The 121,896-nt window shown below is 42.4% G+C and overlaps 2 protein-coding genes and 1 non-coding gene across 3 annotated transcripts; 1 reads left to right on the top strand and 2 right to left on the bottom strand.

Moving 5' to 3' along the window:
* Nucleotides 1–4,639: 4,639 nt before the first annotated feature.
* Nucleotides 4,640–38,702, bottom strand: LOC138825224 (small ribosomal subunit protein mS39-like). Its single transcript, XM_070019623.1, has 24 exons — nucleotides 38,587–38,702; nucleotides 34,747–34,799; nucleotides 34,590–34,626; nucleotides 29,959–30,004; nucleotides 27,729–27,797; nucleotides 27,085–27,189; nucleotides 25,331–25,454; nucleotides 22,244–22,359; nucleotides 19,682–19,752; nucleotides 18,729–18,816; nucleotides 18,182–18,242; nucleotides 17,564–17,649; nucleotides 16,925–17,069; nucleotides 15,974–16,024; nucleotides 13,616–13,705; nucleotides 12,646–12,674; nucleotides 11,705–11,811; nucleotides 9,990–10,068; nucleotides 9,801–9,891; nucleotides 8,816–8,901; nucleotides 8,246–8,394; nucleotides 6,618–6,659; nucleotides 5,679–5,837; nucleotides 4,640–5,181 (listed from the first exon to the last, which is right to left on the bottom strand). The coding sequence occupies exons 1-24, from the start codon at nucleotides 38,691–38,693 to the stop codon at nucleotides 5,085–5,087; spliced, it is 2,088 nt and encodes a 695-aa protein (XP_069875724.1). The 5' UTR covers nucleotides 38,694–38,702; the 3' UTR covers nucleotides 4,640–5,084.
* LOC138825247 (small nucleolar RNA SNORD94) lies at nucleotides 7,030–7,166 on the bottom strand. The gene has a single exon (XR_011371377.1). It is a non-coding gene; the product is annotated as a small nucleolar RNA SNORD94 (small nucleolar RNA).
* A 317-nt stretch (nucleotides 38,703–39,019) lies between the features above and the next one.
* On the top strand, nucleotides 39,020–112,946 carry LOC138825222 (DNA-directed RNA polymerase I subunit RPA1). The gene is made up of 34 exons (XM_070019614.1): nucleotides 39,020–39,196; nucleotides 41,987–42,191; nucleotides 42,624–42,773; nucleotides 46,265–46,372; nucleotides 47,737–47,822; nucleotides 47,946–48,049; nucleotides 49,716–49,808; nucleotides 50,411–50,513; nucleotides 50,746–50,908; nucleotides 53,315–53,485; nucleotides 53,620–53,742; nucleotides 56,067–56,297; nucleotides 64,455–64,709; nucleotides 69,965–70,156; nucleotides 76,573–76,722; nucleotides 78,472–78,655; nucleotides 81,170–81,252; nucleotides 81,372–81,530; nucleotides 83,479–83,577; nucleotides 84,917–85,069; nucleotides 86,743–86,825; nucleotides 89,218–89,383; nucleotides 90,247–90,468; nucleotides 91,235–91,449; nucleotides 93,205–93,372; nucleotides 94,175–94,310; nucleotides 94,764–94,921; nucleotides 99,530–99,656; nucleotides 101,771–101,881; nucleotides 102,414–102,698; nucleotides 103,904–104,104; nucleotides 105,407–105,524; nucleotides 106,244–106,408; nucleotides 106,727–112,946. The coding sequence occupies exons 1-34, from the start codon at nucleotides 39,120–39,122 to the stop codon at nucleotides 106,825–106,827; spliced, it is 5,145 nt and encodes a 1,714-aa protein (XP_069875715.1). The 5' UTR covers nucleotides 39,020–39,119; the 3' UTR covers nucleotides 106,828–112,946.
* Nucleotides 112,947–121,896: the final 8,950 nt, after the last annotated feature.

Below are 121,896 nucleotides of genomic sequence, written 5' to 3'. Positions count from 1 at the left end.
CTGGCTTTGAACTGCAATCGTCAGATCTCAGCCTCCTGAGTAGCTAGGATTATAGGTGTGAGCCACTGGCACCTGGCATCTCTCCAGTTCCAGCCAGTTTTAAAGAAACTTGCCTGAACTAAGTGTAGAACAGATTAACACTAAAAGGGCTTAAGACTATGTCTGTCTTTATGGAGTCTAGTAGTTACCAGAACCATGAACTCTATGGGTCTAGGTTTCATTCAGTTTGATTCATCTAGGTACAAGGAAAAGGCCAATCTATGGCCATTACAGCTTACTCATATGAAGTAAATGTAGTTTCTCTAGCTTGCTAGTTTTGTTAGCTAGGTTCTGGAAGGGCTAAGTGGCTAGAATCAGTAAAGTGGCAATTGTAGGAAGAACTGCATTGGGGAAAATTTTTAGTTTTCAAAATCTTGAGTCTTAAATCTTACTGAGCTCTGAAAAATGTTTAGACATGACCCTCTGCAGTACTAAACCCTCAGTAAAGTTACCGTGGGCAGGTTCTGCTGGGCAGCTCTTAACTGCCGTTTCCCCCCCCCCCCAAGTCTTGGGGCTTAAACTCAAGGTATGAGCTGTTTTGTACATTGCTGGTTTTTATTTTGGGTAGTGAATTGGAGATAATTGAGCTGACTTTGAACTCAAATCCTCAGATCTCAGCCTCCAGAGTAGCTAGGATTACAGGTATGAACCACTACTGGCGTTGGGCGGACTAGTTGTTCATTGCCCAGAACTGTGTACCTTTCTGATTATCCTGTGTCCTACCTCATGGATTTACATCAACCAAATCAAAAACATTTCCTTTCTCTGGAAATGTTCCATTTTACCTTTAAATCTTAAGTGACTCTATAAAATTATCCTGCCTATTTATAGGCCTAGAGACTGTCATATCTGTCAGATTTCAGTCTTTTTCAAACTTTGTTGACCGTGTGACCATCAATGAAAAGTTTGCTATGATCTGCTATGCTCAGGCGTGCATGTCCATATGCACACCTTTGCGTTTTAAGTAAAAAAAAAAAAAAAGATATCACAGAATTACGTGTGTTTGGACTTTTGTCCACATCATTAGAAAGTTCTAGCCATTACAAAAACTGATGTCATTTCCTGCAGTTTGAAGCACACATTGTCCTGAAGTTTAGCATACTGGCACATAACCAGTTAACAGTCCAACATTTCTCCTCTGGACTTAGTTCTTGGTGTGATGTTTATATACCAACTAATGGTATTCAGTAATTGTTTAAAATCCATGGAGTCTTGACAAATCTGATTATCATTAATACCATCTATACTATCTAATATCAAGAAACCATTCAATGGTCTTAAGCCTTTTTGCTTGACTTTAATATTTATTGTTAAAAGTCCCCAATCAGATGTTCTAGTGAACTAGCAATCTGCTACTTCTAATTCTGACACACCATTGAACAAGACTCCTTCCTCTCTCCCTTCTTGGGGAGTTCTGCCTTTTTTTTTTCTGGTACCAGGGCCTCGGTAGGGCCTGAGCTTCTTTAGATAAAGATTAGTGCTCTTCCACTTGAGCAACAGCTCCACTTCCAGCTTTTTGGGTGGTTGATTAGAGATGAATCTCAGACTTTTCTTTCCCATGCTGGTTTTGAATTGTGATCCTCAGATCTCAGCCTGAATAGCGAGAATTACAGGCATGAGTCACTGGCATACAGCTGGCCATTGCTTCTTAGGCATTTATCTTACTTATTTACTTATTTTTACAAGTTACTCAGATAGCTTCAATAGCCTCAGATCTCATTGGCTACTTTGTGATTTTTATCATGGGGTTGCTTATATGCTATAAATGCTGGTACCTATGGCATAGTTATAAAACAATGCAATTAGAGCTGGGAAGGTGGGTCAGTGGTAGAGTACTTGCCTCACATACATGAGGCCCTGGGTTTGATTCCTCAGCACCACATAAGCAGAAAAAGCCAGAGTGGTGCTGTGACTAAAGTGGTAGCCTGAGGTGAAGAGCTGAGGGGCAGAGCCCAGGCCCAGAGTTCAGGCAGGCCCCATAACCGACAAAAAAAAAACCCCAAAACCAACCAAAAAACAAAAAAAAAATGCAACCTCTTTTAATCATCTATGCTTTTCTGATTAGAGTTTGCCTCCCCATATTATCTATTTAATACACATGAATTTGCTGGGCACCGGTAGCTCACCGCCTGTAATCAATCCTAGTTACTCAGGAGGCTGCGATCTGAGGATCACGGTTCAAAGCCAGCCCGGGAAGGAAAGTCCGTGAGACTTATCTCCAATAAACAACCGGAAAACTGGAAGTAGCGCTGTGGCTCAAGTAGTGGAGGGCTTGCCTTGAGCACCCAAGCCCACAGTTCAAGCCCCATGACCGACAAAAAAAATAAATGCGTGAATTTAGTTGCAGGTCATGTTTTTCCTGTACCAACAGCTAAAACTGTTGTACTGCATGGGACTTAAAAAATGATGACTCCTGTAGTATCAAGGACCCATTGAACTCAGGACCTGATTCTTTTTATTCTTTCATTTTTTTTTGTTGCCAGTCCTAAGGCTTGAACTCAGGGCCTGGGCACTGTCCCTGAGCTTCTTTTGCTCAAGCTCCACTCTACCACTTTGAGCCATAGCACTTCTGGCTTTTTCTGTGTATGTGGTACTGAGAAATCAAACCTAGGGCTTCATGTGTGCTAGGCAAGCACTCTACCACTAAGCCACATTCCAAGCCCAGAGCCACTTATTTTAATAAGATCATTCAGAAATGTAGTGCTGGAGCTGTGTCAAGATGTCTAATATTAAGGCAGTATAGGAGACAGCAAAAAGGCTGCTCCAAACTGAACAAACAATGTGGATCAACTTTAGAATCTAATAAGAAAAACCTTTCTGGGGTTGGGAAGTTGGCTCAGTGGTAGAGTGCTTGCCTTGCTTGCATGAGGCCCTGGGTTCGATTCCTCAGCACCACATAAGCAGAAAAAAGCTGAAAGTAGCACTGTGGCTTAAAGTGGTAGAGCACCAGTCTTGAGCTGAGGGACAGCACCCAGGCCCAGAGTTCAGCCCCCACAACCGACCAAAAAGAAAAAGGAAAAAAAAAAAAACCTTTCAGTACATGTTTATGAACAGAGAGGTGAGAGCAAGTGGAGGTAAAGAAGATGGGGTAGGATTGGAATAAGAATATTGAAGACATAGCTGACAAAAGCAAAAACAGGAGATTCCGTTTACTTTGGTATAGAGAAACATCTTTTACTGATAGAGGCCAAAGACTGGCGAGGTAAACATTTATGAACAGAAGATAATGGACACATCCTATAGGCCTTAATTTTTCTCACAAAAACTTAACGAACATTCTTTGCCTGGAAGAGATCTGGATTATGTGTATCCCTGAATCAAAACTACTGAGCTGCACATAATCACCACTGTGAGAATTAGCTACAAATCCACATAGTGATATGACAGGTTAGTCCAGGCAGGTTAGTCTTGGTCACTAGCTACACAGTAACATGATTCAGTTAAGGCATGGGTGGGAAGAGGGTTGCAACCCAATTAAGGACTATTGAATATGTACTTCATGGCGTTTTGAATACACACTTAAGGGACTTGTGACCTGAGGGTGCTGACATGCTAGAGACATAAGGGGAAGAGTGCCTTGCAGTTAGCTAGCTACTTCTTAGAAGTTGATTATTAATTAGCTCATCAGTATACTGCCACCTTCCTCCATTCCTCAAATCAGACTTTACATTTTAGGTGAAAACAAACCAAATGCCTAGGTTTCCAAGGATGTATCATGGGTTTGGCCTAGGGAGACTAGTAAATATAACTAAGAATGCAGTTAACAAGTACCTTCTAAGTATAAAACCCTGGCAGGGTTGATGAGTACAGAATCATAGAGTGCCTTAGTAAATCTGGGAACGACATGTGCAAAAGCAGGATGTGGTAGAAGTCTGCGAATGGAAGAATGCTCCTCTAATTGAGTTTCACACCTTTAAACCTAGCTACTCAAGAGGCTGAAGTCGGAGGATCACGGTTCAAAGACTCATCCATTTAACCACCGGAAAACTGGAAGTGGTACTGTGGCTCCAAGTGGTAGAAGGGTAGCCTTGAGCCAAAGAGTTCAGGAACAGTGCCCAAGCCAAGTTCAAGCTTTTGACAAAAAGCAAAAAACAAAAGCTAGACAGAGGCCCTTTAGCAATACAGGATCATGTCAATAAGACATTCCACACCCTTGTCCCCAGTCCTCATTTATCCCATAAAGAATAGCAGAAAAAGCCAGGTGCCACTGGCTCAGGCCTGTAATCCTAGCTACTCAGGAGACAGATCTGATGATCACGGTTCAAAGCCATTCCAGGCAGGAAAGTCTGTGAGACTCTTACCTCCAATAAACCACTAGAAAAAAAGGAAGTGCTGTGGCTCAAGTGGTAGAGCGCTCACCTTGAGCTGAAGAGCTGAGGGATAGCGCCCAAGCCCAGAATTCAAGCAGAAAAAAAAAAAAAGCAGAAAAATGATGCCAACAATGAGATAAATTTTCATTGAATATTGTTGGTACTAAACTTCAAACAAGGACCAATGTAAGCTAAAGCAAGACCTCTATCACTGAGCCATACTTCTGTCCCTAAATCACACTTAGGCATTCTAGTGGGAAGATTAAGACAAATAATGGAAAACACAAATGTACATTATTACCGTATTTACTCAGTCTTCATTCTGCTGCTTTGGAGCCTAAATTACTATAATCTGGTTTAATCAATTATGAAGTAAGTATCTAAATGCAATCAAAACTGGGTTATTATTGATCCAGCAGCAATTATGATATAACTTCACGAAAACCTGTCTCATAGTCATGAAGGACCAGCACATAAGCTAAGAAAAGCTATAGAACACCAGCACGCTGATGATGGCAATGTTGCAGGGTGTGATGACCAAGAGCCATGGTCCCTCAAGGGTGTGCTATATATGTGTAAGATAGCAGCGTTGCTGCTTAAATGATAAACTTTGAGCACTGTAGATTTTCAGTAAATTTTATGACCTTAATCTACAGTCAGAATTTTATCTACTGCACAGTAATAAACGGGCCAAATCTACATGTTATTTCCAGTCACAGCAAGGCCACCTCATTTTTATTTGCTTTCACTGATGTCGCTGTCACTGTCGCTGTCACTGCTGCTGTCCCCATCACTGTCACTGTTCAATGCAGTTAGGTTGGACAGGGCTTTCCTGTAAGGAAAAGACATTGCAGGTTACACTGCAGCTATCAGAGCTGGGGAGCTTAGTGCCTGACATTCACCCAAATCAGAAAAACAGATCTTGTAGAAGCATTCATTTGTAAGAACAAAGAAAAAGGTTCTAACAGCCCCAATCTACAAGGAAGGCTTCCCTGACCTGTATAACAAACGATAGTCATTTCTACATCTTGGAAGAACAAAATACTGGAGAAAGCGATAAACATCTAAACAGGTGAAACATGGTTTGTTCCTTGTCAGTGAAGATGTTCCACTTACTTTTTTTTTTTGCTGGTCATGGGGCCTGAACCTCTGGGCTTGGGCATTGACCCTCAGCTCTTCAGCTCAAGGCTAGCACTCTACCACTTGAGCCACAGCCCCACTAACAGCTTTTTCTGTTATATGGTGCTGAGGACTCAAACCCAGGGCCTCATGCATGCAAGGCAAGCATTCTACCACTGAGCCACCTTCCCAGCCCCGAGTTCCACTTACTTTTGTTCTGGGTTGATTGCAAAGTCCATCATTACGCTCTGGGTGAGGGCCTTACTAACAGGCAAGCTGAAGGCACTTGCCAGCTTCACCACTTCAATGGCCTGATCAGGACTATCAGATACTTTTGCAGTGTCCATAAACTCATTCAGCAACTCATTTCTGTAAACAAGGCAAAATGTGTAAAGGACTAAACAGAATGTCCTACCCTTTAATCAAAGACTCAGATAAACCAGTCATTGTGGTACACGCTAGCAATTTTAGCTACTCAGGAGGTGGAGAAGGATCAAAGAAGATCAAGGTTCAATGCTAGCCTGGGCAAAATTACAGAAGAGGACCTGCACTTGCCTAGCAAGTGCAAAGCCTTGAGTTTGATCCCATGTACCTCATTATAGATTTATAGGCAAAAGCCAATGTAAGTTCATTTAATAAAATCCTGGCAGCTTCCAAAGTTAAGTTACATAAAGTCTAAATTTAAAGTTCCAATAGAGCATTTAATATAGTTTCTTTCCTTCCTCCCTCCCTCCCTTTCTTTGTTGGTTGTGGGGCCTGAACTCTGGGCCTGGGCGCTGTCCCTCAGCTCTTCAGTTAAAGGCTAGTGCTGTACCACCTGAGGCACAGCACCACTTCTGGCTTTTTCTGCTTATGTGGTGCTGAGGAATTGAACCCAAAGCCTTATGCATGCTAGGCAAGCACTCTACACCTGAGCCCCTTTCCAACTCTCAATATAGTTTCATTGAGGACTACCTAACTCAATATAACCCCAATCACTGAGCACAAAAAAGCTGTTTGCCTCAGAATGCCTTGGATGGTGGGACATTGCTAACTAAAGGGTGGCTAGATGTTGTGGCTGAGGTAAATGAGCAAATCCAATCCACAGTAAGTCAAAGACCTTATGGCTAATTCCAGCCTAAACCAAGCAAAACATGTTACTCATCTTACCTAGGGATTTTATTATGCTTTCTGAAAAGTCCCAACATTTTCCTGTGCAAGAGGAGATAGGAAAAGGTGATTACTAATAGAAAAATAGAAGGCAATTAAATGAAGCTATTCTCCCCAAGATTTTCAAACAGTCCTTTTCTTCCTAACTATATGCTTAAGTTCCTGAAGACACACAACAGTTGGCTCCTCTCATCCCCAGCCCTCCCTATCTGCACATCAGTTTTAGCTCAGGTGCTTAAACACACTGTCCTCACTCACCACTTCCACACATATCCACACATTACAAGCTAACAGTAAACCTGAGAAGTGGCTGGTGTTATGATCTATTCACTCCAGAGAGGTCACACAGCCTACATTCTAGCTTAGCCTGCCTCTTCTAACATCCTAGGCCAGTCAACTCGGTTGTGAAGAACAGGCTCAGACTAAGGCAACGTTCTCATGTAAGTGCACACCACCAACCTGCCACATGCAGGACAATGGTGAAACACATACACTCAGCTCCCATGACTCAGCTGAGGTCCGTACCCCTGCGCCAATCATCATAGCCTGGTTCACAGCAAGTAACTGCTAACTCGCCCGACCTAACCAGCCTAGTGCTGGCAACACAGGTGCTAGCAGGTAATATGCAAGAGTTAGGCATCTTTTCCTGGAGACAGTGAAAAGCCACATGAAACTGGTAGGCACAGATCCTCAAACTTACCCTTCAAATACACATTTACGTTTAACACAAATTATAGCAGAGAACTAAGTGTGGCTTTCCTATAACTATCAATTTGTTGTCATTTTTGCTTATTCATTTTTCCGAATGAATATGCACAAGCTTCCAAATCAGGGATACTGACAATCTGAATGATATGCTGATAAAGGCACAGCCAAAATATGGCAACACAAACCAAGAATGGATTCTTACCAGAGCCATGTTTCATAAATGTTTCCAGAAGTCTAAGTTCAGGGCTCATATTTTACGCTAGGTAGGTGTAGGTCAAACACTTGAAAACGTTATTTCGATAACATAAATGACCAAAGTCTTTTTCAGAGTTTCTTTGATCACTTTGTTCATTTGTGGAAGCAGACAAGTGAGGTTACATGTGGCAGCAGAACACTACACAATGACATGTGAAACCAACACAATTATCCTTAAATTGGTCTTGGATCCCAAGTGTACTAACACTAACACTGGTTAGTACACATCTAATAATGATTACCAAGTGACTTATTTGCCCAGAGACACTGAAAACAAAAGTCAGAAATTGAGGGCTTTGGAGGTATGGCTCAAGGAGTAGATAGTAAATATGCCTTCCCAGGATATTTAAGGCACTGAGTTCAAACCCCAGTATCACTTAAAAAAAAAAAAAAAAAGCAAACGGAAAGTCACAAATTCAGAGAGAATTCTCAGCTTTCAGCTCATCTGAACTGTACCCCCTGCTTAAATGTATTATACATATAAATTTGCTTTTTAGCTGTTTTTTTCCAAGTTCCCATGAAACCTTAGTATACATTCTAGGTTGGCTCATGATAAACTATGTCATCATCCAGCTAAACTAGAGGACCTCTACTCAGGGACTGGGGTAAATGTTTTAGAACCAAACACAAATGTTTCTGGTTTACACTTGCCATTTTGTACTCACCAGGCTTCCTGGGCTCGCCCAGCTCTTAAGAAGAGGATAGCTATACAGTTGAGAGAGTTGGCTGGCCAAGTGAGAGCACTCTGTCTGGCTGCTTGGCTTTCATACGTAGATTTGATATCAGCAGCACAGTCAGCAAATACCACCTGAAGCTGAGAGGACCTAAGAGTCAGAACTGCCCAGTGGTCTCACCAGAATTGAAGCTCAGGAAACTACCAAAAGACCATTAAAATTCCTGAGCAATATATTTTACCATCTCAACATATTACATGGATTTACAAGTAATTCAATAAAAAGAAGCTTGGCTTGAAATAAATAATTATATTACTTATATCTTTCAACTACAAGTTTTCTTTTAGCTGGAATTTTTAAAACTAGGTTGCTCTTATTGTCAGGATTGGCAACTATTTTCCTATGTGTTTTGGACGACAGGAATGAAAAAGCTGTTTTCTAAGAACAACATATGCTTCCATGTATCATAAAGAGAACAATCCTTAAATAGGCGTAATACCAAATGATACATTGGTTAATACATATCTAATAATGGTAATATAACTTGAAGACAGCTCCTACCTGTGGTGGATGCTTATCCCTTGCCATCAGCATCAGGATTTCCTCTCTTAGTTCATTGCGAAAAGTGTGTCCATATTCTTTACTATCTTAAGGACAAAGAGAAGCAACACTGATCACCAAAATGTAAAATGGGAAAAATAAAAACAAGTAAGAGGAAGCACAGAAATGGAGGGATAAAGGGTGAACAAATGCAGCAGTGGTACTCACTGGACACTAGGTTGAAAATGAACTGTACAACTTGTGAGTGGGATGGGAGGGAAAAACTGGGAGAGCACAAGGAAAGGGGTGACACTGTCCAAAAAGAAATGTACTCTTGCTGAGTATGCTGATGAATCATACTTGTAATCCTAGCTGCTCAGAAGGCTGAGAAATGAGGATCTCGGTTTAAAGCCATCTTCAAGAAAGTCAATGAGACTTTTATCTCCTATTAATCACAGAAAAAGCCAGAAGTAGTGCTGTGGCTCAAGTGGTAGAGTGCTAGCCTTGACTGAAAGCTCAGGGATGGTGCCCAAGCCCAGAGTTCAAGCCCCAGGACCAGCAAAAACGAAAAAAGCAAGAAAAAAAACTGTACTCCTTACCTGACTTATACAACTATAACCTCACTGTACACCTTTTTTTTTTTTTTTTGGCCACTCCTGGGGCTTGAACTCAGGACCTGGGCAGTGCCCTTGAGCTTATTTTGCTCAAGACCAGCACTCTACCACTTGAGTCACAGTGCCACTTCCAGATTTTTCTGTGCATGTGGTTCTGAGGAATTGAATCCATGGCTTTATGTATGCAAGGTAAGCATTCTACCACTAAGACACATTCCCAGCTCCCAGAGCTCATTTTCAACAACTGTTTACTCATCTAAAGTGCAATTTGAGTAATGGCTTTGAAGTACACCTCAACTAATGGGTTCCTTTCAGTTAAAAATGGAAATTTAGGCCTTTACCAATGTTATTAATCACAATGGAAATTTACTAAACATAAAACTGATACTGACCTCTCCAAATCTGAGGGATCATTTCTAACTGATTGGCCACATCCAATGCTTGAAGAAGATCTATCATTGTATGAGAGTGTGGAAAGAACACCTGATGAATGAAATTCAAGTATTAATCCAAATATTCACCAGGAGCAATAATTACAAATTTAGTTATCAAGATAAATGACAAATAATGAATCAGCTTACTGAAGGTACCAGGTTCTTATACCACTTCAAAGTGACATCAATTTGTTCCATGAGACAAATCAAACTGAGAAACTTGGAACTGTGATGGAGAGAAAAAGTATATTTAGTTTACTATCTCCGTATCTAACAAGAATATTGGTATGAAATTTATCACATGGTTATAGAATGATGTCTACAAATTATTGAAATATTGGCCAATGACTTAATATGCACTATCTTTGATGCTCAATTTATGACAGCCTTCTCAGAATACCTATAGAATTCTGGCAACCAGATACTGAAAATTACAGATTTTATCCACATTAAAAGAATGCAGTGCATCCAGTTGCCAGAAGCTCATTCACTTCTGTAATTCCAGTTACTTGGGAAGCTGGGAATAGGAGGTTCACAGTTCAAGGTCAGTTGGGCAGCAAAGTTTGAGAGACTCCCCCCCTTCTTTTTGGTTGGTCATGGGGCCGAACTCTGGGCCTGGGTGCTGTCCCTGAGCTCTTAGCTCAAGACTAGCTCTCTACCACGTGAGTCACAGCACCACTTCCGGCTTTTTCTGCTTATGTGGTGCTGAGGAATCAAACCCAGGGCCTCATGTATGCCAGGGAAGCACTCTACCATTGAGCCACCTTTCTAGCCCCGAGTGACACCTTCTTAACCCATACCTGGGAGCAGTAGCAAATACATGTTATCCTAATCTATTTAGATTAGGTTCCAGACCAGCTCTCGCAGGTGAATGCCTGGGATTCTACCTTGACAGAAGGAAGTTGGAACTTGTCATATAAAGCTAAAATAGGTGGGTCATGGTCCAGCTGAATACCTGGACAAAAGAAAGATCCTATCTTAAAAGTAACCAGCAAAAAAAAAAAAGCTTAAAGGCATGGCTCAGCTGGAGTGTCAATCTACTAAGCATGAGGGCTTGACTTCAAACCTCAGTGCTGCCTTCCCTCAAAACAAACATGTAAAGCAAAGAGTTGGACACATGGAAAACCATTCTCACAATTAACAGGTGGCTCTTTCATGTTTTTTTTTGTTTTGTTTTGTTTTGGTGCTAGTCCTGGGGCTTGAACTCGGCCTAGGCAAGGTCCCTGAGCTTCTTTTGCTCAAAGCTAGCACTCTATCACTTGAGCCACAGCACTACTTTCAGCTTTTTTTTGTGTATGTGGTAGTGAAGAATCAAACCCAGGGTTTCATGCATGTTAGGCAAGCACTCTACCACTAAGCCACATTCCCTCATTTTATGTTCCAGCAAACCCATTGACAGAGCCTCTACAGACTCCAGAATCTTGATCTTTAAAACCAAAACCAAGAGATTGAGGAAAAAAGCCATTTTTTTTGCCAGTCTTGGGCTTTTTTGTGTATATGGTGCTGAGGAGTCGAACCCAGCGCCTCATGCATGCAAGGCAAGCACTCTACCACTGAGCCACCTTCCCAGCCTGAGAAAAAAGTCTTAATGGACCAACACATCCTGTTACAATTTAAAAATAAGTCTGAAGAATTTAAAATGTTGCAAAGGAAAATCTCAAAGTACTAGTTGTACAACTAGACTCCCAAATCTGGCAATTTTACCACTGCTTTGTTTTCTAAGTGTTCATTTAGTATGTACTATTAAGTACAACTATGGTACATAACACCAGAAGTGAGCTATGAAGAGTCACTAAAATCCTCCCATCTGTGGAATCTACTAACTGAAACAAGAAATAAGGACACATTTCCAATATACTTACTAATAGAAATTACGACGAAAATCAATTCCAATGAATTTCTGGTTATCTCCCGTATTTAAAAGATCATGTACCTGGTAAGCAAGTTCTAGATCTCGGAGAGAAGAGCACTGAAAATTTGCAAGTAGAATTACACTGACATTCTTACAAGCAAAGTAGTAACTTGCTAATAAAGAAAAATGTTAGTTTCCTGTGTAAATACTTATACTTATTCAATTTAATGGTTGATAGCAAATAAAAGGAATTCAAGAGAGGAGTTGAAGACTCAACTTTTATAAATTTACAAAGCTATTTTGACTTAGCAATTAAATCTTTAGAAACAAATACTAGAGAAGACATGGAATGCTCAGACCAGCATCACTGTATTAGCAGAAACCACCCACAATATAGTTATGGCTCTTCCTTCTTATGAGATGCTGACTGCTGTCAACAAATACACCACTGCTGAGGTGTGTCTGAGCACGTTAGTGAAGAAACTACACAAAATTGTGAGTTCTCCTTAGGAACCAGGATGTACTGTACTCATGCAGAGATCCTGTGAAATTTTTCTAATGATCAGCATGATAGAAAAGTTTATCAATTTGAAAAGTTAATGGGATAAATACAAAATATTCGGAAAGCTTATCTGTCTAGAGGCATGAAAAAGGCAACATAGGAGTCTAACTCCCATTTCCTGTGTGTGAAGCCGATGTTTCTCTTTCTATTCTTCCCTACTAAATCCTAGCTAAAACTTGCAAGAAGAAAAAAGGCAAAAAGGTAATGTATAGCATAAGCAAAGGGTAGAGTTATGTGATCTAAAACTATATATTATCAACAAATATAGAAACAAAAGCATGAACAGCAGAGGAAATGAAAGAATCACAGCCCCCAATTACAGATAAAATGAAGGAAAGTAAACATTAAAGTACAGAAAATGAAGTTAAACAACAAAAATTAGTACTTACAACATTCATGGCAGACTGAAAAAACTTATCTGAAAATCAAAGTTCATAAGAGCTTTAGTTGGTATGGATGAAATATATTTTCACATCAGAAATATAAATAAAAATTCTGCCAACAAATAGGTGGCACAGGAGCTCAAGCTACTGTACAGGATCTCAAATAGGGTATTATTTGGCGATTCGAGGCCATTCCAGGAATAAACTTCATGATTCCTTGACAACTGCTAGGCACTGTGGCGTATACACATCATTCTGGTGACACAAGTTAGAACAAACAGGATTGCAGTCCAAGACTAACTAGACGAGCCCCTACCTCAAAAAATAACCAGCACATAAAAGGCCTATAAGTGTTAGTGGTAGAGTGGCTGCCTAGCAAGCACAAGGCATGAATTCAAACACTAGTATCACTAAAAGCAAAACAAAATGGAGACAGTTCATATGCAAGACAAAGCTAAAGAAATAAAAAGAAATATCAATAAGGGGGGAGGGAAACTGGGAGAAAGATGAGGGAGGGGGTAACAATGTTCGACAAGAAATGTCCTCAAGGGCTGAGAAGGTAGCTCAGTGGTAGAGTTCTTGCCCCTCATGCATGAGGACCTGGGTTCGATTCCTCAGCACCACATAAACAGAAAAAGGCAGAAGTGGTGCTGTGGCTCAAGTGGTAGAGCACTAGCCTTGAGCAGAAGAGCTGAGGACAGCACCTAGGCCCAGAGTTCAAGCCTCACAACTGACAAAAAAAAAGAAGAAAAAGAAATGTACTCATTATTTCTTAGGTAACTATAACCCCTCTGTATATCATATTATAACAAAATAAAATAAAATTAAGCATATAGTATACGGTTTTTACCATTCTCATAATAATCACCCCAAATATTACTAAGCTAAAAATCTTGCCCTCTACACAGGCTAGACTGGTGCTTGGGTAAATAATAAATGCCTATAAGGGGAAAATATAAGCAGTTTCTGTACATACCATCATCTAGATCCTTTGGATAAAATTTCTTCCCTGTTAGTTCTTTCATTATACTGTAAATAATGAGGGATGGTTCTCTGGAAGAGTTTCCTGCCAAGCAAAACAAATGGGTTTAAGTCCACATTCTTCTATATTAAAACAAAACTCACAGTACCTAGGACAGTGGCACTCCCATCTTCTTGCTCCATATTGAACTTAATTCCTGGCATAGAGCTGAGAAGGGGAAAACACGAAACTTTTTACCTCTCAGCTTCCAAGTGTATAAAATCTGGAAGAATCAGAAGTCTCTATGTGTTCTAGTTACTTTTCTCTTTTTTTCTTGAATCTTTTCAGAAAAGTGGCATGAAAATAAGCAGTACCTACATTATGTTTGTTGTGTGTGTAGTTTGGTAGAGATTGGGTTCCTTCTTATTTTTACTAAGTCTATCATTGGAAGAAATACCTAGAACCATCACTGCTAAACTCAATGGTCATTTCTTTAGGGGACAATTGGGTAAAAACCCAAGGATTCTTTAGTGCCTTCCAAGCATGGTTACAAGACACTATATGAAGTTACATCATCATATCCTGGTGGTGTTATGTAGCAGGTAAAGTATCCAGTCCTTCTTGACAGAACTGGTAAATAAATGCTAGAGCTGGAATTTCAACTCTGGGGAGCCTGGCTCTAAAATCCATTACAAAGAGAACACAGCATCCATAGAGACTAACTCCTAGGAGCATATGACAAAGGAGGCCTCAAAACCCTCCCAGAAGGTTTCAGAATAGGGCATACATTCCTCTATACTAATACTGTCCAATAAGTTATAGGATAGTTCCATCCAAAAAAGATTTCTATCTATGTATCTACAATCACTGCAAGTAGTAAGCATTTTTTTTTTTTTTGGTCAGTCATGGGGCTTAGACTCTGGGCCTAGGTGCTGGCCCTAAGACTTTACCTCAAGGTGAGCGCTCAAAATTTTGGCCTTTAAATAGATTAGGATAACATGTACTTGCCACTGCTCTCAGGTATGGGTTAAGAAGGGGGTCTCTCAAACTTTGCTGCAACTGACCTTGAACTGTGAACCTCCTATTCCCAATTTCCCAAGTAACTAGAATTACAGAAGTGAATGAGCTTCTGGCAACTGGTTGTACTGCATTCTTTTAATGTGGATAAAATCTGTAATTTTCAGTATCTGGTTGCCAGAATTCTATAGGTATTCTGAGAAGGCTATCATAAATTGGGCGTCAAAGATAGTCATTGGCCAATATTTCAATAATTTGTAGACATCATTCTATAACCATGTGATAAATTTCACTAATCATACCAATATTCTTGTTAGATACTGAGATAGTAAACTAAATATACTTTTTCTCTCCATCACAGTTCCAAGTTTCTCAGTTTGATTTGTCTCATGTTCTACCACTTAAGCTATAGTGCCACTTCCGGTTTTCTGGTGGTTAATTGAAGATAAGAGTCTCATGGACTTTCCTGCCTAGGCTGGCTTTGAAATATGATCCTTAGATCTCAGCCTCCTGAGTAGCTAGGATTACAGGCATGAGCCACCAGTGCCCGGCTGTGGTAGGCATTTGCTACACGTGTCCTCTGAACTCTAATGCCACTTTTTTTTTTTTTGGTCAGCTGTGTGGCTTCAACTCTGGGCCTGGGCATTACCCCTCAGCTCTTTGGTTCAAGGCAAGTGCTGTACTTCTTGAGCCATAGTGCTACTTCCAGTTTTCTGGTGGTTAACTGGAGATAAGAGTCTCAGGGACTTTTCTGCCTGGGCTGGCTCTTAACTACAATCCTCAAATCTCAGCTTCCTGAGTAGCTAGGATTACGGGCATGAGCCACTGGTGCTCAGCTTAATGCCACATTTTTTAAACTTAATTTTCACTAACCACACAAGGCTATTGTACAGAACAGCTCATTTCTAGAGAACAAAAGGAACCCCAGAGTAAAATATCATTTGTTTATTCTTTATATGCCAAGAATGCTGGTACACTCTATAAGCCTCTTCCCCACCAGCTCCAGTTTTATATCACAGTTACTACCTTCAAGAATAATGTTTTACTCAGGCTGAAGATGTTAACTTAAAAATTGTTTGATTATTGATGTATATAAGAATGTTCTTTCCCTCCCTCCATTTCTACCTTCTCACCTACCTACCTACCTATAGGATCTTGCTATGTAGCCCAGACTAACCTGTAACTTTCTGATTCTCCTGCTCTGGCCTTCTGAATGCTGGGATTACAGGTCTGTGTCATTATACTCAGTTTAATTTTCTATTAATTTGTATGTGGAGAAGGCAAATTTCAATAATTATTTGCATAAACCCAAAGGAGACTATTTTCTACATAAATTTAATGAAATATTATACGTACCATGTTGATAAAACACCTGAATAATATAGTGGTATGTTGCAAGCGAAGGTTCTCAAATTACCAGGTGAAAGGAAAAAATAAAGAATATAGTAAAACACAGCTGTGCAAACAAAATACATTTTACCAAAGCACTAGTATTAAAGCAAATACTAGAATTAAGCAAACCCTGGTATTTAAGGAAATGCTATTATTGATATTCCACTGAGAATAGTAATGCATAATGAAAAGAATCCATTACCAAGCAACCGGTCATAAAGTAAATACTAAAATATACACAATATACTACAACATATTTGGGCTGGGAAGGTGGCTCAGTGGTAGAGTGCTTGCCTTGCATGCATGAAGCCCTGGGTTCGATTCCTAGCACCACATAAGCAAAAAGAAAAAAGCCGGAAGTGGCGCTGTGGCTCAAGTGGTAGAGCGCTAGCCTTGAGCTGAAGAGCTGAGGGACAGTGCCCAGGCCCAGAGTTCAGGCCCCACGACTGGACCCCCTCCCCAAAAAAAGGGGGGCTGGGAAGGTGGCTCAGTGGTAGAGCGCTTGCCTTGCATGCATGAGGCCCTGGGTTCAATTCCTTAGCACCACATAAGCAAAAAGAAAAAAGCCGGAAGTGGCGCTATGCCCCAAGTGGTAGAGTGCTAGCCTTGAGCTGAAGAGCTGAGGGACAACGCCCAGGCCCAGAGTTCAAGCCCCACAACCGCATCCTCCCCTCCCCCCCAAAAAAATCATTCAACTTAAGATCTATTAAAGTAAAAACTAAAATACTAAAACAACACTAAATTGTTATAAAGAACATGAAGATGATACAGGCATCCCCACAATAGTTTTCCTTCGGTATCCATGGGGAATTGATTCCAGAACCCCCATAAGTCCCCAAATCTTTATAGACCATACTATGTCCATGGCCATGAAACCTGCTGCCCAGCAGCAGGTTGGTCAGCATGTATACTTACCTATTCCGATAGCTTTCATTTCACGTAAGGTTTGTAAAGCTAGAAATTTTCCATGTACATGAAATCTCTGAAGACATTTCAGAATGGTATTAAAAGTCTGAAGATTTGGTTTTACCTTCTGTGCAATCATATGTTTCAGCAGTTCCTAGTTGAATCCAAAGCAAGACATTTTTTATTCTTAGATGATTTGCTAATTATATAAAAGTTGAAAATTGACTTTTTGGCAATATCTGAAGCAGGTTAAGAATTATATCCCCAATTTAAGAATTTGTTGCTAATTAGGAAGAAGATCAACAATCTTATCTTTTACACTTTTCTATTTAGGAGGGAGTATATAAGGGACTGAACTTAAGAACTTGAGCTTCCTACTATAGTCACTCTACTGCTTTAACCATCCTCATTTCCAAAGACTGAGATCCTACCTCTTAGATATAAGACCCACCTGTCTGATCCTTTCTGGTTCTTGTGTGTCAGAGAGCAACCTAACTTACAGGATTGTTGTAAAGGCAGTAAACAGGTAACTGATTAGAGTACTGACTGCCAAATATGCTCAAATGAATGCTGTATTCATCCTAAATCTTTTTAGTAGAATTAATGCCTTAACTCTAGTGAAGAAGACAAATTGAGGATTATACTTACCAATGTGTTATTCCATCTTTCCTCAAACTTCTCATTACTCATCAATACTTTTGCTTCAATCAATGCATTGAAGGTATATACATCAGCTGTAAAGGAAAGCTGCTTTAACAATAGGGTAGAAGATTGTGCCTTTAAACAGCCAAGGAGAAGACAAAATGGTCAAACCTATGTATTCCTTGGCTAATCACCACATGTTCATAAAACTGGCTCTCTACCAATGTTATAGAAGTCAAAATTTGGGCTAAAGACAAAAGCCAAGATCCAATAACTTTGCACAAGTTCTTGGGAGGAAAAAAAAAAGAGGGTCTGAGTACCAATGGCTCATGCCTATTATCCTGGATACTCAGAAGCTGAATTCTGAGGATCTAAGTTTGAAGCCACCACAGGAAGGAATCTTTCAGACTTTTATCTTCAATAAACTCCTCAGGAAAAGCCGGAAGTAGTGCTGCGGTTCAAGTAGTAGAACACTAGCCTTGAACACAAAGAGGGTCAGGGGCAGCACCCAGGCCCTGAGTTCAAACCCCAGGACTAGCAAAAAAAAACAAAAACAAAAAACAAAAATAAAACCATTAAAATAAATAAATATAAAGAAGGGTATAGGGGAGTTCCCAAACTCACCATGAAGTCTGTTGTTCAATAACTCAGTGTACAAGTTTAATGCCTGTGCATAAGCTCGGTGCTACAGGGAAAAGGGACAACATCACCAAATTTATTCATCACAGAAGTACCTGTATATCTACTGTTCCAGGGTTGGGAATATGGTAGTGAATAACACAGACTAGGCTCCCATTCTCATGAAGCTTATCTTTTATTCCAGTGGTTTTCTACCCAGGGGCCACGGGGCAATGCCTGGAGGCATTTTCAGTTGTGACAAGTAGAGGTGGTGGAAGAGTGTACAAGACCAAGACAGAAGGGTCAAATTTGAGTCCAGCCTGGATTACTTGACAGAGGCTTCAAAAAGTTCTCTTGTTACAGCTATTGGAAGAAATTGTTTTTGTAGACTTAATTCCATAGCCCAATTATCTCATAATACTGTACACAGAATTCAAATCCTAAAAATTCCAAGTTTAAAACACCATTTCTAGGCCTAAGCATTTCAGTAAGGGAAACTTAAGATGAGGTTAAGAAATCAAGTTAGCGGACTTAAAAATGAAGATAAATTTACCTTAACCATTCCTCGGATCATTGTACAGTAAGAATGTGCATTCTTCTCTGGCATTAGATCAAAGATTCTTTCAGCATTGTTTTTTGGTCTAGACAAAAGAGATTACATGAAAACCAGGAAAACTGGTAGTAACTTCGATTATTTACTTACAGCTTAATACATTCCAGGCAATGTGATAAGCAGTTGATGGGTTTTACCTTTCGTTATTATCATCTTGAAAGTGGGGATAAAATGAAGCTCAAAACTTTAAGTTGCCCAGAACTTTACAGTTAGTGAGTGTAAGCAGAATCAAAATGGAAACATTGCCAGGCAATGATGGCTCACCCCTATGATCCTAGCTACTCAGGAGGCTGAGATCTGAGGATCAAGATGCAAAGCCAGAGTGGGAAGAAAAGAAGTCTCTGAGATTTTTATCTCCTATTAACTAACAAAAAGGAGGAAAAAGGCAGGAGGTGAAGCTGTGGAGTACTAGCAAAAGGCTAAGTCCTGAGTTCAAGCCCCAGGAATGGCACTAAACTACCAAACAAACAAAAGAATTGTTGCGAGCAAAGTAAAAGATGCCCAGATTAAAAGAAAAAAAAACTATATCTAATTTAGGCTTTTTTCTTTAAGCTTTTGACCTCCAGCCAGTAGGTTAAGAATCTGTTCAAGGGTTGGGCTTTGTTTTGTTTATTTTAGTTTTATTTTCTTCCATTTAACTTGATGTACACTTGATGTGGTATGGTTCCTTTGGTATTTTCATCAGTAGTGTTAATATTTACCTAATTCTGAATTTTACAAGGGAAAAAAAGACACCAAAGAAGAAAGATCTCAATTACATGAGTAAAAATTGCATAATAAAAATAATTTGTATTTCAGAATATCATAGGACTACATCTTTTCCTGAGGGAAATGGAACAACAACTTCTTCATATATCATAAAAGAATTATATAAGTTGTTAACTGTAACATACTTCCACATAACTCCAATGGGATGACCAGCCTTTGTCTTAGCTTTTTCATTATTTTCCTCGGTGGCCTCTTCCTGGAATGTATCATACCAAGACAAATTAAAAGCAAGACAATTCAATGCCCATTATACTACTAATATTCTGAAAGGAAATGGGAATTCAGAAAAATATAAACATAGCAGAAAGCAAAAAGAAACACAGTAAAATGTTTACACCCACAGTTTCTTGAATTCAACTCAGCCAATTCAGAGGAAAATCAGACATGTCTGGTCTGCCACAAGAATGTAACAGTCAAAAAAAAAGTACACCTATTTCTCCACAGGCTACAGGTAGCTTCATTCATATTTAGTAGTATTCATTTCATGTCAAAATTATTTTAAGAGTGAATGAGATAAAATAATAGAGGGGTAAGAATGATGAGAATACACCTTGCACACATAATAAGTGTTAATTTTAAAAAATAGCATCCAGCTGGGCACCAGTGGCTCATGCCTGTAATCCTAGCTACTTAGGACGCTGAGATCTGAGGATTGGCTGTTCAAAGCCAGCCCGGGCAGGAAAGTCCATGAGACTCTTTTTTTTGGGGGGGTCTGGTCGTGGGACCTGAACTCTGGGCCTGGGCACTGTCCCTCAGCTCTTCAGCTCAAGGCTAGCACTCTACCACTTGAGCCACAGGGCCACTTCCGGCTTTTTTCTTTCTGCTTATGTGGTGCTAAGGAATCGAACCCACCACTGAGTTTGGAGTCTTAATAAAATACAAATGTATATTGAGATATCATGGAAATACAACGCAAGTCTAAATATGAAATTCAACTATGGTCATATACATTTTAGATACGTAATAATACTATGGTAATTTTATAAGTAGCTGTATTTAACATGCCTGAATTTTGACTATAAGCAAAGATAACAAGCAAGTAAAGAATTTTCAATTTAATAGTGATCAAAAAGTTTCAATCCCAAAGGATATGGCTATAAATATTTGGATCAGTGGTTTCAGGTCAGGATTGTCAACCTTTATGTTGATGTACTTTCATGATACTTATAAGCATTTACTTTCCATACTCATAAGCATTTACACTATTGCTCTCAATAGCCATTCAACATTCTTACCAAATTTGATAATCCACTATTAGATATCTAGATTGTTTTACTTGCAATTACAGGTAAAAGCAAATACTTATGAAAAATGGCACACACATATTTGTGTTCAGCTGATCCAAAGGATTCCTTGTAATTTATTTTACTATTTAAAAAAAATTTTTTTTTGTCCAGAGCTGGGGCTTGAACTGAGGGTCTGGGCACTGTCCATGGGCTTTTTTTTGCTCAAGGCTAACACTCTACCACAAGACACAGTGCCACTACTGGCTTTTTCTATTTATGTGGCACTGAGGAATCAAACCCAGGACTTCATGCATGCTAAGCAAGCACTCTTCCACTGAGTCACATTCCCAACCCCTTGTAATTTACTTTAAAAGTGAAACTATTGGGTTTGAGAGAAGCTATGACTCCACCTGCAGGCAGCCTATGGCACAATAATGTTTGTAGTATCTCTGGCCTTGCTCCTCTCTGCCCTTATAAGCATGCACTTCTGAGGGTCATGGCATTGGAGATTTTTCTGGACCATTTTACATCACATTGTCACCTGAATGATAGAAAGGCTGACTCAAACATATCTTCTCAAAGCTTAGTCTGCATATGGGACAGGTGTGGACAAAATAGGAGCTGAGAGTTGGTGGCTTACATCTATAATCCTAGCTACTCAGAGGCTAAGATCTGAGGACCAAGGTTCAAAGCCAGAAAAATCTATGACTCATCTCCAATAACCACCAAAAAGTCAGAAGTGGAGCTGTGGCTCAAGAGCAGTAGTCTTGAGCAAAAAAGCTCAAGGACAGCACCCAGACCATGAGTTCAAGCCCCATGACTGGCACCAATAACAACCAACTAATTAATCAATAAAATAAAACAAAAACAAAATTTCTAAGGGAGCTAAGGTTAAAACAATTCTTGAAGTCTCTTCCAAGTCAGGTCTTAGTGACTCACACCTGTAACCCCAGCTACTCAGGAGGCTGAGATTTGGAGGATCAAGCCAGCATGAGCAGAAAAGTCCATCTCCAACATAACTGGCAAAATACTAAAATGGATATGTGGTTCAAGTGGTAAAGTGCCAACCAAGTAATGAAGCAAGAATGAGGTCCTGGTCTGGGAATGTGGCTTAGTGGTAGAGTGCTTGCCTAGCATGCATGAAGCCCTGGGTTTGAGTCCTCAGTACCACATACACAGAAAAAAGCTGGAAGTGATGCTGTGGCTCAAGTGGTAGAGTGGAGCCTTGAGCAAAAGAAGCCCAGGGACAGTGCCCAGGCCCTGAGTTCCAGCCCCAGGACTGGCAACAAAAAAAAATGAAAGAAAAAAAAAAGAAACAGGTCCTGAGTTCAAATCCTAGGACCAGAAAGAAAAAGCTAAAAGAGAAGTCTCTCTGACACATGGCACAAGCATCTGTCCTATTTGGAGAAGACATTACATTTTAAACAAAACAACAAAGAAATTAATGCCAAAAGTTATTACCAAGTCTTCTGACTGCTGAGGTTGTTGAAAATGAAAATCAGATGGGGGTTCCTGGTCACCATAGTAACACAATAAATCCAAGAGACTATTAGTTGTTTCAAGGGAGACAGTGGTTCCTATGGATAGAAGAGAAAAAGAGAAAGAAACCTTCAAATACCTAAAAACAAAAACTTGTTAGGTCAAGCACTGGTGGGTTACACCTGTAATCCTAGCTACTCAGGAGGGTGAGATCTGAGGGTGATGGTTCAAAGCCAGCCTGGGCAGAAAGTTTTCAAGACACTAATCTCTGCCCCAGCCCCCTCCAAAAAGAAAAAAGCCAGAAGTGGAGGTGTGGCTCAAATAGTAAAGTGCTAGCCTTGAGCCAAAAAAGCTTTGTGACAGTGACCAGGTCCTCAGTTCAAGCCCCAGGATAGGCACCAAAAAACAGAAAAGAAACAAAAACTTATTAGATTAAAATTACTCACTTTTTCCACTAGAGGTTATTTTCTTGGCTATATACTATCACCTACCACTTTATTAAGGAATGAATAGTTTAGTAGGAACTCTACTCACTTTTCCACTAGCAGTGTTTTTTTCTTGTCTACATAGTTAGTCCCACCTACAACTCTATCAATTAATTCTAATTGGAGGGTGGGGAGAAACAGAACAGTAAGCTTCTCTAGTCTGAAACAAGGTAGTCTGGCCATCATTCACTCAACAACTTAAATACTTTGACTGAAAAGTCTCACCTGTATAATTTGACAAAGATGAAACTTGAGTATATGCCCATTAAATTTATGCAGTTTATTTTCTTTACATTTCTACCCATGTTTACAATGAATTCAAATCAACCTCACCCCTGTCACTAGTATCCCACTGGTCTTAGAGAAACCATCTCCTCTATAAAACGAATACGCTTCAAACTATAACTACTTATTTATCCTGGCCCAGATCCATTTGAAAAAATATGAATACAATTATTTTGCTTAGATCCAGACTCTCACTAAAAACTCGCCTAGAAATACTAGCATAACTGCCTGTCTATAATAAGACATTTTTTTCTTCTGTGTGCCAGTTCTTGCGCTTGAACTTGGGGGATGGCTGCTGCCCCTGAGCTCTTTTGCTTATGGTTAGTGCTCTACCAATTGAGCAATAGCTCCAGTTCTAGCTTTTTGCAGTTAATTGGAAATAGGAGTCTCAAGAATTTTCCTCCCTGGGCTGGCTTTGAATAGTAATCCTCAGATCTCAGACTCCTGAATAGCTAGGATTATGGGCATGGGCCACCGGTTCCTGGACTATAGAGGTTTTTTTGTTGTTGTTGTTGGTTGTGGGGCCTGAACTCTGGGCCTGGGCACTGTCTCTCAGCTCTTCAGCTTAATACTAACACTCTACCACTTGAGGCACAGCACCACTTCTGACTTTTTCTGCTTATGTAGTGCTGAGAAATCAAACCCAGAGCTTCATGCACGCAAGGCAAGCAATCTACCACTGAACCACCTTCCCAGCCCCTATAGTAGACTTTTAAAAGTAAATTTACAAACTCCAATGCCCAAAACCTTATGGTCCTTCTTAGCAATTGTTAAAAAGGAAGAAAGGACACAGGAAAGAAAATCATGAGCTATTATTTACTATTTTAAAAGAAAAGCAACTCTATCTCTCAAATCAAATCTAGCTTTTTTTCCTTGCGTGTGTGTATGTATGTGTATACACCAAGGCTTGAACTCAGGGCCTCATGCTCTAATTTGACTTTTTTGCTCACAAGTGGAGCTCTACCATCTCTAGTTGGTCATATCTTCTACATAAAGTACATCAAGTGATATTTTCCAAGAAATGTATTCATTATCTGGTTTATGCAACTATAACCTTACTATCATCTTTACAATAATAGAAAACAAAAATCAAGTAAAAATGCACTTCAGGAAAAGAAGAGGAGGTACAGAGAAGACATAAGCCATAACTGACACTAGGTGCAGATGTTCTACCACCCAGAGCAGAGAAATCCATGAGACACCTATATCCCACTAACCAACAAAAAGCCAGAAGTAGATAGATGTATGGTTCAAGTGGTAGAGTGCTAGCCTTGAGTAAAAAAGTTCAAGTTCTAGTATTAGCACAAGAAGAAAGGAAGAGAGGAAGGGAGAAAAGGAGAAACAAACTTAACTAGGCCTTATATCTCAAAGCTGCATGATTCTGAAAAAAAAAAAAAATGGGTCCCTATCCAAAAACAACCAGTATAAAGTTGCTGTAACTAAAGCACACCAACTGATAAGGTGTGAAATTAAGTATGTGAAATGCCTAGCAGAATGTTAGTATTTACTAGGTGCTTGGTAGTAAGATTTTCTATGATTTCCTCCCCTAGTATGTAGGCGCTGTTACTGAGCTATGCTTCTGAATAACTGGCTTGTACCAATACTAGTATAGGTACAACTAGAAAAAGACAAACCTTAGCACTGGAAATCTGAATGCTCATTTATATTGTGTTGTTCAAGTTCAACAAGCATCATTCATCATTCACCTGTATATAAAGTGATAGCAGGCTGTAAACTAATATTCTCAAACACAGCCTTATGCAAGTGTTTCTTGTTTCCAGTTCTACATTGAATGATTTAGGCCAGTTTTCTTCTATTCCACATTAGTACATCTTTATCTTAAATCACTAAACAGCACCGGGATTACAAAAACTTCTAGAGGCTCTGAGAAAGTGACTTTCAAGGTCATAGAACAATTTGGGTCAGTGATATCTATAACAGTATCAAGACCTCGCTTTACTAAATATTTCTTATATGGCTTATGTGGCTCACCCTTCTAAATACACTTCCAAGAATATAGAAAAATTGACTAATGTATATAAATGCCTAATGTTAAAACAGAAGCTAAGGAAGAATGGCTACGTACCTTCTCTACCAGTGCTATAGCATGATTAATAAAGTATACACAATTTAAAACTAAAGTGGAACATTAAGTATTTACTAAACTACTGAAAACAGAAGCAACACAGCTATCAAGCTGATCAAGCACCCTACTGGTAACTTTTATTCAAAACTATATGGATTATGTAAGTGCCATCCCATGTTTCTAGAGGGACTTGAGTTAAAATGAGTCAGTCACCTGCTTGTAAGAGTTGATCAAAGAGGTTCACAGAAGCCTTAACTTTTTTGAGTTTGATTCGTTCCTTCAGGGCAGCTTCACTTATACCTTCAATCTGAGGTTCTAAGTACTCAGGCATTAAGCACTAGGAAAGCAAATTGGTTTTAGTTAACACAAATAAGAGATAAGACAGTCATGTAAGACAGAGCTTTTAGCATCAATATACCAAGATAAACTTTACTGCTCTAATTCATGTTTCCTGCACCAGACATTACTTAGCATGTAAACATACATGTTTTAGTAGGTAATCTTAACTGGGAAAAAAAATAAAGACAAAATGATAAACTTCCTTAGTCTGAAGCAAGGTTGCACCGTGCATCTCCCACCTTAAGAATTTACAAGTCTCAAATATAAATATCCAATATATATCTGAAAACCCATAGGGGTCCCAACTACATAACTTTACAATTTTTTCTTCCTCTTTATCCCCAATCTTGACCAAAGGTGTCAGAATGCACCTAAATTGCAAAGATCAAAGTCTCTATCCTTGATGCTGCTTTTCTTCTAAACATTCAATTCCACCACAGTATGCTGAGTTTAACTCATTCACTAATTTATTCAACTACATTTTGATATAGATATTTCACTCAAGGCAGTACACGAGGAACTAAGGATTAAGACAAAGGAAGAAAAGAAGAGATATTCTCTATGATTAAAGTCCTAGACTGCGAAGTCTAGTGGAGAAAATAGGCTTAAACAAATATTTACAGGTCTGAAGGTATAATGCTTCCATAAGGCCCTGGGCTCCACTTCTAGCACCGAAAGAACAAAAAGAAATCATTAGAATATAACATGAAATGGTGCTGCCCACCATGGAGAAAGGAGGCCTTTGCAAGGTTTCAAGTGATAGTGGACCTTCAAATCCAGCCTGGGCAGAAAAGTCAGAGGTTCAAACAATCAACCAGCAAAATTCCAGACTGGGGGAGTGACTTAAGAATTGAGGTAAGTGGGGCTGGGAAGGTGGCTCAGTGGTAGAGTGCTTGCCTTGCATGCATGAGGCCCTGGGTTCAATTCCTCAGCACCACATAAGCAAAAGGAAAAAAGCCGGAAGTGGAGCTGTGGCTCAAGTGGTAGAGTGCTAGCCTTGAGCTGAAGAGCTGAGGGACAGTGCCCAGGCCCAGAGTTCAGGCCCCACGACCGGCCCCCCCCACCCCCGCAAAAAAGAGTTGAGGTAAGTATATCTGCTCATAAACATGTGTGTGTGTGTGTGCATGCACGCGCACGTGTGGAGGGTGTGTGTGAGGGAATGTTGTCTGTTTTGCTCCCCAATGTACTGATGGAATTAAATACATAGTACTAAGTAAATAGACACCAGGTACTTCAGGGTACTACAGGACTGAAAACAAAGAGGTAGTCAAAATATTATCTATAATGTCAAAGCAGAGGGACTGACCTAGATACACAAAATGCTAAATAGAGTATGAGGATCACTGAAACAGAGAGAACAAATAATAAAAAGACAATAAATAGAAACCTGAGAAAGACATCACTTGTTAGGGACAGAGAGCTAATAAAAGAGACAAGAAAGGAATAGTTATGATTAAGAGTGTAGCATAACAGAAGCCAAAGAGGTAAATATGAGGCTGAAGAGCAAATCCATGCAAGAGAAGGTTAGTAAAGGGGTTTCATTTGAATACTGAGAGGACTCAAATAGTAAATATTAGCTGTGAAAATATGATTTAAGTTATATGAAAAACATAACTCCTTGTCCTTACCGGTATATGAGGTTCAGCTATGTCCTTCTGAAAATACTTGGGATATGAATTAATAATAAACCTTGCTGCAGTCTCTCCAGACTTCTTTGCCAATAAAAATGAACGCTATATGAAAAAAGCAATACATACAAATTGGCATTTACATGCAATTTAGACTGGAGTAAGTTCAAAGCCCAGAAAAAAATTCCTCTCTTCCTGCAAGAATGCAACAATACATGAAACCCCAATAAGACCTCAAATTATGTAATGAAGCATGGTGGTATACACCTACAATCCTAGCCACTGGGCAGGTGAAGCAGGGGGATTGAATTCAGGGCCAGCCCAGGATTCAGGGTAAGACACCCTATTAAAGAAACCAATTTAGTACTTTATATATCCAACTCTCCTAATGAAGGTGACACAATTTCAGGCCATATTTTATCTAGATCTCAAAGTATATAAAACAACAGTTAAACTGAAATAGTTTGTTCCAGTGTTAAAAAGCCCTAATATTAAGTAAAAACTAAAACATTCCCCAAAGACAACAGCAAAAATTTTTTTGAAAAGTAATGGTTTAGTCTGGTAATTTGTCACTAACTATACACACTAACCAGTAAGATTAAGAAGAAAAAGAGGTACTAGAAATGTTACATGAAAATACTCACTGATTCCACAGCGGATGTGGGTATAAGGTAAGGGTCATCATGAAATACATAAGGGACAGCTGTGGGGTCCTGTAAAGAAACAGACATCTTTTTAGATCTAATAAAGCCTTGTGAATTTTAGTTATGAACATAAATTCCGTAAACTGATTTTTGTTTTGTGTCCTGGGGCTTGAACTTGTGCTCTTGCTCAGTTTTCTTTTTTTCTCTCTCTCTCAGTTTTCTTGTACAAGGCAAGAAAACACACTACTCCTCCAGTCTGGCATTTTGGTTAATTGGAGATAGAGTCCCAGATTTTTTAGTTACATGCACATAATATACCTGCATGTAATATACATATAAACATATATATAGATTATATATGTCTCTAAGGAAACAGAAAACACATTACTAACATATCATTGTACTATCAACTCAATAAGCCTGTTCTACAGTTATACAAAACTTAAAGCAAGAGCTGAGCACCAGTGGCTCACACCTGTAATCCTAAAGCTACTCTGGAGGCTGAGATTTGAGGATTACAATTCAAAGCCAGCCTGGGCAGAAAAGCCTGTGAGACTCATCTCTAATTAACTACCAGAAAAGCCAGAAGCAGAGCTGTGATTCAAATGGTAGAGTACTAGCCTTGAGCAAAAATGCTAAGGGACAGCACTCAGACCCTGGCTCAAGCACTAGGACAGGCAAAACTACAACAAACTTACATAAGTAATGGCTTAAATCCCCATACCTGTATGCTAAGACTTCTACTATTTTAAACTCTAAATTAGGTCATCTGAACAGAATGTCCATTTAGAATTAATTTAGGAATACAGACTATTCTCCTCAGTCCCCTACCTCATCCTCTGGGGCTTTATAAATAGCAAAACCTCACCCTGTATTTTAAACCTCTTGAATGGGGTCCTTGACACCTCGTATTAGTAACTAGGAGTTGCCTGAGGCAGATTCCCTGAAGCTAGAAAGGAAAAGTTCGGAAGCAGTTTCTCGCTCTAGCTTTCGCAGCCATTTGTGAGCCATGCCACAAGTGAGGCTCTTCTCACTGAACTCAACCAAACACAAGATGACTAAGTGGTAGTACTGATGACAAGTGTTTGGAATGTGGATATTGGATAGAAAATTAGCAAGCCTGAAAGCACTATCTGTCAAAAGGCCTGTTTCTAAGGATGGTCCATAACTGGTATTCAGGACCTTGGATTCTGTGAATATTCTCAACATTCCTAGACCTGGTAAACATGGCTTGCTGGGCTTAAGCTTTTGTCCAATGTGGTTTATTTTCAACTACTTTCCTTCTGTAAGTATGGAACCTGGTATGTTAGCTATAGTTTGCCTGAATAATATTTACTAAGCCTTTTTGGTAGCCTTTTCACATGTGATTACTTGCTGCTGGAAGAATTGAATATATCCCACGCAGTTTTATTAGGGAGGGTCATCTTTTCAAAGATAAATGATAGTTTTATTAATGTAAAACAAGACAGAAAGACGCATAAGACAATTCCCAAAACTTAAGACTAAGTAATTATAAGGCTGGAATAGTCAAGAGGAAGATGGTAAAAGAACTAGGTTAGAGGGAAAGGCGTTTGTTAAGATCTTCATCATACTTACAAGTATACAAGTTTCCTACTTTGACATTGCTGTCTTTCCTAGAATTTATTTGGGTGGGGGGAGATGGGAAGGGGAAACAAAGGAGGAGGCCACAATGCTTGGTAAGAAATGTATTAATTATCTTATCCATGTAATTGTAACCCCTCTGTACAGTATTTTCACAATAAAGAAATAAAAATAAATTTAAAAAGTAAAAAAAAAAAAAAAAAGAAAAAAAAAGAACTTTTTTGACTGTATCACAATCCAGCTAAAAATTCTTCAATAGGCAGCTGGGTGCTACAAGGGAACGCTGACAACCAGCAAAAAAGCCAGGCTGGTGGTGTGACCAAATGGTAGAATACCAGCCAAACAAGCCTGGGACCCTCAGTTCAAAAGCTGGAATTGGCAAAAAATTAAAAGTTAAAATTAAAAAAACAGCAGTATCCATGATATTACCTCATCTCCTTTCACATCAAATTCCTGATTCCCACTATACCAAACTACTCATCTATGCCAGGGACAGTGCCCAAGCCCTGAGTTCAAGCCCCAGGACTGGCAAAAACCCCAAAAAACAAAACAGTAATATGGTATATAAACACTACATACAGAGATAAATGGCAATGAACTAAGTCAAGGTTTTAACAATCTTACTTACCCTGTTTACTGTGGATGCAAGTGCCTGAAGAACAGCCACTTTATCCCTAAGAATAAAATGACAAGTGAGCCAGGTGCTGGTGCCTCTGCCTACAATCATAGCTACTTAGAAGGCTGATATCTGAGAATCCAAGTTGAAAGGCAGTAAAATCCATGAGGCATTTATCTGTAATTAATGAGCAAAAAGCCAGAAGTAGAGGTGTGGCTCAAATGTTATAGCACCAGTATTGAGCAAAACAAACAAACAAACAAAAAAATCCACCTAAGGGACAGTGCCCAAGCCCTGTGCTTAAGCCTAAGCTAGTATTACTACCAAAAACAAAACCCCAGTTTGGTTCTTCACACTGAGAACCAGTGATTCTACTCTTAGTCAATAATTCAATTTAGGTTTCACATATAGCCAGTACTTATCTCCCAAGAACAAATGAGCAAAATGTAGTTCTTTTGCCACCATCAAATGATGATGGTTCATATATGTTCTTCCATTTGCTTTACTGTACTCTCTGTCCTAGCCCTTAATGTCACCCTACTTAGGGCTAATGATTTCCACATTCACCTAATAAAATTGTCTTGTAGCTTTTTAAATCTACTCTCCTACATACTTTTTTTGGGGGTGGGGGGGTGAGGGGGACATACATACTAGCATTTGAACTGAGGACTTTTGCTTGCTAGACATGTACTCTTACCACTTGATTCAAGCCTTCAGTCTTTCTTATTATGCGTTCTTTCAGGACCACTATTGCCTTTACCATCCACATTGTTGGTTCTTAACTTAGGAAATAAGAGAATGGCTCCTACTGTTATATGCATCCTTACTGAATTCCCAGATTCCCTCTGATGTACCTCCTAGTGTAGCACCGCCTAACTATATATATTACCTGATGACAAGCCCAGCACTGGTAGCTCATGCCTGTAATATTAGCTACTCAGGAGGCTGAGATCAGAGGATCATGGTTCAGTGCCAACCTGGGCAAGAAAGTCCATGAGACCCTTATCTCTACTTAATCACAGAAAAAATGCAGAAGTGGAACTGTGCTTCCCTGTGTAAACTGGGAATGGGAGGCATGTGCCACTGCATCCAGCCTTTCGTGTATCTGGGGATAGCAAGTTGTATGCTATTATACCCAGTCATTAAGTCTCAAATAATCTTATGTGTGGGCTAGCCTAGAACCACAATCCCCTGATCTTTGCCTCCCAAGTAGCTAGGATTATAGCCTTGAGGCCAGAGGTCTTACTGTGCTACTTATTTTTTTTATTATAGGATTGTACTTTCTGCCTAGGCACATGCATGAGCCTTGATCCATGCATGCCCATATGCATATGTATACTTGCACTGGGGTTTGAACTAAGGACTTGGGTGTTGTCTCTTAGCTATTTCACTCAAGGCTGGTGTTCTACCACTTGAGCCACATCTGTTTCTGGCTTTTCAGTGGTCAACTGGAGATGAGTCTCAGGGACTCAGATAAAGTCTGTCAGGGCTAGCTTCCAAAGGCAATCCTCAGATCTCAGCCTGAGGAGCTAGGATTAGATGTGAACTACCAATGGCAGGCACAAACCATTTACTTTTAGGCTTCTCATTGTCTCCGGGATAAAAAAAAAAGTCTCAAATTTTTCTGCATGGGCTGGCTTCCAATCATAATCATCCCAATATTAGCCTCTCTGGTAGGTAGAACCACAGATCATATTACTTTAAACAGCCAACACAGGCTGACAATGCGGCTTAGTGGTAGAGAGCTTGCCTAGCATGCATGAAGCCCTGGGTTCAATTCCTCAACATCACATAAACAGAGAGGCCGGAAGTAGCACTGTAGCTCAAATGGTAGAACACTAGCTTGAGTACAGAAAGGCTCAGGGACAGTGCCTAGTCAGAGTTCAAGCCCCAGGACTGGCAAAAAAAAACAACAACAACAAAAAAAAAACTATCACAATGAATAAATTATTTTTAAAAAGAAAGCCTAAAAAACAAAAACAGGGCAGAAGTGCTTACTGTACAAGCATCAGGAGTGGTGTTTAAGGCCCTGAGTTCAATCCCTAGTACTGTAACAACCAATTTCTAGGTTTACAGGTTAAGGCTAAAGTGTCTGGTGTCTTCTTGTGATTCTACCCCAACTTGAGTTTAATATGCATTTTTTCCCGAATTTTTGAAGGTTCTTTCATTCACATGTAAGCTACCTACTCAAAAAAAAAAAAAAAGACAAAAGGAATCAGGCATAGTAGCACACATCTATACAATCCCAGCACCTGGGAGGCTGAGAAAAGAGGGTAAGTTTGAGGTCAACATATGCTACATAGTAAAGCCCACTTTTTTTTTGGTCAGTCATGGGGCTTGAACTCTGGGCCTGGGTGCTGTCCCTCAGATCTTCAGCTCAAGGTGAGCACTCTAGCACTTGAACCACAGAGCCACTTACAGCTTTTTCTGCTTAGGTGCTGCTGAGGAATAGAACCCAGGGCCTCATGCCTTGCCTTGCATGCAAGGCAAGCACTCTACCACTGAGCCACCTTCCCAGCCCCTAGTAAAGCCCTATTTCAAACAAAATAAAAGTTGTTACTATACATTTGTTTATGTTTGACTGTATTATCCACATAAATATACATAGACCTAATTAATAACTTCAAGTGTTTTATGGCATGATAACCATTTTTACTATTCATTCATTGAACAATAGGCATGCAGGCTATTTCTAGCCCTAGGTTATGTAGAATATTCTCATCCATGTCCTTGGGTTATATGCAAGTGTTCTTCCTGAGTGGTTTATCAGTGAGTTACAGAGACAGTAAATTTTGACTTTGCCAATTTTCCCTCCTCTTGTTCCAATTTAGTGTCCCATCAAAAAATACCTTTGAGCCTTCATTTTCCCATATCCTCTACTTGCATTTCTTTTCTGAATCCAGTTGCCTATGCACTGATTATAACCGGACTCCTTTGTCCTCCTTAAAATAGTTTTTCAATCAGTCATTAACCTCTTTAGACCACCTTTTAGCACACCATATTCATACAGTAAAATACACAAGGACTCCCTACAATTTATTCAGGTCTTCCATGACATCTGTGTGGTTCAAGAAATAGCTTTAAAGATCCTTCACAAAGACAGACTTTTTTTCTCTCCCGGGTCTGAAAGCACAGATTCCCAAACCTAGAAATCAGAAGGTTTGTACCAAGGGTTTTCCAGTAAAGGGAAAGATATTTTAAGGTTTGCAAACTATAGAGTACTTTCTAAACTATGTAGCTCTGAAGTATAGCATAAAAGCAGCTAAAGTTATGTGAACAAGCAAGTAAGTTTGTCCTCCAAAAGTTTAACCTAAATTTGAGTTTCATACAATTTAAACATTTCATCTTGTCTTCTTCTGAGTCCCTACCAACTCTATAAAAATGTAACACCCATTCTTAGCTCACAGACCATATAGACTTTAGATTCCCAACTAATATCAACTACCTTACTTTCCATATTCTAATACTGTATTTTCAACAGGTCTGCCTGGCCCCTTACCACTAGGATCTTTCACCATCATGTCCCGCTATCTCATTGTGCTGTGTATCTGTGGGTTTCATAATTTAGGGTTGACAAAAAATATCTGCAGGAATACACATTTTAAACCAAATCCATGGGTGGCTCTAAAGCCAATTAGACAATCCTATGCATTGCCAAACTGCTGTACTTTCAAGAAAAATAAACTTCATTAATATCAAACAATCAGACTTGACCTCATATTCTGTATTCCTTCTAGCTGTCTATATAAAGTTACTTAATTTAACAGACAACTATAAGATTATAAAATGTGCAGGTGACTCCAGCAGGTTGTGGCACAATCTCCAAATGATTACTCTGTGGCATTTCCTATAGTATTTCTTTAGGGATAGAGGTTGGCAATAACTTGAAAAACATCAGGGAAATGCCTCATTTCTACATAACTGCATTACTTTTCTTGGTTCTGATTCTCTTGATTAGGCTATAAAGACAGAAATGAATCTGAATGCCTATACATTGAAATGTCATATGGTTACTAAAAATTAAAAGGGTTTATCTATCAATCCATTTCTAAAGTAAATGTATATGTACAACTTGTATTATTAAAAATAAGGTTTAGGCAGATACCAGTGCTCACATCTGTAATCCTAGCTACTCAGAAGGCTGAGATCTGAGGACACAGTCCAAAGGGAAAAAAATGTGTGAGACTCTTCTTTCTTTTCTTTTTTCGCCAATCATGGGGCTTGAACTCAGGGCATGAGCATTGTTCCTGAGCTTCTTTTGCTCAAGGCTAATACCTTACCACTTGCCCGACAGCACCACTTCCAACCTTTTCTGTGTATGTGGCACTGAGGAACTGAACTTAGGGATTCCTCCATGTTAGGCAAGCATTTACCACTAAAACCACATTCCCAGCCCAGAATCTGATTTCTAATCAGCAAAATGCCAGACTGGAGGTGTGGCTTGAGTGGTAGAACACCAGTCATAAACAAAACAGAGCAAAAGACAAGTAAGTCCCTGAGTCTAAGCTTCAGTACCAGTACTCACAAAAAGTTTATACTCCAAAACAATCATTGTTAGTCTCTATTAAGGTTTGTTTACATGGTTCAGACCCTTATAAGAAACATTCAACTACTTGCAGAATGAACAATGATTGAATACTTACCAAGTTTTCTTTTTTGGAATGACTACTTCTTCAATCCCTTAGAGAAATAAACAAAATAAATGTTTCTTAATTACAACTACAAAGGAATACAATGTGATTTTAAAAGTGGAATTATTTCAATACTTTTTCATAAACAAATATGTATACATATGTATACCTATTGTGTCAGTTCCTTCAACCTTTTGGAGGGCTGCACTTCCAGAATAAAATCTGTAAGAAACAAAAACAAAACTTTCCTTTTAAGTGCATTTTGAATCAAAATTTCCAAGTTATCCCAATCAAACTGGACAAAAGCTTATATATGTTCAATATGGTTTAAGAATGTAGCTGGGCGCTGGTGGCTCACACCTGTAATCCTAGCTACTCAGGAGGCTGAGATCTGAGGATCGCGGTTCAAAGTCAGCCCAGGCAAGAAAGTCTGTGTGACTCTTATCTCCAATAAACCACTCAGAAAACCAGAAGTAGCGCAGTGGCTCAAGTGGTAGAGTGCTAGCCTTGAGCTGAAGAGCTTGAGGGACAGAGCCCAGGCCCAGAGTTCAAACCCCATGACTGACAAAAAAAAAAAAAAAAGAATGGATACAAGATACAGAAAAAAGAAGGCCAAAAAAATTTAAAGCAGGCACTTATATTACAAAAAAAAATCAAGGAAAGAAAAGTAAAATTTTCATAGCACTGGAACAATTGAAGCAGCTGGTTTAAAAAACAATGGAACTTCAATTTTGGAAATCGAAAACACTTTGGGGTTAAGCTCTTGCTTGTATGTGGACAATACTCTTAATAGTATAGGCATATCTTATTTAAAACAATTATGACAAAGTTAAAGTCAGTTATGACCTTATTGTCTTATAGTCTACTTTTGGCGGGGGCTGGTCATGGGGCTTGAACTTAAAGGCTGGGTGCTGTCCCTGAGCTTTTTCACTCAAGGCTAGCATTCTACCACTTTGAGCCATAGCACCACTTCCGGTTTTCTGGTGGTTAACTGGAGATAAAGAGTCTCACAGACTTTCCTATCCTGTCTAGCTTAAAACTATGAGCCTCAGATCTTAGCCTCCTGAGTATCGAGGAATCTAACACAAGAGCCACTGGCACTTGGCTCAACTTTTAATAAACAGAAATATACCAAAATAAATTAAGTTTAATTCAGATTGGGAACTTATTATTTTCCCCAGAGGTTCAAATTCTCTTTACCCAAAACACAGACTGATTAGCTCATTACTAGGTTTTAAAATATCTCACTCTGGCTGGGAAAGTGGCTGAGTGGTAGAGTGCTTGCCTTGCATGCATGAGGCCCTGAGTTCAATTCCTCAGCACCCATAAGCAGAAAAAACTGCAAGTGGCACTGTGGCTCAAGTGGTAGAGCATTAGTGTTAAGCTGAAGAGCTGAGGGACAGCGCCCAGGCCCCAGAGTTCAGGCCCCACAACTGACAGACAAAAAAAAAAAAAAAAAGGGCTGGGATGTAGCTCAGTGGCAAAGCACTTGCCTAGCTGGGTTCAATCCCCAGTACCAAAAAAGAAAAGACAAATAAATAAATATCTCACTCATGGATTAATTACATTCCTATTCTTACTGAATAGCCTAAAAATAGTCAGCATTACAGATAATATACAGTTAATATGACCCATGTATACCATCTAAATGGCATCAGAACGATTCAGAAAAATGTTATTACACATAAAATACTTCCTCCATTGATTATCTAGCGTTAGGCATTGTTTTAGCAACTTTTTTTGGGGGTGGTGGTGGTGGTGGAGGGTTATTTGAGAGTGCTGGGGTTACCAGGCTCTTAAGCATATTAAACAAAAACTCTCTCAACGGGTGAAATCCAGCCTCCAAAACAGCATTTTAAGGCACAAATACCTCTCTGCTAAGGATGTTTTTTCAAGTCATGCTACCTGTTTCTCACAACATTAGTACCAAGATCACTATTGTATTAACAATGATAAGGGATGCTATTGTCATGTAAAAATTGGGTAGAATCACTTAGCAGGAAAAGGGCTGGAATTGAAGTATGTATAGGCTTCAGCCAAACCAACTGCAATGTTTTTGCATTTCATTTTCAGGGTAATAGAGGGAAAGTACATATGCATGAGTAAGCATCTGTAGGCTTGTGCGTGTAGTAAGTTACACAGCTTACTTATTCCTCAGTTTTCAGATGGCTTATTACTGGCTCCAGTCAACTGATGAGAAAATTTGTCTATCATCAAAGTGAAGAAAAAGCAAACTGAATCAATCTTGAGCTGGGTATGTAGCTCAGATAGATGCAAAAATTACTACACATGAGGTCTTGAGTTCAATTCCAACATAACATACATAAAATAAAAATTAGTTTATTTCAACCTTTCACTATACACTATTGCTTCCATATTTCCACAAGACCGCTGTTGGCAGTGATTTTTTTTTTAAAGCTAATAAAGAGGAACTCCAAGCTCTAACCATATCCCTTTTTTGTGCCCTTGTGAAAACATATCAATTTCTTTGGTCCAAAGTTCCTACAACATTCAGCCCACAGTGGTGATTATAGACTGCCTTTTACCTTTTTTTATTTTTTTAAAATTTTTTGCTGTCATGGGGTTTTAAGTTAGGGACTGGGCACTGTCTGAAAACTTTTTTTTCCCCTGAAGGCCAGCTTTACCACTCAGAGCCACAGCACAACTTCCGGTTTTCTGGTGGTTAATTGAGGTAAGAGTCTCGTGGACTTTCCTGACTGGGCTGGCTTTGGACAGTGATCCTCAGATCTCAGCCTCTGGTAGCTAGGACTACAGGCCAGCGCTGGGTTTACCTTTTATTTTTTCGGTCGGTCGTCGGGCCTGAACTCTGGGTCTGGGCACTGTCCCTCAGCTCTTCAGCTGAAGGCTAGCGCTCTACCAATTGAGCCACAGCACCACTTTCGGCTTTTTCTGCTTATATGGTGCTGAGGAATGGAACCCAGGGAGCCACCTTCCCAGCCCCAGTCTTTTACTTTTTAAAAGACTTCTGTTAGTTTTACAGGGAAAGGAGGCATTTCATTGTGACATACCGATATAAGTACCCCACCTCCATCTCTCTCCCTCATTCCACTGACTTTCATTTGGGAAAATCTATTATTTCTTCCGGTTGCCTCAGACCAGACTGGAAAGAGTAAGAAAGAAAGGGGAAATTATTTTTTACAAGCCATTTTACTGAAATGTAAGCGCCACGAGGGCAGGATCCTACTTTCGCGAACATTTCCACCAACTCAAGGGTACGGCAAACAACCAATGAACACCTCCATAAAGTATACATGTATTTTGTCGGGCGCCGGTGGCTCAAGCCTGTAAGGTTAGCTAGTCAGGAGGAGGCTGAGATGGGAGGATCGCGGTTCAAAGCCAGCCCCAGCAGAACAAGTCCGTGAGGCTCTTATTGCCAATTAACCGCCCCCCCCAAAAAAATCTATTAAGTAGAGAGGTGGGCTCAATTGGTAGAGGCCTAGCCTTGAGCACAAAAACTCAAGCAAGGACCGCGCAGGCCTTGAGTTCAAGCTCCAGGGCCAGCACCAAGAAAGGAGACAGAACATGTGTTTCGGGCTGGACGTTAGTTGCTCACACCTGTAATCCTAGGTACCCAACAGAGAACAGAGGATGATTGCAGTAAGCCGGGGCAGAAAAGTCCAAGAGACTCCAACTAACAAGCAATCTGCTGAAACAGAGGCAAAGCTCAGGCGGGAGAGCGCCAGTCATGAATAAGCAAGCCAAGCAAAAGCGCAAGGTCCTGGGTTCAATCCCCGAGGCCAGTCACATATATGTGTATGAATGTATACGAACACACACACACAGACACACACACGATCCATACATTTCGAACCTACTTTCAAATCTGCGTCTCCTCGTGCCGCCCGAGGGAGGCGGGGAGAAACACACGAGGACAGGAGAACGCGCAAGCGCATGCGCACGCCATTCCCTCTCCACAAAGCCTGAGGGGAAAAAAACAACTAACTTTGACTTCAGGATCTTCCTCGTAACTTTGCCAAGTTTCTCTTACCTGCATCTGAGTCCTCGTGCACACACACCTGCCCCTCTACTTCTCGTCTGTGGCAAGCAAAGCCCGCTATGGACCCGCAGCCACCGGGCAGACGCAGCCGCCGCCATCTTTGGCTTCTTCGCAGAGCATGTTGGGAATGCCCTCAAATTTCAGGGTCATAGGCGGGACCGGAATAGCTCAGCTAGAAATGGGGGGAATTGCAAGCTCGTGGTTAAAAAATGTTTGCCACAAGAGTTAAAGGTTGAATACTCTTCATTTAGGCGGAAGAAATTTCTTTAATATACTGTTTTATTGCGTCTTATATCTGTCGGGGTTTTCAAGAGGAAAAAGGTGAATCATGAAACTCATCCCCCCCACGGCACAGCGAAAGTGGTCTCGCCCATGTAAATAAGCCAGTCAGTATTTCCCTCACGCACGCGCAGTTTAAACCACATGGTGGCTCCTGGCGTTTTCCGAAGTCAGGCATTCGCCGGTGGTGGTTGCTGGTAGTTTATCCTTCTTCTGGTGGTCGGATCTGAAGCCTTTCTCGAAGGATGTTGGTCTCCAAGAACCTGCCTTGGCGGCGGCTGCAAGGCATTTCCTTCGGCATGTATTCGGCTGAGGAGCTCAAGTAAGGAGTTGGTGGGAAGCCTGAGGAGGTGGGCTCTGGAGGGCAGCGCGGAAAACTACGGTTCCCAGAAGAACTTGCGTCCAGCCAGTGTGGGGTGGACTGCGTGGAGGCCCGGCTGGGCGGCCGGCCGGCGGTGCGAACCCGGCGGGAGTCCGCAGCGTCACACCTAGAATGCGGCGGGCCCGGGCGTGTCGCTGCCCCGCAGCTTCACCTACCACTTATCGCCTCACTAACCCCTACGTATGGAACGTGTAATGTCTTCCGGAGGCTAGTGAAACACCTTGTCTGTAAGGTGCTTATCCTCCAGATCTCTGTAAATTTAGGCCAGGACCTCGCTGTATTAGTTACGGAAATTACTTAATGGAATTTCTCTTAGGTCCTGGTTTGGGGCCCCGCATTGGACAGCCTTGAACACACTCTAGAAACTTCTCTCTCTTCCAGCATCGTACTTCCGTCCACTTTTTCCATGACAAGTTCTTTCTCCTCCTTTACAAGATCAGTCTGTTGTATCATTGGTATTTTTGCTAGGCGTTTATGACATGTAGGTGATTCAGGCCTGTTCCTCTCTTAAATGTTGGAGTGTCTTAGGGCCAAATTCTGGTAATGCTTTGTTTCCCGTCTTAAAATATTGTCTGTCTCTAGGCAATCACACTACTTTCATGATTAATACTCCAAAATTAAATCTCTAGTGCAGATTTCCTGATCTTTCCATTGAATTTCCATTTCATTCGTTTTCTGACGCCTTCACTGGAAATTCATAGAGATCTTAAACTTATTCGTCAAAAAATCTCAACATTCACCCTTATACCCCCAAACTGAGAAGACATTGCTTTCCAAAACAGTACATAGTTTAGTGCAAAATGGTCACCAGATAAAGGGAAATGATTTAGAAATCTCCTGACATCTCATTCATTGAACTCTGGTTGTATCTTATCCAATAATTGGTTTTTTATACAATGGTTTTCACTATATTACATGTCAAATCCTTTATGCCACGCTTGAATTGTCTTTTCTCTCCATGCCCCCTCATACCTATCCAGTCTAGTCCATCTCCACATTGCTGTCAAAATTATCCTGCAAAAGTATAAATGTAGTCTTGCTGTAACCCTTAAAGCTCTCCAAAGGTTCTCTACTGCCCTTAAATAAAGGATAGTGTTTAGCATAACCTGGACTCATGATTAGGCTAGTATTGATTCTAGCTAAAACAATATTCTGGGGCTGGGAAAGTGGCTCAGTGGTAGAGCGCTTGCGTTGCATGCCTGAGGCCCTGGGTTCGATTCCTCAGCACCACATAAGCAAAAAGAAAAAAGCCAGAAGTGGCTCTGTGGCTCAGGTAGTAGAGCGCTAGCCTTGAGCTGAAGAGCTGAGGGACAGCACCCAGGCCCAGAGTTCAAGCCCCATGACCGGACCCCCCAAAAAATAAAACAAAATAAAACAATATCCCTTCTCTAGTCCACATAAACCATTGGCACACTGCTGTCATGCTTTAACATCTGACCCTTACTTCAAACTGTTTACTCTTCATTCAGTATCTTCTCTGCTTGAGAGACCTGTTTCTCTCTGTTTCTCATCAAACATGCACACTTCTAGTTGCCTTATTTTATTTATTTATTTTTTGGTCTTTTATAGCTTTTTTTTTTTCTTTCCAGAGCTGAGGACCAAACTCAGGGCCTTGCACTCGCCTGGCAAGTCCTCTTCCACTGAGCTAAATCCTCAGCCCCCATGCACACTTTTGAAAGTCCTTTGTTTCTTAGGTTTTTCTTTACCTAGTATACTATGTCTTAGTTACTTTGTGTTTATGTTCATATTGTCTGCTAGCCTTAAGCTTCCTGTGTGTCTTATTCCTTTTTTTTTTTTTGCCAGTCCTGGGGCTTGAACTCAGGACCTGGGCATTGCCCCTGAGCTTCTTTTTTGCTCAAGGCTAGCATTCTACCACTTGAGCCACTTCTAGCTTTTCTGTTTATGTGGTACTGGGGAATCAGACTCAGGGCTTCATGCATGCAAGGCAAGCACTCTACCTCTAAGCCACATTCCCAGCCCATGTCTAACTCCTTTTATCATCCTTAAATAAATGGTTGAATAAATTCCTGAGCTACAGGATCACTGGGAACAGTTTGCTAGCTAGGACTTTCAGTTATATTATCATCCAAAAGCAAAAACATAATTGGTTACTTAAGGTTTTTAAGAAGATAATTGTGGAATTTTTAAACAGGGAACATCATGAACACTCCCTGCTTCTTCTGTAAAGTCCAAGAGACTGTGGCTTGCTCCCTTATCTCCTTATAGCCTTTACTCATGCATCTCCCTAGTGTGGCCTTTAACCACTGGCCTATTCTGTCATTCTTCCCTCTCTTTCATTTTTCTTCTTAGCACTGAAATTCCGTCACCTAACAGGCTGTATACTTACTTTATCTTCTCTTCCTACAATATGATGTTAGGCCCGTAAGCATAGACGTTTTTGTCTATTTCCTAAAATTAGATGTGGCACATTACTAGTAAGTACTTAGTAGCTATTTGTTAAATAAATGGATGGAGAATTATGTGCTTAGTACTTGGCACTATTAGTCCTTGTTGTAAGCATTTGTGATCTGCCTCTGTTACAGATAATCAAAACTTTGAGTGCTTGTGTTTAATATTCTTGACTTTGGGCATATATAAGCATTAATGTATCATATTCCCTTCATTCAACTGTTTTAGCTTGGAGTTAGTTCTGGTTTATATCCTGCTGCTCTCTTATTATCACTAGAGATGTTGGTACCTGAGCTTTCTCTTGTTTGTTTTTCTCCTTAGGAAATTAAGTGTTAAATCCATTACGAACCCTCGTTATGTGGACGGTCTAGGAAACCCATCCGGAAATGGTCTCTATGATTTAGCCTTGGGACCTGCAGATTCCAAGGAAGTATGCTCCACCTGTGTGCAGGACTTCAGCAACTGCTCTGGGCACCTGGGCCACATTGAGCTTCCACTGACAGTGTATAACCCTCTCCTCTTTGATGTACGTGTGGTCTTGGAAGTGTGGGTTGTAGGACTGCTAGAGGCTTATGAGGGCTACATCTCAACACAGAAGAGAGGAGGCTAAATTCCTAACAGTTTGAGTTAGTGCATTCTTGAGTTAGTGCATTATTTGGTAATCATATTAAAGAAAGATTATTGTGTGATCACAATAAAGTAAAAGTGATTTCTTAGACCACACATCCTAAATAAATTTCAAATTTTAATGGATTAAGATGAAACCATAAAACATAGGGGAATATTTGTCTAGTTCTTAGGGTCAAAAAGACCTTCAATATATAAGCTGAAGTGGAATTCTAAAAGGAGTAAACTGACTAAAGGAAGGAAAAATCTGGTGGGTGCACTGAAAATCACATGAGTACTGTTTCTGTCTAATGTTGTGTTTTTGTTTTGTTTTTAAATTCCCACTCTTTAGAAACTCTACCTGTTGCTCCGAGGCTCCTGTTTAAATTGCCACATGCTGACTTGTCCCCGGGCTGTAATTCACCTGTTGGTCTGCCAGCTAAGGGTTCTGGAAGTTGGGGCCCTACAAGCAGTCTATGAGCTTGAACGAATTCTGAACAGGGTAGGTCATGGTAGTCATAGAAGTCAGGAAAGCCAAATGGTGGAGAACTAGAGATGTTTTATCTTTTGTTGCTATCTGTGTATCAATCCCTGGATATAAAACCATGAAGTTATAGAGTAATGGGAAAAGAAAATGATAAAAGGATGTTTTATCAGTTAATGAGCTTTTCTCCCTCTTCCTCCAGGGATCCAGGATTATATGTTGCCTTTGATTGTATAGCTCTTTACTCTGTTTTAATGAAGAACATTTCAATATAGAAAAATCCTTTTTCATTATGCAGACTTTTTTTTTTTTGAAGAGTCAAGGCAGATAAATTATAGGGTTTTTCACCATATAATTTGTCTGATTATTTCCTCATTTGATTCACATTTAGCAAGAATACAATCTCTATGAAGCCATGTGTAGTAGTCCTTGTCTAATCCTAACTACCCAAGAGGCAGAGGCAGGAAGATTCCTTGTTTAAAGCCAGCCCAGGCAAAGCTAGCAAGATCCTGTCTTAAAGCTAAATGTAATTTGTAGAGTGATTGCCTAGCATGTACAAGGCCCTGGGTTCAATCTCTGGTACCACAAAAAGAAATGAAGAATACGGTGGACATGATACAGGATACTCGCATATGGCATCACTGTAGGAGGTACATGATGTCAGGATATGCTGCCATTGATCATGCAGAATTTTTACTTTGGATAGGGTAGCAGTCCTATAGTTCTATAGTAAAATGTTCTACAGTAGACATTTTTCCGTTTATAATTTATTTACTAAACGTTTTCTGGGGTTGGGATGTAGCTCAGTGGCAAAGCGCTTGCCTAGCAAGTGCAACCTCCTGGGTTTGATCCCCAGTACCAAAAAAGAAAAGACAAAAAAAAAAAAATAGTTTAAAAAAAAACCAAAAGAAAACAACAAAAAAAACTCAAACGTTTTCTGGTGCTGTAATAAGTACATTAGATAGACTTTCATTTTCTGTATTGGCATACTAAAATATTAATTTTTGATTGAAGAAACTTGGTAAAATTGTCTATCTATTCTAGTATTTCTATCTATAGGTACTCTTAGTTTTCCGCACAATTTTATCAGCTCCAGTTTTGTTTCTGTGTAATCCATGTACATTTTGTTTCTCATGTTTGTTTTGTTTTGGTTGTAGGATGTATGTTATTATGTTGAAGTAGTGGTAAGCTTCCTTGTCTTGTTTCTTATCATAAAGAGAAATCTTCTCAGCTGGGCACTAGTGGCTCATGCCTGTAATCCTAGCTACTCAGGAGGCTGAGATCTGAGGATCGCAATTCAAAGCCAGTTCAAAGCCAGCACGGACAAGTAAGTCCATGAAACTCTTATCTCCAATTAACCACCAGAAAGCTGGAAGTGGCACTGTGGTTCAAAGTGGTAGAGTACTAGCCTTGAGCTGAAGAGCTGAGCGACAGGGCCCAGGCCTAGAGTTCAAGCCCCACAACTGGGGGAGGATGGGGGGGAGATCCTCTTTTTTTTCCTCCCCATTCCTGAAGAATTCAGTCCTACAGTGGGCAGAGTAAAGTGGGATTCTACCCAGAGGCATTGCCCACCCAGTGTCAGGTGTCTGAGCTCCAGCAGGGGGAAGAAAGCATGCATGGGAACTCAGTCTAAGGAACAAGAGATGACTGTAAGCATGAACAGCCCACTACTAACTCAAAACTGTTGTAGTCCAGATTCAGAGCCCTGGACTGTGAGCAATTACACAAGGACTGGTAGTTTCTGAGAGTGTAGCTCTTTGTGTCCTCATCTTAACATGTTTGTTGGGTTGAGGAGCAATAACAGTATATTAAATGCCTAACTTTGTTCTAGTTTTCTTGACTTTGATTAGCATCTCCTAAATATTTGAGGGCTTCAAAATGAAAGGTAGAAATTGTTGAGTTGGAAATGTACACACATCCATCACTGCCACAGCACAGATCTCCAGGAAACCTAAGAGACATCTATGCCCATTTTTTCCACAGAGGCACATAATACTTTGTACAAACATAGTCCATGTTTTTTTCTTTGTTTATTTTGCCAGTCCTATAACTTGAATTCAGGGCCTTGGGCACTGTCCCTAAGCTTTTTGTTCAAAGCTAGTAATCTACCACTTGAGCCACAGCTCTACTTCTAGGTTTTTCTTCCTGTCCCCGTCCCCGTCCCCGTCCCTGTCCCCGTTCCCCCCGACCCCCCGTCGATTGTGGAGCTTGAACTCTGGGCCTGGGCACTGTCCTTGAGCTCTTCAGCTCAAGGCGAGTGCTCTACCACTTGAGCCACACCACAGTGCCTCTTCCGGTTTTCTGGTAGTTAGTTGGAGTCTCACAGAGTTTCCTGCCTGGGCTGGCTTTCAACTGTGATCCTCAGATCTCAGCCTCCTGAGTAGCTAGGATTATAAGTGTGAGCTGGCTACTTCTAGCTTTTTGATAGTTCATTGGAGCTAAGAGTCTCACAGTTTACTGCCTGGGCTAGCTTCAATCTGTAATCCTCATTTTTCAGCCTCCTGAATAGCTAGGATTATAGGTAAGAGCCACAAGTGCCTGGCAGATCATACAGTCTTTTGAGTTTGCAAGATCCTTATTTTCCTTGCAGATTTGTCTGGTTATTGCTCACTAGTCTTGTCAGTTCTTCAGAGCATTATGTCTTAAAAATATTTTATATCCCATATTGGTTCTTTGCAGTTTTAAGAAATGTGGTCTGAATAATCCAACCTTCCATTATTAGAAATAGAATATTCTCAATTTTTTTCAAGTGTTACCTTGCTGATGCTTTTTCTTTTCTTTTCTTTTTTTTTTTTTTTTTTTGGTTGGTCGTGGGGCTTGAACTCTGGGCCTGGGCGCTGTCCCTCAGCTCTTCAGCTCAAAGCGAGCGCTCTACCACTTGAGCTACAGCGCCACTTCCGGTTTTCTGGTGGTTTATTGGAGATAGGAGTCTCATGGTCTCTCCTGCCCGGGCTGGCTTTGAACCGAGATCCTCAGATCTCAGCCTCCTGAGTAGCTAGGATTACAGGCGTGAGCCACCAGCGCCCGGCTGATGCTTTTTCTTTTAGAGTGCTTGGGAACCAAACCCTCAGCTTTTATGCATGCAAAACAAGCAAAGTTGCTCTCTACCACTGAGCTACATTGCTAGCTCACTTCACTATTTTTTGTTTTGTTGGTCATGGGGCTTGAACTTAGGGCCTGGGTGCTGTTCCTGAGAGCTCTTTTGCTCAAGGCTAGTGTTTTATCACTTTAAGCCACAGAACCACTTCTGGTTTTCTGTAGTTAATTGGAGATTAAGTTTCATGGACTTTCCTACCTGGCTGGCTTTGAACCGTGATCCTTAGATCTCAGCCTCCTGCAAAGTTAGGATTAGGAGTAAGCCACCAGCACTTGGCTAGCTTTACTGCTTTGATGATGGTTTCTTTTACTTCCTTCAACTAATCTCTGCACTGTTAATGGTTACCCTAGGCAGTGCTGCTTGACAAACACCTACTTAATTTACTGTAGTAATATGGTTTTCCTTTTTTTAGTTTCTGGAAGAAAATGCTGATCCTTCTGCCACTGAAATTCAGGAAGAGTTAGAAGAATACACAACCCAAATTCTGCAGAACAACCTCTTGGGGTCCCAAGGTGCACATGTGAGTTATCTTTGTCTCTGTTGCTGTAACATTATGCTTTAGCATAATTATCACAGTTCCTTTACACTGTGATCTGCATATGTTTTGGGCTTACCAAGGCAGAGCTGATTATAGTCCTAGTTCTACCACTTATGAACCCTGTGACCTTGCAAAATCTATTTCCTTATCTTGAATGGCTGCCCATAGGACTGAGGAAAGGATCAAATAAGATTAGATCATTTGGGCCTGGGAAGATGGCTCAGTGGTAGAGCACTTGCCTTGCATGCATGAGGCCCTGGGTTCGATTCCTCAGCACCACATAAGCAAAAAGAAAAAAGCCAGAAGTGGCGTTGTGGGTCAAGTGGTAGAGTGCTAGCCTTCCCTCCCCCCCCAAAAAAAAAAAGATCATTTATGCATCAAATCCAGCAAGCACCCACTTTGATAGTGGGGTCTGTGTTATTTTTGTTTTCTCCAACCCTCTCTTTGAATCAGTTGCCTCATCTTCCTCTCCATAACACCTGTGTAAATATTCACTTGTCCAGTGAAGGAATGTGGTAAGACAATCAACCATAGCATTAATCTTTTTTAAAAATTGATATTAGGTGATTACCATAGCACTAATCTTAAAATATGATTTATCTCATACCCAGGTATCATACTACTTGTTTGAGGTGAGGTCCACGTGCGGGGTACCAAATTCCCACCCGATAAACATGTATGAGTCCGTTGCACAAGAACTGTAGATATGCATTGCTCAAAAACCTGAGGTCCATCTGAAAGAGAGCATCAGGGAGGGTACTCAGTGGTAGCTAGAGAGGTTTGTTTTAAAGACTAATTAGCTGGATGCCAATGACTCATAATTGTAATCCTAGCTACTCGGGAGACTGAGATTGAAGAATCAAGGTTAGAATCCAGTTTGGGTACAAAAGTCATAGAAACTCTCTCCAGTTAAGCTGCACAAAGCTGGCTAGAGGCCAAACTCAAGTAGAAGAGCACCAGCAGAGCAAGCCAGCTGAACAAATGTGTGGCCTTCAGTTCAAATGCCATTACTGGCAAAACAAAAACAAAAACAAAAAAAAACTCTAATGTGATTAGCACTAATTATATTCCAAGCATCCCACATTGCATCCATGATCTTTTTATCTAAGTAACAGCTTTTTCAGGTGGGTTGTATTTTTAGTTTTGTATTATGAATGAGAATCTGAAGGCTTAAAGAAATTACTCATAATTGAAAGAGTTTAGTTATTTTAGAGTTTTGTGGGAAGTATTTGTATAAGAAAGTAGAGGTATTTTCCTTTTGTTAAAAAAGATGGTGGGAATCATAAAACAAATATATAATGAATTCTTTTTAAAATGACACTTCAAGGTTCTCTGACTTTTAACAGGTAAAAAATGTGTGTGAGAGCAGGAGCAAACTCATTGCTTACTTCTGGAAGACACATATGACTGCTAAGCGATGTCCCCACTGCAAGTGAGTATTGGGGTACCCACCTTTCCCTTCTCCTGGGTGAGAATGCTCTCTCTATTCACTCAGAACCATTACTGAACGTCTCATTGGGGTTCCTTTTTCTCAATCACAACCATCCTCATGTAGGACTGGGCGGTCACTTGTCCGAAAGGAGCACAACAGTAAGCTGACAGTCATGTACCCTGCTGTGGTGCACAAGAAATCTGACCAGAAGGACACAGAGGATCCAGGTAAGCAGGCTGAGTTCTGAGGGGTGCTTATTGGCCATATTTCTCATATGTGGCCATCAGATTTGTCTCAAATTTTTGGGAATACCTGGTTTCCTGCACAATATCTTCCTCAGCTACATATTTGGTAGATCAGCAGAAGGATGGCATCCAGACTTCTGAGATCTGATCTGGAGGGTTCCCTGGGGAGTGCTCAACCCAGGCCTGTTATACAGGAGAAGCAATGTATGGATGGCACTATGAGATAGTGCCCCACAAGTGTCATACATGGTTTTTGCTGTTTTCTTTTCCATGTTTCTTGAAATAGAATCTTGCTATGTAACTCGGGCTAGCCTCAAACTCAGAATCCTCCAGTTTTAGCCTCATGAGTGCTGGGATTATAGTCTTCTACTTCCCTGTTTATTCAAATGATTATTTCTTTAAAAGATTTATATTTTTAATGGTACTGGGGTTTAACTCAGGGCCTCATTCTTACTAGGCAGTACTCTATGGCTGAGCCATACCTCCAGTCTTTTATCAAAAAACTTGTAAATAAAAACATTAAAACTTTTGCCTGGCAAAGATTTTGAAACATGTCAAATATAGATGAATAATTTGAAGAACTGAAAGAATTCAAGAAAGTATTAGTGCCTATAATGCACATTGATCCTGGATCCCTGCAGATGGAGGCAATCTTCTCATCTCTGTTCTTTCCTTGGTACTTGGGAGAAAATTGAGACTGAGTATTCATACTTTTTTTTTTTTGCTGGTCATGGGCATTAACTCTGGGCCTGGGCACTGTCCCTCAGCTCTTTAGCTCAAGGCTAGCGCTCTACCACTGGAGCCACAGCGCCACTTCCGGCTTTTTCTGTTTATGTGGTGCTGAGGAATCGAACCCAGGGCCTCATGCTTGCAAGGCATGCACTCTACCGCTGAGCTACCTTCCCAGCCCTCATACTTTTTTAAAAAAGAGACAGTTGGCTTTCCTATATATCAAGAGTGGCTTAGAGAAGCTTCGTTTTGGAGCTTGTTTCCAGGGCCATATAGTGGCAATAATAGAACTGCCTGCCTGGTCCAGACTTGAAGAAAGAAAACACATTTTCTACCACAGTAGATAATGTTACTAGATTTTATTTCCCCCAGGGCTTCACAATATGGACTGGGCAGAGAAATAAATTCCCTCCTCTGGAGATGTATCCTTCACACTGAAGACTCTGATGAGACTTAGCATAAACAACAAACCTAGTTTTTTAATTTTTATTTGTGTGTGTGTGTGTGTGTGTGTGTACTAGAGCTTGAACTCTGAGCCTGGGCACTGTGCCTTAGCTCTTTAGCTCAAGGCTACCGCTCTACCACTTGAGCCACATCACCATTTCCACTTTTCTAGTGGTTTATTGGAGATCAGAGTCTCATGGCCTTTCCTGCCCAGGCTGGCTTTGAATTGCGATCCTCAGATTTCAGCTTCCTGAGTAGCTAGGATTACAGGTGTGAGCCACTAGTGCCCGGCTTTGCTCTATTTTTTTTAAGTTTTTTTATAATAACTACATGAAAGCCAGGGCTATCTTAGATATTGATTCTTGTCGTCAAGTTGCAAGATTTGTTTATAAAATGAGGACATAGAATTGATAAATCCCATTACTGGAGTATTATTGATTTATTGTGTTCCAATCTCTCCCTCCCTCTCTCTTAGCTTCAGGAATTGAGGAAGCTCAGATGGGGAAACGAGGGTATTTAACACCTAGCAGTGCCGAAGAACATCTTTTTGCCATTTGGAAGAATGAAGGTGGTATACCAACTAAAGAAATAGCCTGTATCTTCTCCAGACTTTAATTTCCTTGACTCATTAACCCTGTACTCTTAGTTCTTAAAGTTATGGTTATTGTCACTTTCTCTTGAAATCAGCTTACAAGTCTGAAGCTGGCAGGCTTCAGAGTGTTTGAATTTGAGACATCATAATGTGGGGGAGGTCAGACCCAGCACCAAGGACTTGATATAAATGAGTCTAATTATTAAATAACAGCTACAGATGGGCTTAATATAGTAAAATATATCTGGAAGTTCATTGTAACTCATCTGTTTTAAATGCCCATAGATAGAAAGTATTTTAAAGGTTTCTATGAGAATTTCTTCTGTGAATTGAAAGAAGTCTTTTTTTAATGTAGTTATATCTTTAGTTACCTTGTTTTACCTTTATTTTTATACCATCCTCTTACCTTCATAATAGCCACAGATGCTATTTTTATTTGTTTTTATAAAGAAAAAAAAGTGATTTTACTCTATATATTATCCTATATTCAGGTTTACTTTCCCTCACTGATTTTGTTGTTGTCCTCTCATGCCTTTACATATAGATTAAGTGGTCTCTTTGGTTTATTTCAAATACAGGATTCTTTTTGAATTACCTCTTTTCTGGACTTGCTGTGGGCACAGAAGCGAGATTCAATCCCAGTATGTTTTTTCTTGATTTTGTGGTGGTGCCGCCCTCCAGGTAATACCCTTTATTTTACCTGAAAAAGATTAGCCTAGGGATTGAGCAGGGACCTCAAGGGCTAGAAGGGTCAAGGGCACTCAGAAATCAAGCAAGCTGTCATCTGCTCTAGGCAGCAGGTAGTGCTGAGCACAGTAGGAAAGATGTGAGCAGATTCATGTCACCTCTGTATGTTATTCTGTTGGTATCACCTGTCAAGCATTTGTCGTCATTTCTGTATGTTATTCTACAGGTATCGTCCTGTCAATCGCCTGGGGGACCAAATGTTTACCAATGGCCAGACTGTGAACCTACAAGCTGTCATAAAAGATGTAGTTCTAATCCGGAAACTTTTGGCATTGATGGCCCAAGAACAGAAGCTGCCCTGTGAGGTGGTAGCACTCACCACAGACAAGGTCAGGGCTGCTTCATTGTTTCTCACAGGCTTTGTTCTAACCCCAGGCAGTGTTAGCACTGCTGGACAGTGCTGGCAGGATGCTGCATGTAGCTGGCAGCACCCTTAGTTGGAGCTGTGGATTTGTGAATTTATTAAGAGAACAAGCATGTGCCTGAGCATGATAGGTCTGGGTTATAATCTAGGATTTTCCCTATGACTGTGCCAGGTGACTATGCTGGGGGCTGAGTCACTTCAACTTTTTAGACTTACCTTCTCTACAATGTATGTATAGTCTGTGGTAAGATTTCATACTTAATCTGTCCTCCCCAAGTTGAAAACCCAGAGCTCATGTCACTTGGTTCTATTTTGGGCTCATTAAGGTCTCCAGCATTGGTGTCAATAAGACACCAGTGGAGTTACTCAGAATAAGACTGTGCCAGGTGACATTTTCTAGCCCTTTGAAGGTGTTAGAACCTAAAGACAAAGTCTTTAGGGTAGAATGAATCATATACTCTTTAAGTTTGCTGAAATCACTGAAGTCCTTATTCTTTCAAACATGGTCTAGATAGAAACAAAAATACCTTTTTCCAGTCTTCTGTATACAAATCTCCCTCTCAGACTGCCAGCTAGCTGCTGAGATAGCCCTGCTGCCAGCCAAGCCCTTCACAAGATGGTACTAGTCACCTGGGCACTTAGGCTCTGGATACCTAGTCCTTCTTGGAGCTTTTTCTGGTTGTCCCTAAATTATCTAATCAGTTAGTGTTGTTATGAAGGTTCTGGTCCAGTTTGGGAGGTGAGACTATAGTATAACTAGATCCAATGACCAGCACTGAAAATTGTATTTAGGTATCCCTTTGAAAACAGAGTAAGGCTTTGGAGTGATCTGTATCTTAGTTTATTCAGAACCAGCTATGTATGGCTAGGTCATACAGAGCCAGTAGAGGGTGCTCTAAGGCAGCCTAAGAGCATCTAACATAGTCCTCTCCCTTGAATTGGTAGAGGAAGAAAGAGAGCTAGGAGCAGAGATATTTAAAAACAATTGGCTAAATACTCAGAGGCTTAGGGAATTTGACCTAGCCTACTTGGCAACCCATATTCTTTTGTTGGTGGTGGTGGTGGTCGTGGGGCTTGAACTCTGGGCCTGGGCACTGTCCCTCAGCTTTTTAGCTCAAGGCTAGCCCTCTACCACTTGAACCACAGCGCCACTTCTAGTTTTCTGGTGGTTTATTGGAGATAAGATTCTTACTGGGCTGGCTTTGAACCATGATGGTCAGATCTCAGCTTCCTGAGTAGCTAGGGTTACATGTGGTGCCTGACCCCATATTTTAATATATACATTGTTGTGTGGCAAACAGTTTTCCTAGTACAAAATTATTCCACCTGCTTTGTTTTTTTTTGTTTTTGTTTTTGTTTTTTTTTGGTGATGTTGTTTTGCTCAAGGGTATTGCTCTGCCACTTTGAGCCACAGCAGCACTCTGGTTTTTGAGTGGTTAATTGGAGATGAAAGTCTCATAGTGACTCTCCTACCCAGGCTGGCTTCAAACTGCAATCCTCAGATCTCAGCCTCCTGAATAGCTAGGATTACAAGCGTGAGCCACTGCGCCCAGATGAGAGACGTTTTTTTAAGCATAAAGAAAGCTGAAATTTTTTTTTTTTTTTTTGGGTCCTGTCGTGGGGCCTGAACTCTGGGCCTGGGCGCTGTCCCTCAGCTCTTCAGCTCAAGGCTAGCATTCTACCACTTGAGCCACAGCGCCACTTCCGGCTTTTTTCTTATGTGGTGCTGAGGAATCGAACCCAGGGCCTTGAGCATGCAAGGCAAGTGCTCTACCACTGAGCCACCTTCCCAGCCCCAAGAAAGCTGAAATTCTATATGAGACTTCATTTTTCTGTCAGGATAACAGAACTTTGTAAGTACCAATGTGAGAAGGACTTCCAAAGGTCTCCTGTCTTAGAGGGATGAGATATTCAGGTGTATTGGCAACTGTCTTAAGAGCCTAAATAGGGGCTCAGAATGTGGCTTAGTGGTGGAGTGCTTGCCTAGCATGCATGAAGCCCTGGGTTGGACTCCTCAGCACCACATAAACAAAAAAGCCAGAAGTGGCACTATGGCTTAAGTAGTAGAGTGCTAACCTTGAGCAAAATGAAGCTTAGGGCCTGAGTTCAAGCCCCAGAACTGGGGGAAAAAAGCCTACTTAGGGATTTTGAGTTAATTTGATTACCAGAAAGAAACCAGTTGGTCTGTATGTAATGAGGCTCTTAGCACTTTGGCCATCTATCCCTACACTTCAAAGGCAAACACCAGAGCTCACTGCATGTCATTACTAGGATAAAAAGAATAAAATCAAGCCAGACCTTTTAGAGATTTGTTTGTTTGCTCAGTTGGTTTTTGCTTTTATCATCTCGTCTCTTGGTTTTATCTTTCCAGGAAAAGGACTCTTCAATTGCTATGGACCGATCCTTTTTAAGTATGCTTCCAGGCCAATCTCTCACAGACAAACTTTATAACATTTGGATTCGACTTCAGAGCCATGTCAATATCGTGTTTGATAGCGAGATGGATAAATTAATGATGGAAAAGTACCCTGGCATTAGACAGGTGACCCATAAGTTGTATTTCAGTTGCTAACTCATGTTGATATGTATGCGTAAGAAGTATACTTGTATTGAAGCAAAAAATTCTATTCTTAAATTGTTGAATGGTTTGTATGGACTTTGTTTTGCTCTCTACAGATCCTGGAGAAGAAGGAAGGACTTTTCCGAAAGCATATGATGGGAAAGCGAGTAGATTATGCAGCACGCTCAGTCATCTGCCCAGATATGTACATCAACACCAATGAAATTGGCATTCCCATGGTGTGTATTTTGGGAGGGCCTCATTTCACCACTTGTGGGCAGTAGATTGACATGCCATAGAGGCCTGGAGATAGGGTGCACTACACAGATGATAGTGGTTCTAGTGGAAGAAGAGCCTGTGGGGAAGGGATTTGAAGCTGCATGGTAGTGTGTTTCTTTTCCCTTGGCAAGATTCCAGATGCCAGTCTACAAGGGAGACCCATGTCTGGGGCACCAGGAGCTCCCAGCAGGATATAGTATCTTTATCCCTGCCATATGTCACTCTCTGTCCATTTCACCAAAGTCTTTAAATCTTCCTCATCCAATTGAGTACATGACAGGAAAAGGCAAATTTCAGTCCCATTGGGGATGTGTACTTCTTTGGTAACCAGAGAAAGGGAACAAGTCCCCTAGAGTGGAGGCATGTACATGTTGTTCATCCCTTCCAGTTCCTCTTGGAGTAAACCCCTTAGTGTTTCCTTAGTAATCCAGCTTCCTTTCCTCACTTCCTCCCCAGTTCAAATCAGGGTGCTCATTAGCAGCCATTGTTCAATCGACTTCCTCCTTAATGAGCCTTGAGATCAATAATGTGAAGATGGTTTAATTCCCTCTGGAGAGTCTCATTTCCTCACACATCACCCTCTCTCTCGGGGGTGCTGGTAATGAGCAAAGCTGAAGTGTTTTGATTCTCTTGGGCACAGTTGAGCTTCCTGGATAAGGGCATGCTGTGTTAGGAGATGAGGCAGAGGAGGCTCCACCCTTGCCCAGTGCCTCCCATCTTTGCATCTCTTAAGTCCAAGCTGCAAGGAAACACATTGTAAAACCCCGTGGTGACTTTTCTGAGTCTGAAGCCCTAGGAGGAGAGACCCAGGGCATTTTTGTTGCTGTCTGGACAGAGGACAGGGCCACTCAGACTGGCTTTTAATCTTATAGTGCCTAGAATGTCGTAGGCTTTGGGAGAGACTTGTAATGAAACCTCACTTTCTACTTTTAAAGGGTTGTAAGCATCCCTTTTCTGGGATCTGTGTTTGTCCCTTGTGGTAAACCTCTGAAGTTACCTCCCTGCCTGCCTCTACCCTGCTTGAGGATTCTGAAGGCCTAGGGGGTAGCACAGGGTGTTTGGGAGAGCAAAGTGAGTGAAACTGCATACAACTTTCCTACATAGCACTGCTGAGGGGAGCAAAGAAGTCAGATAAGCTTAAAAATGAGCTAGACACCTGGCACCTTGTAGGAAGCCAGTCCAACCAGAGCATTGTCTCCTAACAAACAAATGCATCAAGACTCTACTAGACAGTGTCCCCAAGGGCATCAGTCAAAAAAACAACAGCTCAGGGAGTGGGATCACAAGGTCAAGGGTGGCCAGGAGAGGCTGCTCATAAAGTGCAACTGCTTAGAGATATGGAAAAAGTTAGACAAGATTCTCTTAAGTAAGACTCTGGTGTAGTTGATGTTTTACCTGCATTTTGAAACATCAAAGGAATTTATGGTATCCAGGAGCTAAGAGACTCACTGAACTAGAAAACTCATTTGTCTGGGAGCAGATGGGATTGTGGGCCTAGTACAAATGGAGCACACTTCGTATTCTCAGGCATCAGAATTACAAATCCATTTCAGCTGAAGTGCCACCTTGGTTACAATGTGATGAAAGCCTTTCATGTCATGTCTAGGCCTGGGAAAGTACCACAAGCAGTTTGTGCTGCAGGTGGGGTGGGGTAGGAGTGCAGTGGTATTCAGTGGCAGGTATTGGCCAGTTGGCCTCAAGCACCCCATGCTGTATGCCTTAGGGGATTTTAACTTTATTGATAGGAAAATGATGAAGCTGTAAAATGGGTTGAAAAACGAAACACATAAACTGCAACATTTGAATTACTCTGCTCAGATAGACTTCCAGAAAAGGAGGCATAGTGTATTCCTTTAAGAGAGTCTGGCAAAATATCTCTGTGGAAAAACAGGCAGATGTTGCTTTACTTTTTTTTTTTTTTTTTTTTCGTTTTTGTGGGGTTTTTTTAGGTCTGGTTGTGGGACTTGAACTCTGGGCCTGGGCACTGTCCCTCAGCTCTTCAGCTCAAGGCTAGCGAGCTACCACTTGAGCCACAGCTCCACTTCCAGCTTTTTGCTTATGTGGTGCTGAGGAATAGAACCCAGGGCCTCAAGCATGCAAGGCAAGCGCTCTACCACTGAGCCACCTTCCCAGCCCTTGCTTTACTTGTTGAAGGGCTTTCTTGGATTAGTGAACAGCTTCCACAATTTGGGAGAAAAGTCAACCAGCCTATTGAGTTATTTTTTGAATCCCTGTGACCTTTATCTGCTTACTCTGGATGTTTATGCTTACTCTTCATTTCTAGGTGTTTGCCACAAAATTGACCTACCCTCAGCCAGTTACCCCCTGGAATGTGCAGGAATTGAGGCAAGCAGTCATTAATGGCCCCAATGTGCATCCAGGAGCCTCCATGGTCATCAACGAGGATGGCAGTCGCACAGCTCTAAGCTCAGTGGACATAACCCAGCGGGAAGCTGTGGCTAAACAGCTTCTGACACCAGCCACGGGGGCCCCGAAGCCCCAAGGGACAAAAATTGTGAGTAAGGTGGTTGAGTTTTGTTGGGCTTGCAAGTAGCTCTTATATGCTTCTAGTTTCACTTCTCCCAGTGAGACTGGGACTTAGGTATCTATTTTTTTAACCAAACATTCTTCATGCTAAAGTTTGGAAACTATTTTTTTTTTCTTTTTTTTGTCAGTCAACTCTGGGCCTGGGTGCTGTCCTTTAGCTCTTCAGCACAAGGGTAGCACCTTACCACTTGAGCCTAAGCACCACTTCCAGCTTTTTCTGCTTATGTGGTGCTGAGGAATGGAACTCAGGGCCTCATGCATGCAAGGCAAGCACTCTACCACTGAACCAACTTCTCAGCCCTGGAAACTATTTTGTAGGAAGAAAGTGCTTGGTACCAGTGATAATTTCAGTTTTGGGCAATTACTAATACCTGCTTGTAATAGCTAGAAGTAGTACTGTGGCACAAATGGTAGAGTGCTAGCCCTGAACACAAAAGTTCATTGGCAGCACCCAGACTTTTTGAGTTCAAGCCCCAGGACTCTCTGTGTGTGTGTGTGTGTGTGTGTGTGTGTGTGTGTGTGTGTGTGTGTGTGTGTGTGTGTGTGTGTGTGTGTGTGTGTGTGTGTGTGTGTGTGTGTGTGTGTGTGTGTGTGTGTGTGTGTGTGTGTGTGTGTGTGTGATGTGGAACTTAGATCAAGGATATGTAGAATATAGACTCTGTGTGTGTGTGTGTGCGTGTGTGTGATGTGGAACTTAGATCAAGGAGCTGTAGAATATAGACTCTGTGTGTGTGTGTGTGTGTGTGTGTGTGTGAGAGAGAGAGAGAGAGATGTGGAACTTAGATCAAGGAGCTGTAGAATATAGACAGTGATATAAAGCTATCAAAGAATTAAAGTCTTTGAGTGCAGAGTTCAATGGATCAAGAAAATAGAAGACCTTCGAAGTCTTGGAATGTGAGAGCAGAATGGACAAGAAGGAAGGGACAGTGCTGGGCTCAAATGTCTGTATTTATCTGTTAAATGTGGTTGTGGGTTTTTCAGGGTTAGGTAAAGGTCATCTATGAGCAAAGTGGAGGGTCAGTCAAGTTTCAGAGCTCTTGTGATAAAGAAGCAAAAGCAGAAAGTAGCTAAAGGGCATTTGAAATGCAAAGCAAAAAGTTCCAGAAATGTCTGACATTGGAGTAGGAGGAAGAAGTGAAAGAATAAGACAACTTCCTTCATATGCCTTGTTACTTCTGTAAGTTCATAGGTTGGGGTCTGAAAGGGACAGTGGGCAAGAGCTTAGGATAGGGAAGGTTGGTTTTTGTTTTTTGCTTTTTGTTTTTTTGCTTTTTGTTTTTTGTTTTGGTCGGTTGTGGGGCTTGAACTCTGGGCTTGGGCGCTGTCCCTGGGCTCTTTAGCTTAAGGCGAGCACTCTACCGCTTGAGCCACAGCGCCACTTCCGGGAAGGTTGGTTTTTGTGCAGTATACTAATCACTTAAAGTCAGTTCACAGGAAATGAATGGAAGGTTTGCTGATGAGCGTTGAGGTGGAACGTGAATGATCCCTTCATTTGTCTTCCAGTTTTGAGTTCCAATCCTTAGCAGGCTGGAAACTCCTCACATTGTCCTGCTTTCACCACTGGCCTACCTTTGAATCCAACCTGCTTTCAAGTCTTTGTTCAGCAGCCACTAAACAGATGCTGGCTTGATCTCCCTTCACACTTGGCAAATGTCTACCTGGAGCATTGTTTTTCCTCCTGCCATTCCTCTTCCTTCAGATCTCAGGAGAGCTTTCCCTGGGGTCAGACAGTAAATATTGCAGGCTTTGTGAGCGATACAGACTCTACTATGTAATACAAAGCATGTTTAGATGAGGGGATGTGGCTGTGTGCCAGTAAAACTTCATTAACAAAACTAGGTGACCCACCTATTTGCAAGCCCTACAACCTGGGTTGGCTACCATTTGTATGTGGCCCTCTTATATCCTGTTCATCCGTATCTCTCCCCCTACTTGTAGCTCTTGTTGCATTGGGTTGTCACTTACTCAAAGGTAATCTGTACACTTGAGTTGAGTTCCTGAATCCCATGAATTCAAGGCAAATCATGCTTAGTTCACCACTCCCCAGTTCGCTGCATGTCAGAGGTATTTGGGAAACGCTTGTGGAGTATGGATCCTAGTTGAGATAGAGGGAGTGCCAAAAAGTGAAGAATATGTTGGAACTGATGATGTGACAGGGGGTAGGGGAGACAGGAACACAAAGCTAGGAAAGGACTTTATGAAAGAAAAGTACTTTACATCAGAACCTACAGTCTCAGGATGGCTAACTTCACTTTCCAAAATCTCAGTAATGTTACATTTGGTACTTCCACACATAATAAAATGCATAGTGATTCTAACTTGGTACTTTTGAAGACTTTGGTTGATGTGTTACATAGAGAGCAGGATAGGATTGAAGGGCTGGAGGAAATGACTGGGAAGGAGAGATAATGGTTTGGTAAGGGTAAACCACAGCTTAAGTAAGAGGGAGAAAGGTCTATTTCCTCAATGAGGCAGGAAATCTCTGGTGCTTCCCCTGGCCTCATAAGGAAGTGAATACGTAATCAGGGCAGCCTCAGGTCTTTTCACTGCCCAGTGACTGCCTTCTCTACCCAGAAGCAGCCTTTGGCTCCAGTCCTGCCTCTAGAAACTGACCTGGGTACTAGGGCACACTAATTTTCACTACAGTGTTTATTTAGAGACAAGAGAAAGGAGAGGCCGTGGGTTTGGGTTGGCACAGGGTGCCTGTTTGGATTGGCTGGTGCCTGTCAGACTGGCCTGCCGACCTTCCCAGCTGCAGTGAGTTTGCTTACGCTGGAGGATGTCACAGATTTGTTGGGTTTTGGGTCTGGGCCACAGGTCTGGGCAGCTTCTCCCTTGAGAGGCTAAACAAAGAAGTCCTTGGCTATGTGACGCAGTCAGTAGCTAGTGCCCTGGGCAGATGCTCATGGGAATCCTTAGAGTTCAGGTCTCCATAGAAACATGGGACTTGGGGTCAGGGAAACAAGGAGAAGGATTGAATTCCTCAGGGAGTGGAAAGATAGACTCTATGATAGGTGCATTTAGGCCTGCCTTTTAGTATTTGAGGGTTTTGCTGCTTGATTTCCTGAGCTAGAGGAGACTTTCATCCAAGCTGACAATAATGAAGAGAAGGTGAAAGAAATCAGTCCTTACTAACCTGTTGCCGCTTGCTTTAACCATTTTGCCAGTGCAGCCTCATAAATGTAGACAGCAGGCAGCCTGCTTGGAGTAGACTGTTGTTTTTCCCAACCTATTATTTGCTGTGACTTAGAGGAATTTGAGGTAGGGGAAGGTATTATTAATTCTCCACATTCCTCTGGGCTGCTGAGTGGAAGGGCTTCAAAACACTTGAGGGTGGAGTTAGGTTCATAACTTAGGGAGCTTGGTAAATAATGTAAGAGAGGAGGGTTTTTGTTTTGTTTTGTTTTGTTTTGTTTTTTGGTCGATTGTGGGGCCTGAACTCTAGGCCTGGGCGCTGTCCCTCAGCTCTTCAGCTCAAGGCGAGCTACCACTTGAGCTACAGCGCCATTTCCGGTTTTCTAGTGGTTTATTGGAGATAAGAGTTTCTCGGACTTTCTTGCCCAGGCGCGCTTTGAACCATGATCCTCAGATCTCAGCCTCCTGAGTAGCTAGGATTACAGGCGTGAGCCACCGCCACCCGGTGAGAGGAGGGGTTTAATGAACCTTATAGTAAGATCAGCTATGTGGGAAAGGTGTTTTTTCTTTTTCTTTTTTTTTTTTTTAAGTAAGTTTTTTTTTATTGTGAAAATACTGTACAGAGGGGTTATAATCACATGAGCAAGGTAATGAGTACATTTCTTATCAAGCATTGTTGCCTCCTCCTTTGTTTTCCCCCTACCATCCCTTCCCTCCCATCTCCACAACTACATTCCCTCCCCCACCCCCTGCCTAAACTGTAAAGTTTGTTTTTTGGAGAGGTGTTTTTTCTGAAGGACATGATCAACTGCAGATTTGTAAGGGGGGAAAATGAGTAGTAGAAAAATGAGTAGTAGTTACCTTTGACTACAATTACTTGTAGTTAAATTTCTCTTTGAGTTTACCTACCTGTATGTTGTTTTTTTCACCCACAATGAGCAGACCACTTGAGCAATGTTTTATGCTTTCCTTAAAAATAATTCATCTTTATTAAAAAAATTATACAGAAGTATCTGGGCAAAGGAGATGCATGCCTACAATGCTATTGATATGGGAGGCATAGATAGGTTTGCAGTCTGAGGCAAGCTTCAGGCTACAATGGGATCCTACCTGAAAAATGAACTGGAAAGGCTAAAGAGCTGAAAGTGTGGCATGAGTGGTAGATTGTTTGCCTGGCAAGTGCAATCCCTAGTACTGTCGCTCTTGCATAGTGTGTGTGTGTGTGTGTGTGTGTGTGTGTGTGTGTGTGTGTTGTCGTGGGGCTTGAACTGTGTGTGTGTGTGTGTGTGTGTGTGTGTGTGTGTGTGTGTGTTGTCGTGGGGCTTGAACTCTGGGCCTGGGCACTTTCCCTGAAAGGCAAGTGCTCTACCACTTGAGCCACAGTGCCACTTCTGGCAAGTGCAATCCCTAGTATTGTCGCTCTTGCAGTGTGTGTGTGTGTGTGTGTGTGTGTGTGTGTGTGTGTGTGTGTGTGTGTGTGTGTGTGTGTGTGTGTGTGTGTGTGTGTGTGTGTGTGTGTGTGTGTGTGTGTGTGTGTGTGTGTGTGTGTGTGTGTGTGTGTGTGTGTGTCTACCACTTGAGCCACAGTGCCACTTCTGGTTTTCTGGTGGTTAACTGGAGATAAGAGTCTCATGGATCTTGTTGCCTGGGCTAGCTTTGAACCATGATTCTCAGCTCTCAGACTCCTGAGTAGCTAGGATTAAAAGCATGAGCTACAATACCCAGCTGTTTTGTTGTTGTTGTTTTGTTTTGTTTTGTTTTGTTTTGTTTTTACAAAGTAACCAGGTGTAGTGCTTTTATACTCCTGATCTCAGCACTTGGAAGGCTGAGTCAAGACCAGTTTAGTGTGTGTATGTATATATATATATATACACACACACACACACGTTTATATATATAAGTGTATATATATGTATGTGTATAATATATATACTTATATATGTATATATACTTATATATAGTGCTTATGTATTTATATGTATACTTATATATGTATATATAAATATGTATACACATATTTATGTGTATATATAAGTATATATGTTTATACACATATCAAGAACTTGTCTCTAAAAATAGTTTTTTATAGAGTGGGTACATTTGATTGGAATACATTGTAAACATGAGTGGAAATGTCACAAAATCTTTCCCCTCCCCCCATATAACTAATGTAAATATATATGTAATATATGAATACATATATGCACAAATATCTCTATATGAACACATACATACATATATTCATTCCTATTACAGAAGTAATATGTGCAACTGCTCATGTTGTAAGGAGTACTAAGCTGTATAAAGTTAAGATGTTAAATCTGCTGGGAAGTTGGCTCAGTGGTAGAGTGCTTACCTCGCATGCATGAGGCTCTGGGTTCGATTCCTCAGCACCACATAAGCAGAAAAAAAAAGCCAGGAGTGGCGCTGTGGCTCAAGTGGTACGGCGTTAGCCTAGAGCTGAGGAGCTGAGGGACAACGCCCAGGTCCAGAGTTAAAGCCCCACAACTGACCAAAAAAAAGATGTTAAATCTTCTAGCCTCTACTATTCTTCTTCATGTCCTGAAGACCATAGTAACAGCTTAGTATTACTAAGCACCTTTTTTCCATGCATGTGTTCAGTCATGTGCAGAGAGGAGCTGGATTTTAAATTTTTGATCCTATTTCCTAAAGTGCAACTGAGATTTTTTTCTTTGCTGTATTATTATTTTTTTTTACAAACACTTCCAGACTGGCATATATTTACCTTAGCCATTCTCATCACTGCATAACATCCTCTATTGTGGATGTACTGCAATTTATTACTCCTTCTGTAGAACAGTCAGGTTATTTCTACTTTTTTTTTTTTTTTGGTCAGTTGTGGGGCTTGAACTCTGGGCCTGAGTGCTATCCCTCAGCTCTTCAGCTCAAGGCTCTACCACTTGAGCTATAGTGCCACTTCCGGTTTTCTGGTGGCTTATTGGAGGTAAAAGTTTCACAGACTTTCCTGCCCGGGCTGGCTGTGAACTCTGATCCTTAGATCTCAGCCTCCTGAGTAGCTAGGATTACGGGCATGAGCCACTGGCTCCCGGCTTTTTTTTTTTTTTTTTTTAATTTAATTTAATTTTATTTGAGAACATACTGTACAGAGGGGTTACAATTACATTGGCAGGATAATGCATACATTTCTTACCAAGCATTGCAGCCTCCTCCTTTGTTTACCCTTCACCTCCCTTTCCCGGCTTTTTTTTTTTAACGTCAGTCGTGGGGCTTGCACTCTGGCCTGGGTATTGTAAATGACCTCTTTTGCTCAAGGCTAGCACTTTGTCACTTGAACTATAGCACCACTTCTGGTTTTCTGATGGTTAATTGGAGATTAAGAGTCTCATGAAGGGCTGGGGATGTGGCTTAGTGGTAGAGTGCTTGCCTAGCAGGCATGAAGCCCTGGGTTTGATTCCTCAGTACCATATAAACAGAAAAGGCTGGAAGTGGCATTGTGGCTCAAGTGGTAGTGTGCTAGCCTTGAGCAAAAGAAGCTCAGAAACAGAGCCCAGGACCTGAGTTCAAGGCCCAGGACTGGCAAAAAATAAACAAACACAAAAATAACAACAACAAAAGAGTCTTGTGGACTTTCCTATCAGGCTGGCTTTGAATAGTGATCCTTAGACCTCAGCCTCCTGAGTAGCTAGGATTACAGGTGTGTGCCACCAGTGCCCAGTTTATTTCTACTTTTTGCTGCTATAAATGCTGCCACATAAACATGTATTTGTATAACCTTGTATTAGTGGTTATTTTTTTTCTATAGAAGGAAGTGTGTTTTAAATGTTCTAATAGCTTTTTCAAGCTGTTTTCCCCAAAACATGACAGTTTACATTTCTTAGGAATTTTTTTGAAGTTCAATCAAATTTTTTTTTCTTTTTTACCAATCCTGGGGCTTTAACTCAGGCCTGGGCACTGTCCCTGACCCTCTTTGAGTAGCTTATTGGAGATAAGAGTCTCATGGACTTTTCTGCCCAGGTTGGCTTCAGACCCTTACTGTCAGATCTCAGCCTCCTCAGCTAGGATTACAGGCATGAGCCACTGGCACCTGGCAAATATTTTGTTTTGTGTTTTTGTTTTTGTTGGTACTAGAGCTTGAACTCAGAGCCCCAAGTTCTCCCTTAGCATTTTTGCTCACAGCTTGTAGTTTACCACTTGAGCCATTCCTCCGCTTTTGGCTTTTTGTTGGTTAATTGGAGAGAAGAATATCTCAATTTTATCTGCCTGGGCTGGCTTCAAATCTCAATCCTCAGATCTCAGCATCTTGAATAGCTAGATTTATAGAAATGTGCCACCGTCACCTGGCATGTTCAACTATTTTCAGTGGTGACTGAAATGAGAATCAAGAGCCCTGTTTTTTAAGGTTTTTTTTTTTTTTTTTCCTATCAGTTGTGGGGCTTGAACTCTAGGCCTAGAGGCCGTCCCTCAGCTCTTCAGCTCAAAATTAGTGCTCTACCACTTGAGCCACAGCACCACTTCCTAGAACCCTGTTTTTTAGTCCTAGCTCTGTTCTATGAAATTAGGTATTACTAGTATATGAAAATCATACTTTGAATAACATACACGTGACCATGACCGGGATTTGAGAAGTCTGCCAAGTTCTTTCAACCCTAGGGGGTTTCATGGTTACATTTTAGAAATTCAGCCTTCAGAAGTTGTATCTGTTTTCATGTTAAGATTAATTCTCAGAGAAACCTAATATTTAGTCAGGGAAGCCTGAAGACATTTCACAGAGACCTCTGGTCTGATCTTACTTGTTTCTCTGAGCCCAGAGCCAGGATCTAGACTATGCAGATTCTTTCTAGAGAGGTCTGGCAAGTTCTTTCTCAGATTCTAGGGTTTGCTCCAGACTTCATGGCATTTGCTGTCTAGAACATGGGATAGGCCGATACAGTTTAGGTGAGCCCATGGAAGGAGCAGTAATAATTCTGAAGTTCCCATTGATCACCTACCTCTTTTCCACTGTACCCAGGTTTGCCGGCATATAAAGAATGGAGACATTCTTCTACTGAACCGACAGCCCACCCTGCACAGACCATCCATCCAGGCCCACCATGCTCGTATCCTACCTGAAGAGAAAGTCCTTCGGCTCCACTATGCCAACTGCAAGGCCTATAATGCTGACTTTGATGGAGATGAGATGAATGCCCACTTCCCTCAGAGTGAGCTGGGTCGGGCAGAGGCCTATGTCCTGGCCTGTACTGATCAACAGTACCTTGTTCCCAAGGTAGGTCTGACCCAGAGGCCCTTCCACAGCTGTCACCAGCTTGACTTGACACACTGAAGCTGGGCTGCAACCAGCTGTTGGGGTCAATGGGTAGCTATAGGGCAGAAGTACTTGGAACAGCAAGGGTCCTAGTTTATTCCAGATTTTATTTTGGGGGGGGTCCTCTAATTGCCTAAAGACAGGGAAAGGTTTTTATCAGCTATGTCTTGAAAATGTAAGTCAGAAGAAAAATTGGGCAGTCATCCCAGAAAGCCAAGATTAGTAGCTACATGATAGATCATGTATATGAGAGTTAGGTTTCAATTCTACCACTTACTGGTCACTCGCAGACATTAGCATCTAAAATGTAATGGCCTACCAATGACTTTGATCCTATAATTTCTGACAAGCCTGAGTTGTTTTTTTGTTTTGTTTTGTTTTGTTTTGTTTGAGTCCGGTTGTGGGGCCTGAACTCTGGGCCTGGGCTCTGTCCCTGAGCTCTTCAGCTCAAGGCTAGCGCTCTACCACTTGAGCCACAGCACCACTTCCGGCTTTTTTCTTTTTGCTTATGTGGTGCTGAGGAATGGAACCCAGGGCCTCATGCATGCAAGGCAAGCACTCTACCACTGAGCCACTTTCCCAGCCCCAAGCCTGAGTTTTAAGAAGCCACTGAAGCCAGGTGCCTGACTCACACCTGTAATTCTAGATACTCAGGAGACTGAGATCAGAGAATCATGTTTTGAAGCCAGCCCCGGCAGAAAAGTTTGTGAGACTCCTATCTTCAATAAACTACCCAGAAACAACCAGAAGTGGTGCTATGGCTCAAGTGGTAGAGTGCTAGCCTTGAACACAGAGATGTTCAGGGACAGTGCCCAGCCCGAGTCTTACGACCCAAGACTGGCACAAAAAAAAAAAAAAGAAGAAGCCACTTAATTTCAAGGGCCCAGATCTTCATTTGAAGTCCACCCTGAAGTCCATGAAGACATCCATTTAAATTCCTTTTTCTCCTTCTAAATTTGGTCCTTATAAGCAGCCTCATGTAGTAGTCTTCCAAATGGACACATTTGCTTGCACCTCACCTGGCTTGTTCCCAAAGTGGCAAGGTCCCCCAAGTCAATATATACTTGTGGGAGAGAAAGAGTCAAGAAGAGGCCAGGCTTCAGGAAAAAGGGTAGAGTATGTTTTAGTTCCCACTTACCCTTTACCACCTGCCTAATGATCTGTGGCCTTTCCAAGTGTAAGCCATTTACTTCCCAGTGGTTCACTGTTATACGTTATTCATTGGGATTGTGGTGGAATTTGAAAGAGCTAGGAATAATGATGTAAAACCACAGGTACCATTTACCAAGTACATTTTCAGTGCCAGACATTGCATTGCACTTTGGAGGCTTCTTATTTCACCTTGCCCAAAGTCTTTAGAGTAGATGCTATTTATGTTCATAGTTTACATTTAAGAATTGATACAGTTTACAACAGCCAGGCTAAGAAGTAGGAGAGCAGACAAGAAGCTTCCAGAGTCATCTTGAATTTGTTTTTGCTGCAGAGTTGGAAAGTTTTGCACTCAGGGATCACCAGGGCTGCTCAGAGATGTCCAACAAAGATTAGCGCTCTGCTCCTTGGAACTTCCCTTTTTCTATCAGCCATCTGCCACTTAGGAAATCAGGTAGACAGGAGCCTAGCAACCCAGCCTGTTTTTCCCACCTGATATATTACAGTGGCTTGGCTCAAGAGTCAGTTGAAGTTTAATTTCCCTTCTCTGCCCACTTTAGTGGACTCTTAATTAGCAGAAGGACCAAAAGCTGGAAGAAAGGGTTAATCAGATCACTTGGCAATTTAACATAATTTATCTAATATAAAAAGCTTGGGTTTTTGTCTTTTTAGGTCAATAGTAGCAGTTGTAGCTGTTAGAGTGGTGCTGTTCACTTACTGAACAGATCCTAGGCCTAAAGGACCACTCTAATTTGTAAACATTTCTCTTATATAGTTTACACAACAGCATTTTGAGGTAGGTGTCACTTTCTAATGAAGAAGCACCAAAAGAATAGTTTATGATGATGCCAGGACTCAAATCCAGTACCTTTGACCTCTGTGCTCAGCTATGTGTTCTTAGTCCCATTTGACAAGAGGCTGAGGCTTGGTGGAGGTGTTTCGGCAGGTCATAGTTCTTCAGATCATTCCAGCTTTTTGATTTCAGGGAGCAGGAAGTGACTATTGACAAAGACCTGTGGTCATTAGCCTACAAGGGAATTGAGGTACTGTGAAGACTGCAGACCAATGAACTTGAATGTTCTATACTTAACTTCAGTTGAATAAGGAATAAAGCATTAGGAAGCTTCATGTTTATGCTGACCTGTTTATAAATATGTGAGCCTTGTCATATGCTCATGTGCATGTGAATTTTAGCTTGGGCTTCACCTAAGGGAGAAAAACAGAACCCAGATAAATGCTTACATTAGTAAATTTCTTTTTCTCCACTCCCTGCACCCTCCCTCCATTGCTAGGATTTAACCAAGACCTTGTTTGTGCTAGAACACTGAACTCCATCTCCAGCCCTTAAATTAGGTTCTCAAAAAGAAAAACAAAACAAAACTTGAGAATGGCCTGAAAGTTCTCTTTACTTTGTTTCTTTTGTCAAAAGTAAACCACCAAGCCAGACAGCAGTGGCTCACAGCTGTAATCCTAGCTACTCAAGAGGCTGAGATCTGAGGATCACAGTTCAAAGCTAGCCCAGGCAGGAAAGTCCAAGAGACTCTTACCTATAATAAACTACCAGAAAAGCCAGAAGTGGAATTGTGGCTCTAGGGGTACAACGGTAGTCTTGAGCAAATGAAGCTCAGGGACAGGCCTTGAATTCAAGCCCCAGAACCAGCAAAAAAAATAAACCTCTCCCAGGTGCTGGTGACTTACGCCTGTAATCCTAGCTACTCAAAGGCTGAGATCAACAGTTCTAACCAGCCTGGACAGAAAAGATCATGAGAATCTTACCTCCAATTAACCATCTAAAAACTGTAAGTAGAGTTGTGGCTCAGGGACAGCACCCAGTCCCTGAGTTTAAGCTCCATAACCAACCAAAGAAAAAAACAAAACAACAACAACAAAAACCCTAAAATTATAAACCTCTCATTCTGATGAGTTTTATTTAGCCCATAGTATAAATTCCAGGAAGGGGAGTTTTTTTTTTTTTTTTGGGTCCGGTCGTGGGGACTGAACTCTGGGCCTGGGCGCTGTCCCTCAGCTCTTCAGCTCAAGGCTAGCACTCTACCACTTGAGCCACAGCGCCACTTCCGGCTTTTTTCTTTTTGCTTATGTGGTGCTGAGGAATCGAACCCAGAGCCTCGAGCATGCAAGGCAAGCGCTCTACCACTGAGCCACCTTCCCAGCCCCAGAAAGGGGACTTTTTATTTTTACTAATATTTATAAAAATGCAACATACCTGGTGTCAGAGTCCTAAGTGGACAAGCGTTGATTTAAAGAAAACCTGTGTGGTTTTGGTCCTTTTTTTTTTTTTTTTTTGCTATGTTAAAGATCAAACTTGGGCTTTGCTTAGGTTGGATATTTGGTCATTTTTATTGACTTGTTTTGTTTCCATTTTTCTTTATTATTCCATTTCTGAGTTCTCTTCTTTAGCCATAATATGAGATTAAAGAATATTTTATTGTTGGCCATATGTGTTAGGTAAAATCAGGTTGTAGTATGACTTCCAGGTGTGAGATGAATGGAATTTTAGCGGTTTCTTTTCCAAGAAAACTTTATCTGACTTCTACTTAGCTAGATAATTCAAGACCAAATGCCCTATTTACTAAGCATTTTGATTTTTTTAAAAATTAAATGTCATTTTGCTTTAATCAGCATTTCTCCCTAGAATATGTAGTGATTGCATTGGAAACAATTGAGCCCTTTAAGTAATAGACTATTTCATATAACTTAGATTCTTTAAAAAAGAAAACAAAATGAAAAATCTGTATCTGACCCCCAAAACTAGGATGTGTTATACTGTTTTGGATTTTTCCCCCAAGCAAGCATCTTCAGAATAAGATTTAATGCATAGTTTTGTGTTTTGTTTTTAACATGAATTACAAAGTATTCAGAAGGGTTTTGTGTTCGGTGTGATCTTGACTTAAATCTATGGAACCTTTTTAGACCTTCTGTAATAATAATCTTTTGAGTTTACATCCAGCCTATTATGTCAGAGTATTTGGACCATCTGACAAAAATCCTTTTTAGCCTTTGAATTAGAACATGTGGTTAAATTCCTCGCCATTCTCCATAGCTGCCTTTGTGAGTTTCTCTAGCCTTAATTATGAAATATGACCATAATATTGGCTAGTAGTTAACAAATGACTAAATGATAATCTTTAGATGTAAGTCAGGGTTTTTCTCCAATTCCTATAAACATCGAAAAGTCCACGAAATCTAGTTCTTATGAGACATCAGTGAGCACAGCTATTTTTACTTACGTTGCCTTATGTTGCCATGAACACAGACTTGAGAGAGAAGGTTGAAGAGCCTGGAGATCACAAAGGTTGTGAGAGTGTCAAATTAAATTAATGTACTAACCAAATCTGGATTTTAATGAAAGCCTTTGTGTAGCATTTGGTAGAAAACAGTCTTTATTACAAGCCCACATGCACATCAAGGCCTTGCCATGGTCCTGTCCAGGAACCTGTGACTGAATTCCATTTTCCCTGTTTCTGGCTGACTCCAAGTTACCTCTCAGGCCATAGTTGTACTACTGCCCCTCAGAGAAAGACCATTCCTGACTACTCCTCTCCCAATCTTTTCTTCATTTAAAATGCTTTGTGATTGTGTTTTTATCCAGTCCTTTGTTTACTGTCTGGCTCTTCCTCAAGAGTAGACCAAAGGTCTGCCCAGTGCCTAAGCTTACAGTAGGCTCTCAATAAATATTTGTTAAATGGGTGACTAGTTTACAGGAGAATCAGGCCAGAAATGTGTGAAAAATAGTAAAGCATAAAACCAAAATACAAAAAAAACAAGAATATAGCTAACAACAGCCAGACCAAATTTATGCATAAATGCCAAAAAAGTCTTCTGGAATAACTAGAACCAGATGGGATATAACAAAGTTTAAAAGAATTGGATTTGTTTGAAGCAGTTTTAACATAGAGCAGTGAGCAAATAGCAAAAGTAGAATATCATAGAGCAGTGAACAAATAGCAAAAGTAGGAGCCAGAGTTAAGCCCTGGTTATATTTAGACTCCTATGTAAATGATTAGTAATTAAGGATTTGATTTATATTTTATCTTTATTTCCTGTAGGATGGCCAGCCATTGGCAGGACTGATCCAAGATCACATGGTTTCAGGTGCAAACATGACTATTCGGGGTTGCTTTTTCACCCGAGAACAGTATATGGAGCTGGTATACCGAGGACTCACAGACAAAGTAGGACGCGTGAAGCTCCTTCCTCCTGCCATTCTGAAGCCCTTTTCACTGTGGACTGGAAAGCAGGTAATTGAGAAAACAATTGCTGTATAAGAAATTCCATTTTTAAGAGAGGCCAGGCTAAGCCAGAGACAGAGAAACAGCTAATTGTAAAATAGTCTGATTTTCCCTTTGTTTGGGGTCTGTAAGTCCAAGAAGGCTAAAGGGAGCGTCTATAAGAATAAGTTGCATAGTCTTTGTTTTTTGGTCCTAGTGATCGAGCCCAGCATTGCACTTCCTAACCACTGAGATACATCCCATCCCTGTTTTGCTTTTAACTTAAACTTGGTGATCTCATTAAGGTAACTGAGTTGTAATGCTGTGGTTATAATAGTAATATTTTTTGGGAATTACCAAGTGCTTTGCTGAGTGGTTTAGATACCTTAGCTGATCCTTATAACCAACCTGCAAATACTATCTCTCTTTAGCAGATGAAAAAATACTAAGACTTAGAAATGTTAAGTATCCAATGCCATAGGAAACAGACTTGGAATTCAAACTTAGGACTTTTCAAACTCCCAAAGTATCACACCATATTTCCTCTCAAAGTAACCCAATGATAGTATACATACTGATCAAGTTATGAAGTATAGTGAACCTGCCTTATTGGTGCATTTATTGTGTCAGTTTTGACCAAGTGTAGTAAAAAAAAAAGACAGAAAAAGCGAAAGAAATTAGCATTCATTTTGTAGCTCAGTTGAGGTGGAGAAGCTTTCATTCCTGAGTTATTGCCAGTTCTGTTTAAATTTTTGGGTGATCTCCTGAATGTTTCCCTGCTCTTAATTTTGTGAAAATCTGCCTCTCATAAGGTTTGTTGTTGTTTGGAGACAGCATCTAAGTATGTTAGGCTGGCCTCAAGCTTGGAATCCTGCCTCCTCCTCCCAAGTGCTGGGATTAACAGTACATTCCACTAATGCCTAGCTAGAATAATTTTTATATCTGTGTCTAGCTTAATATCTTTGTTGGTGTTTCGTTTTCTTATGATATTTTTGGTTGATTTTGGTATCAGAGTATCATAAGTATGGTATGTTGATATCTAATGTCTGATACCTTAAAGTAAGTGGGAAACTATCTCTTCTTTGATTTTCTGTGAGTTTTCTAATACCATGATTTTGTTGTTGTTGTTTGGTTGGGTAAGTGGTACACACACACACACGTTGCACACACACCACACACACACACATACACACACGTGTGTGTGTGTGTGGTGTGTGTGTGTGTGTGTGTGTGTGTGTGTGTGTCTGGAGTTTGAACTCAGGGCCTTGTGCTCAGCACTCCACCACTAAGACATGGCTTCAGCCCTTCTTTGAACTGGTTATTTTGAGATAAGGTTGCACTTTTTGCCCAGATCAGTGCCTAGACTGTGATCCACCTACTTTATATTTCCTGCCATAGCTGGGATGACAGATTGCACCACCACACCTAGCTCTTCCACTGAGAAAGAGTCTCACGAAATTTTTTTTTTTTTTTTTGTCAGTCGTGGGGCCTGAACTCTGGGCCTGGGTGCTGTCCCTCAGCTCTCCAGCTCAAGGTTAGCGCTCTACCACTTGATCCACAGTGCCACTTCTGGCTTTTTCTGCTTATGTGGTACTAATTGAACCCATGGCCTCATGCATGCAAGGCAAGCACTCTACCACTGAGCCATCTTCCCAGCCCATGAACTTTTTTTTTTTGCCTGTATTACCTTGGAACTAAAATCCTCCTGGTATGAGAGGCACATTTCAGCATACTCAGCTTCTTCCTTTATCTGGATTCTCATGAACTTCCTTTGCCTTTACTGGTCTTGTACTTTAGACCTCCAAGTCTTAGCCTCCCAGCTAGCTAGGATTATAGGTGAGAACCACCATTGCTCAGGTATTTCTTTAAATGTTTAGTAGAGTTCACCAGTGAAGACATTAGGAACTGGAGTTACTTGAGAGTAGGTTTTGATTTAGTTTTTATTCATAAAGATGTTTACTTGGCTTATGTATAGGTAGGGTTTTTTTTTCAGCTTAGTTGCTATTATTTAGAAACTTTTTGGCTTAGTTGCTATGATTTGAATATGTCCCCTAATGTTTGTGTGTTAGAAAGTCAATACAGCAATACTGAGGTGGAACCTTTGGTTGGGAATATATAAATGATAGAGCAACATGCACAGAGCTTTAGGTTTGATCCCCAGTACTTCAGGAGGGGAGGAGAAGGATCTCTACCTTTGTGAATGGATTAACCCTCTTGGGAAAAAATTCCTTATAAGAGGTTAAGTTTGGGCCACTTATTAGCTCTCCATCTGCCTCCTGTCCCCATTCCTCCCCTAGACCTATCTTTCAGCACAGATGGTATTATCAGAAAGCCTTAGCTAGATACTGTTTTCCCAATCTTGGAGTTTCTAGCCTTCAGAACTTTGGGGAAATAAATTTCTATTCTTCATAAAATATCCAGTCTGATCATTTCTTCTAGCTGAACAGCAGGATAGAAGACTACTGGGGTTTGTATTTCTTCTTGAAGTCTTGAAGAAGCTTTAGTTGTACTTTTCCAAGGATTTGTCCATTTCATCCAAGTTGTTGAATTTGAGGAATAAATTCACTTATAATATTTCTTTATTCATAAACTTTTCTATTTTCCAAGTCTGTAGTGGTGTTGTCCCTAATGACACTGATAATGTGTGTCTTCTGTTTTCCTGGTGAGTTGGCTGTTAGAAACAGAGCTACTACTACAACACTCCTTTGTCTTTTATTGAACAGATAAACAGTTTTCCAAAATGCTTGTAGTAGTGTATGCTTTCACCAGTATTGCATAGAGTTCTGATTGTTACTTATTCTCAATGAAACTTAATGCTATTGTTATGTTGTTTGTTTTGTTGGTTTTGGTCTACTTGTTTAATTTTAGCTGTCATATGGTTATATGCCAAGCATGGTGATAGATTCATGTAATACCAAGTACTTGGGAAGCTGAGGCAGGAAAATGGAGAGTTTGAGGTCAGCTATATAAAGAGATCTTGTTTCCAAAAAAAGTTTTTTTAGTATGTAGTGTCATCTTATTTTAATTTACATTTCCTTTATGATATTAGAGCTTGAACAACTCTTTTTGAGATAGGATCTCTATGTAGTCTAGACTGGCCTGGTAATTATTATTATATGGCTTCTGAGTGCTGGAATTACAAGGATGTACCACCACAATTTCTTGACACAAGTACTCGTCATTGATTAATGAACTGTATTGACTTTAAGGGTTTTTTCTTTTCAATTGACACAATTTTCCATATTAATAGGTATCGTGTGACATTTTTTATCATGCATACAAAGTATAAAGACCAGATAAGGATAATTGGATTGTCCATCACCTTAAACTTAAACCTTTATCACTTCTTTTTGATGGACACATTCAAAAGCAGCTATTTTGAAGTAATTGTCAACTGTGCTAATAGTGGGTTATTCCTCCTATCCACTCCCAGCCCTACATTCCTGTTATCTGTCCTTCACCCTTCTAAGCCTCTACTAGCTGCTATTCCATGTTGTACTTCTATGAGATCAGGCATTTGGGCTTCCTCAGTAATGAAAACGTAGTATTTGCCTCTGTGCCTTGGTTTATTTCAGTTAGTATATAATATCCTTTAGAGTCTCCATCTTGAAAGGATTTTGTTTGTTTGTTTGTTTTTAAGCCATATTAAGGATTGAGCTTAAAGCCCCTTAGACAAACCTGCCTACCACTTGAGCCACACCCCCAGTCTATAGCATATTTTCTTTACCCAGCATTTGCTGATGGGTGTCTAAGTTGACTCTCTCTTGACTGTTTATTGTGATTAGTGTTGCAATAAACATGGAAATGCAGATCTGTCGTAGGTTTTCTGATTTCCTTACCTTTTGATACATAGCCACATGTACAAACAAAGAATGAACCCACAAGACATCACCAAGTCAACCAAATCAGACACAGAATAATTAGAAAAAAGTTCCTGTCAACCTGGCACAGAAACAGTTCAATGAACTTCTGTCATTCAGCAAAATGTTAAAAATAGACTGCTTGTCAAGGAAGAGAAGAAAGGGGGACTTCATTAGCTGCTGACATAAATGTAAATTAGTAGAGCAATAATAGCATGGGAAAATAGCATGGGAAGGTTCCTCAAAACACAACAAATAGAACTGCCACGATTCCAGATCTCAGCCCTCTTGGTAGTTAGGATTATAGGCATAAAGAATTTCATTCCTTCTTACAGCTGAATAATATTCCATTATATGAGTATACCTTATTTTGTTTGTCAATTTTTAGTTGGCAAAGTGATAATTTGGGTTGCTTCCATTTTTTTGGACATTACAAATAAAGCTGTAGTGAACATTTACATTTCATTCTTTGAGTGAACATGTGTTTTCATTTACCTTGGATACATATATAACTTAGGAGTACAATGACTGGATTTTTTTTTTTTTTTTTTTTTTTTGTAGTTGTGGTGCTTAAAATCTGGGCCTGGACGCTGTCCCTCAGCTCTTCAGCTTAAGACGAGTGCTCCACCATTTGAGCTATAGCATTGCTTCCAGTTTTGAGGTTGTTAATTGGATATAAGAGACTTGTGGCCTTTCCTACCCACTCTGGCTTTGAACCGTGATCCTCAGATCTCAGCCTCCTGAGTAGCTAGGATTATAGGCGTGAGCCACTGGTGCCTGGCTTGTTTAACATTTTTATTTAGCCTTTGTTGTAAACCATAGTTAATTAAGTAACTGTACCATTTTTTTATTCCTGCCAATATTGTGTGTAGATTCCAATTTGTGTATACTCTCAGCAGTGTTTGCTTTATTCTATTTAATAGCCATCCTAGCAGATGTTAAGTGGTTTATCATTTTGGTATTACTTTACATTTCCTTAATAATAGATTATATCAAACATCTCTTCATATATTTCCTTGCCTTTTGTAATGCTGTCTTTGAATAAATGTCTATTCAGGTCCTTTATCCATTTGTTAATTAGGTTTGTTTTATTAAATTGTAAGATTTCTTTATATATTAGAATTGTAACACATAGGGCTGGGAAGGTGGCTCAATGGTAGAGTGCTTGCCTTGCATGCATGAGACCCTAGGTTTGATTCCTCAGCACCACATAAGCATAAAAAGCCAGAAGTGGCAATTGTGGCTCAAGTGCCACAATTGAGCTGAAGAGCTGAGGGACATGCCCAGGCCCAGATTTCAGGCCCCATGACTGACAAAGAAAAGAATTGTATAACATAAATGGTTTATACATACTTTCTCTGATTCTGTGGATTCATTTGACACAAAAGTTTTAAATTTTGATGATGCTCAGTTTATCTGCTTTTTGTTGCTCACGTTTTTGTGGTTATTTCTAAGTGTTTATTGTCTTTGATGCATATTGAGTTAATTTTTGTTCATGGAGTAAGGCAAGGGTCCAAATTCATCCAGAAGTTTTCTAGTTTTCTTCTACTTCCAAGATTATTTTGGCTACTTGAGATCCCTTGCATTTCCATATAAATTTTTGGATCAGCATATTTATATTCCTGCAGAATTCTGTTGGAATGATTGCATTAAATATGCAGATATATTTGGGAATATGTTGCCATCTTAACAATAGCATGCTTTCAAATCCATATCTTTACATTTATTCCTTTAATTTCTTTCCATTCTTTGTCCAAGGAAGGCAGAGATTAAGTGTTGTTCACAACTCTCTTTTCAATACCTGGCTTATAGCAAATACTAGCTATATAATTGCCAAGTGAATCAGACCTGAAATCTGTGAATGTTGAGACCAAGAGAAGATGCTCCCCACAGTGAATGAATGGCTGATGGAGTAGACACTGGGGTACCCAGGATCCTCAAATCATCACTGCAGCCTGCTTCTTAGTTGGATACCTTCAGCCTCCTTAGTACAAAAAAACCTCAGTTCTAGTCTTTGCACCTCTGCCTTCCTTAAAAGTCAAAGCTGTTCCGCAGAAAGGAAGTTATTGAATATGATTATGATTAATTGTATCTTTTGAGGTAAACAGGATGCCTCTGAAAAGGGTTCTTTAATTATTCACTTCAGTTAAGGATTGTTAGGGCTCACTTTTGGCAGACCATGATGTTATAAGCCACACCATCTTTTCTTAACCTTGTTAAGTAATTCTTTGCTTTTTTTTTTTTTATGCACACACTCAATTTCTTTATTTTGACCCCATTATATTTGGGGTTTTTTCCCCTCACCTTTCTCTGATGTAATCGGAAATTTCATTCATATCTAGGAAATTGTTGACTTGAAGATGAACTATTTAGGGAGTTAAAAATATCAGTGACGTTCTCATTGGTGCATTTTTGTTTCTGCTCCTAAGTAATTTTGGTAAAAGATGAGATGGACTTAACTTTTAGAGATAGTGTCTGCTGATCCCATGAGTATCTAAAACAGCATCAGGAGACAGAAGGTCCTCAACCAGTTTTCTCCTCTTCTACCTTCAGCTTGTCATCAATTTATCCTCTTTGTCTCTCTAGGTTGTATCAACACTGCTCATAAACATAATCCCAGACGACTACATTCCACTGAATTTAACTGGAAAGGCTAAAATCAGTGGGAAAGCTTGGGTGAAAGAAACTCCTCGGCCTGTTCCTGACTTTAACCCTGACTCCATGTGTGAGTCTCAGGTAGGACTGCCCAGTTGTATGTGTTGGAGACTTCTATTCCTTGGTATAGACAGATTGACTTAAAACAGAGATAGAAATGAAGACACACTTAGAGAAACTGGAGTCTTGCCTCAGACGAAGGATTTTGCCCAGGGTACTATCTGCTTTTGTTTTGGAAAAAGTCAGGTGGTTGGTTTCCACCATCTGACCCTCAGTGTAAAACTCCCACTCCAAAAAGCTTGAGCATCCCCAAGTCTGAAGAGCACAATTTGCTTTGTAGCAGTGCCTTTTCCTTTCCTGGCCTTCCCTCCCTCCCCCCTACCTCTTTTTCTCTGTCTCACTGTTTCTGTCCTTTGTAGTGCTAAAGATCAAGCCCAGGATCTCATACTTTCTTGTAATTCATGCTACCACTGAGCTACCCCACAGCCCTGTGAAAGGATCTCTTTTTTTGGGGGGGGGGAGTAGGGGGTGCCAGTCCTAGGGCATAAACTCAAGGCCTGGGCACTGCTCCTGAGTTTCAAGGCTAGCGTTCTACCACTTGAGGCACAGCTCTACTTCTGGCTTTTTTTTCTTAGTAGTTTGTTGGAGTTAAGAATCTCACAGGCTTTCTTGCCCAGGCTGGCTTCAAACCGTGATTCTCAGATCTCAGCCTCCTGTGTAGCTAGAATTAAAGGCATGAGCCAGCCACTGGCACCTGGCATGTGACAGGATCTTAGTGGATGCTCCATTCAGACCTGAAGAATCTTTTCTTGCCCTTTGAGATCAAGTACTTAATTATGTCATGCAGCTAGCAGTTCTTTTGTTTTTACTAGATTCTAATATTTTAACTGTGGAAGTACAGATTCAGACCTTAGAGGATGTTAAAAAGATTTTATTAGCGGGGGCACCAGTGGCTCATACCTGTAATTTTAGCTGCTGAAGATTCTGAGATCTGAGGATCACAGATCAAGGCCAGCCCAGGCAAGAAAGTCTGTGAGACTCTTATCTCCAGTGAACCACCAGAAAAACCAGAAGTAGAACTGTGGCTCAAAGCAGTAGAGCACTAGCCCTGAGCCAAGAGCTTAGGGACAGAGCCCAGGTCCTGAGTTCAAGCCCCACAACCAACAACATCAAAGAATGATTTTATTGTCTTATACCTAGAAGGTACCAGGGAGAGAAGGTACCTAGGCTAGTTATAGTTTTGAGTGTAAAGCTCTAGCTGGTTTTTGTTGTTATTGTTGTTTTGTGCCAGTCCTGGGGCTACTTCTGGCTTTTTGCTGGTTAATTGGAGGTAAAAGTCTCACAAACTTTCTTACTTGGGCTGGCTTCAAATTGTGAACTTCAGATCTTGTCCTCTTGAGTAGCTAGGATTATAAGCAAGAGCCACAGATGCCCAGCTCTAGATATTATTATCTGTTCACAAAGTCTTGATTAAGGATACTTGATGTCGTGTATGGGTGGGTGGAGAAGCAGGAGGACGTAATAATCACAGTGAAGAGTTTGTGGGAGTCTAAGCACTTTGTGAGATGAGTAGTCCCTGAACAAACAAAAACTATGGGACAGTATATATTCATTTCCTTTATTTAATATGCGTGTGTGTGTGTGTGTGTGTGTGTGTGTGTGTGTGTGTGTGTGTGTGTGTGTGTGTGTGTGTGTGTGTGTGTGTGTGTGTGTGTGTGTGTGTGTGTGTGTGTGTGTGTGTGTGTGTGTGTGTACGTACACACAGTTGAGGATTGGGGGCTGCCCCAGATATCACTTGCATCCTGGCACTCATGGCCTTTCCCTGTGCAGGTGATCATCAGGGAAGGGGAGCTGCTCTGTGGAGTGCTGGACAAGGCGCACTATGGGAGCTCTGCCTACGGCCTAGTCCACTGCTGCTATGAGATCTATGGGGGTCAGACCAGTGGCAAGGTTCTTACCTGCTTGGCTCGTCTCTTCACTGCCTACCTTCAGCTCTACAGAGGATTTACCTTGGGTGAGTTCAGGGCCCATTACCCCCAGCTTTGCTGACCTTTGTAGGGAATAACTAGATTCCTTTTTCAAGGGTGTCTGGCCTGGCTTCCTAGCAGTGCTTCCATCCTGACTCCTCACAACTGGTGTTTCTCTTCTACTGCACACAGCAGCCTCCTCCATCTGGGTCCTCATCCTGTTCCCGCTTTTCAACCTCATGCTTTATACTGCTTTCCTGTCCTTAAAACACACTCCCATTCTCTCCTGCAAACACCTGGATTTCCCTGGGCCCTCCCTGCTCCACAAAGGGGCTTTCCCGTTACAACTGCTCGTGTCTTTCCAGCACAGAAGGCTGTGATGGCACTTGTGGGAACACCACTGGGGCAGACACGTGGGAGTACTCCTAAGGAAGAGGGGCTTCCTTATTTTTCCCTAGACATGAGACCATGCTATTTTAAGAATCAGCGGTGATGCAGAAAACAAGTGTGCTGTTTCTCTCTGTGAGCTGGGTAGAGTTGATTTTGGAAAATCTGCTGCAGGGCCCAGCTGTGTATGTGGAACTGGTCTAGGCCCTTCTGTAGCAGTCCTGTGAGGATTCCCTAAAATGCTGCATGTTAAACCCTCACCACAGTGTGTGATACCATAATAGCGTGAATACATGTAGACTGGTTCACATGCCAACATAGTGGGAGTCCCATTGTGGGATCCCTAGGCCTGCCACAGTGGGAGTTTTGTCAATGGCCTGCAGTAAGACTTGTATTACACATTTTATTATACTTTCAATTGTGTAATATACTTAATTGTATGGAAAACATTTAAATGCAGACTTAAAGATAATTTGAAATCACTCAGCATCCAGTTGTCAGAGATAACCATTAGAATTGATTTGGTCTGTATTTTCTAGACTTTTCCAGTGGAACTATATTCAGCAAAGAATGGAATCCTTTATCTCATACTGTTTTGTAATCTATTCCTCCGAATAACATCATTCTCAAATGTATTAACAAGTGCTCTTTGAGGTCAGCTAATATCAATCAGCATCCTAGTAACTACTGACTATAGATGTTTAGTATCTGAGGGGGTTGTAAATCTTCCATGCACTTTAAATTCTAATCTCTAAATTCTAATGCTATAACTATATAAATGCTAGGTAAATCACTGTTAAACTACAAGAAGGACAAGAAAAAAATGTACATGTTCAGTGCAGATACAGTTTTTTCATTTTCATATATTTTCAATCACAGTTAGTTAAGTCTACAGATGCAGAACCCATAGATAGGAAGGGTTAGTTATACTGTAATTTATTTAACCTGTTCCTATAATTAAGCAGACTATTTGTAACTTTTCACATTATTATTGGGATACTACCCTTGGATAAACACCTTAGCATGTATATTTCAGGACTGAAATTCTCCTTTCTGTGTCCTGATTCCTATAATTGGCTTGATCACTTAATTCCATGTGAGAGCTACACAGGCAGAAAGAATAAAGACTAAGAACCTCACACTTATAAAATGTAAATTAGTTTTTAATGGTAGTCTAGGAAAAGCACAAATATCTGCTAACTAGAAACAGATGTTCAGAGAGCTCTGAAAATGAGAAGTAGAGGATGATTCCACACCTAACTCACAACAGAAGACCAAACCTAACAAACAGCAGCTATGCTTGTAGCTCTGTTTAACACATGGCATAGAAGGGAATTGCCTCTGAGTTGGTGATGATTCAGATGCCACAAGGCCAAGCTGGGATTATGACTCCAGGGAGGATGGGCCCACAAGGCTAGCTCCACTCTAGCCCTTCTTAGGAAGAAAGCATCGTTACAAGGTTCATTGTCATGGGAAGTGGCTACTTCACAGAAGGAATGTTTCTTTCCCTTCTACTCAATATGTGACCTTGAGAAGCCCTCCAGTTACAGGTATTACAGGTATGTTTGCCTTTTGGCCAGTTCTGTTAGTTGTTTGCCATCTTTCTCAGATCTTGATGGAAGAAATTTGGAGTACTGTAGTGCTCACAGTTAGAGGCAAAGCAGTTCAGTGAAGTGGTATTACTTTAAGTTTTTGAGCTAGAATGGGCTTTAAGCCACACAGGCAGTTCATCCTCCCTTGACAATGCGAAAGAAACTACAGAGATGGACCCTGTTGCCTAGGCTTGACATGGCTGTGGGCCTATATACCATACAACCATATGGGTAATCCCTGTGATGTTTGGCTTCCAGGAGCCCAACCTGGGATGTTCTCTTCCATCTCTAAACCCAGCTTTTCATCAAAAACCTCTTCATCTCTAACACTTTCCTCCCACATAGATGTATTGCATGAGCTCTACATGGATCCAGCCTGGGCTTACTTTCTACCTATATAACCTTTGTGCCTTACTTGTAAAACGAGAAATACAATCCTAAGAGATGGGAGAAATCAATTGAATTAATAGCAACAGCATTTCATTGCTTCTTATACTCTATTCAGGATCTAAGTCCCACCAAGTTTACAGACAGGTGAAGTCAGACCTGGTCGCAACTGAACTTGCCTGTTTCACTTCACAGATGTGGAAGACATTTTGGTTAAGCCAAAGGCAGATGTTAAGAGACAGCAGATCATTGAAGAATCCACTCACTGCGGACCTCGGGTAAGGAGAGAACAGAAGGTTGGGGCCCACTACAGATGAGTCAAATGTCTTGCAGAATGAAACCCACATCCTTCTCATGTGACTTCAACTTCTGACCTGTTCCTCCTTTTTTATTCTAGGCTGTCAGGGTTGCGTTGAACCTACCAGAAGCTGCATCATGTGATGAGGTCCGTGGGAAATGGCAGGATGCACATCTTGGCAAAGACCAGCGGGATTTTAACATGATTGATATGAAGTTCAAGGAGGAAGTAAACCATTACAGCAATGAGATTAACAAGGTTAACCCTGTGGTGCATGCACTTATCTCCATCTTTCTGAATGCTGATTTCTTTTTTAATTACATTTTGATTCTCACCCATGGAGCAGTTTGTCCCTTTAACAGCAGATTGGGGTAAGAGTAGGGAGGGGAGACAGTTAGAATATATCATTGTGAAGAGTCAAGGGTTTCATTCCCAAATCAGTTAGGGTGTTGAAAGGCCTTAGTGCTGAAAAGAAATGCTTTGTGATATTTCTTGTCTTACATGTTTTTATTTTGGAGTTACTACACTAAAGGGGAATGAGGAAAGTAGTCTTTCCTGTGAAGTTATTGATTCTAGACAAGCAAAAAGAAGAGCCCAAAACACCCCTGTTGCTCATGCAGTGGAACCAGGGGTGCAGACCTATCTTCAGGTCCTGGTTGTGCTTCATACACACTATTGACCTCTAGTAAGTGATATGAGCAAGCTGTGCATTCATTGATTTTTGTCATATGGGAGTATGGTATGTGAGGAACACTGTCTCATAGAGTTGCCAGGAATGAGCTCACATGCATAGTACCAAGATAGGCCTATGGTGGCTGAGAAAGAAAATCTGCATGATTGAGACCAGGACCTGATTCTCTCTACCCTCATGTCCAAGAGCTGAGACTCCCAGTCCTATGGCTTAGAGGACTGGACCTGGCCCTTATCCTGCCTCCTAGGTTTAGAGACCTGACAAGGAGAGAAAGAAGTAAGACCAATGCTCAACAAAAATTAAAATTTACTCCTGCAATCCTACCTATTCAGGAGTCTGAGATCTTGAGGATTGTGGTTCAAAGCCAGCCTGGGCAGGAAAGTCTTTGAGACTGTTTTTCTTTTTTTGTTGCTGTTGGTGGTGGTGGTGGTCGTCGTAGGGCCTGAACTCTGGACCTGGGCACTGTTCTTCAGCTCTTCAGCTCAAAGCTAGCACTCTACCACTTGAGCCACAGTGCTACTTCTGGCTTTTTTTTACTTATGTGGTGCTGAGGAATCAAACCCAGGGCCTCATGCATTCAAGGCAAGCACTCTACCACTGAACCACCTTCCCAACCCCACTGTGAGATTCTTTTCTCCAATAAAAACTGGACAACTGGAAGTGGCACTGTGGCTCAATTAGAGCACTCGCCTTGAGCTGAAGAGTTCAGGAACAGTGCCCAGGCCAGAGTTCAAACCCCATGACTGATGAAAGAGAAAAAGAATTTATCTGTGGTGTCCATCTCCTTTTGGTTTCTGAGAAGACCGAGTTTGTCCGTTTACAGGTGCCTGCCCACTTCTGTGTGGGGATGAAGGTAGTGCCACTTCCAGGGCTAACTGAGGGTGTTATTGGTGAGGGGCTATCTTCAGAAGTATCTCAGCTCACCTCTTCCCACCCCGCTGGCCTTCCCTGTGTTGGGTTGTGTCCCTGGGACCCTAGGCAAAGACCTAAACAAATGCATAGTCCTCTAATCATCTCCCTGGACTTTCTAATGGGGCTTTGCTTATTTCTGATCCTAGAGCTAAGGTGAGGATCCCCATCAGCTGCTTGATGGCATGCTGGTAAATGTGGGTGTCATGTGGGCATCTGTAATCTACCTCTGTGGTACCAGCTTGCAAAGGCATCACCTTAGATTTTGTTCTTAACCAGCTCCTTTTCAGAATTACAAACTAGGTATGCTGGTTTCCTTCTCCTTTTTCTGTCTCCCTTTTTGCTGCCTTTTAACCAGAAAAATGGAGCTTATAGCTCTTGAAAGGATGTAATAGCACAGCACAAAGCAAGGAGGCACCCATCTGACTTCTCTCTATGGGTTCTAGCTAAAGGATGCATGCTAACCAAGGCTTTCCCTTAACCTTGAATGGGATTTGATCTGAAGCTCTAGATATTCTGGTTTTATTGCTCCTATATCATTTAAGTGTGTAAACCTGGAATTTAAAATGGCAAAGTTACTGACCAGTGTGTTGATTTAATCCGTAGGCATGCATGCCTTTTGGCCTGCACAGACAGTTTCCGGAGAACAACCTACAGATGATGGTGCAGTCTGGAGCCAAAGGTTCAACTGTGAACACGATGCAGGTTTGAACAAATGCCAGAGTGGGGACTTGATAGCAAAAGGCAGCTTTTAGGATCATTTCTGATTTTAAGAGGACCTACATTCTGTATAAAAATGAACCACAAAAAGATACAAAGCGTATAGAAATAAATACAGCCACTAACCACAGATATGGAAAGATAGAGATAGAAATATGCAAGTATGTATAACGTTAGCTATATAAATACATTTTTTCTTTTTGCTTATGTGGCAGTAATTTTTTTTTTTTGGGGGGGGTCCGGTCGTGGGGCCTGAACTCTGGGCCTGGGTGCTATCCCTCGGTTCTTCAGCTCAAGGCTAGCGCTCTACCACTTGAGCCACAGCACCACTTCTGGCTTTTTTCTTTTTGCTTATGTGGTGCTGAGGAATCGAACCCAGGGCCTCAGGCATGCAAGGCAAGCGCTCTACCACTGAGCCACCTTCCCAGCCCCTATATAAATATATATTATAAACTTAAATGTTGTATTGCCTAGATTCATGTTATATATGCACTCTCTGTATGTAAAATCTCAATCTCAGCTGAGAGCCTACACTGTTGCATGATCTGCTTCTTTCACTTAATATTATATTATGAGCTTGTCCTTAAAATTACTTCAGGCCCATTGTCTCCTCAGATCTCAGATTTCCATAGTGCTATAGAACCATTTTCACAAATTTTCCTGTTGTTTTATTATTATTTTTTAATCTTGATGAACTTGTTTTTTGGTGGGTCATGGAGCTTGAATTCTGGGCCTGGGCACTGCCCCTGAGCTCTTCAGCTCAAGGGTATAGCGCTCTACCACTTGAGCCACAGCACCCACTTCTGGCTTTTTCTGTGTATGTGGTGCTGAGGAATTGAATCCAGAGCCTCATGCATGAGAGGCAAGCACTCTACCACTGAGCCACCTTCCCAGCTCCTTGATGAACTTTTTAAAAAGGCTCTTAAGGATCATTGTCTCATAAATGATCCCAATGGGAGTGGGTTTAGAAGGCTGAAGGCCCACAGGAAGCCCTCTGACTAAAGAGAAATGTAGACCTATTGTTCTTTTCTCCTTGAATATTTACAGGTTGTTTTCGAAGCAAATACCTGGATAGCTGAGTACTCTTTTGGATCTAGGATGACAGGATCACAATAAATTACATTTCTATAGGCTTCTGTTTCACCGTTAGGAACCTCAAGTCTCTTATATGTAAAACGTGATGATTCTGAAATACAGCTAATCAGCTTCCCTAGTTTTAATTTCCACACGTCTTTCCTTGAAGAGTAGGCTATCCCTTCCTTACTTGAACAAAGCACTACCACATATAGGAATCAAGAGTTTCATTGGATTTCCTTTTCCCCAGATCTCTTGCCTGCTGGGTCAGATTGAGTTGGAAGGTCGGAGACCTCCACTGATGGCGTCTGGCAAATCATTGCCCTGCTTTGAACCTTATGAATTCACCCCCAGGGCTGGTGGCTTTGTCACTGGAAGGTTTCTCACAGGTATTAGACCTCCGGTATGTATGTTTTGGTTTTTTTTTTTTTTTACTTTGTTCTCTGTTTCTAGGCTCAGTGATAGGTGATCTGTTACCCCATTGACCAATCTGAGCAAGAGTGATCAAGTCACTTCCTTCTTGTCCACTAGATCCTAGGATCCCAAGAGGACACACCTGTGTAACATTTCTCATTGTAATGCCAGAGCTAGCACAGGATAGACACTCAGTAAATATTTGCTGGGAAATGAAAACAAAAAGAATTGTGCAACCTTTCTAGGCCAGTTCTTAGCAATATGTGAAGCAGCTGGAAAAGGCAATGAATGTCACTCACACAAAGATGTTTATGTTGCCAAAAGGAGCATCATAGAGATTGATTTTGCAAAGTTCCCAACTCTCAGGTTCCTTCCCTTCCCCAACTCCTTCATAGTGGGAAGATTAATGAGTATAGAAGATACCTAGTTTTGCTTTTGCACATGGAGTTCTCCCCTAGAAGAAGGGTTTCCCCTCACACTTGTCAGAAATGGCTTTTGGTATGTTAGCCCTTTTTTTTCCCTTAAGTATAGTGTTTCTCTGAAAGAGTAACCCCGTGAGCAGCTCACTAAGTCTGAGTTGTGTAAGTCTGAGTGTGAATTGTTTCAAAGCTATTAACCACTCAGCAGCCTTCTCTGTTCTCTCACATGGACTCTCCAGTGGTCATCTGTGGTCTGTGTTAAGGGATGGAGGTAGGTTGAGGTAGAACAGAATTTTCCAAATTCTGATTGTGCCTCTAATAAATGAAGAAGTCATTGGAGTAGATAGTGCCCAGCATTCCTTTATTTAATGAAAACAGTAGAGTGGTAAAGCAAATCTCAGATTTTTCCCACCTAGTTAGGATGGGATAGTATCATAAAGTTTTGGGTTGAGTTTTACATATTTATTCATGTGTGTGTCTATATTTACATGTATATATCTGCATTTGCTAATTATAATTGTAAATATATTCTTTTTTTGTTAATAGCTACTTTATTGTTTCACTGGTGCAAAAAAAATCATAATTTTGATGCATTTCCCATTAAATTTACAGTAATGGTTATACATAAATTATATATGGGCTGCTTACTCATTGTAATTATAGTAGTAGACATATATAATTTGAGACAGAAAGATTGCAAATTTGAAGCAGGCCAGGGAAATATGGCATGATTCTGTCCACAAAAAATGAAGGGAGGGAGGGAGGTAGGGAAGGAAAGGAAAGAAAGAAAGAAAGAAAAATTTTTTATAAAGCTTCTTTTGCCACTTTTTTTGTTATTGGTGGTGGTGGTGGTGGTTTTGTTTTATTTTGTTGACCACTGTTGGGAAATGGAATGCAAGTGTGGGACTGAACCAGTCAGGGTCAGAGCATCAGGGCCACTTGTCTTTGGAAATCAGGTGTGGAGGATGGCCCTGAGGATGGCACATACGGATACGGAGAGGCATTTGACTCCTGTAGATGGGAACTGTTACTTCTGGTACTCTGTTCCTCCACCTTAGGCAGCATAACAGAGACCATGGGACAACAGAAGTAACTTAGGCCATTGGATTCTTCAAAGCCAAGGAATCAGTACCTAGGAGGGGAAGAGTTATCTGGTCAGGAAAGGTTGCTTGGGGTGTCAGCCTGAGTAGCCCTGCAGAAAGTGCCTACTGCACCTTTGGGACCATATTCTTTTCTCCCACAGGAGTTCTTCTTTCACTGCATGGCAGGGCGAGAGGGCCTGGTAGATACTGCTGTGAAAACCAGCCGTTCTGGCTATCTCCAAAGGTAAAAGCACCTGTGAGCTGCTGTTTGATGGGGTTGCTATCCTAGTGCCCTGCACATGTTACCTCTTACTGAAGAGTCTTTGGTTGATTTCTTTAAAAAAAAATGTTTTAAAAATCTTGATAGAGCTGGGCACTGGTGGCTCATGCCTGTAATCCTAGCTTCTCAGGAGGCTGAGATCTGAGGATCACAGTTTATAGGCAGTCCAGGTAGGATTCCATGAGACTTTTTTTCTTTTTGGTTGGTCATGGGGTTTGAACTCTGGGCTTGGGCGCTGACCCTGCACTCTTCAGCTCAAGGCGAGTGGTCTACGGCTTGAGCCATAGTGCCACTTCCAGTTTTCTAGTGGTTTATTGGAGATAAGAATCTCACTGACTTTCCTGCCCTGGCTGGCTTTGAACCTCGATCCTCAGATCAGAGCCTCGATCCTCAGATCAGAGCCTCCTGAGTAGCTAGGTTTATAGGCAGTAGCCACCGGTGCCCAGCTTTCCATGAGACTCTTATCTCCAGTTAACCACCAAGAAGCTGGAAGTGGAGCTATGGCTCAAATGGTAGAACATTAGCCTTGAGCAAGAAAAAAAAAAAGCTCAGAGCCAGCCCTGAGTTCTAGCTCTAGGATCAGTGCAGACACACAAAAATAATCTTGATGGGTGCGCAAGAAGATAGAAAACAGAAGCTATTGGGGCTGGGAATGTGGCTTAGCAGTAGAGTGCTTGCCCTAGGTTTGATTTGTCAGACCACATAAACAGAAAAACCCAGAAGTGGCAATTTTTCAAACTTGGTTTACCCTAGGAGGAAGCAGCACACAGCGATTGCGTGAACCTGCCCTTTGGTTCATTAATGCTAAGTGTGAGTTTAAGCTTTTAGGGAATTCTTTATGTTTTATAGAAAGTGGAAATTCTGATGATCATAAAAAGAAATGATAATGGGAAATGATGGAAATGGTGTAAATCCCCTAGCCTCTTTTTTTTTTTTTTTTTTTTTTTTTTGGTCAGTCATGGGGCCTGAACTCTGGGCCTGGGCACTGTCCCTCAGCTCTTCAGCTCAAGGATAGTGCTCTACCACTTGAGCCACAGCGTCACTTCCAGCTTTTTCTGCTTATGTGGTGCTGAGGAATAGAACCCAGGGTCTCATGCATGCAAGGCAAGCACTCTACCACTGAGCCACCTTTCCAGCCCCATTCTCTTGCCTCTTGAGCCTGCCTTTAAAGTTATATCCTCAAAGAACTGAGCAGGGTTGGAGGGATGCCACTCCATTTCTTCCCCTCAGCATTCTACCTGTTGGTTCCAGCTTTGTCCTGTTTCTAAGCTTAGATTTGCCATGCCTGCATTCAGTGTTCTGGTGTTTTCTCCTGTGGTTCCTGTGGTTATTGAGGTGGATAGGGCTAGAGTAGGATCAAGAAACACCTAGGTGGTCCATCGGATCCTATCTGCAGAGCTAGCAGTGCTCTGCAGTCAGGGCCAGCTCCTGTCCTTTCCCAGGGCTTGAGTCACACAGCTGATGCTACCATCCTTGCCAGGCTCTGGGAGCTGTGAAAGATGTGACTAACACTGTGCTGTGTCCTTAGAGCTCAGAGTCGTTACCAGGGGGAAGGAACCAGGCTCCTAAGGTGACCAAAGAAACTGAGGTAGTAGCCAGAAAGGTAACAAAACATCCAGGACAAGGGCAGAAAGCAAGAGAAGTCAAGGGAAGCAGCTGGCAATGGGAGGACTGAGTACACAGGTCATTAGATTAACATTTGGTTCCCTTTTTTTCCCAGTCCTGGGGCTTGAACTCAAGGCCTAGATGGTGTCCCTGAGCTGCTTTTGCTTAAGCACTCTATCACTTAATCCACAGTTTCACTTCTGGGTTTTTGGTAGTTAAATGGAGGTAAGAGTCTCATGGACTTTCTTGCCCTGGCTGGCTGTGAACCACAATCCTCACATCTTAGCTTCCTTAGTAGCTAGGATTACACGTGTGAACTACTGGCATCCAGCAGTACTTAGTTCCTGATTGGGGTCCCTCAGTATCTGTAACACTCACCACACTGACATGAGGATTTGGGGATTCTAGTAGTTTCCCTGTCTTGCCTACTTGTGGATCTGAGGATGCTGGTCCCAGGATGATATGTGGTACAGGAGAGGGAAAGGGCAGGGAGTAAACCCAGCAACTGGGCAGATGGGAGGCCATCTCCAAGAGTAGAAGCCAAGCTCTTAGTCTCCTCTTGGAGATCTACCAGGTTAAGGGATGCTGGAGCTCAGACCCTGGCATACCAGAGCTCTGTCCTGTCCTGAAGTTTTGTTTGTATGCAAAACAGCAGTCCCTTTTTCTTTTCCTTATACTACTCCCTCCCCATGAGATCCTTTCTGAGAGGTGTATGCCTGATGGTCACTGAGCCCAATGGCCTCCTTATTAGGTGTATCATCAAGCACTTGGAAGGCCTTGTTGTCCAGTATGATCTGACAGTCCGTGACAGCGATGGCAGCGTGGTGCAGTTCCTATATGGGGAAGATGGCCTGGATATCCCCAAGACGCAGTTCTTGCAGCCCAAGCAGTTTCCCTTCCTGGCCAGCAACTATGAGGTATATTACCAATCTCTGTTCATGCATCAGGCCTCTATCACAACCAGAATTCTGAGAGTACCCTGAACTGAAGCCACCCAATCTGTGCAGCTGTGAGAAAGTTGAGTGGAAAGGTTTGTAAAGCACCCACCAGTGTCTTGACACACTTGCAAATTTTCAGAGCCACAGGCCACAGGCCTGATCAGTTGAAGTGATGATGGGGCTTGAGCATTTCTGGAGTAACAGTTTCTATTTAGAGGCAATTGCTACATTTGGTTTCTAACTGAAAGTTACCAGTGCTGAGTGCTGGGTTTATCCTCACCACAACTGTGGGAGGTGGTAACTCTCTGGGGGAAGTGGCCCGCTGTTTTTACAGCTGAAGGAGCTAAATATGCAGCTGACATAACCAGTTGGTGAAAACGGTATTGCCAGCATTTGAACCCAGATCACCGGATACATGTTTATGATGTTCTTGCTGCCTTGTGGCTTTGTAATGACAAACTCCATTGTCTGAACTTTCAATCACCCTGTGTTACAGTAGGAAAATGAAACTGTCTGTGACCTGTCCAAGATGATGGAGCTGATGGTAGAATTGAAGGTCATGCTCTGGTTCTTGGTTCTTTCCCTTCTGGAGCTTGTCCTTGGTCTTTGGCCACCCTCTTTGGCCTCTTCTTTCTTTCTAAATCTCCTTTCTATTCCTAGAGGAGTTCTGAGTGTGCCTTTATCCCCTAAGACCACCAGCTCCTACATCTGATCCGTACAGCAAGGACTTGGATCACCAGTACTCAGTTTTTGAGATGTATTATAAAGACATATAGGTCCTATGAAGCATGTGTTGTCTGCTACACCCCATCTCTCATCTTGTATGTGCGTGGTTTGTTTAGGTGATAATGAAATCAAAGCATCTCCATGAAGTTTTGTCCAGAGCAGATCCTCAGAAAGCTCTCCGTCACTTCAGAGCCATTAAAAAATGGCACAGCAAGCATTCCACTGCCCAGCTAAGGAAAGGTGCCTTCCTGAATTACTCCCAAAAGATGCAGGCAGCTGTGAAAGCCTTGAACCTCGAGGGCAAGAACCAGAATGGCCGCAGCCCAGAAACTCAACAGGTGATAAAGAGAGATGGTATCCCTATTCTCTGGCATGTCCAAGCCTTGGGAACGGTTTGAAAGATATGGAATTGTTCCCTAATACCGGGTATTGTGTTGAAATCAGTCAGGACACCAGTGGTGCTTAAGTAAGATTATAAGAAGGGGACTCTTTTACAATGATGTGGATAGGGCTTGGGACCAGTCAGCTGATGACTTCAGAGTTCATTATCAACCTTGGTATGAAGGATCAGGGAGAGTAGTAACTAGACTTGGAGAGGGTGTGTAATTATAGGTAGAACCATGAGTAGAGATACTATTAGAAGTTGCCTATGATGCTAGTATAAGCCAGAAACAGAGGTTCTTTTAAAATCATTCACTTTGGATACAATATGTGTGAAGAGACTGGATCTGAGGTTAACAGGGATCCAACATAGTCACTTCTCTCCTAGTGACAGTATCCTAACATAATCATTACACTTTTCCATTTGACTCCAGAACAATCCCACTTGGATCTGTAGTAAATTATGTAGCCCCTCTACCTGCGCTTAGATGGGCCAGAATGAGGACTGACAATTGTGGTCAACAGCTTCCCTTTCCCTGTTTACATTGTTGTGTTATTTTTTACCTTGTGGAGTCAGGTTTCTTTCTGTCTTAGTGTTCTGCCTGCTCTTATCTAAACCAATGCTTTTGAGCCTCCTCATGCCACTGGTTTTCCCAAGAGGACAGCCCTATTCCTTTTAGTTAGCTTCCCATGTAGCTGAGACTCATCTTTCCCTCCATTCAGATGTTACAGATGTGGTATGAGTTGGATGAACAGAGCAGGTGGAAATACCAGAAGAAAGCAGCCTCTTGTCCTGACCCCAGTCTGTCTGTGTGGCGCCCGGACATCTACTTTGCATCTGTCTCAGAAACATTTGAAAAAAAGATGGATGACTACAGTCAAGAATGGGCAGCTCAAGCAGAGAAGAATTACATGAAATCAGAGCTTTCTCTCGACAGGTGAAACACTAATTTGTAGCATGGCACGTGTGGAGGGAATCCTCTCAGTCTCAGCCAGCCCACTGGAGAAGAAGAGGGCCGCCTCCAGAGTTGAGACTCCAGCAGGAGGGCAGGATCTGAGACAGTAGGAAGCTTTTAATGGATACTGAGGCAGATGAGAACAGTTAGACAGAAGTGTCCACTCTCTAGAGTTTGGTGTAGTGGACATGGCTATGAGTAAAAGAACCAGTCTGGTCACCATTCAGTATCTGCCAACTCTGACCCAGACAGGTCACTCACTGTCCCAGGACACTGCATCTCAACTGATCCAGTGACTCCACTGATACTTTTGAGTTTGAGTTTCCAGGTTGAAGGAAGAAGGTCTATGTGGAAACCTCAGCATGGATAAGTGCACACACACACACACACACATACACTCCTCTCTCTCTCTCTCTCTCTCTCTCTCTCTCTCTCTCTCTCTCTCTCTCTCTCTCTCCCCCCCCTCTCTCTCCCCCCCCCCCCTTTGGTCTAGGTAGGCAGGAAGCCAGGCATGATGCAAACTTGCACAGAGGGTCAGACTATCACAAGGGCCCAGAGATGCCTGCTCTGCTTTGGTCCTAAGCTTTACATGAAGTTCACCAAGAGTGCAGTGCCAGACCTGAGGTCATTTCCCCCAGTCCTACCCCTGTGATAGCAGATGAGGTGTAGGGACTGGCTGACAGAGGGTTCAGGAGTAAGACTGACAGCTGGATACTGGGGAGCAGTACACAAATGAGCAAAGACACTTGCCTGAGTGTAAGAACTGGAAAGAAATCCAGGATTCTCTCTATCCCTTTAGCATAGTCAGGCTTGGAGATCCTAGCTAAGTTGTCCAGGCTGCCAGCTGGGCTTCCCCTAAAAGAGAAAAATTCAAAGCTCTCCAACTCCCACCTAAATCCCTGCAGCCTAGGAGGCTGCATTTGCCATAGCAGGCCCTACAAGAACTCACATGGAAATGTAGCTTTATTACTTCTCTCTACTGAGCCACTGCCCTTCACTGCACATGGTCATTCCTTGTAATACAGAGTTTGTAAAGGGCTAGCTGTTATAGGAAGGATGGTTAGTACATGCTTAATGTTTTGTTTTGCTTGGGTTTGGGGTTCTTATTTTGTTATATTTGTTTAATTTTGGTTTTTTGTTATTGTTAAGTTTTTGTTATTTCAAGACAGGATCTTGCTAGGTTGCCCAGGCTAGCCTCAAACTCACAGATTTTCCAACCTCAGTCTGCAGAGTGCTCTATCGTACTCAATTTGACTTTCATAGATAATTCTGATGAGATCTACATCCACTTATAGTAATAAAGAAAATAAGATTGTACCATTGCTTAGTGAACCTGAACTTCTTTCTCAGTTCATACAGCAGGAGTTGTAGACTCCAAACTGCCAAAACTAGTTTGGAGGCAGAAGGACAAAGGAAAATGGAAATGATCCCAGAAATTTATTGCTCAGGATCCTGTAATAAGTGGCCCAATGTGGACATATGACATTTTTGCTGCCAACACAAACAGTCTGAGCAAGGATGGTTAGTGCTTTACCACCCGGCTAAGAGATTTACTGGGTAGTTTTAGGGCATTGCAGGTGACTTGCAGGAATCTTTTTAAAGATGAGAGAGATCATTTGCCTAGGAGAAGCCTGTCTGGGAAGAGGGAGGAGGGAGGGTTTGGGTTTCTGGTTTCAGGTGACTTGATGGAAGTCACCTACCTCCTCCTGACCTCCCACTGCCCCCTACTCTCTCCAGGCTGAGAACCTTGCTGCAGCTAAAATGGCAGCGCTCGCTGTGCGACCCAGGCGAGGCTGTGGGACTGCTGGCTGCCCAGAGCATTGGGGAGCCCTCCACACAGATGACTCTGAACACCTTCCACTTCGCAGGCAGAGGCGAGATGAACGTCACCCTGGGTATTCCAAGGTGCGAGGTTAGCAGGGTAAATGGATGAGATCTGCCCTAGTTCTCTCAGGAAAGGAGTCGTTTGATGGGGGACAAGAAGGGAGCAAGTGTGAGTGAGATTAGGGCTCATCAAAGTGCTTATTAGGGTTGGAATTTCCAGAGTCTAACTAGTTTCTGTGGCCAGATCAATGCTTAGGCCTTTTAAGATTTCTGTTTGTTCCTTTGGTAACTCCTGTATTAGAGTTACCAGGGATACTTATAGATTGCATTGTTTAAAATCCCCAACATCCCAATGAAGGCCATCTGGTTACTCAGCTCCAGGGGTGCCATTCCTATGGCTGTGACCCTTTAAGTACATGGATGCATGCTGCAGTGTAATTGCTAGGTGAAAAGAGTATAGACTCAGATCCATGACAATCAGTCTGTGATCTGCCACTTTCTGGCAATTAGATTCTAGGCAGCCTTGTTGACTTCTCAACTGTGGAGTACCCTCCTATGGACTACAAGAGGTCAGGTCCACCGTGAGCTGGCTGAGTTTATGGGTAGAGCATAGAAGGAACGCCACAGTGCAGATTTGACTTGCTTTTCTGGTTATTGTTTACTTCTTAGGAAGCAAGAATTCATGAGCCAGCGCTCCAGGGAGAAGTCAGACAAGGAGAGTCTCTCTATGTCCCATGGGGCAGAGCTGATTCCTAACCTTCCCTTGTGAGATCCCAAGGGTTTTTACATCCCAGAAAAACTCATATATTTAGAAGAGGCTTCAGATGAACAGATTCCCTAATCTGGTTACCTCTTACAATGATGTGCCCTTATTCTGTAACAGGTTAAGGGAGATTCTCATGGTGGCTAGTGCCAACATCAAGACACCCATGATGAGTGTCCCCGTCTTCAACACCAAGAAAGCCCTGAAGAGAGTGAAGAGCCTGAAGAAGCAGCTCACCAGGGTGTGCCTAGGGGAGGTAAGTATCTCTTGGGCTTGGGTAGCACACTGGGTAGAGGCAGGATGCTCTGTCCTCCCATCTGTAGAGCAGACTTTTGACTGCTCAGACCCTTCCTACTAGGGAGAGAGAGGCTAAGGGATGGATCAAGAGCCTTTTAAGATAACCATTAGTTCTGCAGCATTTTCGTGTGCCTAACAAGTATAGTAAGAATGCTTCTTGGGTTGGCTTACCAGCATTGCTTTTAGGGAGACACAGGAAGGCTCCTACTCCTCCCAGGCTGGAGATGGCTTCTAAGCTGTGGGCCTCCACCCTGTTTCTCCAAGGACTCATGTAGGCAGATCTCACTAGGGTTGGGATTTTACCCTGTGGCCCTAGCTGCTGTCCTTTCAAACCCTTGGTTTCCCACAGTCCACTTGCAGCGCAGTCTCCTGGGACATGGACAAGTCATGTTCTCTGCTCTTCTCATTCTAGGTGTTGCAGAAAGTTGATGTCCAGGAGTCCTTCTGCATGGGGGAAAAACAGAACAAATTCCGGGTGTATGAGCTGAGGTTTGAGTTCCTGCCGCATGCCTATTACCAACAGGAGAAGTGCCTGAGACCTGAGGACATCCTGCATTTCATGGAAACAAGGTCAGAATTCGGGCCATATTTGTTGATGATTATGGCCCATAGAGTACTCCTGGCCACAGGCTTCCAGGAGATGGTGCGCATTTTCCCAGCAAGCTCTGTAAAAGAAGTGTGTAGGAACTGCAGACCCTACAGCCTCATCCACAAACCTCACCCTGATCTGGCTTGTAAGTGTAAATTAGTTAACAACACATTACCTTGGGTTGATGGCTCAAGAAGTCATCCTCTTGAGCATGTAGTGTGAAGATGTGAAAGTATGTTTACAAGAGAGAGAAGGAAGTCCCACCACAGTGGTGCCTCTGATGTCAGCCCAGCACATGGAGTTAGTAATGGGATATAATTCCAGGCAGCATAATGAGGTTCCTGTTACGTTTACAGTTTGTCAGTAATGAACAGTGTCATACTGCTTTTAAACCCTGGTTTAATAACTTGAGGTTGCTTGTAGCTTCTTACAAAGGCATTTCTATCTGGTGAACTTTATTTTTCTCTCAAGTTTAGACTACTCTAAGGCATTTGAAAAGTGTAGTCTATAATGCTGATTGCACAGAGTTAGGAGGGTGGACTCTTTATGACTGGAGAAAGCAGAAAAGAACCACAAAAGCACTTCTGACTCAACACTGACCCTAATAGTAGCAAACTCCAAAGGCTGCAGAATGCAGGAGATAGCAGAGTCCAGTAAAGTGGACTGGCAGACTTGAAGCATGTGGAACCTATCTCAAGGAATTGGTTACTCCATGCATAGATGTGAGCCACAGTGGCTAGATCTTCTGATTTAAAACAAAGTCTGCCTTCTTTTTTCCTTTTTCTCTTCCTTCCTTTTTTCTCTCCTTCCCTCCCTCCTTCCTTCCCTCCCTTCTTCCTTCCTTCCTTCCCTCCCTCCCTCCCTTCCTTCTTCCATCCTTCCTTCCTTCCTCCCTTCTTCCATCCTTTCTTCCTTCCTTCCTTCCTTTCTTTCTTTCTTTCTCTGGTTGCCTGCTTTCATGTTTTTTTTTTCTTTTTTCCAACCCTGGGGCTTGAACTCAAAGCCCTGGCATCCCTGAGCTTTTTGTGCTCAAGGCTAGCTAGCAGTGTACCACTTGAGCCACAGCTCCATTTCTGGCTTTTGTGGCAGTAAATTAGAGATAAGAGTGTCACAGACTTCTCTACAGGCTGGCTTCCTGCAATCTTCAGATTTCAACCTCCTGAGTAGCTAGTTTTACAGGTATGAGCCATGATGCCGGATTCTACTTTTGCTTTTTTAAGAGGAACTGTAACTAATTCATATCCTTTTAAAAGCCCAGTAGACAAGAGAAACTATATCTGTAGAGAAGATTGGACCTGGAGCCATTGACCACTGCCTATAATCTAGACCATCTGGTTCTTCCCAGAGCTGCTCAGATATGGAGAATTGGTAGCAGAGCAGAAAAGAAAGTTTCTCTTCCTTCAACCATCTCACAGCTGCACAAAGCCACCAAAGTTGGTCACTGGGGCAAGTGAGAACAGGAGTGGAGCCAAGACCTGATTCTTTATTTCCCTGCCCCATAAGTAAGGTCTGGCTGCAGGCCAATCCTCTACGCAGATGGCCTATAAGATGTTGGGTATCAGGGTAGAAGAGTTTGGATCCAAATTAAGCCCTTCAGGCCATTCCCTAGGTGGATCCTACTTCAGATGATAAAAGCTCTAAGCTTGTTGCTAGTTGGGTCTTGGGGAGGACATGCATCAGCACCTACCCAGGTCAGGTGCTCCACATGTTCTGGAACACTGGGAACAGTGACAGTCATGTGGGGCTCCATCCTGCCAGCTCATTAATTAACAGAGAGGAGCAAGTGCAACAGATGTTTGTACTGGCCTGGAAGCCCTCTTCTGAGAAGTGGGACTTAGGATCACATTACCTCTTGAGAATGATGGAGAGTGGATGGAGTCTACAGCCTGGCCCATTTCTCTTCACCTGAGACTCCACAGCAGCTAGGTTGCCACAAAGATATGCTAGGCTGTGGTTAGAGTTCATTTACTGACATTACCTCATGGAACTGAAAATAGTAAATTACTTTTTAAACTTTCTTCCTGATAAATGACAGCCCTGGCTTGTTCCCAACAGTGAAGTAGTTTTTCATCCTAGTTGTGTTATGTTTATACACTTGAAAAGCTGTAATAAACAAGGCATGTGCAGTCATTTCCGGTAGGGATAGTCTTAGTGACTTCAGCAGCAGGACTCTGAGGACTCAGACAAGATGAATGCCAGAGCAGACTGAACTAGGCTGTGGGTTTGGAGTCCCTTTATCAAGCTTGGCAGTAACCACTTTAAGACCTCAGGGCTCAAAGGAAATGGAAGGGGGTTGGGAATGTGCTTACAGAAAAGCCACTCTCCCCCTAAAGCGGTTTCTCCTTTATCCCCTTTCCCTCTCCCTCCTCTTTTTGCTACCTTCTTCCCTTTCTTCTCTCCCAGTCATGGAGAGACTTTTGAGTCCCATAAATTAGAGAGAAAAATAGGACAGAGGAGCCAGATGGAGGTGTCCATAGGCAGGACAGTCTCTGATGGCTATACTGGCACCGATCACTTTGAATATTTTTGTGTTATCTATAAGATGGGCTGGGCTGGTAAGTTGAAAGAGCACAGAGTAGAAGCAACGGGAGAAGGGTAGGTTTTGGCTTCTAGTCCTGGCCTGAGATCGACCCCATGGCTGTCTCTGTAGTTAGAATGTCTGTGAATCTGACTCTACAAGCAGCAAATGGTGAGGATATTGCCTAACACTTTCAGAAACAGCCAAGAGTCATCTTCCCAGCTTGTAATTATTTATGTGGGAGGGGAGGTCCCTCTGCCAACCACTCCTGTTCCCTTCAGTTGGCACACACTGACAAATAGCACAGCCTTTATTCACTGAGGGCTATCATCTCCCTTACTCTTAGCAAGGTCACAGAAGGACAAACTGGCTGCACCTCAGAAACACTCGCATACTGCTGATCAGCTTTTTTCATTGTACCCTCTCCCAATTCTCATCAGTCCTAGTCACCAAAAGATGTGGGCAAGGTAGACAGGGTTCTGGCTGGGGATCATAGGAGTCCTTGTGGAAAAATTGCATCTGCATTTTGACCCAGCCTTGAAGGATAGGTACAGCACTAGCAGGCAGAAGGACTGGGAAAGTCTCTGGCAGAGCAGGCTAGAACAAAGCCCAGAGGATGATTGGGGATGGGAGGAGGCAGCCAGTGAGGCTGAGGGCAGTTGGGAATGTCTGGGTGGGGCCTCAGAGATGAGTTGTTGCCACACATCGACACAGACCACACGTGGGACCTGAGGAGATAAGCAGTAACCCCAGCAGAGGGAAGCACCCCACTCCTCCTCTTCTTTGTAGTACCTGTGAGCAAGGTGAGAGCAGTCCCACATTATGGACAAGATCAAGGGCTTCATCTCTGCTTGGACACAATGGGGACATGAATGTGAACTTGAGCCTGTCCTTTCCAAAACATTTTCCCATCCCTCTCTTCCCAGTTCTTTCTAAAGCCATGACTTGCTTCCTCTTGTGTCTAGAGTCTGGATAGCCTCTCAGTTGCCACTGGGCCTCATTTTTCTGACAAATACCAAAACTCAACAAAACTATGTGCCTGTTTAAAAATCTAAAAAAAAGGGAGAGAAGATGCTATTCTTGTTTACTGCAAAATAGTAAACGTTTGATCTGCCTGCTCTTCAAATTCAAACTAAACTCTTTGGAGTGAGGAGCCTCAACCCTGTACTGCCCCAGGGTTAGCCCAGGAAGGATACAGGGGAAGCTTCAGAGAACACCAGATAATTGGAGGGAGCGTGGGAGGGCTCTCCAAGGTTCCAGTACTTTCTAGTTTGGTGTGCTCTTACAGCCAGATGAAAAAGAAGCAAAAGGTTATCTTGTAATAGGGAGAGGGCAGGGTGAAGCCCCAAGGGACTTTTCAAAATTGGCAATTGGGAAAGAAGGGGCCAAGGATGGATCCCCATGTTCTCATGGTCAAATGGGTTCTTTGAAATTGATTTGGTTCTAATCTGTTGACAGTATTCATTGGTAAAAGTTAGTTATTGCTGCCTTTTGATACTGTAATGAGTTTTTTCAGTCTTCATTCCTTCATCTAATTGTCAGGGTTCCCACACCCAGGACAGAGGCAGCACCATTTTCAGGAAATACTATAGTTGACAGGTAGAGAAAGTCTTGGACCCAGGTTGGATACCTTTCTCCTTCAGTTGAATCTGCCGTCCTGGTTAGAGACCACCAACAACTGACACTCACTTAACACATACTTTGCCACTCCCTGGGAAAGGTATCAGATATAGGGTCATTTTGATCCTTAAAACAGAATTATATAAAACATATGAATACTCAGGTTTTCCAGATGAGTGAGTTAACACTCAGGAAGTTGTTAATCATGTTCAGACCCACATGCTCTAGGAGGGACAATAGAGATCTAGACCAGGACTGTCAGTCTATGAGGCTGCTCTTTCTGATGTAACAAATGCCACTCAGAAGTTAGAGGGAAGCAAGTGTATAGGAGAAGATGGCTTCTGTCCTGAGTATTAATCTCTTGTAGGAATCCCTCAGCATCTGGCCCTCAGGGAGCAGAGGACATGACACATGGATACTGATGGGGGCTTGTGGGTTTCTTCTCTCTCAGATTCTTTAAACTCCTGATGGAGTGCATCAGAAAGAAGAGTAGTAAAGAATCGACCTTCAGAAGTGTGAACACACGAAGAGCTACACAGAAGGATCTTGATAATGCTGAGGAGTCAGGGAGGGCTCGGGTGAGTGAGTCCTGAAGGCCTCTGAGGGGCTGCACAGAGATGGTCCCAGGCCTGGAACTATGTAGGATGTATGTAGTCTTTGTATGAAAGGCCTCATGGCTATTCTTAGTGCTCTGTAAGTTCTTAGTATCAGCTTGTCTTTCCACTTACCTATTCAGCATTTATCTGCTACTCTTAGAGAGCTAACAAACCACATGTTTTGTTGTTTATTTTTGTCACTCATGGGGCTTGAACTCAGGCACTGTCCCTGAGTTTTTCACTCAAGGCTAGTGCTCTACCACTTTGATCCACAGCTCCACTTCCAGTTTTCTGGCAGTTAGTTGGAAATAAGAGTCTAGGTTGGCTTTAAGCAACGATCCTCAGATCTCAGTCTCCTGAGTAGCTAGGATTACAGGTATGAGCCACCAGTGCCTAGCACCACATGTTTTTTTTAAGTCTGATGAGCAAGGCCAAGGAGGCTGCCAGACACCAATGGCCCAGATAAACCTCAGGACATCCATTTGTGCTCTTAAAGACTCCTCTGTAAAAGGCTTTCATCCGAACAGTTGGGCCTTGCCTAATAGTATGTGGAGTCTTTGAAGCTTCTGGTTGTGACTTTGTTTTGTTTTGCATTTGATTTTCTAAGGCCAGATAAACTGGGGCCCATCAGAACACTGGCAGGGACCAAACAGCTATTTTAAAACAGAGAAGTTGCTTGCTAGTGACTCAAGCCTGTAATCTTAGCTATTAAGAAGTCTGAGGGCTGGGAATGTGGCTAATAGAGTGCTTATCTAGTGTGCATGAAGCCCTGGGTTCGATTCCTCAGTACCACATAAACAGAAAAACCAGAAGTGGCACTATGGCTCAAGTGGTAGAGTCCTAGCCCTTGAGTAAAAAGAAGCTCAAGGTTAGTGCCCAGGCCCTGAGTTCAAGCCCTAGGATTGGCAAAAAAAAAAAAAAAAAAAAGGCTGAAATCTTAATTTGAAGCCAGCCTGGGCAGAAAAGTCTGTGAGACTCATCTCCAATTAGCCACCAAAAAAAGCAGGAAATAGAAGTGTGGCGTAAGTGTATAACGCTAGCTATGAGTTCAAGCTCAGGACCAGTGTCAAAAAAATCCCCCAAAAACCCAACACCAGAGAATTTGAAACTCAATATGAAAAGGGAAGGAGCAGAAAATCACCACTGGCAAAGGAGTCTTGGAATAACAATTCCTCTTCTGCCATCAGAGCAGGCCAGACCTGAGGACCAGTATGGCAGGTCTCTTACCAGGGACCAGCACTTTATAGGGCCAGTGTAAGCCTGCTGAGGTAGGGCACAGATTGATATACTATCTGCTTATGTAGTCACTTCTCTCTGGATGTCTCCTCTTACTAAGTGAAGGATTGGCCTAGACCACATATATTTTTGAAAACTAGTCTTGATCTTAATTCACTCAAAAGGAGAGGAGTCAAGGTCAGGAGGAAGAAGGTTTTACTGATTTTTAAAATATTTAGTATTCTACCAAAATAGCCCTTCTTCATTGCTACTTGCAATGGGACTGATTAAAAATATTTGGAACACTATTTTTTTTTAACCATCTTTTTTTTTTTAATGATTTGGTGAGTGGTAGCACTTTTTCTTTCTTTCAGTTGTGCTGGGGATCAAATCCAAGGTCTTTGCACATGCTAAGCAATTACTCTACCACTGAACTATATCCTCAGCCCCAGAGCCCCTTCCCCTTTGCCCTTCCCTTTGTTAAAGTTTAAACATGAGATACTGTATAAGTGGTGTGTGTAAGAGTAAAGACTCAAGTTTTGAAAAAAGGCCTAGATTCCAGGGCTAGATGAGTAGATCCTGGGTAGGTAGGAGGTAGATAGATGATTGATGGGTAAGAAGGGTAAGAAGAAGGGTAAGAAGATGGGCAGTTTGGTAGATGATGGTAGGTGAGGTAATGATGGCTAGATGGGTAAGAAGAGGGGTTGGCGAGTAAGTGGGTGGGTGGGTGGATGGATGGATGGATGGATGGATGGATGGATGGATGGATGGATGGATGGATGGATGGATGGGATGGGATGGATAAGTTGGTGGGTAGGCAAATGGATTCACCAAGCACTAAATATTAGGACTAATCATTTTGTTTTTACCTCAAACCACAGGGAGAACAGGAAGGTGATGAAGAAGAAGAGGGGAACATTGTGGATGCTGAGGCTGATGAGGGGGATACTGATGCCTCTGACACTAAACGCAAGGAGAAGCAAGAGGAAGAGGTGAGGGGGACTCAGTTGGAGGTGAAGGGGTTGTGACCATGCCTGAGGGGTTCTCCCTTAACACAAGCTGCCCCTCTGTGCCTCCTGGGAACCCACCAGAAATCTGAAGCCAGGGCTGCCCTTCATATCTGGCTAACCTTGAATATGAATCAGGTTCAAGTTTCCAGATGTCAAGCTGCCTCCTGTTTCTATCATGAAAATGTGATGTCCTTTATGTAATATCCAAACCAGTCCCTTACTCTCATAATCTCTACAAGGAAGAAGAGAAGTTAGAGAGATGGAGGGAATTCACAGGCTGAGTGGGTGAGTCAGGAAAGTGGAGAGTAAACTCCTCCTCCAAAGGGCCCCAGAAACGTCAGGAGAGAAGGTGGCAATCTCAGGTGAGAGGCTGGAAATAGGAAGACCAGCACAGAGAAGCCAGGAGTGTGGGGACCAGGCCAGACACAGCCTTTGCCAGGGGCACTTGTTCCACAGACAATGTCCAGGTGATGGCAGAGCCCTGAGTGACAGCCTGAACTCCATTTCCTGCCAGGTGGATTATGAGAGCGAGGAAGAGGAAGAGAAGGAAGAGGAGGAGGAGGAGGAGGAAACAACAGAAGAAGGGAACATCCATGGTGAAGGTGGTGCCCTTCAGGCCCATGGTTCAGATGAGGAAGTGGGCTCAGGCCTGGAAGAAGACTTGCCCCAGAAACCTCCCCGCCACCACCGGGGACCCCAGGGAGCTGAGGCTGTGCAGCGCCGGGTCCAGGCTGTGCGTGAGGCCCATTCATTCATTGAAGACTACCAGTATGACACCAAAGAAGGACTGTGGTGCCAGGTCAGTGGCCACCCCTCCAGGTCCAAGGGGTTAGTCCAGTCCACTGAGTGCCCTAAAGGTAGGGGCCTGCTATAGAGCTCCCAGACTGCTGGGAAGTGGGGCCACCATGCTCCCATGCCTGCTTTTCCCATGTGCAGGCCTCTGAAAGTGGCTGTTCTTTGTATATGTGTGCGTGTGCGTGCCCATGCATGCGCGCGCGCGCGCGCGCGCACACACACACACACACACACACACACACACACACACACACACACACACACACACACACACACACACACACACACACACACACACACACACACACACACACACACACACACACACACACACACACACACACACACACACTCACTCCTGGGGCTTGAATTCAGGGCCTTGAGCTTGACTGTTCAAGGCTAGCACTCTACCACTTGATCATAGCTCCATTGCCACCTTTCTGGTGATTAATTGGAGACGAAGAGTCTCATGGACTTTGCTACCTGGACTGGCTTTGAACTGCAATCCTCAGATCTCAGCCTCTTGAGTAGCTAGGATTATAGGCATGAGCCACTGGTACCCAGCTGGCTGTTCTTGTTTTAATACCATGTCCTTTTCAGAATCTGTTTGGCTATAGACCCTTTTCCCCAAAGCACAATGCACACATATCGCCCTTAAGCCCCCTCTGAATCTCATTTTCCAAGCCTTATAGGTACTTTCCAAACAGTGGTGATGGAAGCTTTGTTCCATCACCAAGTAGGAACCCCCCCCCCTCCTCCCACACATCCCCTGGTCACCATTTTGGAGATTGCATGGTTCCCTTAAGGAATGGTTCAGATGCCTTGACATTACAGAGAATTAGCCTTTGTCTTCCTTGGATCAATTTGGTGGTCCCATATGGTAATATAGGTAACAGGACTCACTGACAGCATCCCAGGCAAAGAAAACAAGTACTGTGGGTTTTTTGACTGAAAGGACAGTAAGACCATGTTGTGGTTGTGAAGCCACCAGTGTTCAGGTCACCCTGCCAGCTCACACAATAGGGTTCCCTTCCTCCAGCCAGGGTGTTAGTTGCGTTCAGGTTACCCTGCCAGCTCACACAACGGGGTCCCCTTCCTCCAGCCAGAGTGTTACTTAATGAAAGGGCTTTGAAGGTATTCCTGGGTCTCAGCCAGAAGACCCCTATTCTGTTCACAGGGCTGGAAATAGCATCTTCTCTCCTCTGGTAGGTGACGATGAAGCTCCCTCTGATGAAGATTAACTTTGACATGAGCTCCCTGGTGGTGTCCTTGGCCCACAGTGCCATTGTTTACACAACCAAGGGCATCACTAGGTGCCTCCTGAATGAAACAACCAACAGTGAGAATGAGAAGGAACTTGTGCTGAACACAGAAGGAATCAACCTCCCAGAGCTGTTCAAATATGCTGAGGTGCGTGTCATTCTCTAGCATGTCTGCTGGCCTGACCTCCCATTATCTCTGGACACAACCCCTAGAAGCTGAGCCTCCAGCAGCTGATCGACACTAGCTCTTCCTGAACCTTCCATGCTCTAAACCAAGTGTTTGTCCCCTTGCCCACCCTCCGGGGACTCATAATGTCTATTAGTCTTGTTTAGACTTCCAGTATAAAAGCCTGCTGAACTTTAACCCAGAGTGTCATAGACACATTTGAGTACAATTTTTAACCTTGAAATGAAGACCTTCCTAGTATAGAGTTGTAAGAAATGGTTTGCCACATTGCTGGCCTGGATGCTGCTCACTGTCTGGTAAAGGAGACCCTGGCCCCAACCCAGTGTTGCTGAGGCACTGTGTTCCTGTCTCTCCTGCTCACCAGGACATCTGGTCTTTCCTCTGAGGTTCTCAGTGCTCAAGCACAAGGGTTTCCCCACAGACCACTCAGGAACTTGGGACCCTCTGACCTATTCTCCCCTAGCCTTGCACACTTGTGTCCCCACCCTTAACTGCCCCAAGCCTCTTACCAAGATCTTCCTTAGGCACATGAGCAGGAACGAGCCCACCCTTCCATAGAGCTTGGCATAGGTTGTACTCTCATGAATTCTCAACAACATGTGCCAGGCAGGCTGCCTGTCTTCACTTGTCTCCTGTGGAACATGGCTATGGCCAGAAAAATGTCCCCTCCAGCCATAGTGCAGAGCTCCCAAACCATGGCCCCTGATGAGCCCTCACAAACCCCCATAGAAAAAAACCTGTCTCTGTTCTCTGCCCTCTGCCCTGTGGGCCCTGCAGAAGTATTTGAGGATCACTGCTGAGGGTACGCTCTCCACTTCCCAAGAGAGTGTCCATGCTAGTAAAACAGGTTACTCCATTACAAGAATAATAAAATTATATTCTCTACATTATTATAAAGAAATAATGAGGGTTGTGGATGTAGCTTAGTGGTACAGTGCCTGGCAGGCCTATTCAGGACCCTGGGTTCTACCCCCAGTACTACAAGTAAGCAGGCTCAAACAAAGAATAACAAGAAATTACTTTCTATTTAGTGAATCTGAGTTACTTCTAGTATCTGGTGGCAGCAAAAGAGACCCGAGGGTTTGGCTAGTGTGCTGCTAGTTCTTTGCCAGTAGTTTCCCCTCTAGTCCTGGGCCACCTTTCCACACTTGGTCATTAGCTGTTCTCAGCTGCCAGGCACAGGCAGAGAGTAGTGGGTGGGAGATATATGTGTTGATGGTGAGAGCCTTAGGCTCTGAAGTCAGTCCTTCTGTCCCTGCCCAGGTGCTGGACCTGCGCCGCCTCTACTCCAATGACATCCATGCCATGGCTAACACTTACGGCATCGAGGCAGCACTGCGGGTTATCGAGAAGGAGATCAAGGATGTGTTTGCCGTGTATGGTAAGAGGAGCACCACCAGCAGTGTGGCTGGTGTGGGCCTTGCATTGAGGCAGGAAGCCAAACACAGGTACAATTGAGTGTGTCTGCAGGAGACTAGAGTCTCTGAAAGCCCCTAAGAGGAAATGTGGTGGGTAACAGCCCCATCTCCATGGCTCCTGGTCTTTTCCAAGAAGCTCCCCTTTGAAGCCGGGCACGCCTGTAATCCTAGCTACTCAGGAGGCTGAGATCTGAGGATCGTGGTTCAAAGCCAGATCAGGCAGGAAAGTCCGTGAGACTCTTATCTCCAATAAACCACTAGAAAACCGGAAGTGGCGCTGTAGCTCAAGTGGTATAGTGCTCGCCTTGAGCTGAAGAGCTGAGGGATAGCGCCCAGGCCCAGAGTTCAAGCCCCACAACCAAAAAAAAGAAAAAAAGAAGCTCCCCTTTGATGACTTGGCCCCATTTTTGCCTTCAGGGTTCCAAATCCCCAGTGAAAACAGCAAGGCAAGAACTCACTTCCTGTGCTGCTAGATGGGAGTGGGAGGCAGTATGCAGGGGACAAGCGAGGTCCACAGGCAAGACATGGGTCACAGTGCTGGATGAGGACAGAATAGTACTGAGAACAGCTTCAGGGTTTGGACCCTGAGGCAGGCACTAACTTGGAGGTACCCTGGCTTATGTCAGGTGACACTCCCAGCTCATCCCCTTCCTTGTCACTGATGTTATGACCTCTGTGGCAGGCATTGCAGTCGATCCTCGCCATCTCTCCTTGGTTGCTGATTATATGTGTTTTGAGGGTGTTTACAAGCCACTGAATCGCTTCGGGATCCGGTCCAGCTCCTCCCCTCTGCAGCAGATGACGTTTGAAACCAGCTTCCAGTTTCTGAAGCAGGCCACCATGATGGGTCAGTGTGGGACAGGTGCCAGGCTTACCCTCTCCTGAGTCTGCCCTGGGCAAATAGCCCAGCCCACAGGGCACTATTCACAGCATCTTGATGCTGGTGAGATCTTGTGAGATCTTGGCAGAAGATGGGAAAGTAGCCTCTGCACTCTGAAGGAAGAAAGGGGGAGGTGGGGGCTTCCCCAATTCCAAATGAAGATGCCACACTGCAGTATCTAATGTCAGCCTCGAGGACTCAGGACTAGTTCCAGAGCCTCCCTTGCAGGGCCATCACACCACTCCTCCCTCCACCCCCTGACGTAGGCCCTTGTGTCTCTTACAGGATCCCACGATGAACTGAGGTCCCCTTCAGCCTGCCTTGTGGTGGGGAAAGTTGTCAAGGGGGGAACAGGCCTGTTTGAACTCAAGCAGCCCCTGAGATAGCCACCAAGACATTGTCTGCTCAGCCCTGAAGATCTGGGTGCCAGCTGGTTGTCCTGCCGTGTGAGTGGACTGGACTCCAAGACAGTTGACCGTGTTTTTCCAGAGCACCTCAGTGACCTTGGCTTCTGGGCTAGGCTGGCAGTGTTCCCATCCTCACCCTCCACATCTCAAGGTTCCTCCATGTCCTTCAGAGGTAGCCAGACCTTCTCATGTGCTACAGGAGGAGCAAAGAAGGACAAGAAGCCCCGTGTTTACCAGAAAGACCAAGGTGGGCAGTATTTTGGTGACCCCAGGCATCTTTACAGCAGGGAAGTGAGATCTCTTTGGCTCTGAGTGGCCAGTGACTTCAGGTGGGCTTCTGATGAGCAGAAACATGAAACCTGCTGTACCTTCTCACTCCAGCCAAATCCTCAGGGTCCTCCCCAGGCTCTTTTCCTAGGCTAAGGGTCATGTAGCATAATCCTGTATCAGGCCACTTCCCTGTGCCTGAGGCAGAGCCCTATCCCTGCTGCTGTGTTGCTTTGTGTCCTAGACCAGACTGGCTCCAAGGCTAGGAGCCATGTGTCCCAGGTCCTGGTAGGTAGCTCGCTCCCTCAAACTCCAGGTTCCCCCTGGGTCTACTGGGCCAAGTTGACTGGCTTTCAGGGTTCTGCTCTCTACTTGGCACCAAGCCCGTGGCCTCCCTGAAGGCCCTGCACTGTCTGGGATCCTCCAGGTGCCCTCTCCCTGCAGCACAGCAGCAGAGAGGACTTGGACAGAGACTTTGTAAAACCAGAGCTGTTTCTATTTTTGTCTAATGTTATTTCAACTCAGGCTGAGTAATAAACATTGCTAGAACTAGCTGTTGGGAGGAAAAAAACGACTATAATTTTTTATCTTTTCCCTTGGTTTGTGGTTTCTGCATTGGAAGTTTAGAACCTAAGACTGGGATTTTCTTGGCACAGTCATATCTTGGGTCCCTCTGATGATGTGACATTTGATCTCAGCTTCTATTAACTTTCTACCTCTGACTCTCGCCCACCCCTGGGTATCCCCTTGCAACTCCGGCCCGGGAGTCAGAAGCACAAGACAAAATCCTGTGGGAAGGAGCTACGCCAATCCTGCTGGGGTGGCCTCAGGTAGGGCTGAGGTTAAAGGTATCCCATGCCAGAGGAATGCGCTAAGCATTCCTGTGCCCACACAGGAGGAAACCAGTACCCCATGATAGAGGCTGCCAGGATCAGCAGGACTTGGACACAGCGGAATAGGATGGTCTCCATGGGTGAGGGGAAGGAAAGGTTCCCATGGAACTTGCTCCCAGGGCCCATCTGCAGAGTTAGGCACTGATTGTTTGAACCCCTCATACTAGAGGTGTAACAGACTCCTCAGAGGAGATCCCAAGATAACCTAGTGATAGGGCCAGCTGGCAGAAGGAAGAATGTTTGATTCCATCGCACCAAAAAGTGCCAACGTGAAGAAGCCAGCCTAAAATAATAGCAGAACTGTGTGTAACTTCAGTCAGACTCCTGGCCTGTGCCAAGACAGGAGGTAATGGTCTTCTGCCCTTGTATATGTGTTTTTCCACCTGTCTCTTCCCTGTTGTGGATAAGTACCTCACCTGGTTTTTAAATAGATGCTCTGGAGCCTACAAATCTTGATGAGCAAAGAATCTCACTGTGGTACCCTGTTGGTACTCCTTTGAGTGGTGACTTGGTTCAGAAGGCTCTGAGGGTGGCCTCCTTGACAAGTTAGGACAACAAAATGTCTGGAGTGTTCTTTCTCTTGAGTGTGCATTTGAGTTTTTGGAAAGATCAACAAATAGGCCCAAGCCAGACTTGAGGAAGATGGATCAGGGTGCAGAATCATTTTTAATTCTAACAGATTTACATTTTCATGACAGATGTGTCCTTTTAGAACCCTGAAGTGTCAGCCAGCCACAGGTCCTAGGTACCTTTCCTTGTCTCTTCAGGAGGTGACTGCTGTGCTGGCTTGCTCATAATCCCCTTCGTAAGTTCTCACCGGAGTCACTATTGGCATCCCCTACAAATGTTTCCATGAGTCTTTGAGATATTTTTCATCCTGAATCAGGGAGTAATAGATGAAGCACCTTGTCCCATTCTGAGTCCAAAACTTGAACCTTTCTTTCTTGTGTTCATCCATTTTGTATTGCTATAGCAAAATATTTGAGATTGGAGAGTTCATAAAGGAAAGAGGTCTGTTTAGCTCACAGTTCTAGGGGGGCTACTGGCATGGCTCAAGTAGAACACCTGTCTAGCAAGTGTGAGGCCTGAAGTGCAAATCCCAGTACTGCAAAAAAAAAAAAAAAAAAAGGTTGGGGAGAACCTGCAATTTCAACACTGTCATACTGTAGAGGCTCTAGGGAACAAACCAAATCTGCCCTGTACCCTGCCCCCAATTATATGTTATCCATTGAGCAGTACCTCCCATTCCTTTCTCAAACTAGCTTCTAGTAACTGCCGTTCTACTCTCCCTATGAGTTGGACTTCTCTAGCTACTCCATGTAAATAGGATCATACAGTTCTCTTTTTTTTTTTCTTTCTTATTTTACTGAGTATAATGTCCTCAGGCTTCATCCATGTGTCAGGATTTCCTTCCTTTCTAAGGCTACTAACATTTCAGAAGATGGATATATCATCACATTTTGTTTATTTGTCCATTAGTGGGCATTTGCGTTACCTCCATCTCTCAACTGTTGTAAAGCACTATGAACAGAGGTGCCCACGTCTTTCGGAGGCCTTATTTTCTTTTGGATATATACCTAGAAGTAAAACTGCTGGACAGTATGCTATTCTTTTTAATTTTTTTTTGAGGATCATCCTGCCTGTTTTCCATGGTAATTGCACCATTTTACATTCCTACTAACCCAATTTCTTTCCATACATGTGGAGAATATCTCTGTCTCTTACTGTCTTCCCTTCCCTCCCCATTCCTTTCCTCCTCCTTTCCTCTCCCATCCTCCTCCTCCCCATCATTATTGTTTATTTGGCAGTACTGGGATCTGACTCAGGAGCCTCATGCTTGCTAGTCAGGTGTTCTACCATTTGAGCTACAACCCTAGCCCTGTTTCTTTTTAAAAATATCTAAATCAGGCAGCCTCAAATTTATGATCCTCCTGCCCCAAACCCAGAATTTTCCTGGAAGTTCCACTAACCCAGCCAAGGAGTAGTGTCCCTGAGATCTGAGTTAGAGAGAGAAGGGGAAGGGCTAGTTCAGCCCTGTACCTGTGCACTGGGGAGGGTGGCCTTCTCCCTCAGAGTTGTACTAAGAAGGGACCATGTCCCTCTGATTGCAAAGTCTGTCAGTAGAAAGCATCCTGGGTGGCTCAGAAAGTCTCCTTACTCCAGAAAAGTTGTTTGATTTTTATCACATTGTAAGAACAGAAGGGTTGTTGTGTGTCTGTGTGTGTGTGTGTGTGTGTTTGTTTTTTGTTTTCCACATCTTGTTTTCTGCCCATCACCTATCTTCTATAGTAGGCTCCTGGAAGGGGGACTAGGGCTGAACAGCCCATGAGGAGATGACGGCAAAGGCAGCTTTCTGACTGCACGCCCTATTCAACACTCCTTCAGCTGACTCTTTACAAACAGAAGCCCAAGCCAGGCACTTACAGCCCACACCAGGCACTGGTGGCTCACTCCTTTAATCCTCGCTACTCAGGAGGCTAAGATCTGAGGATTGTGGTTCAAACCCAGCCTAGCCAGGAAAGCCCATGAGATTCTTATCTCCAGTTAACTACCAAAAGAGTCAGAAGTGGAGCTGTGACACAAGTGGTAGAGCTCTAGCTTTAAACACAAAACTTCAAAGATAGTGCTCAGGCCCTGAGTTCAAGCCCTCAAGCCCAATACAAAAAAAAAAAAAGCCCAATTTTTAACCAGGTTGCAGTACACTCAGCCAGTTAATTAATTACCAGCTACATGGATGAAAAAAGCACAAATGTCTATGTCCCCTTTTAATTTGCAACTTTACATGAACACAAATTTTCCAGCAAACATCCTGGTAAATGTTACTACAATAATCATACTCTGGTCTCAATATTGCAAAGCAATGATTCTTAAAATACTACTACTAGAACTTTAAATTTATTATTTTTTAGGAAAAAGTCCTTCTTAGTTTTAACGTACATTGATGAAAACAGGTGTACAAATATTTGCAAATATTCCTTTATGCAACAATGGCTGGTTCAGGGCTGGTCTTCCAAAAGCACCTATGTCAGCATTCTTAGTTTGGCAAAGTTCTCCATTAACTATAGATTTAGACTTACAGTATTGATCTTGGATTAAACTTTTCTAGTTAGACCTGAATTAAAGAATCTGTGATTCATATGCACGAACTCAAGAAACTAATCCTTCCCAAATCTAACAAACTATTCATTAAATGGGCAAGGGAGCTAGAGACTTCTCAGGCCAGGCACTGGTGGCTCATGCCTGTAATCATAGCTACTCAGGAGGCTGAGATCTGAGGATCAAGGTTCAAAGCCAACCCAGGCAGGAAAGTACTTGAGACTCTTTATCTCTAATAAACCACTATCAAACCAGAAGTGGTGCTGTGGCTCAAGCGGTAGAGTGCTCACCTTGAGCTGAAAAGCACAAGGGCAGCACCCAAGCCCAGAGTTCAAGCCCCATGACCGACAAAAAAAAAAAAAAAAAGACTTCTCAGAAGAGGTATAAATGGCAAAGAAAATCTGGGTGCTGATGGCTCATTCCTGTGGTCCTAGCTACTCAGGAGGCTGAGATCTGAGAATTGTGGTTCAAAGCCAGCCCAGGCAAGAAAGTCTGTGAGACTCTTTATCTCCAATTAACCACCAGAAAACCAGTGCTGTGGCTCAAGTGGTAGAGTGCTAGCCTTAAGCTGAAGAGCTAAGGGACAGCACCCAGGCCCAGAGAGTTCAAGCCCTATGACCAAAAAAAAAGGAAAAGAAACACTTGAAGAAATGTTAATCATCCCTGGCCATAAAGGAAATGCATATAAAAACAACTCTGAGATACTACCTTACCCCAGAATGTTCTATATACCTAAATTCAAACAACAACAAATGGGGCTGGGAAGGTGGCTCAGTGGTAGAGCACTTGTCTTGCATGCATGAGGCCCTGGGTTCGATTCCTCAGCACCACATAAGCAGGGAAAAAAAAAGCCGGAAGTGGCGCTGTGCTCAAGTGGTAGAGTGCTAGCCTTGAGCTGAAGAGCTGAGGGACAGCACTCAGACCCAGAGTTCAGGCACCATGACCGGACCCCCAAAAAAAAAACACCAAAAAAAAAACAACCATTGCTGGCAGGGATGTGTAGAAAGAGGGACCATACTTCACTGCTGGTGGGAATGTAAACTAATAAAACTACTCTGGAAAGCAGCCTGGGGGCTCCTCAGAAAATTAAACATAGACCTTCCATATGACCCAGCCATATCACTCTAGGCATCTACCATGAGCAACAGCAACCAGGATACATGCACCTGCATGTTCATTGCTGCACTGTTCACAATAGCTAAGATATGGAAACAACCCAGATGCCCCACTACAGATGAATGGACCCATAAATTGTGGTACCTATATACAATGAAATACTACACAGCCATTAGAACAAAATGATGACATTCACAGGGAAATGGATGGCAGTAGAACAAATGTTGAGCAAAATAAGCCAAGATCAAAGAGACAAACGGCACATGATCCTGACATGCGGATGTTAAATTCGAAGTGTAACAAGATATGACAACGTAAACAGGACTCTGTAAACAAAGGACCTCTTCTTAATTTATCTATTGTTTTCAATTCTTCACCCCATATATGGTATATGCATGTGCACATATGAGGGAAGCTAGGAGGAGGGCACAGAATCAGAAGGAAACGTGATAACAGACAGCAGAGGGGTCCATCAGATGCAGTGGACATTGATGAAAGTGAACCAAGCAACGCAAGGGCAGTGATGGGCGGGAGGGAATAAGATAGAAAGAGGGAATAGCTTACACTAAGCAAAAAGGAAAGAAATGTACCTATCACCCGATTTGGAAGAAATAGTTGTATTGTCAGAGTTCTTAGAGTTAACAAGCTTTGTAGACCATGATAATGACAATCCTCCTTGTGAAGGTTAAAATATGTTTGTGACTAACTAAGTATCACTATCCCACAATACTGTGAAATTTATGTAATCACTTAATAAAGAAATTTTTTAAAATCTGGCTCGTTTTCTGTTCCGACAAATTGCTGAACCAACGTTAGCCCTCCTACTTTTAGGTCTTTATTATGGGATATAATTCAACATCTTTATCATTAAGCCAGTCATTGGTTTTTCGATTACTTGCAGCTAAATGCATTCCTAACTTGCACAAAGACTTCTTAAGAATTCATTGAAACGTCCTGTAGACAGGCTTCCCCTTGTAGGGAGTCCCCATAAGAACCGTGTATGCCCAGGGCCTAAGACATCATTGACCCTTCACTTAACCTCCACTTTCCCTATTTACCATTTGCTTCCCAGGAATATTTTGAATCAATCCATCTCTCTCTCTGTACTTGATCTCCAGTGGTATCCTAGCAACTTTCTTCTTACCTCCTGCCTTTGCTACTAGAGTTGCCTCCCAATAGGTCTTACTGCTCCTGCCCTCACCCTCCTTGAAGCATCCAGAGAGAATCTTTGTAAGGTGTAAATATGATCTCAGAACCCCCATCCTTCAGATTATCCACAAATTCTCCTTGGACTCACGAGCTCTTAAATCCGTAGCATGGCATATTTGTCTCCTATTGCTACATAACAAATCACTACAGCTTAACAACTTAAAGGAACATACATGTGTAATCAAGGCTTCTGCCAGTCCAGAGTCTGTGTCAGGCCAAACTGGTCATATACTGAGCCTTCAACAAGGCTGACTACATGCTTCTCAAGCACTAAAAAAATAAAATAGGGAAGTGGTGCTGTGGCTCAAGTGATAGAGCACTACTACCCTTGAGCAAACAAAACTCGGACAGCACCCAGACCCTGACTTCAAGCCTCATGACCGACAAAAAATAAAAATAATAAAAACAAGAACAAGCTAACCCCCAAATTTGTAGATGGAAAGAGATTAATAAAGATTACAGTTGAATGAGTCTGGATATACTGAGATTATAGGCCAGTGCCAGTGGCTCAGATCTGAGGATCACAGTTTGAAGCTAGCCTGGACAGGAAAGGTTGTGAGACTCTTGTTTCCAATTAACCACCAAAAAGCCAGAAGTTGAGCTGTGGCTCAAGTGGTAGAATGCTAGTCTTGATTAAAAAACAACAAAAAACTCAGGGACAGCACCCAGCCCCAGCAAATATTCACAAAAAGGCTCAGTTAACCTTATTTAACAGTCATGCCTACCCAACTAATTTTTCTGATTAGCTTAAAGTCAACTGATTAAGGAGTTTAATTATATCTACAAAATTCCTTCAGCTTTGCTACTTATTGTATATAACAATCACAAAAACAACATCCTATCGTAGTCCAAGTCCTTCCTACACTCAAGAATGAGTGCCTAGTACAAAGTACTACTAATCACCTATTCTCACCTACCAGAAACAGGCCACAGCTTACTGCAGAGGAAGCTAGAAATAAAGTCTTTAGTTGAGCAGCTAGGAGCTCAGTTAAATCTCAGTACTGAATCTATGTATACAAGAAAAGAATGGAGAACAGATAGCAGCCCTGGCTTCGTGTCTGTATAATTCTTCTTACTTTTCCAACATACTTCTTGTCGATTGCCTCACTTGACCTCACAAGTTAAGGCATGCTGATCTTAGGAACCTCTCCTCTCCCCTCTTTTTTGTTGTTTCTGTTATTACCTTGTTGCATCTTGGTTAAAAAGTAGTTCCAGGGCTGGGAAGGTGGCTCAGTGGTAGAGCGCTTGCCTTGCATGCCTGAGGCCCTGGGTTCTATTCCTCAGCACCACATAAGCAGAAAAAAAAGCCGGAAGTGGTGCTGTGGCTCAAGTGGTAGAGCGCTAGCCTTGAGCTGAAGAGCTGAGGGACAGCACCCAGGCCTAGAGTTCAGGCCCCACGACCGGACACCACCCCCCCCCAAAAAAAAGTAGTTCCATCCTGTACCATACAGTTGTGTCCCTGCTACAATGCTGCCTTCTAAGCTCATTCTCATTCTGCGCCTCAGTAGAGGCTGGTGTCCCTTGGAAATGAAACTGCTAGTAGCTGCTTTCTCCATATGCCTCAAATCCTCTTGCCCTCCTTCCTTTACAGGAGAAGGGTGTCCAGTAGGGCTTCTTCTAGATCATGATGAAAGTCCTAATAACAGGATATTTATAAGGGAAATGGCTGGAGACTAAATCCTGCTTTCCCAGAATCCTCCTTGGCCCTCATGAGCCATCTCTACAGATGGAGGATCCTAGGAGAAACAGACCTGTGTGGATTCCAAAGCTCGTGCTGTATCTTGGCCCTGTGGCCTCAGTACAATTCAGAGTGACTATTGAAATTCGAGGGGAAGAGACAACTAAGAGCTTCTTTGAGATGACTTTTAATATCCACAGTGGTGGGAAAATGATTTGGAAGATTTTCTCTCTCAATGTATTTGCATATACTTTATTGTGCTCCCCTAGTCGCCTCCAGGAAGGAATGAGGGGCCCAAAGGTGCAGATAGGGTCATAAACCAGCCATCAGCCAATACACCCTGGCATCCCCTGCCCACCTCCCTTCTCTGATGACTTGAATTCTAATGTCTCTACACTTGGGACTCAGGGATGTGCAAAGTGGGGTCCCAAGTCAATTGGCAGCTGGCCTTTGTCACTTTAAAGTACTTGCTTGGTCTCCAATGTCATTGCCACTGTTGTCTTCAAAAGGTTCTTTCTTTAGTCTGCGCTGCAAAGGAGCTAATAATGCTGTCCAGACTTGGCTTCTTTCACTGCCTGTGAGTTCATCCAAGAGCTAACTGGTATATTAGTTTATTCATCATGGAATGTCCTTCCACAAAGATTTTGTTGGTCAAAATAGTTGGCATGAAAACATCTAACTTCAGAGAGAAAAAAAAATGAGATCGTGCTCTGGATGAGAAGAGGAGAAACTAAGTGTCTGTGAACAGTGTCAATTACTGTGGCAAAGGTTTGTTTGTTGGGCTAGTACTAGAGTTTTCACTAGCATTCAGGTACCACAGCTTTTGTGAGAAGCTTCCTCTTCACACAAGTGAAAACCAAAATGCTTCTCTGAGTCTGTTTCTATAGGAAAGTTCCAACCTATCAGCCTATGACTATAAAGAAAGAAAATAAACCAATGCTAGTGGCTCAGAACTATAATCCTCGCTACTAAGGAGGCTGAGATCTGAGGATCATAGTTCAAAACCAGCCTGGGCAATTACTCACTAGAAAACCAGAAGTGGCCCTGTGGCTCCAAGTGGTAGATCACCAGCCTTGAGCAGAAAGGCTCAGAGACAGTGCCTAGGCCCTGCGTTGAAGCCCCACATCCAACAACAACGAGAGAGAGAGAGAGAGAGAGAGAGAGAGAGAGAGAGTAAAATTAGTTTGGCTTGGCTTATTCTTAGTAGGCTTATATGGGCTTTCATTGATCAGTATATACCTACAGTATGTATGCATACTTGTGCTTGCTAAGCAGGCACTCTACCACTTGAGTTACTCCTCCATCCCTTTTGCTTTAGTTATTTTTCAGCTGCAGTATCACTATTTTTTTTGTCCAGGCTAGTCTTGGACCTAATATGCCTCCCACTTTACTGGGAATACAGTTGTAAGCCATTACAACCAACCAATGATCATTATACTTTTTTTTTTTTTTTGGTCCAGTCGTGGGGCCTGAACTCTGGGCCTGGGTGCTGTCCCTCAGCTCTTCAGCTCAAGGCTAGCGCTCTACCACTTGAGCCACAGTGCTACTTCGGGCTTTTTTATTTTTGCTTATGTGGTGCTAAGGAATCGAACCCAGGGCTCTGGCATGCAAGGCAAGCGCTCTACAACTGAGCAACTTTCCCAGCCCCTGATAATTATACTTTTATCTTAACTTAAAAAATATTTCAATTTAAGTCCTTTTCATTTCCTACTTATATTCTTAGTACTCTGAATCTAATGTTTAACTATTCTAGCATTTTCCCAAGGATTGGAAAACTTCTATATAAGTCTATGGTTTCTTTTTTTTTGGTCCGGTCATGGGGCCTGAACTCTGGGCCTGGGCACTGTCCCTCAGCTCTTCAGCTCAAGGCTAGCACTCTACCACTTGAGCCACAGCGCCACTTCCAGCTTTTTTTTTTCCTGCTTATGTGGTGCTGAGGAATCGAACCCAGGGCCTCATGCATGCAAGGCAAGTGCTCTACCACTGAGCCAACTTCCCAGCCCAGTCTATGGTTTCTTAATGCATGTATAATCAACTACCCAAAAGTTAGTTGCATGATATTCATTATTATAGTGTTGTCATGTAAGGTCTCTGTTGGAAAGAATTTTTGTTGCTATAATCAAAGAAATTAAAATTCAGGATTGAATGATCAAAAGTATGAATGATCAAAGCACTGAGTGTGTGTGCCTGCACGTGCGTGCAGGCACACGTATAGTCTGAAACCAACTAATGATTGAACTAAACTTAAAAAGTAATAGAATACTTGAGGCTTCTATATGAGCAAAGGAAGGCATACCTACCCCCACCCCTGACATTCACAAAGCAGGTCAGAATTCTCCATCTAAAAATAGGACACAATCTAGTGCTTAAGAGTCCCAGGAAGCTCAGACTCCAGTGATCCATAAGATTGGCTTAATCTTCAGTCCAGGCTATCACATGAGACATCCTGGGGGCCCAGAAGGCAGCAGGCACCATCATGAAATGAAACCAGAGAACACATGCAGATACCAGAGAGGCCTGAGAGGAGATAACAGTGCCTAGAGCCCCAGGTTTCCTTCTCAGCTCCTCTGGGATGGAGTTGGCAAAGCATCAGCACAAAAAAAGCTCCCATAGGGTCCCCAGTGCACCTGCAAGTGACAGCCTCAGGGGGAGCCCAGACATGTAGCTAATGTGTGAACTCTCCTTTCCTCTCTCAGCTCCTCCTCCTTGATCTCTGAGAATGATGGAAGCTCAAACCTCCTCTGCTCAGAGGGCATGGAAGGCCCTCTGAAGGGGGAGATGCCCTGCGTATGAAACAAAAGACAGAAAGAATTGGAAGGATTGGTCAGGAGGAAGAGTTCCTAGGCAGAAAACTGGAGTGAGACTGACTGCAGGACCTCAATGTCAGGCTAAAGACTTCAGACACTTCAACAGGACGCCATAGAATGTTTTGATCTGGAACCTGACCAGACCCAGACCTGGATCAATTTGTGATAAATTTGACAGAGGACTGAGGAACAGATTGGGCAAGAGCGACCAGAAACAGTCTCCCAGCCTCATATCATGAGTCAAATGGGAACAAAGAAGGACGAGAGAGGTATTCTGGAGACCAGCCTTACATAAAAGAAAAGAAAAGTCAACAATTTAAAGATGTCTTCTTAAAAAGAATTTTTTATGGTACTAGGCCTCATACTTGCTCAGCAGCCTGCCCTATCCCTTGAGTAACACACTGAAGATGCTTTGTGTTCCCCTATCTGATACTTTTAGGCAGCTGTGTCATAAGGAAGAGAGGAGGAAGAAAGGCCTCAACCAAACTCATAGCATGTTTTCACATATGGTGATGATGGAGAGGTGAGCTTTTGTTTGTTGTTGTTGTTTTATGCTGGTAGTACAATTTGAATTCAAGGCCTGGGCTCCGTCCCTTAGCTTTTCTTTTTCCTCCTCAAGGCTGGTGTTCTGCAACTTGAGCCTTCACTTCACTTCTGGATTTTTTGGTGAGGTAGGATGGGGAAGCTTAAGGGGCTTAATTAGAGATTCAAGAGTCTCACAGGCTTTCTTGTCCTGGCTGGCTTCAAACTGTGATATTCAGATCTCAGCCTCCTGAGTAGCTAGGATTAAAGGTGTAAGCCACCAGCACCAGCTGAAATTTCTTACAAAAGAATCCCATCTATTGGGTTGGGGAATGGGGGGAGGATGGGATGGGAAGGGGAAACAGAGGAGGAGGCTACAATGCTTGATAAGAAATGTACTCATTATCTTGCCCATGTAATTGTAACCTCTCTGTAGAGTATTTTCACAATAAAAAAGAATCCCATCTAGTGCATGTGTATAATAATAATTATTATATAACTGTTATAATAATAATAATTACTATTATGTCATTTCAAGCAGGATTCTGGGTATCTTCTTTCTGGCTTTTTTGTTTCTGAAGTCATACCTAGACCTTCTAGCTTCTTTACATACTACAAGTGCCAGAGCAGGAGGGAGGGGAGGGGGAGTTTCAGCAGGCAACAGTAAGATGAATAGATTGTTCATAAAGATATGGGAAGGATGAAAAGAAACTGAGGGATAGAGATACAGTTCCAGAACAGTGGCAATGGAGATCTGTCACCACAAAAGTGTGAGTAAACAAGGGGAGGAGGTGACAAGAGCCATAAATAAACTACAGCTGAAAGACAGGGGTCTGAAAGTTGTTTAGACCTTTAGTACAGGATCCTGCTGCCCTATGGTCAACCCACTTTCCACAGGACAATTGCCAGAAGAGCTGATGCTCCCATGGCATTTGCTCCCTGCCCTCTACTTCCTGATGCTGCCACGCTGCCTGTACCCAACCAGAATCCAGAAAGGGGAGAGCCAAACTCAATGGACTATTCCAGTGCCCCTGGACAGGGCAAGGTGGAGAAGAGAGGAGAATGGGATGTCTGGAAGCACAGAGAGAATCAGTATTCAGCAGGCAAATCCTGATTACAAGACAAAATAGCACAGCAGAACCAGCTGTGGTTTCCTGAGCTGTGACTCATCTAGCATGAGACTGCCACATCGACCTCAGGAACTGGAGCCTGGCCCCAAAGCCAGGAGGGAGGCAAACTACCAGAACACATGGAGCCAGAACAAAAGAAGAGAAACTGCAAACTTTCTTTCACTTCCTAGTTCCATCCTCTGAGAGGCCTGTGTGTGACCTTTTTCATTCAAATCCTCTTTATCCTATACAAAAACCAACTTGCCATATATATATATATATATATATATATATATATATATATATATATATATACTATATATACTATATATATCAGGCAGCTTGGAGAACTTTCTATTTTCACAACTCAGAAGCTTTGGATATACTTCACATGAAGCAAAAGTGCTTCGAGCCTGCTAATTTTCCTTTACTCCATATCACAGTATTGATAGGGAGGATCTTTCTCTCATTTAAAAAATGAAGCTAGCTAGGCACTAGTGCCTCAGAAGGCTGAGATCTGAGGATCTCAGTTCAGCAGAAGAGTTCATGAAACTGATATCTTCAGTGAAGTAGCAAAAAGCTGGGAGTGGAGGTATGGCTTGAGTGGTAGAGTGCCAGAGCTAAACATCTGAGTTCAAGCCTCAGTACTGGCAACCCCCCTCTCCCCTCAAAAAAAAAAACCGAAACAAAAAAATGACGAAGCTAAGCTAGCCATGCACAAGCCTATAATTCCAGCTCTAAGGAGGCTAAGGCAGGAGGATTGCAAAGTTTCAGGCAGGCCTGGTCTGTATAGTAGAAGTAAATCAATAACTGTAAGCAAATAAACATAAAGATCAGGATTCAGGAGCCAAGTGATATCCTTCATAGAGGAGCTGACACATTGAGTCTCCCTGACTTCAACACTGCAGAATTTTCTAGGGCTCTGCAAAACTGGCCAAAAGCAACTTCCCAAACCAATAGGGAACTCCACCCTCAACCAAAGCATCCAGCGGGGGACCCCTCAGCCAGCTTTCCAGCTAAGATCTGGCATTCTGCTGAGGATTTGGCCGGCACAGCCACCCTGAACCTAAGTGTTGGACAGAAGGCAAGCAAGGGACAGACATTGGACTCATTAAACTTCTAGAAAGTTCTTTGGAGCACTTCCTAGGGAAGCTGTATTTGAAAATGTTGCCCTTCTTTTGCTAAATACCAAGATTAGGGCTGGCTGCAAACTCCCAGCCCCTGCTCCCAGCCCCCTGGGAGGCCAAGCTGTGGGAGGGATAGATGTCCTGTTCCTTTTAGTCTCAGAACCCAGAGGACTCTTCCTGTGGAACCCCCTGGGTCCACACCTTGCCAGCTCTTTCACCCTCCCACCTCCCCCCCAAAAGCAGGAAGGTGAGGTGAGGTAATGTCTCCATGAATCCACAGTGGCAAGAAGATGAAAAGAATCTCAGAAATGCTGTGTTTAATTTAAAGCAGACCCAGTAGCCTTTGCCAGGCTGTAATTTCACTCAGAATAACCAGTTTGTTTTTCTTGGACATTCCAGGAGACTCACTGGCCACCCCCTGTTAAAGCCCAGTAAGAATGTGAGGGAGTTCCTTGCTGGGGGCCACTGAGCTGCCTGCCTCTTGCTCTCTCATTCTCTAACCAGGGACTCCTGCTTTAGGAGAGCCATTTTGGGGGCCACCAAAATACTCTACTTTTATTCCCTGAGCCCTCCTTGATGCCCAAAATTCTGGGGGTAAAGCCTGTCATGGACAATTAGTAGCATGAGGCATATACCTGGTACTGGGGCAAACACAATTCCCTATTTGTCAAATACTTCCAATGTCTTACTAAAGGAGGTCAATACTGAAGCAAAGGGAAGTTCCATAAAGTGTCCCAGGTCACCCAGCTGGGGTTTGAGCTCACCTAGCTCTGAGGCCAAACAGGTCTGATGTTTCAGGCCTCTTTCTCTGTCTCTCTCTGTCTCTCTCGTCTCTCTCTGTCTCTCTGTCTCTCTCTGTCTCTCTGTCTCTCTCTTTGTGTTCAATTATTAGAGCTTGAACTCAGGGACCTGGGCACTGTCCCTTAGCTTTTTTATCTCAAGGCTAGTACTCTACTCCTTGAGCCTCCCCTCCACATCTGTGTTTTTGCTGGTATTTATAGATGAGAGGCTCAAGGACTTTCCTTCCCAGGCTGGCTTTGCATCCAATCTTCAAGTCTCAGCTCTTGAGTAGCTAGGATTATAGGCCTCTTCTGACCCTGACATTTTTCTGGTTTTATTCTGCATCAGGATTTGCACATTTAGGCCCTGGCCCAAGCACATGTTAGGGAGACCAGTGGAGGAGCCACTAATGGGGAAGTTTCCAGGACTTGGGAGAGGAGAAAA

The sequence above is a fragment of the Dipodomys merriami genome, unplaced genomic scaffold (assembly GCF_024711535.1).
Source record: "Dipodomys merriami isolate MVZ:Mamm:240054 unplaced genomic scaffold, mDipMer1.0.p SCAF_136, whole genome shotgun sequence".
Lineage (NCBI taxonomy): Eukaryota > Metazoa > Chordata > Mammalia > Rodentia > Heteromyidae > Dipodomys > Dipodomys merriami.
Note: the sequence above shows the minus strand (reverse complement) of the source record. Positions and strands in the feature narration are given on the sequence as shown.

What these genes read in the sequence shown, in the direction of transcription:
- LOC138825222 (XM_070019614.1), top strand. Translation starts at nt 39,120, where the DNA reads ATGTTGGTCTCCAAGAACCTGCCTTGGCGGCGGCTGCAAGGCATTTCC. An exon ending in TAGCACTCACCACAGACAAG is followed by an intron (nt 50,909 to 53,314) that starts GTCAGGGCTGCT and finishes TTATCTTTCCAG; the next exon opens with GAAAAGGACTCTTCAATTGC. An exon ending in CCAGGGTGTGCCTAGGGGAG is followed by an intron (nt 94,311 to 94,763) that starts GTAAGTATCTCT and finishes TTCTCATTCTAG; the next exon opens with GTGTTGCAGAAAGTTGATGT.
- LOC138825224 (XM_070019623.1), bottom strand. Translation starts at nt 38,693, where the DNA reads ATGGCGGCGGCTGCGTCTGCCCGGTGGCTGCGGGTCCATAGCGGGCTT. An exon ending in AATGAAAGCTATCGGAATAG is followed by an intron (nt 16,025 to 16,924) that starts GTAAGTATACAT and finishes TGGTAATTTGAG; the next exon opens with AACCTTCGCTTGCAACATAC. An exon ending in TCCAAAGGATCTAGATGATG is followed by an intron (nt 12,675 to 13,615) that starts GTATGTACAGAA and finishes TTTGATTTTCAG; the next exon opens with ATAAGTTTTTTCAGTCTGCC.